This window comes from Canis lupus, chromosome 5, assembly GCF_011100685.1.
Source record: "Canis lupus familiaris isolate Mischka breed German Shepherd chromosome 5, alternate assembly UU_Cfam_GSD_1.0, whole genome shotgun sequence".
Taxonomy (NCBI): Eukaryota; Metazoa; Chordata; class Mammalia; order Carnivora; family Canidae; genus Canis; species Canis lupus.
The window spans coordinates 11,403,016-11,524,095 of NC_049226.1; the positions used below are offsets into that span (position 1 = coordinate 11,403,016).

The window sequence follows — 121,080 nt, forward strand, 5'->3', positions numbered from 1 at the left end:
TTCATGATCTTTTGGAAAGGCAAGGAAATAGCGTTGGTAGTGTGGGCACAGCTCTGCCTGATGGGAGGCAGAATGAATCCTGGAGCCCAGGGAATGGCTGTGTCTTTGATTCATGAGTGTGAAACGTGGAAAGATTCTTGTTCTGCCCTCTGTGGCTGTTCCTGGCCAGGGTAAGTGGGAAGGGAAGAGCTCACACCTGCAGTGCCAGCCACACTCACTGTGGCACGGTTTTCTCATCAGACCGTATTCCCTGAAATTGATGGCAAACAATTCAATAGCAAACTTCTCCTGGTTTTCCTTCCCTTTCCTTTCCTTTCTTTCTTTTGCTTTTTTCTTTTTTTAATGCTCAGCGGGTTAGTGATGATAGTAGAGGATAGACACAATTTAGTTTCAATTTAATGTAACATGATGGCAGTGTTTGTTTTTGGCCTTCAATACCGATCAAAGCCTCCATAGGCTGAAGAGGCATTTTATCTGAATTACCTAGGCTTTTGCCTCAGTTCAGCTTGACTTGGTGGTAAAGATCTGACGAAGCCACATTCACTATGATATATTAAAGACCTAGCCTGATTCTCAAGAGGCAAAGACATCTGAAAATAGCCAAGGTGGGCACATCATCTTACATGTAATCCCAAATGTAGTAAATAATTTCTTCCAGATTTGTTCTTAATTCTGTTTGGATTGGACTTCATTTCACAGCCTCTCAGAGAGGGACTCTTGATATTATTTCTGCTCACATGACCTAAGAACATAAGAAATGGACAACATCCCATTCTCTCCAGTATTAGCAGATAGTAGCACTAAGAAATAATTAATTGGAATCCATGGCACCACTTCAAAAGGTAGAGGATTGGCTCATATCCATTTGTTTGGTAACTAGAGATAAAGATATGTGAAGGCACAGAGCAAGCAAGAATGCTTTTTGGTGCTAAGAGAATTGTGCAATAAACACATTTAGTTGAAGCGGTGACTCCCTGGTCTTCTTGAGTTGGGCTCAATACGTGTGTGGAAATAACGAGCAAAGGAAATATTTTACATTTATGTCATGTTCTTGGCATCACATTTAAAGAGGCTGTTGACAAGCTAAAATTCATACAGTCTACAAGAACCTGGGTGGTAAAAGGTGTGGAAAACACAAAGGAGTGTGAGCTTTTTAGCTTAGAGAAGCCAAGTATTGGGGAGGGGTGGGAGAGGAGATTAGCTAGGATGATTGTATTGGAGTGGTTGCAGGGCTACTCAGTATCAAGGGGTCTATCTAAGCAGCTCTGCTAAAGGAGGTGGAACCAGAACCAATGGGTGGTGCAGGGAAACAGATTTTGGAACAACATTTGCATACCTCCCATAGGCCAGATAGTGTGCCCTCCTTCAATAGAACAACCTAAGTCCAGAAAATCCTAAACACCTTTCACTAGAAAAGTTTGAACAGAAGCTGGAAAGCAAAACACTAGGTGCCAAAAGGCTCTGTTATGGTTCTTCATTAGTGAGAAGGTAAATCGATTTGTTTCTTTCTAATCCTTAAGAGCCTAGTATCCGATCTCCTTCTTGTAGGAAAGAACTATAAATTCCAACTTATTAAGGTTATTTGTCATCTCACTAAGAAGATTTCAATTCATGAACTCTAAAGAAATATATCCATAACAATTAGAAGAATTAAGAGAAACAAGAAAATGAAAAGGTTATTCTTTTATTCATTAAGGAAGTCTCCAGCATCCCATTCCAGAAAGTAAGGTAAACAAAGTGACATCCCCGGAGTTAAGGACTGATAGGTAGTCAGGGAAGACTGGTCAGTATTAGAGACCTTTAACAAAATCTAAGCCCTTCATTTTATAAGTGAAGAAATTAGGATCCAGGTATGATGAATGCCTTGTCAATGTTAAATAGAATTCAGACTAGAAGCCAATTTTCATGATCCTCTTTTACCACTAATTTATACTATGATAAAAGTGATGGGGGGGGTTGCTATTTGTCATTGTATTATGTAGAGGAAAAGATTTTGCATAGTAATTTTGGTTGTAAAAATTTAAAATTAGCTGGAAGTTACCTAGTAAAATCTTAAATCAATTTATGGAAAACTTTTGACGAAGAGCAATCTAAAATTTAAACTGGCTCTCTGAGGAGGTACTGAGCCCCTTCACCTTTTTCATTCAAGCCAAAGTTGAATAACTACGTGCTGGGATGTTTTCAAAGAAGTTCATACATTGAGTAGGATGAAAAATATGACGAAAAATTTGGCCTAATCTTTATATACAAGGCAACTGAGAGTCTGAGAGATTAACTTGCTCACTGTCCTACAACTGATTAATTTGATGAGTTACAAAATTAATATATGTAGAGGTCCGAGATCATTCCAATAAATATTTAGGAGATAAAAATAATTGATATGATTTTCCTGTTTTCTGTCCAGATTCTCTCCATTGTACTTTCTGGTTTTAATTCCTCCTCTTAAAGACACATATTTTTTTTCCATTTTATTTACTCCTCCTGTCTTAGAATTCCCAGGGTGTACACTAGGAAACGTTCCCTCCATGATTTCATTTATAATTCTCGGAGCCTTCTTTTCTTACTCTCTTTACAAAATTGTGTAGCTGCAGCTGGATTTAGCATCATAGCCACTGACTAAATGATTTGGCTTGAAGACTTCAATTCTAATCTTCCTTTTGTTCAGGATTATATAATTTCTCTTACTTGGCATCAGAAATATGAGGAGAGTGTCCTTTAAGTTAGGAATGGTGAGGAGATGTGAAATATGGGATATGAAAGTATCTACTGTGAGATCTTGGATGAAAAGTGCTGGAGGAAGATAATGAATTACAATATAGATCTGAACATATCCAGTTGGTTCTTGATCCTATACTTCATAGAACTACAACAGTAATAATGTGGGTAACTAAAAGGTATTAGTCCTGTGTTCCATCACTATCATTACAAGGGTTTATTATGTTCCCCCCTCCTTTTTTTAGATTGTTTATTTGTGAGTGAGAGTGTACAAGCTGGGGGGAAGAGGGGCAAAGGGAGAGGGAGAAGCAGACTCCCCACTGAGTAGGGAGCCCAGCCCAACCTGGCTGAATTTCAGGACCCTGGGATCATGACCTGAGCTGAAGGCAGATGCTTAACCAACTGATCCACCAAGGCACCCCTACCATGTCCCTTTCTAAGTAGTTTTTAAAATAACTTCATCTTATTTTCTCTTTGTCATTGCCCTGTGTGGACTAAGCGAGGGCATGGTGGCTTTGGATGAAATAGAGCCATATAGGGCCACAGAGTTGCATTGAGGGTACCTCATTTAGAATATTCTTTCTCTCCCTCTTTTCTATCTTGCCACCATCCTGTCCCAGGGGTTCTGTTCTCCCTGGCGGATATAAATGCTATAATGGGGGGCGGTATATAATTCAAATCTATGGGTGCCCTATTAAGAGACTGAGTTGCCAGTAAAGGATCTACCAGGGAAATCCAATATTTAAGCTTTTTTTCTGAAGCTTTTAAGAAAAATTTTTGGTTTAAAAAAAGGCACACCTTAGACTGTATCTCTGTAACAAGAATAAAAGTTGTTTAAAAATATTGACTAATAGGGGGACACCTGGGTGGCTCAGTGGTTGAGCGTCTGCCTTTGGCTCAGGGTGTGATCCCAGATCCCCGGATGGAGTCTCACATTGGGCTCCCCACGGGGAACCTGCTTCTCCCTCTGCCTGTGTCTCTGCCCCTCTCTCTGTATCTCTCATGAATAAATAATCTTTAAAAAAATTGACAGAATTCTTAGGGATTATTTGAATATTTGTGACCTTCATTCTCTCCCTAGCTTTCGTTGCTACAGATATAGAGTAATTAAGTACACTTGCCAATATTCTAGCCCAAAGTTAAAGAATGGCCAGATAGTCCTTATTCTTTCTCAGTGCTTGATTTGGAAAGCAAAATAAACTGTAGAAAGCAATGGGAATAAGGATAGAAGGGTGGCTCTTTAGCCTGATTCTCAAATGGGAATAATTTACATGCTAAAGGCAAAAAACTCATACTTGTTCTATTCTTTTCCCATCTATTTTTTTATTTCCTTAAGTTCTCTCCATTTAATTTTAAAGATTTGGGTTTCATCATTTACCCGTGTACATTATGTATAAAGTCATACAGTTGTAGGAGAATTATTTTAAAAAGAAGCAGTCCCTTGGCCACTCTATGTTCTCTTTATTACAGAGGCAACTGCTTTCCAGTACTGTGTGATTCTTTTCATATTTGTCTTCGTGTTTCTAAGTAACTGTTTAATTGCTGCTTTTTGGTATTTTTGTTTTAAGAATTATCTAGTACTTCATGCCATAAAAGATGAAAATTTAGTTATTTCTTCCCTGTTCCCACCACATACATGTGCACCCTCTTCATCTCTTCCTCCGTGTCAGGGTTTTGTTTAGATTGTTATTACGGTATATATGTCTGACTCTCCATTCAGCCACATATTTTTCCTGCAAGAGTTCCTTTTTTTGGGACACCAGGGTGGCTCAGTGGTGGGCATCTGCCTTTGGCTCAGGTCATGATCCTGGGGTCCTGGGCAGGGAGCCTGCTTCTCCCTCTGCCTGTGTCTCTGCCCCTCTGTGTCTCTCATGAATAAATGAATAAAATCTTTAGGAAAAAAAAGGCTTCCTTTTTTTCCTCTTGGAATTAAACTCTTATTAATTTTTAATGTACTTGTGGCCAACTTAACTCCAAACTCTTCACCACTTGTCTGTAGCCGACTCCCAATTGTTCTTGCTAAGGTTTTGTTTTCCTGAACGAATCTCTCCCAGAGACTCTGGTCTGCTCACTTCTGGATTTTATGTCACTGTCACTCTCTTCCCCTCCATCCTAGGATTCCTTTTCACTTTTGTTTCCTGTATTTTCTTCTTTCTTGGTTTACCCTCTCATTTTGGGGGAGCACTGTCTCCTATAGTTTCCTGATTGTGAAAGGTAAATGTTTTGAGTTCATCCTTCTCTAAAAAATCTTGAGTCTAGTCACATGCTTTCTTAGTATTTTGGCTAAGTGTAGAATTCTAAGTTTGGAAGTTATTTTTGAATACTTTTGAATAATTTAAAAAATATCATTTGATTTGTTTTTATTAATAGGCTACCAATTACTGCTGTGAGGGTCTAAAGCCATTTTGATTCTTGATCTTTTGTGTATCTTGTTGAATTTATTAATTTGTTTTCCTTTTTTGGAAGCTTGTAGGATACTCTTTGTAACCAATGGACTGATATTTTTCAGTTGTGTTCCTTGGTTGGAGGCCTGTTTGCACCCATTGTTCTGGATCCTCCATACGCTCTTTGAGTCTGAAAACTTTGTTATGTAAAGTTTTCTTGAATTAATTCTTCAAGGATTTCTATTCTTTGTGTGTGTGTGTGTGTGTGTGTGTGTGTGTGTGTGTGTGTTTTAAAGATTTTATTTATTTGTTTATGAGAGAGAGAGAGAGAGACATAGGCAGAAGGAGAAGCAGGCTGGATGCAGGGCTTGACCCCAGGACCACGCCCCAAGCTGAAGGCAGATGCTAAACCACTGAGCCACCGGGGTGCCATGTATCTTACATTTCTGACTTCCCAGACCTCTTTTAATTTTCTTCTCCTCTCCTCCTTTTTAGTGGGTTTCCTCAGTGATCTCTTCAGATGCATAGCATTTCTCCATTGTTTGCTCATGTTTATGAGAAAAGGCTAAAAGGAAGCTCTGAATACACGGCGGCAGGGTGTGTGTGTGTGTGTGTGTGTGTGTGTGTGTGCGTGTGTGTACTTTTGACTGTGAGCTTTCCTCTATGATAATGTGGTTGAGTTCTTCATTTGGAGACCCTCTAAAGTCAGAATTTTTTTTTTTTTTTAAAGTCAGAATTTTTAAGGCTTTTATTTTAGGCTGGTCGGATTCTCCAGAGGAGGCTTTTTCAAACTCCTGCTTGTAAGATGAGGCCCTGTGTTTTGGGAGCCATGTGGTAGATCAGAGGTCTGAGTATAGAGGCTTCTGAGTTTAGAACGCACATGTTCAGTATTGATTCAGCTTTGTGCCCCCCAACAGAGCCACTTGTCCCTCACTCTAGAGACATTGTCCTACCCTCTACAGAAGGGAGAGAATGTTTTGGGAAGTAGTGAAAGGGCAGTTGTCCTTCTTTTAGCCTCCTCACGCCCTTATACCCCTATTTTCAGAGGCATTTGCCCTCATCATTCTTGAGCATTTTGGATATTCTGGAGTATAAATCACATTGATTCTTGAGTTTCCAGTTTACTAGGTTAGAGTCTTTTTCAACTTTGATCTGCTTTCCTGGTTTCACACTTCTATTACTATTGTTTCTCCTCCTGTTTTTTTGTTTATGCCCTCTAAAAACCCTTTACTGTAATTTTTAGCATGGATTTGCCAAGGAAGTGAAGTCAGTGTGTGTGCGTTCATGTGTTTAGCCTAACATATTTACCCAGAAGTCTCATAGTCTGAACTTAATGTTGTTTTCTTCTAGCTCTTACAGTGAGTGATGGAGGTGTTGATCTTTTACCTTAATGCTTTAATGCAACTGCATTTGTTGAGGTTCAGGAGAATTGCATTATCATTAGAACAGATTGAAAGGTTCATTGCCAAAAATACATAATAGCCCTTCCTTCTTGCCTCCTATTTAGTGATGCAGTACAGATGGCATGGGATCTACCAGTTTGAGGGCATTGGAAGTTAGAGTTAGTCCTTAAGAATCTTGGTCTGCGAAAGGTCCAACTAGTTTTATAGGATATCCTTAGAAATTTCAAGGTGAGGAATTTATTGTTTCATTTTCCTTGGTCTTAGATTAACTGAAACCTAGGTCCCTAATTCTCTAAGTAGAGAAACAAGATAAACAGAAAGCAAGACAGAGCTACAGACACACACACACACACACACACACACACATACACACGCACACACACATACACATGCACACACACACAAGCTCTTGGAGAGAATGAGACAAACAGGACAGGGAGAATTGGAAGGTGATCAATTAAGACATTAAGTGTTTTGTGACACATGGACGCATCTGCATTTTGCCCTGATAACAAGACCATCAGCTCATTTTCAGAGGGCTGCTGCCTTACTCAGTTCAATCCTCAGATCAAAGCAAAACTGTCTGCTTGCATTTTCCAATCAGAATGGGGATGCTAATTTATCCTCCTTAATGTGTGATGGTAAGAGACTCCTTCAATTAACTGAATTCTATAGCCAGCAAAATAAAAGGTATACAATGAGGCGCAGGCTGGAAGAGCTGAAATTCTCATTAAATCAAAAGGTCCAGTATTCATTACCTCGTGCATCTGAGGCTAAACACTAAATATGGGGATTGTCAAAGGAGGTTTAATGGGTTAAATTGAGAATATAATCTAATTAAAATATTAGACATGGCTAAATAGTTCTTTGATATTCATCTAAAGGATTCATTAAAAATAGGTGCTTGAGGTTTGTGTCATTGGAGATGATCAATTTTAAGTAGAAACAACAAATTTGGGGACCTCATTACACTGCTTCAGTGTCCCCATTGTGTGGAGGGAGGGCAATGGGAAAGACCTTTCTGCCAGGTGAGGGGTTGGAAATACAAGGTAAGGCCATCCAGGCTTCATGACAGTGACTTTAGTGATTGTCAGATGGCAAAAAAAAAGTGTAAGATTAATTCGAGACCTGTTCACCACAGAGGAAAGAGTATGCTTGGGGCACAAATTATTTAGCTATACTCTCTACAGAGAGAGCTATATTGATTTTATTTGATAAAATAATATATATAATCTGAATATTCTGTTATCTACTTCCTTTTCTGTAGCTTCTGAAAGAATAACTGATCACACTTTTTGGATTTTAAATATCTGAAGATTATTCCCCCACTATTAAATTTGCATTGTAAGGATATTCTATTTAAAAATTTCTTGCTAAAGCATGGGACCTTGGGAAGATGGTCTAGCAGTCCCAGTATTAGAGCTGGTCTCAGGGATGAGCGGTCAACTCCATAAAGGGTATTTATGAAATCTTATCCCACATCTCCAAGGCTTCACTAACTATATTTGCCTGAAATGTTCATGTCATTGTAATCCTCTCGACCTATTAGAGTTATTTAAGAGCGGAAGACCGTTTTCTCAGTTTATTGAAAATTAATTACTTCCATTGCTCAGGTTTGCCAGGGAAAATGAAAAGGCAGTGGAGAGGCAGCAAGGGAGATAAGCCTGGCCCACCAAATTCTTTTTTCCTTTCCTCATGTCACCCAAAGAGCCCTCGCTATATTCAGGGGTAGAGAGAACTGAAAAAAATCTATTATTTTGCAGCTTCATCTTGCGATGTGATGTTTCCACAACATTTTGGGGGAAGCCCCAACATTCCAGTTATTTCACTGAGATAAAACTAAGTCCCCAAACATAAAGAATGGAATTTTTAAGACTGAGGAATAAAATGAATGAATGAATGAATGGATGGATGGATGAATGAAAACTCTGCCTTCTGAAACCTTGTGCTTTCCATTGACCAGATATTTACCTAGAAAATTGAGATGTGGGCAGCCTGGGTGGCTCAGTGGTTTAGCGCTGCCTTCAGCCCAGGGCCGTGATCCTGGAGTCCCGGGATCGAGTCCCACATCGGGCTCCCTGCATGGAGCCTGCTTCTCTTCTCCCTCTGCCTGTGTCTCTGCCTCTCTCTCTCTCTCTCTGTGTGTGTCTCATGAATAAATAAATAAAAATTTAAAAAAAAAGAAAATTGAGATGTTTTCTCAGTACCTTTGTGAACAGATATGTGGTTTTGCTCAACAAAGCTAGAGGGGAAAAGATAGGAACAAATATTGAACTTAGCCTGGAGGCAGTGGGGTTGAGGGGACCATTTTGGAGGTATATTTTTTAAGTAAGCTCTAGGCCCAATGTGCAGCCTGAACTCCTGACCCCAAGATCAAGAATCTGATGCTCTACAGACTGAACCAGACAGACACCTCTAGGGGACAGAAAATTTTTTAAAATTTGATTTTGAATATTAGATTTTAGCTATTCTGGAATCCTACTTCAGTGCATTTAAAGAGTGGAATATCAAAATAAAATTTTTATTATAATGTTTCTCCTTTATATTGCCTTTATAATATACAAATTTTGTCTGATGTAATATAGACAGTTCCTTAGAGTCAGGGTAAGAGGGGAGCAAGACACTCTGGATAAAAAATCCACAGTAATTAACTATTTTACTTGTATAGTTTAAAACCCTTCTCTCACTGTGACAATGAAAGATGTAAATGGAGTATTTGTGTATCTTTTTGTCTCCATTTATATTAGGAATAGAAATTATGAAAAGAGTTATGGAAGAGAAATCCTGTCGTCATCCCATGAATACTTGAGAGTTGGATGAAATATGTATTATTCAGGATTTATTCTTGCTCTAATAAAGTCAATCTTAAAAAGGCATTTTTAGATGAGTAACTTTGATTTTTTTCTTACAAATTTTATACTTTCCAATATAAATTGCTTCTTTGAATATGATGATAATCTACATTTTCAAGAATATGTTGGGAATAATTAGCTAAACATGTCCTGATATCTTCAGACTATGACCCAAATTCTATTCATTTTGTGCTGTTTGTCAATAAGTAAAAAAGAATCCCTCCCTTCCCTCCCCAACCCCGAGTTTATCTAGTCTGCTATTGTAGACCATTTGCTATCAACTCAAAGTTCTCAATTAGCTCCAGTGTTGTTATAATTACTGGATGTGTTTTCAAACAACTCCCAGCTAATAACTGTTGGGATGAAGAGTCATTTTCTCACTATAGACTAGACTGCACGCTCATGCTTGCTGTGAGGTTTTGACAATGATTCGTTAACCAATAATAGGCCCCAATTGGAACCATTAGGCGTTGGTGTTTTGCTAGACTTACCTTTTATTTTGTTCCTCAATATTGTCTTTTCTTGGGCTGGTTTCTAGATAACTCCCAAGAGACTCCTTGATACACAAAACAATATCATGAAGACAGCTGTCATTAAATTCAGCTACTTGGAACAAAGCTTCCTCTTAAGAGGATGCTCTCCTTCGCAATTCAAGATGGAAAAACACCATAAAAAAGGAGTCTATAATAAGAGAAAATATGTGTTTTAAGGGCCTTTATTTACATGAGTTCACAGAAATTAGGCAGATTAGGCCCTCTGTCTTTCATTGGGCATATAGAACATCTGGTCAAATGCAGGCCCTCTATCATTCTATCACTCAGGTTTAAAGTCCCTTGCTTTCTGATATGCAGATTGTTTACTTCTTGAATATCTGAAGCAGAAATACTGTAAAAATTGATCACTGATCCACTTAGGTCTACAGAAGATCAATATTGTTGCTATTGGTACTATTTATTTTCAAGGAGGAGCAAAGAAGTATTTGTCATTCACTGTTTCTACAGAATCTCTGTGCTGTCATAGTATCATTGTAGCTTAGTGATTTGCTAGATCTTACCAGGTGGGCCCAAAGGCTTATTTTGGTTCATTCTTTGATCTCAACCCCCAGCTTTTAGCAAATATGTTCTATTTCTGTAGCTACAGCCCTTTTAGATGCCACTTGTCACTTTCAATATTTTTGGACAAAGAATTGTGATGTTCTATGGTTTATATACTGGATGGTACAGACTTGCCTTGGAAATAGATTCTGTGAAATGTTTGACACAGACTGAATTGTGCCACCTGCTTCAGCGAAGTGTGTTTCTTGACACTGCGTGAAGGGATTGAAGGATTTAACAGTGCTTAGCTACCAAGGAAATGGTTAGGGAGAGGGTTTTTTAAATGTTCAAAAACGAAAGTGTTTTTCACTAGTCAACATCTGAGCTACTTCATGTGTGTCTCTTTTGACTTTAACAATGTAGTTATGAAATTGCCAGATTGTGTTAAAATACGATCAAGTATGTAGTAATGCATATTTCTAAAACTGAAACAATGGGAGTTCACATCCAAAATGGAAGTTCATGGTAATAACATGCTCCTTTCCCACACGGAAAACAAAAACTACCCCTTTCTACAAATAATCAAAGAGCGCTGTCCTTGGTGTTGAAAGGCTGAAGTTGAGACTTGGCTAACTCCTTCTCCCATTACTATCAGTACGCCGACGGACAGACATCGAGTCATTTATCTGACCTTGATCTCCATTTCCTTTTCTGAAAAATTAGGTGAACAAGATAAGTCCACTCCAAGATCTGAATTTTTTGAAGGTACTCTAATAGAAATGCAATACTTTAAAAATTTGCTCTGTCCATTTAAATTTGGAAATGTCTCTATATGCATTAATCTTCCAGAGTAAGTTTAAATTTAAGGCTGTTTGGAAAAAAGAATAATTCTTAAGTTTCTAGAAAAGTCTTCACCATGTACCATGAAGGGTCCTCTTCTTTTACAAATACATCTTAGGAGCAGTTTGGGCTATGATTTTCCCAAAGTCGTGCTTCACATATGATATAATTTTCAAAATACTACAGAAACATGATTTACTATAGATAAATTTATTATTTATCTTCAGATATGTGTGATTTTTTTCCCCCAGACTTTCAATTCTAATTGTTTCTAGTTTAAGAGAAAATTATGTGCTGGTAGCTTTTATACCACATCATGGTTTATGTAAAATATTTGTAACAAAGGGCTAACTCTCCAAAGCTGGTTCTTATGCCGCCTGTATAGGTAAACAAAATTTTCCTTAAATTAGTGTTAAAACTGCCCATTTCAGGATATGGCTCTCAAAGAATGCAATGCCTGTCTAATATAAACAAGAAAAAATTAAGTTCTTCAACAATTAGTTTAAGACTTGATAATTTTACAGTGTTTAATCAGTTTCAAAAGATGAAAAAATAAAAAAAATTATTATTGACACTCAGTACTAAAGTATGGAATGCTTTCTCATCTTACCTAACATTGTGTGTGTGTGTGTGTGTGTGTGTGTGTGTGTGTGTGTGAGAAAGCACAGATGTGGTAATATTTTAAGATGTTTGTGATGGCAAGATGCCTGGCATATTTACATACTTGGAGCAAGTAGCTTTGAGAAGGTGTATCACTCAGAGTTTCCTGAGTGGATGTTTCTGGACTTGTTGGATTTCTAATTTATGTCTCGATGCTCTGTTAGAACAACATTGGGGTATGTTATACTTGAATAGGCAAAGCTAAATATGCTTTCATGTTTTCAATTTTATATATAAACCCTTTGCTAAATTTAGAGATTTTACTTTTTAAGTTTTCGGATTTTAGAACTATTTTGGAAACAGTATCTCCAAATGTACTAGCAGTTAGTCCAGGTTACATTCACTTAATTCGAAACTGAAGTGTTTATACTTTTTTCTTTCCTTATCATGAAGGTAAGAGAGAAGTTAGATACAATTTTTTTTTTTTTGCTGGGTCTCTTCAAAGTTTTCATTATGCAAGGAAGGGTAGAGATTTTTTAAGAAATTAAAAGATCCAGTATGAAACTAAAAGACTTTATTCCCTAGTCCTTATTCGGCCCCAAATTCTGATTTGAAAATAATAATAGAAAAATCTTCCTAGAAAGTAAAATATAGCCCTGTAATGTGATAAGGTCCCCATATTTTAAATTCTGTACAAAGCAAATGTGAACTGCAGCGAGAGGACAGAGTGTCATCCCTCTCTAGGTAGAGAGGTTGGTTGGAGTTTTTTCTCTACGTCCAGTCCCTGGGCATTTTTGGTCTCTGACAAATGTGTTGTCTATACAATGTGAAGGACTTTGAAAGCAGCCACAGCCTGTTTTTCTCTTTCGTGTCTGCTCTGCAGTATTTCAAGCAGTGAGATTTCAGGCAGGGTGTCTTCTTTTCGAGCATAGGTGGGATTTTTCTTTTCCTTTGATGCTGGATCAGTCAGACTTGGAGGTTTGGGTTTGGGGATGGTCTTAGCATACTCCAAAGCCTAAAAGCATAAAGATAAAATTTTATTTGAAGTGGGAAGTGAGTCCTGGATTCCTTAAATTAAATCAAATCTTTGGAAATGTTTATTGGTAATATGAGTGGACACTATGGCTACCATTAAGTATAAGATGCAGAGGGGAATGAAGAATGGATGGGAAATGAAAGTCATGCAATATAACACACAATTTGAACAAAGTAAGTTAACCACACAGCAGTATGCTAAGGAAAAGAGCTCAAAAATGAAACAAAGTTGTGCCTTTGGGTGTTTTCTTTATAAAATGGAGTTTTTTAAATAAATATTTTATTTATTTATTCATGAGAGAGACACTCAGAGACACAGGTAGAGAGAGAAAGCAGGCTCCTCGCAGGGAACCCGATGTGGGACTCGAACCCAGGACCCCAGGATCACGACCTGAACCAAAGGCATACGCTCAACCACTGAGCTATCCAGGTGCCCCTATAAGATGAAGTTTTATTTTTTTATTTATTTATTTATTTTTTTTTGAAGGGATGAAGTTTTATTCAAGTGTTTGAAAATCAATTTCTCACATGGGGGCTCTATTTAGTTTCTGGCAGTCTTATTAAAACCAAACTTCTATTAAGGAGATATTCACAGACTATTCCAATCAAAGTGGACTTGCTACAGCTTGAGACCAAAGACATCACTGTAGTTGATATAAAATTGAGATTCCATTATTACATCAACTCTTCTTGTTCCCAGGCTCTTGGAACTCTAGCAACCATTTATTAGAGGTTGGAAATTATCCTTTTCTTTAGGAGATCTATAGAAATCTGGAGACTAGAAAAAGCAGTCTTTCTTTTTTTCAGTGATGTCAGTTCCAGAAGACACTACAATAAAAATGAGATCACTAAATATGATTTCTAAATCTGTCTTTATATCCATTTTATATTTTAAGAAGTTTCTTGATAGCTGAGATGGGACTAGATGGTATGTTCAGGTGCTGGAAGGGGTAAAAAAGTCCAAATTTCTCAGTGTGTGTAGGTGACTTCTGTAGGAATTTGTAATTACAGACTTGTCTTCAATCTCTTCATGGAAAAAATAATGGATTGGAGAAAAAAGAAAAAGTAGCACCATGGAAACTCAATCAAGTGGCCTGAGGTCTTCAAGGTCTGAGGAAGAATGGCAATAAATAGAAAATATGATGGTCTGTGAGAGAGAACATGAAGTACAAATTCCTAAAAGCACCAAAGGGTCACTTGTCCCTCATGCAAAGGGTCCCATGTTCTTATTGGGGCTGAGACAGACAGCTCTACAAGGCTTGGTGTCTCTGCCAAATGTACTTCATTCACATCCTGATTTATAGTTGGATAACCTCTGAGCGGGAGAACATTCTGTATTTTATGAAATCATTTTTTTGTGGCTACAGGAACCTATATATTATAGTACCTTGGGAATAATATAAGGGCATGAACTTGAAAGAAACAACGAAGGACTTTTCTTTGACATACGTACCCATCAATGACAAGGAGACACTGATTCCTTAAAATTTAATGGTAGAGAAGGAAATGAATAGGACTTATCAGGATTGCCAGTTTCCTATAAGAAATCACCTTACTATTCAATTGAAAAAAATTATTTTTAAAGTTTTATTTGAGAGAGAGAGACAGACAGAGCATGAGCAGGGGGGAGGGGCAGAGGGAGAAGCAGACTCCCCACTGAGCAGGGAGCCTGATGTGGGGCTTGATCCCAGGACCTTGAGATCATGACCTGAGCCAAAGGCAGATGCTTAACCGACTGAGCCACCTAGGTGCCCCTAATGTGAGTATAGTTGACACACCTGTTATGTTGGTTTTAGGTGTACAACCTAGTGATTCAACTTCTCTGTGTTATACTCCGCTCACCGCAAGTGCAGCTACCATTGTCACCATACAATGCTATTACAGTATCATTGCCTGTATTCCCTGTGCTGTACCTTTCGTCCCCATGATTTACCATTCCCTAACTGGAAGCCTGTATTTCCCTCTCCCCTTCCATACATTTTGCCCATTACCCCGCTACCTCCCCTCCAGCCACCATCAATTTGTTCTCTATATTTATAGGTTGGATTCTGCTGCTTGTTTTGTTCATTTGGTTTTCAGATTCCACATAGGAGTGAAATTGTATGGTATTTGTCTTTCTTAGTCTGACTTGTTTCACTTAGCGTAATACCCTCTAGGTCCATCCATGTTGTTACAAATGGCACCATCTTATCCTTTTTTTTTAAGGCTGTGTAAAATGCCTGTGTGTGTGTATGTGTACGTACACACACTACATCTTATCCATTCATCTGTAGATGGACACTTGGGTTGCTTCTGTATCTTGACTGTTGTGAATACTGCAATAAACACATGTGCATATATCTTTTCAAAACATTGTTTTTGTATTCTCTGGGTAAATAATCAGTAGTGGGATTATTGGATTGTATGGTGGTTCTATTTTTAATTTATTGAGGAACCTCCATACTGTTTTCCACGGTGGCTGCACCAATTTAAATTCCTACCAGTGGTGCATGAGGGTTCCTGCCTCCTTCTCCACATCCCCACCAATGCTCGTTATTTCTTGTCTTGATTCTAGCCCTCTGATCAAGTGTAAGGTGATCTCCTTGTGGTTTTGATTTGCATTTCCCTGATGATGAGTGACGTTGACTATCTTTTCCTGTCTGCTAGCCTTACTATGTCCATTTTTATGTGTGACAAACTTGAAACACTATGAAGAAAACATGTGGAGGGCTAAAGACCATGATGAACTTCAGGCTGAGCTTACAGCATCATATGTGTACGTGTTATTTGCATATCAATATCTGTGAATGATGGTAGCTTTATAAAGGAACGTTTCCTGCAAGGAACGGCAGTAGCTAGGGCATCCCCTGGGTTAAAAAAAATTGGGGAATTTGTTCAGCGGTAACAGAGGTTTCCTTCTCTTTCTAATTGAAAAGCTAACCTCCTTGGGTGGGGATTTCTTACCTTCTGCCGAGGGACGGTAGATTTACTTTCAGTTTTTGCTGTTTGTGGTTTTGACAGAATGGATAGGGTCTTCATGTTATACTCCTTAATTTGTTTCGCATATTCCTTTTTTTGGGTTAATTTCTGCATCTGTTCAGAGAAACCAAGTTACAACAGCGCACAGGTCCTGTGAGATCTCTGTTCTCTCTTTAAAAGCAAGACTCATTGGAGCGAGCTGGGCCTATTGTATCAGCAGCAGCAGAGGGGAAATGGGATTTACGGTGTGTAAGGCAACAGCAGCGAGATGGTTAAGTTAATGTTTCTCCAAGAAACAGTCTCTCTCTGAGGGGGGGCATCACTGCCATAGCACCACCCAGTGTTCCCTTAACAGGGTCTAAATCACATTCAGCTCCTTCTTTGTTGCATTTACCCAATTTATTTTCATTTTGGCTTCCAACTTTGAACTATACTCTCTTTTTATGCCTTGAGTGCAACTGTAGTTAAAACACATTAAGTGAAGATCTTCTTTCACTAGAGGAAAAGAAATAAAGTGGATGCACTTTTCATGGGTTGGGAAACTCTTATCCTAAGTGTCTTCTCTGTAGTCACTCTTGAAAATTACCAAGATCACTCTATTGGGAAAGGCCAACGACCGTATAACACACACATCTCTTTTCATGTGCACATGGCCCTCTTCTCTGCACAGGCCTTCAAAACTAACTAAAAGATGGATACATAAAACAACATTGGCTAGGTAATTTTATCTTATGGGAAAAGGAGTATCTGGGTCTCTATTACCAATGCTATTTCAGAAGGGTCTCTATTCAGAGGGAGACATTTGGATTACGACTTGGTTCTGGTGTGTGTGTGTGTGTGTTGGAGGGTGGGGTGGGGGATATGTTTACAGTTCTGCTAAAACACAGGTGGGCAAATCCAAGCCTAAAAAATGCTGTATGTACATCACACTCACTTTCTCTCTGATGGACTCGAGGTCAGGTCCAAGGCCTCCAAGCTTCATGTCTCTTTTCTGATAACCTTTCAGCTTAGAGCTCTACAAATACAAAGAGACAGTTTCTTTTAAGGAATTGCGTGTCCCCCCCCCCCCCACCATGCTGTTATAGCCGCATAAGGGAAGAATGGAAGCCTGTGTGGACCGTTGGGAGAGTGGGTGCTTTTCCTGACAATTCTGCTCTAATGGTAGTTATTGATAATAACTTCTTGGGTAATTTGCAGCTGGTCAGCTAACATGTTTTGACTTTTCCAACTTCTGCAACAACAACAACAAATTGGAATTCTGAAAATTATAAATAAAAATTTCCAAGTGAATAAAGAGCTGTTTCGTTATTAACATTTTAAATGACACATATGTTACCACTTCACTGTTGCTGTTATTATTGTCTGGTCTTGTATATAGTTCACTAAACAAAATGACTTCCCCAGGAAGAGGGAATTGAAATCAGGTAAACATTGCTTCAAAATGAGAGTGCCCTGTCTAATGATGTTATAACACTCAAAAGATCATAATTTTTAAGGGTTGAGAGTCTAGGCAAGATCTACTGAGAAACTCCTTTCATTCAATGTGATTTTGGATATTTTGAAGTTTACATAAGACAACATATTAGTGTGGAATATTGAAAGGGACAGTAACATAATGAGGCAATTTCGTTTTTAGATTATGACACTTGAGCACGATAACAGGCAGGAGAAACACTAATGCTTTCCTGACTGTAGGAGAGATTAAGATACCCCATCCCCCAAACTGCTGCTTTCAATGTTAAAACTGACTTGCTGCTTGGGGAAGACACTCTTATGGGGATACCAAATCCTTTGAGTTTGTGAATTCATTTGGTTTTCCCCTTTGGGAAGGGTAGGAAGCACAACCCCAAAGAGCTAGGGTGGATGACAGTGATTCTATTTGGACAAATCTAAGTGGGTGCTTAGAACACAGAAAAAGAACAGCCATCCTAACTGCACATGGTACTACCTGTCTATGTGCTAATGAGAAAGCTCAGTATTTTTCTAAGTTTTGAAAGCTCCTCTAAATTATGTCAAGTCCTAAGATATGCAGTTTATCTAATGAGCTTTTAAGACAATTTGGCAGATAGTCCGGAGATTTAAAAAGATTCTCATCCTATTGGATATAGTTACTACATATAACACCCAGATCTTAAAAGTGAACTTAATGAACATGGTATCAGGGTTACAAGGATGTGTTCTGGTTCCACTGGCCTACTGGCTGACTGCTCGTAGCTCATCCCAGTAGTTTCTCCTTTGCCATTCCCCACCATAGAGGGTTGGAGCCGGGTACTCCTTTCCCAGATCCTCAGCACTGAGCTCTGGCCCGTGAGGCATAAATGAAAGTTGGATAGGGTGGAGTGTGTATTGTCACTTTTATTCAGGCTGGGGCGGCCCTTCCCTTTCCTTTTCCTGGCCTTGAATGGGGATATGATAGCTGGAGCTACCGCAGCAATCTTGTGTCAAGAAAGGAATGAGAGAACCGTACAAATATTGGTTCTGATGTTTCGAGCTGTGGATCACCGGTACTAGTTCCTGTCTACTTGTGGAGTAGCTGTATGTGAGAAGAATGAGCTCAGGCTGGGCACCTGGGTGGCTCAGTTGGTTAAGCATCTACCTTTGGCTCAGGTCATGATACCCAGGTTCTGGGATTGAGCCCCTTGTCAGACTCCCTGCTCAGTGTGGAGCCTACTTCTCCCTCTCCCTCTGCTCCTCACCCCTGTTCACTCTCTCTCCTGCCCTCTCTCTCTCTCAAGTAAAACATTTTCCTAAAAAATATTTTATTTATTTATTCACGAGAGACACAGAGAGGCAGAGACACAGGCAGAGAGAGGAGCAGGATCCATGCAGGGAGCCCGATGTGGGACTCGATCCTGGGACCCCAGGATCACATCCTGAGCCGAAGGCAGACGCTCAACTGCTGAGCCACCCAGGCATCCCTCAAATAAGTAAAATCTTAAAAAAAAATTACTAGAGGGAGCGAGCATGAGCAGGGGTAGGGGAAAGGGCAGAGGCAGAGGGAGAAGCAGACTCCCCATTGAGCAAGGAGCTTGATCGAGCAAGGACTTGATCCCAGGACCTGATATCATGACCTGAGTCAATGGCAGAGCTTAATCACCTGAGCCACCCAGGCACCCCTCAAGTAAATAAAATCTTCAAAAATATGGGTTCATTTTTTTTAAAGTTGCTGTGAATAGTATTCTGTGACTTGTAGCTGAAAGCAGTATTTCTAACGTTTCGATGCTTCAGAGAGCCAGAATCCTGTTTCGGCAGCATTTCTATGCTGCGAGGATTGAGTTCTGTAAATAGAATTTCCCTGATCAGAATGTTCAAAACTTTAAAGTCTTTCAGTATATCTACTGCTAAAAGATGAGAGAAGATCCTTTTTCTTAAAATTTAAATTCAATTTGCCAACATCAACCCAGTGCTCATCCCATCAAGTGCCCTCCTCAGTGCCCGTCACCCAATTACTCCATCAAGATCTTTTAAAAAAAAAAAAGTTGGACTAAAATCATTAAAAAATATTAAAGTGTAGAGGAAAAAAATACTGTTTATTAAAGACTTGTCAAAATCCTAAGTCTCCTTTAAGAAAACAATCACCTGGCAAAACCACTCCAGCGGCTTCTATGCCCTTGGTATCTATCTGTTCATACTTTCATAAAATTGTTGAGTGCTGCAAATTAGTTTTTTCCCCCCCACTAAGTATTTTAGCGTTATGCTGTATTTCCCTGTCAATATTTTTCAAAAATGTGACTTTTATTTGTAACATTTTAAATGTTGAACATTTAAGATGTCCCAGGGACGAGTGTTGTTTGTGAGCTACTCTGATGATTGCTTTGAGATCCCTTCATCGAAGCAGAATTGTTGAGACAAAAATCACAAACACACTTAAGGTCATAAGTGAACACTTGCATTGGCAATGCCTAAGAATGCCCTTTCTGTCCAAACCTTGATTACTCCAGGTATGATCACATTAAAAAAAAAATCTCCACTAATTGTTAATAGGTGAGCAAACTCGGATTTTCTTCTACTTGGCGACTGCAAATCTGTTCCTTGTCTTGGGCGTGCCGTCTGTACTGCTGTTTTTGCAATCGCTGAGTTGCTCTCTATTTGCCAGAACAAACCAAGAATGAGAAAGGAGAGGACCTCGCTCAGATCCAGGTCATAAATCCAATTTGTCCTAAACTGATGAGAAATGATCAGTGTCCAGAAATCACATACTTAGCGTGAAGCAGCTTAACTTTAATCATTGCACAGACACAAAAGATACCGTGTGAAGCACAAATAATTGCTCCCTGCCCCCTGTTGTCCCAGTTTCTACCATCACCTCGAATAACCAGAATAAAGGTCTTGGCTATCTTAGGAAGACAGCAAAGGGACTCGCATCACATAGTGATACACAGTAAACACTGGGGCCTAAGAAGGGGACGAGTTGAGTATCCAAATGCTACTAACTCCTTTCCAGGGTGAGCTGCCTTCTAGCAAACAGACCTTTTCTCAAGGCAGAGAGAGCATGGCTCCTAACGGAGTTTGTTCTGGGTGACTGGCAATGAAAAATCCTGGATTTACTTGAGTTTGCCACAAGTAATCTTGATTGGCTCTCAGTGCTGTAATTTCGTTTGATCTCTTTCCACCAGAAGTCTTTTTAACAGCTTTACTGAAACAGAATTCACATACCGCAAAATTCACCCATTTGAAGTTGTACGATTCACTGGGTTTTAGTATGTTCATCAAGTTGTGCAAACATCTGCACAATCTGATTTTAGAACATTTTCATCACCCTGAAAAGAAACCCCTGTACCCATTAGCAGCCACTCCTCTGCCCCCCTCTACCTCCAGCCCTAGGCAACCACTAATCTACTTTCTGCCTCTTCAAAAGGCTTTTATAGAAAAATAATCCTCAGAATTTACTTTGATTTAGCTTTCCTTGGCTGTTACAAGACTAAAAGGTCACAGTAGCATGCCTCCTCTCCCCTGAAAATTAAATCAACAATGATAGTCCTGTTAGGTCCCCAAGAACAGAGGGAAAATATAGTCCTGTTCTCAGCAAACCCCTGATGGAGCGCGCTGCTGGTCCTTGCAGGAGACCTGCACAAACTGCCCTTCACCATCCCTGGGCCCGGGCTGATGATTTGGAAGACCAGACCCACCCCCCTGAACTGGTGTTCAAGGTTGATGGTCCCTTCAGCAGAGGATGGCACCAGACTTTCCTGATGGCACGTTTCTGCCGGTAATTAATCCCACCTCTCAAGCTAGAGGAGTGGCTTTTACTGTGAACTTGGGGCAAAGTGTGCCTGAATTGAAAATGGCCTTGATTGGCCCTGCTAGGACCTGTTTTCTTTCTTTCCTTCCTTCCTTTCCTCCTCTCTTTCTCTTTGTCTCTCTCCCTTTCTTTCTGTCTCTCTTTTTCTTAAATATTTATTTATTTGACACAAAGAGAAAGCCCAAGCAGGAGGAGCAGCAGGCTCCCCACTGAGAAGGGAGCTTGGACCCCAGGCTGCATCCCAGGATCCTGGGATCATGACCTGTGCCAAACGCAGACGTTCAACCAACTGAGCCACCCAGGCGCCCGGAGGACTTGTTTCAACTCTGAAATGCTGTACCCTGCTGTGGGGGACACGGGAGGGCCTTCCTCCAGAACATTCCTCAGATGTATGAGTGTGAGAGTGACTCAGAAGCAGGGCAAAAAACAATGCCTCAGATACTGGGGAACAGCGAGTGAAGGAAATTTGCTCTGTGGTTGCTAAATTTAATCCAAATAAACCTCTTCTTAGGAGCCGTCAAGCAGCAATACCCAGACTGTCTGTGACAACAGACACATGAGTTAATTACTGTGGCTCAGCTGTCCAACAACTCCTGAAGCAGTTGTTCTGGGGGGGGGGTGCAATACTTTTATGCGGTTGGTCACCCCTTAATGCTGCATCAGTCCCTTGCTGCCTGACGTCTGGATTTAACAGCGTGGACAATGCTCCGTGTTCATAAATCAGTCCCATCAGAGCTGCCAGGAGAAGGGGAACGGAGCTTGGGCCTGTTAGCTTTACAAATCCTCAAATTTTTAATGCGATTCAAGTCGATTCCCTTGGAAACCACAAGATTTGCTGTGACTAGCAAATGGGCATGACCTGGATAATGATTCCCCCTGTCTGGGGCCCTGGCTACCTGCTGTTCTATACAAATAGCTCGGCTCTAAATCATTTTAGCTTCTGGAATAGCTCAAGGGACAAAGAGCACTTCTGTGAGTTTGTCAGATGTAGGGTGAAGGTGTTGGACCGAGCAAATGGATGCTGGTGGGTTGTAACATTCCTGGAAGTAAGCAAGGAGGGAGAGATTTTCTGAGTTGGAAAGGGGCTTTGGGTAGCAGTGACTGGAAGTTCTTTTTGTTTTTTTTCCCCTTCCCCTTCCCTACCCTCTCATGCTCTTAGACTTCCGGCGATGCCCTGTCACTGGGGTTCGTTTCTCCACCTCTTCTCTGTGAGACATGAATTACATTACTAAGAGAGGAAGGAAAAGGAAGCTAACATTTGATGATCTCCTCTTCTCTAGGGACTAAGCTTTTTTTTCTTCTTCTTTTTTGCCTGAAATACTCTTTTGTTTTTTTCTTATTAACTCTTGATCATCTAAAACTCAGCTCAGAATTATCCCCTGAAGCTCTGCTTGGCCGACCCCCAGGTTGGGATGTCAACCCAAGCTCCTCTGTGCAACCCACACATACCTCTTTTTTTTTTTTTCCTTTTCTGCAATGTTATACCGAAGCCATTTTCATGTGTGTCTATGTGAGGAAGGGTCATGGCTCATCCTCCTTACATGCTGGCACCTACCGCATTTCCTACTAGGAAGTCAACACCTATGTTGAATTGAACTAAGGTTGATTCCCTAAAACGACCTTATAGTGGATGTCCCTCTGGGCTGGGACACTGGTTCTTCCACTTGCTGGGACTGCTGTGTGCTCTGGCTTTCCATCAGTTCCCTTCCTAAGAACTGTCCTCAGCCAGATGGAACCGCTGTGCCCAAAGTTCCAAGCCTTGGGTTGAGGGGTAAGAGGGAGAAGCAGTAGCCAATGGCTGGTCCATGTGATGGAGCAAAAGCCTGGGCCCTTTACCTTCAAAGACCCTCCCAAAGTCCAAGCCTCATGGGCTTCTTAGAGGCTCCTGTTGCACCTGCATCATTGCACACTGTCCCTCAGCCAGCCCTGCCCCCTAACTCCTCAGCCTCCTGCCCCAGGGGCCTCCATTTCAGAGTCTATTCCTGGGGAACCCAGATCACCACAGGGCCATTGCTTCTGACCAGCTCTTTCCCAGTTGCCCTGTAAAACAGAATGCATTTTCCATTTTTCCCCCCTTATCATTTGACAGAAGCAAATGACCTTTCCTGAGGGTTTTTTTTTTTTCTTGTAACAGTAGAGAAATGCACAGGACCTTAAAAAAAAAGACTCCTTTCATGTGCCTTCATTTCTGCCTGGAAAGATTCCACCATGCATCCTTGCTCAGCCCTACTTTGTCTCCTCGGATAGGAGAATGTGCTGAGAGACTCAGCCTTGACTAGGGGTTGAGACAGGATGTGAGGAGCATTTCTGAGGGTGTGGTGTTTAACCTGGGCCCAAAGGAGGACTCTGCTTCTCTGCTAAAGTAGACTCTTCCCTGAGATGAAGCACGAATGAGGGACCTTTCAGGCAGCAGCAGGGGATCAAGTCAGAAGTGACTGAGGACTTGGGGCTGCCCAGTGTGGCAGCGGCTCAGTAATGACCATCCCTCCATCCCTATTGTAGATCTGATGTGGGGAAATGAAACCCAAGGGCCATCTATATTATCGAATGAAAAGGTTATTTGGTAAAATGCTTGCATTACCTTGATGTGGCTGCTTCTCCTGTGCTTTCTTCCTTTTTCCAGTTGAAGCAGATAGCCTTCGGAATTGCTGCGGCTAATTTTCACTGGGTGTCTTTGGCTTCTCTCTGAACTGAGTTGGGATTCACTTTCTACCCTTGACAATATAGGTGGAAGTGTGATGCTGGATGAGGCCCCTTCACTGGGCTGCACCTCGGTCAGCTGTATTAAGGCTTGCTGGTGCTGCTCCATTATCTGATTGAGCTGTGAATCTGGAGAAGCTCTAACAGGTTGGCTGTCCAAGGAAGAATGGAATTTCCTGAATGGGAAACACCCCCCACCCACACACAAATCTGTTAATGGAAACTGGATACATAAGACTTTTACCATAAAAGTCTTTATGAATTTGATGTATTCACTCTCCAGATCAAATTAAATCTTAAAATAATGACCTGTAGTTTAATCTTTTTAAAAAAACTTATTTGAGAAAGAGCGAGAGATCATGAGCAGGAGAAGCAGAGGAGAGAGAATCCGAAGCAGACTGTGCTGAGTGTGGAGCTCAACACGGGGCTCGATCTCATGACCCTGAGATCCCCACCCTGAGCAGAAACCAAGAGAGAGACACTTACCTGACTGCACCACCAGGCACATCTAGTTTAATCTTTTCATAAATATATTAATTTCTTAAAAGCCTCCTGGTTTTTCTTTAGGATAGTCTAGCTCTTATTTAGAACTTCCATTTAGTACATTCAGAAAAAAACAAAATCAAAAACAAAAAAACAACCTTTAAAAAGTCAAAGATCTTCCTACCATAAAATTCCTGGAAATGCTGGATTAAATTTAAACATCCTTTTGAATACACAGGTGAATTTTTTGGGGTAAGATTTTATTTACTTGAGAGAGAGAGAGAGAGTGTGAGAGAGCACAAGTGAGCACGAGCAGGAGGAAAGAGGTAGAGGGAGGGGGAGAAGCAGACTTCCCGCTGAGCAGGGAGCCTAACTTGAGGACCTTGGGATCATGTCCTGAGCCAAAGGCAGATGCTTAACCCACTGAGCCACCCAGGCACCCACATAGGTGAATTTACAAGACAGGCAGGGAATCTTTGAGACCAAAACCAAAAAAGGAACTAAAGAAAAAGCAGATTTTGAATAAGCTGAAGCTATGGCTTTCTTTGTGGGAGTTTTGGGTCTATAGACTTGAGTTCTAACACTTTGGTGCAGGGTATGTGAAATCTTGGCCCCATGTGGGGCAGGGAATCCACTGAGATGCCTGTATAAGGGCCTTGGAGAAGCTACATCCTCAGAAGCTGGATTAGTGAAAACCTCAGTCACCATCCTTGAGAATCAACAAAGCAAATCTATCTGTCTTGGTCTAGGTTCTCAGTTGGAAAAAAAATTCCTTGCGAATCTCCACCCGACAGTGTTTGAGGTTCATATTTACCCATGTAATCCTGGATTCCAACACCAAAAAAAAGTAACATAAGAAGGATCCCGGAGGAGGGCTACCTCTGCATATCTGGCAGAAGCAAATATACAAGTTCTCTGGAGGGATACGTTCCTTCTCAAGCCTGCTAGGTGTTTACAGACAAGATGGCTAAACATACATTCACCATCCAAAATCTTAGAATGTATGAGGAAATCATCTATCAAGTCAGAGTCTGCAGACACACATGCACACACACAGGATCCGTGATAGATTCCTAAGAACTTCTGATAATAGAATATTAGCATTCTCTTTTTTGTTTTTCAATAGCTTTATCAAGGTATCATTTGCATATCATCAAATTTCACCCACTGGTAATTGTATATATAGTTCAGTGATTTTTTTTAGCATGTACATTTATCTTTTTAAAATTTTATTAAAGCAAGCATGTTTAAAATGATTAAAGACATGAAAGAAGAAATCAAAACCCTGAGAAACCCATTTTGAAAAAAAAAGAACAGGGAAGCCTGGGTGGCACAGTGGTTGAGCACCTGCCTTTGGCTCAGGTCGTGATCCTGGAGTCCCAGGATTGAGTCCCACATCAGGCTCTCCCCACAGGGAGTCTGCTTCTCCCTCTGCCTCTCTCCCTTTGTCTCTCATGAATAAATAAATCTTTAAAAAAAATAAAAAGAAAAAAGAAAATAGAACAGGAAGGTTTTAATCAGAGCCAAATAAAAATTCTAGCCATGAAAAATACTCTGGCTTGGGTCAGGATCCTGTGGTCCCGGGATCAAACCCTGCGTTGGGCTCCCTGCTCAGCTGGGAGCCTGCTTCCCCCTCTCCCTCTGCCTGCAGCTCTCCCTGCTTGCGTTCTCTCTCTCTCTCTCATAATAAATAAATTAAATAATTAAATAAATAAATAAAATCTTAAAAAAAAGCACAGGTATCTAAAAGATAGAATATAAGGAACAGAATTCAAGAGACATAGAGTCTAGAATAACAGAATTTGATATACCTCTATTTGGTATTCCCAGAGGGAAAATAGGGCAAATGATACTTCATAAGGTGTGTAATATTGCCTATGACTATTTCATAATATGGATGATAATTTTGTGGAATTTATGAAAGAAATGAATCCTCAGATTTAGAAATCACAAGCAGGATTAAACATTTCGTACCTAGACCTAACACAGTGAGACTTCAGAACACCAAGAACAAAGAGGACGACTGTAACAGAAAAGACAAAACTGAATAATATATTGACAAAAAACTTTCCACACAGAAACACAGAAAAATGTTTTCAAAGAGTTTAAGTTTTTACCAGTTTAACTATATCTCCAGATAGAATGTAAAGGAATTTCAGGTAAAGTTTCCAGTGACCTACTCTTGTTGAAATACTTTCCAAAGGATGTCTGCTTCAAGAAGAAAGAGTAATATGGAAGAAAAACTGTGAGGCAAAGGCATGAAAAAACAATTAAATGTGAAATATTGACTGTATAAAATCAATAATTTTTAGAGTTCTAGGTGCTGGACAAGATGCTGGCCAGAAATTCTATGACCCGCAGGGTGATTGGATTAAAACAATCCAGCAATTCTGAATATGTTCTGGAAGAGAACAGAAATATTAACACTAGTCTAGTTAAGTTTTTTTAAAAAATTAATTGGATGGCACTAAAGGACATCATGCAAAGTGAAATAAATCTGACACACAAATACCATATGATTCCACTCATACATGAAATATAAAAAATAAAGAAAAAAAATAAAGAAAAAAGCCAAATCAGTCCCATAAATACAGAGAACAAACTGGTGGTTTCCAGATAGGAGGAGGTAGGGGATTGGGTTAAATGGGTGAAGGAGAGGGAGGTTTAGACTTTAAGGTACGGAGTGAATAAGTCATGGAAATAAAAGTCACAGCATAAAGAATATAGTCTTTATATAGAGCAATGTAATGGGACGGATGGTAGCTACCAGTGAACGTACATGATATATAAACTTGTCAGGTCACTAAGTTGTACACCTAAAACTAATGTAATGCTGTATGTCAACTATATGCAAAATAGAGAATATGTATTTCCAAATCAGGAGAGGGACAAAGTAACAAAACTCTATTAGTTCAATAGGGGATCTATATATCCATATATAGAGAGATATAGGAGTATAGAAACAGTAGGTGATCGAAGGGACAAATTAAGATGCTAGAAGTAAATCCAAATATGATTATTACAATAAATGTAAGTAGTTTAAAGCTGAAAATCCATTTGTGATAAAAGCTCCTTGCAAAAGGAATAGAAGTTTCCTGTCTCCCCTCACTGTCTACCAAAAGTTAAATATTTTTAATCCTATAAATACTAGAAGCACTCCCTCTAAAGTCAGGAAAGAAAGGCCAGGATGCTTGCTAGCTATCACTATCTCTTCTAGGAAGCTAAATCTGAATTTTATTGAATGTACATTCCACATCTCCAACACAGACAGCCCCGAAATGTCTTCTCATCACTTCAGACATGCAAAATTGTCTCCCTACTTTGAAAGTAAGCTCCTGGAAGGTACCTGGGCATCATACTACTTCTGTATCTTCTACAGCATTTTAGCCCTGGATTTAGTGCATATCAGGTTTGTGATAAACACATTTGACTGAAAGACATCAGGAAATGTCCTCTGAAGTGATTTTTTAAATAACTTTTTTTTTTATTGTAGAAGGAATAGATCTAGATTGCAGGGAACTTGAACAATTCAGAAAGTATGAAGATGACATTAAAAATAATCCAACCTTTCTTGCCAGAAATAACTACTATTGATATTTTGGTGCATTTTTTTCCTTTGTGCATATTTTTACATACTAAAGCTCCCACTCCTTAGGTGTCAATTTGTACCTTACTATTTTCTTTTTAAGAGGTGTTTCCTGATAACCATAACTTTTAATGGTTACATGATATTAAATACCATGATTTACCTAAACCTTTCCTTATTGTTGGGTTATTGTTGTCCTTTTGGTAAATGATGGTATTTTTGTGCATATGCATTTTTCTGTATTTTGAATTATTTCCTTAGGATAGGTCAATACAATGTTGGAGATAGTTTCCTCCAAACATTACTTTTAATCCCCAAAATATAATGATTTTTTATTTTTTTAATGGCCAGTCCCTCTGTCCTCCTCTCTTCCCTCTTAAACATCTGGCTTAACTACAGTTGAAAAACTAGAGACCAGGAAAAATACATTGAAAGTGTACTATTTGAGGCAGAAATCAGAGCCAATTGGGGTGCCTGGGTGGCTCAGTCAGTTCTTGGTTTTGGCTCCGTTCATGATCTCAGGATCGTGAGATCAAGCCCCATGTCGGACTCTGTGCTCTGTGGGGAGTCTGCTTGAGATTCTCTCTCTCCCTCTCCCTCCTCCCACACTTGATGCTCTGTCTCTGAAAGAAAGGAAAGAAAAAGAAAAAAGGAAAGCAAAAGAAAAGAAATTGGAGCCAAGGATCTTGTTAGGTGACATTTCCTCTCCTGTGACCACCCCCGTGACCTGTCCCCATAGCCCCCCCTCCCCATTCTCCTCCTGTCTTCAGTGGTCTCTCATTTCTTCTCTAGGAAAACACTTGAGCAAAGGGAATTCTTACCATAGTATTTCTAAGTTCTTATATTTTGTTTCTGCGTAAGCCTGATTGGGTTGCTGCTTCTTTTCCTTCGATCCATTAATGTTTATGTTAGGAACAGACCAGGAGCCCTTCTGGCTCAGGGGCACTGGTCTCTGAGTAAGCTCATGGAGGTAGTTCAAGTCCACATGGGAAAGAGTGTTGACGTGTAGCTGCTGTTGTGACAGTCTCTTCTCTCCCTGGCCTTTGTGTCCTCTTTCTTTCTTAACATTCACCGAGTGATATCCAGTAGGGTTTTTGTACAACACATTGTCAAAAGCCTGCTGTGGTGGAGCAAATTTATTGGAGGTTACTGTGGGATCCTGGCTCCTAAGTGCACTTGAGTGTTGTAAATCATTGTTAGGCGCATTCATAATTCCAATTGTTTCATGCTTTATTGAAGTCTCGGTAGGCTTATTTTGATTTTGTTGCTGCCTGGGAGTGCCCTTCTGGTTTCTGTGACTGACAGCCAGCTCTTCAGTCACCAAAGACTTCCGGCCACGCGGGCGTTTATGCTGGTTTCGAATCTTGTGCTTGGTTGGTCTTCTGGAAGGTTGCTGGCCATTTGTTGTTTCAGAAGATTGACCTCTTGGTACGCTGTTTGATTTTGCACTTTCATATTGAGACAAGTGTTCCTGATAATTCTAAAAAGATATCTTTGGTTAATGTAAATTGGGTGATTGGAACTCTTCTCACTTTACATTAGTATTTCTCAAACTAGGAGCTGAGACTTCTGGGAGGGTGACCACAATATTGGAAGGAGATAAAGAGTACAATAGGCTCTTTCCTAATTTCAGGATATAAGAGTGATTAGCTAAGTAGTTCCTCCTGGCAATTTCAGATTATGAATTATCTAGAAATAAGTAGAGAGAATGGGCTTTATATTGAAGTCTTTGACTTCAAATGTAAAATGAAGAGTTACCGTGTGTGTGTGTGTGTGTGTGTGTGTGTGTGTGTGTGTGTGGTGGGGGGAGCTTTACCTTTACAGGGCTACATACAAAGAAAGTACAAATATACATCAAAATATGCAAGTTTATTTTAACTAAGCTGAATATTTTTAAAAATCTTAACCAGAGAGCACATCAATGATCTGCTTTACCAACAAAGTACAAGTCAAATATGAGATACAATTTAGATGATCAGATCTTTTTACTCATATAGGTCAGAAGCTAGAAATGACCTCTTCACCAGATGAAACAAATTAGATTTTATTCAGAGGATTATAAAAGAGTCTGCACTGTGATAGGACATCTGTGAAGCCACAAGGGCTGTTTTGCTTCAGTTCCTTAATATAGCCTGTACTTAGGCAATCAAACATCTGGGGGAAATATTTCAATTTCAGAAAGGTCTTTATGCTTTTCAAAGTCTTGTAACAACAAAATGTACTCCTGGTATAATAGATACACTATGTAACTATATTGTGCTAAGCCATTTAGAGATATTTTCCAAGGAATAAAGCACTCATTACTTTGTGAAAAACTAGCAGAGTTAAGAGGCCTTTGGAAAGAATGATTAAATGCTTAGTAAAAATAGTAATATGACCATATGCATCTGTGTGGTATATAACTGTAACATATTTTTTCTTTCTGAACATATTAAAAAATCTCTACCTATGCAACATTAATTGAAAAATGCCAGTTACTGGATAATTCGAGGAAAAAACAATCCTTAAAGTTAATAAATCATATTTTTGCTCACATTGTTTTAGCTTGCTACAAAGAATGATCAAATTATTGCAATGAGTGCAACTTTTATTTCAGTTTTCTGATAAAACTACTAAGACATCCTATTCCTGTATAATATTAAATGGTATTCTATTTCTTTTTTTAAAAAGATTTTTATTTATTCATGAGAGACACAGAGAGAGGCAGAGACACAGGCAGAGAGAGAAACAGGCTCCATGCAGGAAGCCGGATGCAGGACTCGATCCTGGGACTCCAGGATCATGCCCTGGGCCCAAGGCAGGCGCCCAACCATTGAGCTACCCAGGCGTCCCTGGTATTCTATTTCTAATGACATCTCCCTATAATGAGGTTGAGATTGTTAAATTTAAAACAGTCCAATACAATAATATATTGCATGTCAGATTTTAAGTATAAATGGCTTATCTGAAATTTAGAGCATGTTTTCCATAAAATTTGAGCTTTTTGGAGCATTGACCAAGTTCTGATGAAACACCTCTACACTTTGTGTACTGGTGATACCCCAAAAAAGAAAAACTTCCTTTTCTGTATTTCAATTAAGAAAGGCTCTTCCTTCCATGCAGTATATTGAGCTGCATGGGGGAAATGTGGGCAAGAGGGCTCTGCAGATAGATATACAGTAGGCCCTTTCCTAATTTCCAAGAGTGTCCTCCCTTATAGTGGACCTAGAAGAAAACTCTATTTTACAATATTATCAGGTATGTTAATGAAACACAGTGGCCCTTTTCATGGCCATCATCAGTCTTCATGAAGGCAAAAAACAAACAAAAAACCTCCCCAAAACCCATCTTTGCTATGATATATGAATATTTATTGATGCTGGGAGTGTCAGTAAAAAATATATATATATTTGTCAGGGGCACCTGGGTGGCTCAGTCGGTTGAGCATCTGACTCCTGATTTCAGCTCAGGTCATGATCTCAGGATCCTGAGATGGAGCCCATGTCAGGCTCTGTACTCCATACTAAATCTGCTTGAGGTTCTCTTTCTTCCTCTCTCTCTGCCCCTCCCCTCGCTTGTGCTCGCTCTCTCTAAATAAATAGTCTTTAAAAAATAAAAAACATTTGTTAGCCTTTTAAAATTGCTAGGAAAATAGATGAACAGGAACCTTTTCTGCTGCCATCTGACTGTACATGACCCAGTTCTCTGTCCTCATTCCCACCAACAAAGAGGGGGGAAAAAGAAAGCTATCAGGAATTTTTTCCCTGGGGTACCAGACCCGAAATCTTGGGTTACCACTTGGTTTTAATCATGTTATACCTTTGCTGCTGACAATTCCGATTACAATAGTACTCTTCACAGGGTGCTTTGTCAACAGGGCCAAGGACTCCTCATTTTATGAAACTTCAATTGTCTCAAGTGTTAAATCCGCTATTCACATAAGTCTAAGTGCCCAGAGATGGCATTTCAGTCCCCAGAAAGGAAGACATTTACAGGCTTGATGTGATTTCTCTCACCTTCTGAGCAGGCTACTTGAGATCTGTGGTTTACTGAAGATTTATTACCTGACAATTGAGACATCAGGTGTCACTTTTTAGGTCGCAAGACCTGAGTTCCCTCAAGTTAATATACAAAGCCATTCTCAGGCTACTTAATCTCCACCAGCCCTGAAATCCTCTATTCCATCCTGCTCTCAATGGGGTTCTTTTGTTACCAATACTCACAATCAGTCCATACTCCATGCACTCAGAATAACTGCTTAATGGCACGAGGTTTTCCCAGCACACACACAGCAGTGGCCATTGGTACAGCGTTCGCATTGGGGAATCCTGATGCCTAATGCGAGGATGATAATTTCTTAGTAAGATCTGTACTTAGTTATTAACGTTCGTTCATACTGTGCCATCCGCGGGTAGTTTGCCCCCAACCCCGTGAAAGGCAGGGTCTGGCTGTTTCTCTTCTAGGACTTTCCTATTTACATGCCATGAGCGGAGGCTGTTTCTCTTCTAGGACTTTCCTATTTACATGCTATGAGCAGAGGGGAGGATGCATGCTCTGTCTCAACTGAAGGTTCATCTGCTTTAAAACAAAAGCCATCCTTGCTCTTAAGCCACCCCGATCAATCCTGAGGGTTGTGCCTGGGCTCCAAGATCAGCTCTGACCTAGGGAAGTGTCTGTTATGCTTATTAACAATAAAACGCAAATACATTGGGGTGTGTGTGTGTTATAAATTCCATCTGATGATATTAAGAAAATGTAGAGCATACATATTAACTGGCTCATTTTCAGCATCAGTAAGAGAGGACTCTGTTCTGATGAATAAAAGAAGCATAGCTCTATTGATGGTGGTGGAGGCAAGATCAAAATAACAGCTCTTATATTCTTATAATAATAGGAAAGGTGGGAAGATTACTTAGGATGTGATTACAAGGACTTTGATATTAATTAGTCAAAGATCCTGCATACCTTTCACCCTGTCATTCCTTTGCCTTGCCTAGAAAGGCAAGAGTAATTTTAGAGTGGCAAGAAAGAAAACATCCTATTTTGTTTTTCCGAAGCTTCACTTAATTGGAGAACTTTCTCTTTTTGCTATTGACAACATGCTCATGCCAACCTTCCCAATAGCAGGTTCTTCTGCTATTGGGAATGTGCTCCTTCACGTCGGCCAGCAAAGGTTGGACTCTCAGCTAAGTACTGGGTCCCATTCTGGATACACAGTGGAATTGGGATTTGGAAAAGCCGTGAAAGGAGCCCAGAATAATTCAGGACAAGATCTATGTGGCAAGGCAAAGCGAAGAGGGATGCTGTGGCTTAGTCAAACCCTTCGGCGTGAGTGGGGCGCTTCTATGGAAAGTGATGGTGATGACTGTCAACTGTCAGTATTTTTAAAGCGAAGATGCACAGGCTTAAATTGGCTCTGAGACTTTGTTTCTGGCCTGTCTTGTTTCCTTGCTCTATCCCTGCTTGCTCCACCTTGCTGCTTGTGAATATATTTCTATCTCTTCTATGAAAAAAAAAAAAAAAAAAGTAAGAATCCGTCATCTGATCTCATTCTCTGATTAGACATCATCTCTTAACCCGCAGTCGGGCATCTCGCAAGGGTAGGCCGCCTTTCCCATCTCTGGTTCTGACCTCTACACCCTGCAAGAGAGCGCTGACTCCCACCAGCCCACCCACCCTGCCACCAGGGGAACCTCTTGCTAAATCCTCTGGGCACCATTTTCTTTGCCTTTTCATTTTTTTCAAACTTACAAAATTATTTCAAACTTACAGAAAAATGGCAAGAAGAGCATGGAGAGCTCCCAAATACTGTTACTGGGAGTCGTTAACATTGTGCCACATTCCATCTTCCTCTGCGTGTCTCTCCATATATAGGTAGATGGACGCACACATGTATATATGTCATTTCTGTGACTATTGTGTGCATTATTGCTACTTGTTTTTTTTCTGAATCCTTTGAGACCACATATACCATTCCCTTTTCATGGCACCTTTTTGTCTTCCCTGTAGAGTCTGATCCTATTCACTGATGCATCTTTCTTAGAGATTTTCAGGTCTCTGGTTCCATGACACTATTTTACCCTGGGCGGCCTTTATAGTCTCTCACCTCCTGCTCTCTGCCTCTGCATACCCTTAAGACTTAACAATATGGACCCTGTTCTTGACCCTCCTCTCTTCTCCCATGACCTACAATTCCTGGGGTATCTCAACAATTCCTACAGCCTCTGTCCACCAGGGAGTGGATTCTTTCCACCAAAAGTACATTGCTAATTTAGATGTGTCTCCTGAATTCTATGCTCAGATCACATTCCGCCGCCAAACTCAGACTCACCACCCCTGTTCTCATGCCTTTCCCCCTCCCCCCAGCACAAAAACCCTCCTTTTCTTCCTCAGTGGCATTAGTACCGCTAATCGGACACTTGGAAACCAGTCTCTTTCTCTCTCTCCCATTTACCTCATATTCAAGCAATTTGCTGAAATGGTTATTCTCACTTCTTGACCATCTCTAGGCAGGCACTGAGGGGGTCAGGCGCTGCCTTGACCCGCAGGAAGTGTCATCCAGTTGGTGCATTAAGATCTGCCCACCACACTGAAAAGTGAGCTAATGGTCTGTGGAGTGTGGGACAGACCCAGAGCAGGTGCTGCCGCCCTGAGTTCTCACATTATCTCTTGCAGGAACCACAGCACATGCCACCTTACTGGTTTTGCCGTCTCTGCAATCTTATTGCCCTCCAATCCATTCTTCAGACCATGGCTAGAATGAATCTCCTACTGCGTAAGCTTGGTCGTGTCATTAACCTGCTTAAAATTTGCCAGTGGCTTCCTGCCATTTACTGGATAAAATCTAAAATCTTTGGGCTGGCATGAAAGCCTTTCAGGGCCTCTACCTCTAGTTACCTGTCCAGCCCTGTCACACCACTCTCCTCCCCAACACATGCTCCTTCATTTGCTGAGCCACAGGTGAGGCTGAGGACACGCCCCGTCTCTCATGCTCTCAGGTTTCTGCTCCCATTTGTCTGTTCGCCATATTTTGATTCATCCTTCTAGGGCCAGGTCAAATGCTGTCTCTTTTCAGGAGACTTTTCTCATCTTTTTAAGGCAGAATTAGGTGCTCTTTTAGTTCCTACCGCATGTTATACCCACATTCCTATCACTGCATTATAATGATTATATTGTTGTCTTCCAGCTAAAGCTCTGAGCTCCTGGAGGGTAGGAACCATTTTTTAAAAAATTATCTCTTATTACCTTATTTTTTTTAAAGTTCTTTTTCTTGAACCATGGTTTTCGGGCCAGACACCTGACCCCCAGTGCCTGGACTATAGTAGATACTCAATAAATACTGAATAAATATTCATTGTGGGATTTATTTTGATCTCATGTAAAGCCACTTCTTATTAGTGAGAGCTACTCATTGTTAGTGTAGGTTTACTGAGGGACACATCAAGTCTTCTAAAAGTTCTCTTTCAAGAAAAAAAATTTCAGAGGGGCCCATTTTCACAACATGATTTTTACATGTTTCTGTAACCAACCAGTAGATACTTCCCGAGGGCATAAAGTGCTGTGCTAACAAATGTAGAGAAATAATCTACATGTTCAGGGAGGTTATAGTATAGTTGGTACCAAAGGAATACAGGAAACAGCTAATGAGGTGAAGCCAAATGTGATAAACCCGAAGGGATTAGTCCAGACCACAGGCACAGTGGTAGCAGAGAGAAGGGGCAGAGGGTGGGGTGGGAGAGGCTGCAAAATCTTCATGCAGGATGGGGGGACCAGAAAGAAGGCACTGGATCTGAGTAGTTGAATCAGAGAAAGAAAGGCAACCTGGAGCATTTGCACGCTGAGTGCCTGCCTAGCTGGTGTGTAGAACGCAGTAGGGAGTTAACAAATCCTTTCCAAATAAAGAAAGGGAAGCATCCTATGGGCCACTCTGCGTTGATCATTTTAGATCTAATGATCTTTAGATATGTGGCCCTCTTTGTCTCCATTCAGAAGTGGGTGATAAACAAGTGAGTTCTAGTACCCACACAGAGAATAAACAGCATTCTTTTGGCTTTCTTCTGATTTTCTTCCTCACATAATTTTTTGACCTCCTCTGTCAAAGGCCATGCCATGAATCAAGCACTGTGATTATTTTACCATTGACTGAGATCCTATAATTTTCTGTCACGATAATTATGGAAGCTCTAGGTTGCAAGAGGCTTACAGGCTTCAAGTATGTTTTCTGTAATAATTTAACTAGAGAAAAATATCATAGAATAATAGCATTTTGCAGCTGGGATGCATCTTGTCATTCATTTTGGGCAACTCTTCATTTAATAAGGAAGAAACTTAAGGCTTGGGGGAAGTTGAGATTTGCCCAAAGTTCTCAATTGACTAAATGACAGGTGAAGGTCCAGAAATCCATGTTTTCTGACGCAGTCTGTTAGCTGTAACACATGATAAAACCCTAAAGTGTTTCCCTTGTCCTCTCCATCCTGTTAGCCAAGCTCCCTAGTCTCGCCCTCAGGTCTGGTGTAGACCCTGTCCTCTATATCCCATTACCACGAACATTTCAGTACCCATCCTCTCAACCTCTGGGTTTCAGGAAGTTCTGGGTGAACAATTGTTTTTACTCCCTGTCCCCCCTCTCCCAACTTTGAGAATGACTGGAAGCCACTATGAAGGAAAGATGATGATTTAGGCAGTCCCTCTTTTCTAAATTCTCTGAAAATGGAATGAACTTTATTTTTATTATTATACCTTTACCACCGTACATAGTTCTAACTGATGGTGTCAGTAGGCTTTCTAGGCTGGGTGATTTCATAGGGCTCACCCCTCCTTCAGCAGGGATAAAATCTGGTGCGAGGGTGACTGCTCCCTGTAACTCCAGACACTGGTTGGAGACAAAATCATGTGCTAGCACTTTTCCTCTTCTAAATAAATGGCCACTGGGGACTATTTTGCAAATATCTTCCCTAAAGTCATATTATGATGTCAGAATAGCCCAGGGCCAGAAAAGGATGTTTTCATGCTAAATTCCTGGTTGGTAGGCTTTCTTATCCTGCAAATGAGGGTTCAATGACGCTCTGGGGGATTCCTGCCTATTTTTAGGGATTGTGTTGCCCATCAGTTAGGGACACTGTGACTGCCAGCTCCATAAGGAAACAGACTTGGGAGCAGTGCACATTTGGACAATATTATGCAACTGAAATTTTTTTTTCCTCCTGCATTTTCTTCATGCCTTTCTTCTGTTTGGGGTTTTAATTTAAAGAGTGATTTGATGATTTTCTTCCAGGAAATTTGGAACCTTTGGAAAAATGGGTAGAGTTGGCTGGCTGAGCAAGCAATGGCCCATCTGGGGAAAAAAACAGTCTTAGCCCTAGAAGGGTGGGTAACTACTCTCAGGCATAATAATAAACCTGTAAGTGATAAAAAGTGAGTCATGAACATTACATATATTTAACAGTAACTCTTGAAACCCATTAAGAGTTTAATCTAGAGGTAACCTTTAGCTGTTGGGCTCTTTGATGCCATTTGTCTTCAGGATTGATGGCAGCATTTTCCATCTCTTTGGCATTCTGAATGGATGTCTTGTCAGTTGCACTGATGGGGTAGATCTGAGAGGATAAACATATAAAGCGTGTTAGTGGGATTCATTTTAGTCTTAGAAACATGAGACTCATCTATGTACTCTAGAAAGAGGTCCTACAGGGCTATGTTTTATTTTCAGTTCAAGGATATATCTTAGACCTCAGGGACCTGAATTTTTCCCAAGAAAAACAAGAATAAATAGTGTTTTCTCCTATAGGCTTGATGTGAGAATTGGTGCTTTGAGGTCAAACTAGTGTTTACTTTAAGTGTTCAATACGTATGTGGGGGACCCAATTTTAGAACAGTTATCTGAACCAGATTTAGTAACTAATGTTGAGTCTATAAAATGAAATGAAATAGCACTAGGCTTCAAGATAATGGTAACAATAGAAATAATATTAATATACATTGAAAGTTCATAGTGTGGTAGTAGTTGTCCTAAGCACTTAGCATATATTAGTTGTACTATATTAAGCCTTATCATGCATGAACTATTATTATCCCTTTTTTGCAGAAGAGAAAACTGAAGGACAGAGACGTTAAGTAACTTGTCCTGAATCAACAGCTGATAGGTGGAGGAGCCAGGCAGTCTAACTCTAGAGCCTCTTATTTAGCAATTTTGAAATATCATCTTTGACTTACAGAATTTGTAATGTTGGCACTTGGGGAATTTGAACAACATAGATCAGAAGTTCTCAACTTTAGTTAGATGTTAGAATGACAAAATATCAGTGCCCTGGCCCCATCACAGACCGATTAAATCAGAAGCTCTGGGGTGTCCCAGAGAGCATTATACTTTAAAAGCTCCCCAGGTGGGTCTACTATGCAGCCAGGTTTGGGAATCACTGATGAAGGCAGCTACGCGGGATTTAGGTCCCCAAATTATGGAAGCCCTTCATTGCCTTCATTACCTACCTATTTTATATTATTTTTAAAGTTTATTTTTAAAAATAATCTCTACACCCATCCTGGGGTTCAATCTCATGACCCCAAGATCAAGAGTCATCCGTTCTCCCTACTGAGCCAGCCAGGTGCCCTGCTACCTATTTTAAATCAAGAAATTAGGTTGTCTCTGTGCTTTATGGAAGTCCAGGCACCAGGAAGCATTTCAGAAAGCAAACTAAAGTCCTACAATCTTAATGTTGGCAAAAGAATCTGGAGGTAATCCAGTATATCTGCTTAGTACTTCTGTACCATCCCTGGTAGAGATGCATCCATTTGCTGCCTAAACAATGTCCCTTCTTCTGGCAGGAATTACCTGTTTATGTTACTATTACTAAAGGTTTAAAGATTTTCCATGGACTGAGGAGGAGAGAAGGCGTAAAGCGGTTTATGAATATTCCCTTTCTGTGGGAGACCTGGTCCTTTCCACCATCCCATGGAATAAAGTGTTAGCTCTCTTACTCTCTGCTTCCTGGATGGTGAACATACTGTTGCATCATCAAACAATCACTTATATGTTACAAAGTTCACCCTATGAGAGCATAAATATATCTTCCTGTAATTTCTATCCCTCGGCCTTCTGAAATAATGGAATTAAGTCAATCTCTCTTTCAGACAATAGCCCCAAATGTTAGCAGCTGACTATGATGCCTTTGCTAAGCCTCCTCTATTTACAGGACCCAGGGAAAGATTTCTTTGCCATTCCTCCTGAGACAGGTTACCCACACTGGACTCGTTTGGCCACTGTGCTTTATGGCTTGTAAAGGTTGACTTCCTCCTTTCTAAACTGCTGTAACAGACCTTTAAATTTAGATTCTGTATTTTACACTTATTAAATAATTTTTAAAATTTTATTTTAATTAATTCATGAGAAACACAGAGAGAGAAGCAGAAACATAGGCAGAGGGAGAAGAGGCTCCCTGCAGGGAGCCTGATGCAGGACTCGATCCCAGGACCCCGGGATCACGACCTGAGCCAAAGGCAGATGTTCAGCCACTGAGCTACCCAGGTACCCATATATTTATTATATTAAATTACCCCTGGTGGGCTGTGTTGTGTGAAAAGCAGCAAGCTGTCTAATGCTGGAAAGAGCATGGGATTTAGAATCTGTCATGTTTATGTTGAGATTCTCCTGCTGCTTGTAACTATTACTCCACATTTATGCAAATTGCTATTCAATAAGGGAAAGAGGGGGAAATACTTGTTTAATATTAAAAATCCAGAGTCCTTGGGGATCCCTGGGTGGCTCAGCGGTTTAGCGCCTGCCTTTGGCCCAGGGCGTGATCCTGGAGTCCCGGGATCGAGTCCTGGATCGGGCCCCCTGTGTAGAGCCTGCTTCTCCCTCTGCCTGTGTCTCTGCCTCTCTCTGTGTGTCTCTCATGAATAAATAAATAAAATCTTTAAAAAAAATAAATAAAAAATAAAAAGCCAGAGTCCGATGATAACCTCATTCCTCACCACTCGATGTGGCTTCTGTGGCCACGAGAAAGACTATTTTGGGTGAACTCTTATCTCCACCTGGATGTGTACCTGTCCTCATTACTAGACTCACATATATAGATATGGCAAACATATGGTATGGAAGTTTAGATACTTCAAGGTTGATCTGGAAATGGGAAAAAATGAAAATAAGACTTCTTCATGCTTGAATTATCATGGCGAATACATGGAACAAAACGTGCTGTTGGACTATGGGATTTTTTTCCTGATTACAAATGGGAATACTCAACAGATTTTGAAAGATTACCTACTCTGCAAAAGGAAGACTTCCCAACACCATGGAACAGCTTAACCTGCTCTGAAATGGGAAGTTTAAAAATACAAATGCTACCACCGAAGGTCAGGAACTATGTGCCATGATGCCGTCTCTCTGTCCCTCCTCTCATGGCCCTGGTTTAAAAAACACGAGGAGACTGTAAAAGTATTAGGTTTCATAACTCTGGGCTTTGTTATTGCAAAGATTTCTATCCCTTACTCCCGTGATGTTAAAAGGAAACATCACTCATTTATTACTTATTTTTATCTTTTATTTTTGAATTTTTTATTTTTAATTTTTTAAAAAAAGATTTATTTATTCATGAGAGGCACATAGAGAGAGGCAGAGACACAGGCAGAGGGAGAAGCAGGCTCCCTGCAGAGAGCCCAATGTGGGTCTCGATCCCGGGACTCCGGGATCACACCCTGTGCCGAAGGCAGACGCTCAACCACTGAGCCACCCAGGCATCCCTCATTTATTTTTATCTTATTATTTCTTTAAGATTTTAAAAAAATTATTTATTTGCAAGAGAGCACAAGCAGGGAAGAGCAGACTCCCTCTGCGCAGGGAGCCCTACCCTGAGCTCCATCCCAGGACCCTGGGATCATGACCTGAGCCGAAGACAGACACTTAACCACTGAGCCACTCGGGCCCCCCAGAAACGCCACTCATTTAAAAGGAAAATCATCTCTTTCCTGGATGAGAAATGAAGGCCTAGAGAGTTGGGAAAAAAGTCTAAATAGGCTGCCTAAGCAGGGGAGGAAATAATCCTTTTTCAAACCTCAAACAGGTGATGTCTTGGACAAAAATGTTATCAGGAGCTTGGGAGAAAAAATTGGGCTATTTCCTGCATCTGCCACTAGGATGTTTGATTCCTTGGCTTTTGTAAAAGGGACTTGCTTGGTTTAATTGATGCAGCCTGTCCCTGGCGATACTGATTGTTTGACCGCCGTGATGGGATCCCTCACATAGCTCTGCTGAGAAGTTTCCAAATTACAAATACATGGTCCTCCGCTTCCTTCCCCAGGGAGTGTAGTAGGATATAGGATATTTCCATCTGCAGGCTGTTTTGGTGGAACTCAGTGTCTGAATCACCCCAGTGAGAGTCTCAGGGCAAGTAAAGCATACTTCTACATTATCTCTTTGAAAGTGGAATGGGACACAACCTCTGCCAGCTATTTTTTTTTCCCTTTGGCGAACCATTCTATTAATACCAATCAAATCGAGAAAATGATCAAATGAAATTGCATTTTGAGCATCATAAGCTGTGTAATGTCTATTCTGTTAAATTGAGGCCTATAATTGCTTCTCTACTGAAAAGATACAACAAAGACAGCAATCATGGCATGTCATTATCCCAGACTAGAAAACCGGCCTTTGCTGGGAGGACTTCAAAGGCTTGCGGTTCTCGAATTGCATTTGGCTGCTATTGATGAAGCACGGGCAATCCTGATTAGGTGTTTACACTGAGGTAAGGCGCAGAGCAGAGAGCCTGAGTGCCTGAGTCTAGAGCCATTAAAAAATTGTACATTATGTTCCTTGCTTTGAAGTGAGGGTTTGTAGGAAGGAAAGCGACTCAGATTGAGTACAGCTGAGCTAGATTGGGCGGCTACTTCGCTCTCAAAGAAACTCGGCAGGTTCTTAGAGGATCGGCGCCGCACAGAGAAGTTGAGGCTTTACCCGAAGAGCTCTGCACAGACACACACTGCAACCTATTTAGAAAGCATATGATCCTTAAGTTCTGAAGTCGCTGGAAGTTTCGCTCCTTTATTCCTTGATGCTGTGTCTTGTTAGACTTTATGCAGAGCCCTACGACGGACAGATCAGTTTCCCTGTGACTCCCGGATGGTATTAACCACCAGCATGTATCCAAAATCAATCAGGCCAAGGGGTCTGATTTTTTTTTTCTTTTTTTTTTTACTGTAGTATTTGCTTCCCATCGCTCCAGGACATCTGTTCCCTCTGTCCCCCTCCCTTCGGGACCCAATCCCTGGAGTCAGTGAACGGTGGCTGACTTGGCTAAGGAGCGATCTGTGCGATTTCTAATACGCTGCGCTCCGTGTCAAAACCAGCCCCCCGGCAGCACTGCGGGTACAGGGCCAGCAAGAGAGGCAGAGGTGAGGGGGTGCAGGGAGCCCCCCCATTGTGCGGCTCTAACATGGGTATTTTGCACAGCTGTTTGAATGATCTGGGGATTTGTATTCGGGATGCAGCGATTTAGAGACAAAACGCATGAAATATTTTGGCTCCGGGTTGGCCACTTGGCCCCTTCCTGAGGAACGTGTCACCTTGCATTTCACACGGATGGGCTCAGTGAGAATTTGATGACCTTTGGGCAGACTACGTTTTGCATTTTTGGATCCTGCAGCTTTTAAAACCCTCCAATGGGGACGGCAGGGTGGCTCAGTGGTTGAGCCTCTGCCTTCGGCCCAGGGCATGATCCTGGGGTCCCGGGATCGAGTCCCGCATCGGGCTCCCTGCACGGAGCCTGCTTCTCCCTCTGCATGTGTCTCTCATAAATAAATAAATTCTTTAAAATAAATAAATAAATGAAACCCCCAAACGAATTATGCTGGCCACTGCTTTAACACCCTTCAGTGCTTCTCCATTGCTTTAACCTTTAAAGGCTTGTAAGGCCCTGCCTCCTGTACTTCCTGCTCTTTTCACATTGTGTGTTTTCTTAGTTCTGTGGTTGGGCCACAGGTACCCGGATCTCTGGGTCTGTGCGTAGGCCATCCTTTGATGGGAAGCACCTCTTCACCTCACTTATTCTGACCAATCCCACTGACTGTTGCTGTTCCAGCCTCCGCTGAAATGGAACTTCCTCCAGGAAGCCTTCTTTGACACCTCTGTGGTTACAATAGATGCACCTGAACTCACGGCCTTGGCACTCTGTACTTTCCCTTTTGTAATGGGTATGGCCTGGGTGACTATGTTTGTTTCCTCTCTAGACTGTAAGTCCCAGCTCCAGTGGTGGTATTCATGGGAGCCATGGGGCGGCCCTGAAAGTGCCCGGACATACATGCTCTGTAAATATTACTGAAATATTTAGTGAAAAGACCTGTCTACATTGAGCTCTGAATTCTCCATTTACAATCAGAATACGGAGACCCTACTTGTTTATCTGGCCAGATTTGTGGTTTATAATAAAGCCAGGTTGTCAACCATCAACAAAATAAGGTGGAAAGCAGGCCTTATCTTTTCCTTTCTCTTGCTTGCTCCGCCCAGGACCACTGGGCCTTCACCCTTCACATGTGCTGTTCTGTCTTCCAGGAACATTCTTTCCTCAAATATCTGCATGATGAGCTCTCTCACCTCCTTCATGACCTATTTATTTATTTATTTATTTATTTATTTATTTATTTATTTATTTATTTATTTATTTATTTATTTATTTATTTATTTATTTATTTATTTATTTATTTATTTATTTATTTATTTATTTATTTATTTATTTATTTATTTCATGACCTCTTTAAAACTGTAATCCACCCCCCCATATACCCAAACTCCCTATTTCTCTGCTCTCTCTCTCTCTCTCCCTAGTCCTTCTATCACCTACAAATACACTGATTTAACTATTTTGTCTATTGTCCATCTCTTCCTACTAGAAAGTTAACCCCACGAGGCCTGGGACTTTTGTCTTTGGTTCAGTGATCTAGCTTGAGTACCTAAGACAATGCCTGACACATAATAAGCTCTTAATAAATATATGCCAATGAATGAAGCAGTTAACTATTTTTAAGAATATGAAAGAGATTTTTAGGAATATCTTGTGTTTGATTAATCAGGTAACCTGAGCTCTATATAACACAACCAAGAATATGTAAGTGTGACCTCTGGATGGCCACAGAATTCAAATTGCTCCATTACTAAAATCCTTCAGTGATAACACATCATGTAGAGGAAAGGCACGACTCTTTAGCACAGCAGTTTTAAAACTTGAGCATGCATTAGAATCACTCGGAGGGCTTATTAAAACAGATTGCTGGGCCTCGCCCCAGAGTTTCTGATTCAAGAGGTCTGGGATGGGGCCCAAGAATTTGCACTTCTAACAATTTCCCAGGTGATGCGGAGGCTGCAGGTTCCAGGGACCACATTCTGATAGCTCCTGGGTTACAGTGACATACAAGGGCCTGCATGGAAGGCACCTGCCAGTTTCTCTGGCCTAAATACCCACGCTCCCATCCTCATAGTCTAGACAGGTACAACATGGAAGTAGTCATCTTCTCAACTCACTGGATTAAGTAGCACTTTCCAGTCCTTCTTTAAGATATCCCAACTAATGCCCACAGCTGATGCTCACGGCTGGCCAGCTACTCTCTAGGATGCCTTGGTATTTCTGTGTCCACCAGCTGAGTGGTATGTTTACCAAGAGGCTTTTGCATTTCTTTGCAAACCTGTTTGTTTGTTTATTATTTGTTTTTTAAGGTTGGATCAGAAGACTTAAAAAAATATTTTTTAGATTTTATTTATTTATTCATGAGACACACACACACAGAGAGGCACAGACACAGGCAGAGGGAGAAGAAGGCTCCCTGCGGGGAGCCTGATGCGGGACTCGATTCCAGGACCCCGGGATCATGCCCTGAGCTGAAGGCAGATGCTCAACTGCTGAGCCACACAGGGATCCCACAGACTTTTTTATTTTTTAAAATATAAGTTCAATTTGCCAACATATAGTATCGCAGCCAGTGCTCATCACAACCCGTGCCCTCCTTAGTGCCCGTAACCTGTTAATTTTTATTGTACATGTTGTGGAAATTTTAAGAATGTATTTGAAACTTAGATAATTTGGAGAAATCTGAGTGTGAACAGAGTTGTTATTTTCAGGAAATTAAATAAAATAATTTAGAGTGACCCAAAAAAGCAAAAGGCAAGGTGACGGCAAGGGGGGAAAATATATGAGAGATTAGGGGAAACAGTCATTTAAAAAAAATCAAAGATTATATTCTCAGATCCTCTCTAAAGGCTTCCCAAGTTTTCCCTTTGGCTTTAAGAAATTAAAAGTAAAAATCCTAGGTCTCTCAAACTGATGCAAAAGGACAAGAGCGTACTCCAGGATCACACACACCGACAGGAGAGGTCTCGGCCCCTTAGGACAGACTGGTGAGTTCCTGTACGTTTATATTCTTCTGTGAAAATCAACTATTTAGGGTCATCATTTTTCACATCTGCTTTAACCACTATATTTGGTTAACTGACTAGTACCCTAGAGGTTCCCACTGTACCAGCAGGCTCCACCTACACCAAATCCTTTTAACACTTTCTCGCCATCACACTTGCTCCCTTTGCCTGCAGTATGTTTGTTGCCCACCACCATCTGCTACCTTCCTTTTGAAGAATTTGTTCAATGGTTGCCTCTTCTGTGAAGCTTCCCCTGACAGACTCAGGCAGTTTTTCTTCTGTGTTCCTTTGGGACCTTACGTGTCTCTTCTACAGGTACTATCTTATTTATTTTTTAAAAATTTTGTTTATTATTTATTTGGAGTGTGGGAGGGGAGGGGCAGAGGGAGAGGGAGAGATAATCTCAAGCAGACTTCCTGATACAGGGCTTGATCTCACAACCCATAGATCACAACCTGAGCTGAAATTAAGAGGTGGACGCTTGATGGACTGAGCCGCCCAGGCACCCTGATGCTGACTCTTCCAATGTCTGCTACCCATAAGGCCATAAGCTCCTAAAGAGCAGATACAGTGACAGCAGTAAAAATGACTCAGACTCCTAGTGGACTAGGTCATTTAATAAACAGGCAGAGCATCCTTCCTCCCATTACCACGGCTCTGGACTTTACCACATAAGCAGGTACAATGGCCTGGGGAAGATGGCCAGGCCTGTGGGGCCCTCTGGGCACGTTTGTGAAAGCCATCCTGAGAAATGATTGCTTATGTTAAGGTTCAGGTTTCTGAAAGGGCATGCTTTGGTTACGTGGAAAGTTGTCTTATCATGGATTCCCTCAGCAGTAATGCTGAATTAATGGAGTGTCACTCTATAGATCATACAATTGGTAGTTAAACCAACTAAGTGCTGAGTGGTGTGCACAGAAAAATGCCTTAGGAAATGCGTTATACTAGAAAAAAACTCCAAAGTTCAATTTGAATTATGCTGTCATAAGTAAGTGCTCTTGTTGTGGTCATGCAGGGCAAAAGGAAAAAATAACCCAATCAATGAAGATACAGAGTACTTTATAGAAGAATAATTTTTATGCATATAATAGAGGGGAGATGGAAAAATATAACCAAACTGGAAGAATTCTAAGAAAAAAAAGAATTCTGTTTCTAACCAAATAGAATGATCATCACTTGAAATAAAGGTATAGCTTAATTTTATAGATAATTATATAAACCTAAAACTATAGTAAAGAAGAGCAATCTGTTACTTAAATATGAGTCTAGGGGCACCTGAGTGGCTTAGTCAGTTAAGCCGCCAACTCTTGGTTTCAGCTCAGGTCTTGATCTCATAGGTCATGAGATTAATCCCTGCATCAGGCTCTGTGCTCAGTGGGGAGTCTGCTCGAGATTCTCTCTCCTTCTCCCTCAGCCCCTCCCACTCATGTTCTCTCTCTCTCGAATCAATCTTTTAAAAAAAATTTTTAAAATATTAGTCTTATCCAGTAGGAGACTAAATTAAATCAAATGTTCAATAATAAATATGTAGGGCTACATGTTATATACAAAGCTTTCACATACAGTATCTCATTTGGTCATCCCATAATCCCGGGTCTGCGGTAGAAGGCAGAGGCCTTTGAGCTGCATCTCAAGAGGGAGGGTAAGGTTTTCCTAAGCAAAGAAGGCAAGAAAGAGTGGTCCATCAGCATGACCAGAAACGCAGTGGAGATGCTGGGTTCTGGGAGCTGTGAGTTCCCTGAGGATGCAAGGGGCAGGGCTGAGGGTGGGGATGACAAAGGGAAAGGCTGAAGCAGCAGGAAGGGGTTAGGTCACGGAGAGCCTTGTGTACCACTCTGAGAGTTTGAATCTGGCATAGACATGGCAAGTGCGAAGTGTGCCTACACATACCCTTTTGTGGACAGTCTTCTGGGAGTCATACCATATAGATTGGGCTACTAAGGCATTGAAATGCTACTCTTTTAGCCATACTTTCTTATTCTACCTGAAGTCCTATTCCTTTCATCTTGAGGCACTATTGACCTGAAAAAAGAAAAAAAAAATCTGTTTCGAAGGGCCTGTTCCCAGAATGATTCCTTTCCTTTCCTAGGGCTTCAGAATGCCCAGTATTGTGACAATAGCTTCCCTTTATTGTCTGCTACATGTCGGGGGCTTTGTATAATTTTCCCAATAGGCCTCTAAGGCAGAAATTGACCCCATACAATAGATAAAGAATGTAAGACTTAAAGAATCACTTGCTCAAATATCTAGGAAGTGCTACCACCTAATATGCTGGAGAGTCAGGATATAATCCCTGATTGTCTGACTTCCAAATTGGTGCTTTGTTTTGGTTTTATTTTTTTCTCCCATAGCATTGTGTTGCCCCTAGCGGTTGCCCCTGTGCTACCAGGGCTGGCACAAACCAAACCTCCTCCCCCAGAGATTCCATAGTTTTCTCTTTCTCATCTGTTCACATCTCAGCTTGAATGACATATCCTCAGAGGGTCCTTCCCAAGTACTCAGACATCCTAGCTACACCCCCTTCATCGTGTTATTAAGTAAAGTTATTCAGTATTCTCTAAGATATGTATTGGCACTTGAAATTATTTTGTTAGATTTCTTGCCTCTGTTACATGACTGGAGCAGAAGTTCCTTGAAGCCCAAGCTCCTTTGCCTTGTTTATTACATCCCTAGCACTGAGCACCAAGCATGTAGCTGGTGCTCAATAAAGGTCTGTTGGCTGACACACCTGCTGTCTCAGCAGGAGCCACAAATGTATGTTGACCTTCAAAATGGGTAGTGGATTCTTTCTAGGGCTTTATATTGTCTTGAAGACTATAGGTGACCGTATAACCTTTCTATATTTGCTTTCACGAAGTATCTGTGATTTTTTTCTTTTTTTCCCTCCGGGCAGGACAAGGGAAGAATAACATGTCTAAAGCACTTCCTGCTCTTTTGTGGGCACGCTAGATTTTACCTTCATCAGTCTTCAAAGTCATGCTGGAATCAAGATAGAAAGGTAGCTCCTTTTTCAAGACATAGATTTCTTTTAATGGTAGATCATAAATGGACTCAAATTCTAACTAATGAGTTTCAGACAAACACTGAACAAATCATGAGTAAAAGTAAGTCCTGAATATTCACCGGCAAAGTTCCTGGCTGACCGTGATACTTAGGTGCCCTCTAGTGTGTGTTGGTTTTTATATCAGTTCCTTGCTTAACACGTCATGTGATAAAGAGCTCCTGAATTCCAAGGTGATTTTTCCAGTGCATTTTAGTGTACCATCAACAGATCTCTGAAAAATGGCAAAAAAAAAAAAAAAAAAAATTGTGGGGCAGCTTAATTTAAAAACTGATGCTTCTGCTTTGAGCCAATATTTACAAGTACAAGAATGCAACGTGGCTTACCCTGAGCTGTCACGGGTGTGAAATTACAAGGGTTACTACAAAATGTAGTGTCTTGTGAATCCACAGGCAGGCTTTAAAAAAGAAGAGCTGTATAATGGTATAAAGTGAAAGACTGTGCCCCCAATCTGTTCCCCTCCCAACCTCTACAGTTAACCACCTGGATATCCTCCCAGTTTTTTAATGCATATCAAACAAAAAATATACATATATCTTTATTCTTCCTCATTTTTTCACAGTTTGCACTGTTCTATATCTTTAATTTTTCCCTTTTAATAAACCCTGATAAGTTGTCCATAATCATTCATGGAGAACATCCTCATTTTTTTTTAACAGCTACAATGTACTTTATTCTATGGATGTACTATAATTTCAGTGTTACCCACATGATAGACATCTGGGTGGTTTCCAATCCTTTGCTGAAAAAAAGGCTGTAATGAATAATCTTGTACAGGAGTTATTTTAAAACTGCACATATATAACCAGGAAAAATTCCTAGGAGTGGAATATGTGGGGTCAAATAAAAATAATCATTGCTAATACTTATACAGTGTTTGCTATAAAGCAGGCATTGATCTAACTGCACACATATATTTATTCATTTATTTAATCTTCATAATCCTGTGAGGAAAGTACTATTATCTTTTTTTAAGGATGAGGAAACTGAGGCATATAGGGGTTAAGCTACCTGCCCAAGGTCAGACAGCAGGTGGTGGTGCCAGCCACCTTGGCTCTGAAGTCTATTCTCTTAGCCATTATGTTTTACTTTTTCAAGGAGCATATGTATTTATATTTTAAATGGATATTAACAAATTGTCCTCCATACCCATTATACCAATTTATTATCTCACAAACTTGACTGTATTTTTTGCCTAAAGGTTCAGCAAATGTTTGGAATTTTGTTGGTTTAATTATAGGTAAAAAAAATAGGGCGGCCTGGGTGGCTCGTTGGTTTGGAGCCATCTTCAGCCCAGGGCGTGATCCTGGAGACCTGGGATCAAGTCCCGTGTCAGGCTCCCTGCATGGAGCCCGCTTTTCCCTCTGTCTGTGTCTCTGCTTCTCTCTCTCTCTCTCTCTCTGTCTCTCATGAATAGATAAATAAAATTAAAAAAAAATAGAATCCTAATGTAGTATTGATTTGTATTTCTCTGACTGAGGTTGGGCATTTTTTCATATGTATCATAGAAATAATGTATAAACTTTTCTCTTGATGGCCTTTATGTATTTTTATATGGGAATTTTTGGTCTTGATTTTAAGGAGCTCTTTATATATTAGGGATATTGTGTTTTACCTGTGATATAAATTAGAAATATTTTTCTTCCTTATATTTTGCTTTTTTTTTGCTACAGAAATTTTTGGTATTTATGTAGTCAAATATATCAATCTTTTGTAGATTTTGGATTTTGAACCATCTTGAGGTTATGGGAGAAATTGCTTATTTTTTTCCCTAGTATTTTTATAGTTTAATTTTTAAAAATTAAATATTTGATCCAACTGGAACTTGTATGATATGAGGTATGGATCTGACTTCATTTTATTCCAGATGGCTACCCAGTTTTATTGAACAACCCATCATTTCCTCAGTGATTTGAGATACTGCTTTATCAAATCATTGTATCATATCCTATATTCCCATATGTAATTTGACTCTATTTCTAGACTTTCTACCCTGTTCCATTTAATATTTACTTATTGAGGCTTTATTTTTTTATTTTTTATTTTTAGTTTTTTTTAATTTATTTATGATAGAGAGAGAGAGAGAGAGAGAGAGAGAGAGGCAGAGACATAGGCAGAGGGAGAAGCAGGCTCCATGCACCGGGAGCCCGACGTGGGATTCGATCCCGGGTCTCTAGGATCGTGCCCTGGGCCAAAGGCAGGCGCTAAACCTCTGCGCCACCCAGGGATCCCTTATTGAGGCTTGAGGCTTTATAATACACTACATAGTAGTGCTAGATTCTCTCATGATTCTTAGTGTCCAGAGCTTGCTTTATTATTCCTGCTCTTATTTTTTATCTGAATTTATTCAGCTTTTTGAGTTTTATTTTTAAAAAAAGTTGACATTTTCTTGGAATGTTGTAAACTTCTTAGATATACTTCCCAAATATTCCCAAAGACAATACTTAAGACCCTGGGCATAAATACTTGTGTTAAAATGATATATTAAAAAGCTGATTTTCTTGGCTGTGTAATGGTAATTGACATTGAGTCATTCATTTGGCAATAGATGTCATTTATCCTTTCAAAATTTCAGTTACAAAACATTGGTCATCTCTTTCAATGAAATTAAGAGGAGAAAATAGACTTTTAAACATGAAAACCTTCCAGATAGATGCTGCTTAATGTTAAACAATACCTTCGAAACCTGCCACCCTCAATTCTTAGCTCCTGCTCCCAAACTAGCAGAATAATCCATCAGCCATTGAAGACATCAATACTCTATGGATACTGACTTACACAACTGTGACTTGGGTTTCTGAAAAACCCTGTATGTGCTTTATGTGTGGTCCATGAACCAGCAGCCTTGACATCACCTGGGAGCTTATTAGAAATGCACAGCTTAGGGCACCTGGGTGGCTCAGTCAGTTAAGTGTCTGCGCTTTCAGCTCAGGTCATGATCCCAGGGTCCTGGGATCGAGCCCCATGTTGGGGGGTCCCTGCTCAGTGGGGAGTCTTCTTCTCCCTCTCCCCCTGCTCAGGCTCTCTCTCACTATCTAAAATAAATATTTAAAAAATGTTTAAAAAAGAAATGCACACTCTTGAGTCTTACCTGAGACCTACTGGATCAAAATTTGTATTTTAATGAGATTCTGGAGTGGTTCATAAGTGTCATAAAGTTTGAGGGGAAAAAAATCAGTGGTTATCAGTGGGCCCAACAGCAGAAGTGGCACCAGCCAGAACCATATAGAAAGTTCAAATTCTTGGGTCCCACCTTATGCCTACTGAATCAGAAACCATTAGGTTTGGTCCAGCAATCTGTTTTTAACAAGCCCTCCTCTTGATTTTGATGCACACCAATGTTTGAGAATCCCTGATATAAAGTAGTGGTTCTCATTCCTGGCTAAGCATTTGAATAACTTGGAGAGCTTTGAAAAATCCCCATGCTGACAGTGTATCCCAGATGAGTTAAATCAGAAATTCAGGGTTTCAGGCCAAGGAATCAGTATTCTTTTAATTTTCCAGATGATTCCATTGTGAAGCTAAGGATGAGAATAGAATCACTGCTCTGGTCTGGAACACTGCTCCTTAAACCTGGCTTCACATTAGAATCAGTTGAAAATCTTTAAAAGAAAAATACTGGCACTCAGGGTCTTACCCAGAAATGCCCATTGGTCTAGGTGATGCCAAGAATCACTTTTTAAAATTAGTTTCTCAGGTGAATCTAATATAGTTTCTCAGGATTTCAAACCACTGCTTTAGAAAGACCATTTCCCCCTCATATAAAATTTGTAGTAAAGAGAATAAGTTTGGAGTTGATGGAAGAGGTCTATTTTTCATTCCTCATATATTTCTTGAGACTTTACAGTATATGTTAGGCTAGTTACTATGAAAATTAAAAATAGGTACAAAGCATAGTTCTTGCCCATAAGGAAACCTCTAATCTGTACTGACAGAAAGACTTGCACATACTTCATATATAAATAATGACTTGAACACATTGTTCTAGGCTATTGATTATAATTCAATGAAACAGTTACACATGTCCTATCACTGTTAGGTCAAACTAACTTTTATCTTTAAAAGAATAGGAATAAGATGAAGGAAATGTATGTTGGGCAATGGTGAAGAAACAATTTTGAATGTAATTAGCAATCAGCTCTTAGACGTTTGAACCTGGAGAAGAGTGGTAGACAAGGTCAATGGCCACTTCAAAGACTAATTTATGAGCCTACAGATTGAGCAAGCCAAAAATGCTTTAAAGTTTTCTCGCTGGCATAACCAAAAATTATGCTGTGGAGTCACTGACAGTCCACTCACACCAATATTGTTTGTAAATGAAGTTATAACTACTAAGAAAAATTAGTAATTAAGAAATCAGCAATTAAAGAGTTTAGAATAAAGCTATTTTCACTTTTATTAGAAATTAAAATTTCCTTTGGCTTCACTATTTTCCTCTCCTTCTAGACTGGCTTTTTTGGGGAACACATTTGCAAATAAATGAAAAATATTGTTCTAGTCTAGGAGAAATTACTGGCTATAAACATTTTTCACAGATATTGGACTGTGCTGAATTTATATCTTTAAAGGGGCAACCAAGCAAAATTCAAAATTTCAAATATTTTATGAAAAGTGTGTTTTCATCTAAAATTGGGCCCCAAATGTTGAAAATTTTGTTTGCATTCAGCTAAGTGTCTGTTTTGGTAATTTAGCTGAATATACTACATCCATTCCTCTGTTTTATTATTAGTTACAAAAGTAAGGGTGTGACCATAATCCTTTATAAAGGGAGTTTCTGAATTAAGAGCAAATCACAAATGTTCATCTACTTCCTCTTTCCTGTTTTATCAAAAAATACTTACAGGGTAGGACAGGTTAGGGCATTTTAAATAATACCAATTTGAATTTGGAATAGGTCAAAAGGCATCCCCGTTAATGTAATAACCTTTCCTTCATATTAAAAAATGACCTCATATTAGTAAATAATGAATTTCAAGTTGTTTCTCTAAGAAGGTGGTGGATATACTGATCTAGCATTCTTTTTTTATGCCCATGGACATGTCCACTAGGAGGTGTGCTGATAAGAGCTTTATGAGTGCCCATAAAATAGAACTAAGGTTATTGGCTCCAGCGGATTTTGAATCCATCACCAGGGATAGACTTTACTCTTGAAATGATGAGATGAAAAAAAGAGGGCATTTATTGTTCTCATTCCATAGATGGAGTGACTAAAGTTTAATGATATCATTTGCTCAAAATAAAGGGTGGTGTAGTGATTGTCAATTGTGGTTGGAAAGGTAATAGAATCACCTGGATAATTAACAAAACAAAACAACTACATGTTGTAGCCTGCCACCTGCCTGCTACCACCCCAAATGTTTATAATATTTAAGTTGAGAATCACTTGTGTGTGTTGCTGTTACTGACATGAGTGTGCCATGTCCCCTCCAATGTATTGGGACTTTTAATAGAGTTGAAAGCCAGTGCTGTACTGGAAACAAAGCGATTCCTAACACGGAATCAAACCTTCAGTCCTATATTTTATTTAGTGGAGTATAAATTTTAAAAAAATTCTATGGTTCCTTGAATTTTTTTAATTTTAAAAAATATTTAAATTCAATATAAATATTAATATAAATTCATATAGTATAACACCCTGTGCTCATTCCCATCATGTGCCATCCTTAGTGCCCGTCACCCGTTTACCCCATGAATGAAAATATATTGGATATAATAATTGAATTATAGCATTGCAAGACATTGATGGCTTTGATTTTGCTCTTAAGAATTAGTTGAATAGGGACACCTAGGTGGCTCAGTGGTTGAGCATCTGCCTTCAGCTCAGGGCATGATCCCAGGGTCCTGGGATCGAATCCCATATCACTTCTCCCTCTGCCTATGTCTCTGCCTCTCTCTCTCTGTGTGTCTCTCATGAATAAATAAATAAAATCTTAAAAAAAGAAGTGGAATAATTCCTCTGATTCTTCAAAGAGGAGTGAGATATAGGACATTTGTTTTACTTAGCCACATGGTTACAATGACATCACCATCTCAACGGAAGTGATCTCCAGCCATTTCAAATAAAGGCAAATTCCAGTCTAGTGCATGGAAGAGATTATTAAGTAGCACTTACATACCTGTTCTGGGAGAATTTCCCCTCTTCTTCTATTGTGAAGTTGAAGATAAGAGTCGGTTTTAGGAGTAGGTAATCCCAAAGTCAGCTTGTTTTTTTCCACAAAATATTGTTTGGACTTCCTTCGCCGAGGGCCACGTGATCCTGGCAGGAAAACCTCATTATGGGAACTTGAACTCTTCAGGTACCGAGAGAGGTTGCTTGACTTCTCCCCCAAATCACTGTCGCTCAGCTCTGAAAATGGCTGGCTGTGATGGGCACCACGCTCATAGTTTGGGCTTAAAAATTCACTGCCAAGTAAGGAGGCAGCACTCTGTGGGCTACTCTTGGGTTCCCCTTTTTCCTCTGAGAGTTCCATTGACGTTTCCTTGGAAGGGTACAATGGATCCAAAGTCAGATTTTCAGGAGAGCTGTTTACAGATTCTGGCAATGCATCCATAGTCAGCAACTTCCCCTCTTCTTTCTTACTCTTCCAGTTTGGGTCATATCGGAGGTCTGAATATTTATCTTCTAGTGGTCGTTGGCTGCCCAAAGCAGAAAGGAAATGTCAGGTCCTTAATCAAAATGAATTTACTTGTTATATTTAGTTGATTATCTTACTTGAATCTCTCCCTACAATGTTCCTTTTACTACCTAGGTGTTGAAGGTATATCTGAGGCTCAAATTAGGCTTACACAGTATACATAAGGGCATAAGTTCTTAACTCTCTGAGTTTGTTAAATTAGGAAGTAAAAATGGGGAATAATTTATAAATGCCAGAAAACAGCTGAAAAACACAAGCTGTGAATCACTATGGTTCAAGGGATGCTATTACTTATGCACACCTTAAGGACTTCAGCTAGTGAAAAAACTGCGTGTTTTGGTTGGTGACATACACATCTGGCTGCTTATCTAGGAAGAAAATGCCATTATTGCCTGGGTAATACGTTCCTTGGTCTGCTCCTCCTGTAAGGGAAAGCAAGATTTATCCCAGTGGAATGCCTACCTAGGTTCATCCTCCTTCTAAGTGATTTTGCTTTGCATTGTGTCTTTGTAGATTTTATCATGTGTGCTGTAGAAAGATCCCCAATCTTTAGAATCAGATGGTTTCTCACTTGGAAAGCTTTTCGTTCATATTCGTTTGTTTTGTTGGATTGAGGCACATAAGACAGTACACAGGTCAGCGTGTGCTCTAAGCTGTAGGACAGCCCTATTTCAGCAAAAGGTTAAACATATGGTCCTACCATAGGGACATGGGCTAGTCCACAATCAGTGCCTATGACCCCAAATAAAGTCTTCCCTTTTCCTCATGACAATCTCAATCTGTAAAGCACCTCTTGGTCTTAACCAAAAAAAAAAAAAAAAAGGAAAAAAAATGCTGATAATATGGCATATTTAATGGCCCCTTTGATCTTCAAAAGCTAAATGGGAGAGATTTTCCTTCCTTGAGTATAGTAGATGCAATCCTCTAATCAAAAAGAAAATGTAAATCACCTAGGCTTTTTATGCTACTTGATATTCCCGTTTACAGAGGACATAATTTTATGCTGGGTAAACAAACTAATGGTGCCCCTACTGCTAATTTACTTCTCTTAATGCGGACCAAGATTTCTTTTGATTTGATGTAAGGCAAAAATGAGAGTGGAAAGACAAAACTCCCATGCCTTGCTAAACTGTCATTTTGAATTTTTAGTTCACGTATTAAGATGGAGAGCTTCCTGGAGTAGGCTGTGCTGCTTTCTCCACTGAGGGAAGAAAAATGATAATTCTCTTCCAGCAAAATGCTGGAATGGAGATTGTGCACATTCGTTGGGAAGTCAGACATCAAACTATACCACTCGCCCCACTCCCTAAGCACCTAAGGGTTATTGGTCTCTGGGGCTTTGAGGAGGAGGAGGTTTCTCCCTGTGTGATGTCTTGGCTCATGAACTCACACTATGTTTGGCCTTGCCTTTCACTTGACTCTATGGGTCTCACTGGGCATGTTATGGGGACATGGAATGGTCCAATAGGGCACAATCTGGACTTGGGACTGGACAGATCTGGGCTCAGTTTCTGGGTTTGTCCTTTCCTAATCAGTACATGAAATCATGCCTTCTCTGAGCCAGTTTCTGTTGTCTGTAAGGAGGGATAAGTAAGATTCTGTTTACTTCTCAGGATTGCATAAACATTGAAATGAGACAGTGTGTCTTAATTAATATTCTGTATTTGTGCTTATTTCACCTTTCACCATGGTAACTTTGCCTCTGGGTGGCAGGCACTGACACTTCCTAACCTACACACTTCCCTAACCTCTGCCCTAGTCCTCTACCCCGTGCTACGGACAGAGGAGTTAATGAGCATTTCTTAAGTAAGTGAGCCCCTAAAATCACTCAGGTCAACACAAATGTAGCATCAGATATTGATTTTTGAAAACCCAATAGTAGCAAATTAGAATCTAAACATGCAGAAAAGCTTCTTTCATTGGACCAAATTAGCAAATAACTTCAGGGTTCATCTTATAATGAGTCAAATATAAAGATCAACTGTGATTGTTTGGCGGGGGTGGGGGAGAACAGATTAAGGGGTACCTTGATTAGATCTTCAAGCAAATAAAAGCATGAGATGTTCTTTAAATAAAGAAAGATGCTGTTTCCCCATATCCAATACACATTGAAAGGAAAAAAGTAAATTCAACGGTCCTGTCCTTCATTTGCTCTGTTTCACAGAATGTAGCTTCTCTCATTCACTAGCTCACTCAGTGATTCTGCTGAGTGTGTACTGAGCCGGTACTGAGCCAGGCGAAACAGTGATGGGCTCATGGCCTGGTGGGGAATACAGACAAGAAAACAAGCAATTTCCTATGGGAGTGATGAGTGTCCTGATGAGGAGCATGGGTGACCGAGACTCACGAGGGACCTCCAATCCCATCTCTGGAGGTTAGAGGGTGGCATTCTGAAGGAAGTGATGGTTTAGCTGAGACCTACGGCTACAGAGGACAGGGAGTGTATGCCAGGCTGAGGGAAGAGCTTGTAAAACAGAACGTGGTGCTTTCAAAGAACAGATTCTGTACAGATGGAAGGAAGATTGAGGAGAGCTCAGGGTGAAACAGGTGTGAGATCTTGAAAGGCTTTGTAAACTCTCTGAAGGAACTTGGCTTATCTAAGTTCACTTGAGAGTCTGGCTTTGAGCAAAAATAATTTAATTAGAGAGCAGAGATATTAGACAAATACTTCTGGAGAGCCCAAGTGATGAATCTGGGGAGGGGATTATCTATGGAGGTGTTTTTGTTTGCTTGGTTTTTTTTTGGTAAAGTTTTAGAATAACTAGCCTTCTTTGTATGCCTTAAAGCAGAGGTTGGCAGCCTTTGAAAGTGAGCATCCCACTGGGGATCACTACTCTGCTACTTGGGGGGTGGCTGGGATGTGGAGCGCCGACTGGGGAGACAGCACATATTCTGCATGCCAATTAGGCAATGCTGACAGTGAATCTCCAGTGTTTTCCTTAGAAGAGCCCTAAGAAGGAATTATCATCCCTATTTAATAGATGAGGAAACTGGAGCTTAGAGAGCTTATGCAACTTTCCCAAGGTCACTTTGCTAACCAGTGGTGGAGTCAGGACATAAACCCTGGCAGTCAGCCCTGACTCCTGTCTGCTGAGCTGGCCTGTTTCGTGCAGCTACTCCCATAGGTGGTCGTGGGCAAGGCCTGTCTGTGAGTCAGTGAATTAGTCGGCCAGTCAACAAATATGTGCTGAGCAGCTCCCCGGGGCCTGGGCATTGAAGCATAGCGAGCAAAACAGAAGCAGGCTAGTGGACCTTACCTGCTAGAAAGGAAATAGGATTTATGCACCAACTCTCATAATCAAGTAATAAATGAGATGTTTAAAGAAATGCAGCACTAGGGTTTTTAAAATAGGGGGCATAAGCTTATCACAGAAACTATGTTAACCTCTTACTTCTAGATTCAATTGCTAGTTGATATTTCATAGTCCATTTTAGTTCTATTCTATGATCCTATGATAAACCCACAAAAGAATCAATAGGCTGAAGAATGCTTATTATTTTAAAAAACAGGTAGTCTTCAGGGTTGCCTGGCTGGCACAGTCAGTTGAACGTCTGATTCTTGGTATCAGCTCAGGTCATGATCTCAGGGTCATGAGATCAAGCCCTGTGTTGGGCTCTACGCTCAGCACAGAGTCTGCTTGAGTTTCCCTCTCCCTCTTCCTCTGCTCTCCCCTTCCCGTCTCAAATAAATATATAAATCTTATTTTTAAAAAAGGGAGTCTTCAAGGATTGAAGGAGATGGTTTCCCTGATTCTGTGTCTTCAGTTACACTGCAGAAAACTGGCACTCACAGTGGTCATCACATTTAACCAGCACCTGCTGAAAATGGCATAATGTCTAATCATGACTGCAGACTTCCCTCAGTTATACGGAATCTCTGGGGGGCTCTCCTTCCTGAATAACGATATGGTGTCTTTTGGTTCTGAGAAATGGTACAGCAGAGTGTCTCGGGACAAGGAATCAGACTGTCTGAACTCAACCCCTGGTGCCACCAGTTCCTGTGTGAGCATGCGCAAGTCATTTAACTTCTCTGTGCCCTCACTTCCTCATCAATAAAATGAGGATCACAGTCTCACAGTGATCTCACAGATAGGTCTCACAGTGCTCTTGAGAGGATTAAGTGACCTAATACATATGAATGCTTACAATGAATTGTGTCCTTGACACAGAGTACGGATCCAATGAAGCCTGGCTGTGAAAGCCTCTGTCACCATTCTTTGCTTGCCATGTGTTACATTCGGTCACCATGACATAACGTTGTCATGTATTGTGCTTCCTGACGATGGATCTCAAGGGATTCTTTTCTCCCTAGGGCTTAAGTTATTTCTAGGGCACAAAGTTGTCTTGTGATGCGCTAAGTGGCATCTTAGTGGCCTGAAGGAAGTAACACTGATCTTCAAAACTCCAGTTTTTGTTACCATGACTTAGGCACCTGTGGACAATCTGAACTGTGGTTTCGGAAATGGGACTAAGAAATTTCAGCCATGTGATGAAATATTTTAAGAACCTGGTGAAAGGATGAGGAGGAAGATAAAACAGGGAGAATTAAATTACTTTAGATCTTCAGAAAGAGCTGTAATTTCTGGCCTCAACAAATTACTGTTCTTAAATGCCTGTAGAAGTATATCACACATGGGAGAAAGACTGGTGTTTTAAGTGCAACCTAGAAAATACAAAGGGTGTTGGAACAGATTGGAAAAAATGAATTGCTTTGGCTGAGAAAAATGTTTTTGAACCAATCGTGTGAAGAGAAACTCTAATAATGTATACAGAGGAGATCTGAATCTGAAAATGGGGCTCTTCGAAGAGCTTTAATTACACTGCACTGTTTACACCTGCAATGACCATCTCAGAGTATCCCCTCCATCCCCTTTCTAGATGGAAACTCTATATTGAAACAAATGTGAGGTTATGTTTTGCAAAATCACGGGCATGGGACGCTGTAATACTTCACAGAAACGAATCTAATGGTTGAAATAGAACATGATACTGAAGGACCCCATTGTACTGAGCTTGTGTGCTAAGAAGCTCAATTAGGTTTCGTGGTCCAGGTCAACACACTGGAACAAAATGAGTGTGAAGTGCTCCTTCATCAGTAATCATCTGCACACAAAACATGCACTTCTTTCCCTCCCCATGTGATAGAAAGGTTACACAGACAATGCATACACAACTCTTTTGTTACTGTTCAGACAACAGATGCCAGGTCTCCTCTTCAGATGCCTCGATAAGACATGGATGCAGAGAGAAAGGGGAGGGTGGTCTCATATGCATACGCCATGATATTTGCGGGCTTTAATGGACCATATTTGAGTACTTACTGTACTCAACTTCAAACAAAATAAAATCTCCATTTAATGAAGAGCCTCATATTTAGTATAGCATTCAATCAAAAAATTACTAAAATTAGAGCATGTTTCTAGTACAATTAACATCCTTTGCACTCATAATAAAATATTCAATAACTGGCCATTTTGTCTGTTGAGGAGGTGAATAAAAGCACTGCTATTAATCATTTAGCAGTTATTTATTTGCCACTTTATTTTAAGTAGGCAGTTAAATTGAAACTGCACATGTTATTATTGATTTAGGTTTAATTTAATCCTTTTAAACAGAACAATTATTCCCAATTTATATGCCATTAAACCTTTTATGCATATGAACAGTAAATTCAATTTTTGTTTAAGTGTAAAGTTTTTAATGCTTCTTTAAGGAACTATAAAACTGACAATTACTTCCAAGGATTTCTGAATTCTAGGCTCATCTTAATCTTTTTATCAATGGCTTTTAAGTAAATCAAATGAAATAAATCCAAAGGATTAAAAAAATCACTTTTGCAAGTGTGAAATAAAATGGTCCCATAAATACACTGATGCACTTTAAGGAGGTTGTTTATGATGCAGGAAATTTCATTTAACGTAGGCATCCAGCTAAAAAATTAAACATTTTAATAGGAAAAAAGTTGCTTTAATGAACTGAACGCCAAAGACTGTCTACAGAAACCCACTCAAGAGAAGGGACTGGATTGTTACCTTGTGAATTTTATTTATAGCAATTATATAATTTGGGTAATTCCAACCCAGAGTCCCTTCTTTGTCTTTGACAACAGATTTATGGCTGCAAAATAACCAGATATTTGCCCCATGTTCTTATAAATACAGCCTTGATTCAAGGACAGTCTGTGAGTTGAATGGAAAGGAATGATCCAAAGAACATATGTTTATAATTGTAACATTCTAGTTACCTCACTTATGTGCAACAAAGCCTAGATCTTCATAAGGGAAATGATGTTTGACCCAGTGTGTAGAAACACAATTCCTCATATTCAGTGAGAGTCTATGACACTTACACCAGGAATTTTCCATGGAGATCTTGGATGTTTTTTTTCACTCTCCAGAAATGGTGGCTAAGGAGACTTGGATTTATAAAATTTCTAGTATTTATACTTTCTTTAGAATTTCCTGTCAGTTATTTATTTGTTTGTTTATTTATTTTTAGAGAGAGCACATGCACAAGTGAAGGTGGATGAGTGGGTGGAGGAGAATCTCAAGCGGATTCCATACTGAGTGCAGAATCCATGTGGGTCTCAATCTCAGGACCCTGAAACCATGACCTGAGCTGCAATCAAAAGTTGGATGCTTAACTGACTGAGCCACCTAGGTGCCCCATAGAATTTCCTGTGTTTTAAATGCCAGATATTGGTCACTTAGGTGGCTCAGGCAGTTAAGTGTCTGTCTTCAGCTCAGGTCATGATCCTGGAGTCCTGGGATCAAGGCCAGCAACGGGTTCCCTGCTCAGCGGGGAGCTTGCTTCTCCCTCTGCCTTGCTCCTCTCCCTTGCTTATGCTTGCGCGCGCGCACTCTCTCAAATAAATAAATAAATAAATAAATAAATAAATAAATAAATAAAATCTTAAAAAGTCAGATATTGACAGCATTGTAATTGCAAGGTAGCTGTGATGTCATGAGAAAAGCAGTAGGACAGGTCTTGAAATGTGGGTCCCAGTCCAGATTTTGCCAAGCTGTGTGTGCTTTGGTGAATCTCTTCACCACCCTAGGCCTTGGATTCCTCCTTTGGACATTAAAGGGGAATAGGCTGTGCTTTAGGAGCCCTGCAGCTCTAAGAATCCGTAGTCTTATTAATTGGATTGTATCTGTCATGCAAAACTCAGCAGTGGCATATAAGAATTGGAAAAAGAATTAATTTTAAATTCAGTATATGAAAAAAATGTATAATATTTAAAGCTTTCTACATTTTCACACTTGCCAGGGAGTAGAAATAAATGATACAGTTAAGGTCTTGAATTAAACTAGTCCTTTAATAATTTAGTTACAATCCTCTTAATTGTCTTGATAAACTCACAGGATTGTAGGAGATGTAAGTTTAATTGTACTTTGTGAGGTTTTTGAACTCACTCTTTATTTACTAATTTAACACAGTAAGCATCCCAATTTTGAAATAAGCTAGAAAGGAACTAGTGGTTGTCTCTGAGGGCATTAAACCCCAGGGCACCATGGCTTTAGCATTTCTGGCGGGGGACTCTGCCTTTAATAGACACAATCTATGCCCACGCACACACTTGACTTCCGTCTCTGACTGCTCATCTGTTGTGATGGCACCATGCCTGCCCTGAGGAGTGCACCAGGGTTTAACTACAGCAGAGTTTGTGAGCAAATGGATGAACATAAAAATAGAAATGACTAATGCCTCCGACAAAAAGTCACCTCTCTGATAATACCCATTCCCACATGATCAAAAATGAATAACTAAAATGCTAGCAGCTACCCCCCAAATACTATGTGAAAGCCTGACAATCAGGTTATAATGTATATGAAGTGGTTGGTCGACCAATGGCCCTAAATTGAATATTTAATAGAGTCCATAAAGATCAACATGGATGAATGTTTCTAGATACCAACAGGGATGAATGGGGGTTCCTGGAAGCTCCCACAGTGTTCTTAGTAATACTTAGAATGTTCAACATGCCCTCAGGTGTCATCTTTACTCTTCTAACCAGTGCAAAAAAAAAAAAAAAAATCCAACACCTGTAATAGAAAATCTGCCCTCAGCTTCCTATTTCCAATGTGTTCTACAAAACAATGTGAAATTTGAAGGGAAATGAAAATGTCGAGTTTTGAAGGCTGTCTTTATCCCTTAGCTATTTTGGTTTTTCAGTGCTGCTATTTGAGCCCTTCACCTGATTCTTGTATTATTCATCAGAACTAATATATACAGAAGCATTTGGGAGGAAAATCCTGTACCACAACACAATAAAAATGCAGATTATTATTATTGAGTCCCCTTCTTTTAGACCGTTCTGAGCATTACCATTGAAGAATTCCTCATTGTATCTGTTTCCTGCCCCATAATTTCTGGCACAAGGTGGTTTATTAGAATTGGAATCTTTGGTGAAGGCTATCATTCCCAGATGATACAAAAGCCATCTACAGACCTTAATGAATGAAAACCTCTCTCTTTCCCAGGAGAGGTACTGGGGAATATAGGCTACCATGACACTGCTTCCCAAAGCAAGATAAGATTGATGTTGGTTTATTCCGAAGGCAGAGTATCCTTTAAAAATGTTTATTACTTTACTAAAAAGTCATAATTTTCCATGAATATTTACTTTGGCCTCAGTTTAGTCCATATCAAAATTTTTATAGCCTTAATTTTTGCTAGATGGTAAACTGGAATCCTTTATTAGATCAACCCTGATCATCCTAGCTAGATGACTTATAATTAGAGGCTCGGGCTTTGGTTAGGGGAGCATTCATTCAGTTCAGTATCTGGCTCTGCCACTTAGTAACTACATACACCTACACAAATGTCAGAGCCTCGGTTCCTTATCTGCAAAAAAATAGGGATAATAATGCATAAGAGGCTCTTGTAAGGATAAATAAGATAGTACATATAAAGCAAATAGTTCTACAAATGGTAGCTAATTACATTTAAGTATTCTTATTAAACACATATCCTAGGTACTGTACTGCTGCCCTCTGATTTTTTTTTTTAAACATATAAGGTTTCAGAGGCCTAGGACTGAAGAGGTTATTTCTAATGCTTGAGGAATTACATTGATCTCTTTCTTTGCCAGCGCCGAGTGTCCTAAGGCTAGTTGTGGAGTGGGGTTTAAGGATTATCACGTGGAGATCCTCTCTCCACTCTTGATTCATTCACTGTAGTCAATGCTGCTCCAATTTCCATTAAGTAAAAGGTTTTCTCTAATCTATATACATTGAACTATGGCTTGACTTTGGTGAGCTACAAGAGAGTAATTGCTTTGAGGAGGTTCTAGTAACATCAAAACAGAAGAGTAAGGCTCAAGTGATTTGTCAGGCAGCTTTTAAAATCATTGCTTACAACAGCAAGAAGAAAGAGATTTTTCATGGTTTTAAGGCAAGGCTTTGACTAATTTTTTTGAACTACAATTCCCAGAATGCCATCTACCTTACAAAAATGAAAGCCTACTTGAATTTCATTTTGAGAGTCTGAGATCGATTCGTCTGTTTCATGGCTAATAAACTACTCAGAGCCAAGCAACAATGCACGTAGGAAAGGTTGCCAAGACGTAGGTGAAAGAGGCCAATAACCTGAATAATGTTTTTGAGGCATTATTTGGCTAAATGCTTTGGTTCTGTTTTCCTTTGTAGTGGAGAACTGGTCATCTTCATGTTCAATGTCTCAAGCACTACACTGCCAAATAATTACTAGAGCTAAAAGCCATTCTAACCCTGAGGATGATGGTCTGTCATTAATGATTTCTAAGGCAAATAAGTCTAAGGAAAACAGCAAGGTTTATGGATCTCTGAATCAGAAGATGAAGGCCCTCACCACAGTTTTGGTTTCTATAAGTATTTTTCTTTATTTTGAAATACATTGAGTGGCATTTACATTGTCCTTGGGTAAAGCGCCAGGGATAGTCTGCTCCCTGAGCCCTGGACTCAAAGAGTGAAAAACTCAACTTTGGGGAAATGAGGTGCTTTAATGGACTCTTGCTTTGGTTTCTCCACTGTGAAACTACAGACAAAAATGCCTATCTACTGCAAAACATTTTTCCTATGCCTTTGTTTCGGGGGGTGGGGGGGAGGTGGAAAGCAATAAAACTACTACTGTTTATTACGTAGGAGACTGTGACTCTCTTATATCAGAGTTATGATAAAAACATGGCTTAAAGCATAGAGTCCGACTGCCTGAGTTTTCTGCTTCACCACTCACTTGGCTTAATAAATGGGTGTACATATAACTCCTCTAAGCCTCATGTTTAGCCTTTAAAATAGGGACCATTGGGGATCCCTGGGTGGCGCAGCGGTTTAGCACCTGCCTTTGGCCCGGGGCGTGATCCTGGAGACCCAGGATCGAATCCCACATCGGGCTCCCAGTGCATGGAGCCTGCTTCTCCCTCTGCCTGTGCCTCTGCCCCCCCCCCCCCCCCGTGACTATATAAATAAATAAAAATTAAAAAAAAAATAAAATAAAATAGGGACCATTAGTGTCTCCTCACAGGGCTGCCATACAGATTAAATGAGATAATGCACATAAAGTATTTAGTGCAGAGACGGGCTCATGATAAACACTGTAAATGCTAGCTGGTGTTATGAGAACCTTAAAATAACGTTTGGCTTCTCTTCTTCCTTTAGCCACTATATCCAATCTGTCAACAAGCCCTATCAATTCATATTCTCATTTTCTCTCTCCCTTCCCTGCCCCATTAACAATAAATTACCTATGCAGCGAATTAATAAAAGATTCCTAAGAAGGATATACACCCACGTAAGTGTACAAACTGGTTATCTCTGAGGAGGCAGATGAAGGGGAATGGGTTTGAGAAGAGGAACATGGAAATTTTATCTGTAATGTTTTATGTCTTTAAAAAATATATATCTGAGGGGCGCCTGGATGGTATAGTCGGTTGAGCATCCAACTCTTGGTTTTGGCTCAGGTCATGATCTCAGGGTCATGGGATCAAGCTTCACTTCAGGCTCTGCACTCAGCATAGAGTCTGCTTGAGATTCTCTCTCTCTCTCTCTCTCCCTCTCCCGCCCCCCCGCTCCTCGCACTCATGTGCACTCTCTCTAAAATAAATAAATGAAAAATATATATCTGAAACAAATATGGCAATAAGGGTTATATGGTATTTTTCTCTGTACTTTTTAAGATTTTATTTATTTGAGAGAGAGAGCAAGCATGAACAGGGGGATGGGGCAGAGGGAGAAGCAGACTCCCCGCTGAGCAAGGAACCCCACTCTGGGCTCAATCCCAGGATCCTGAGATCATGACCTGAGCTGAAGGCAGAACTTTAACTGGGTGAGCCACTCAGGCGCCCCTCTGTATTTTTCTTTAGGTTAGAATTTGATTGTAATTTAAACCAACATCAACAACAAAACCACAGATATCCTCCACCAGCACTATGCCGTTCAACAGGTTGCTTGATCTCTGTTCCCCTCATTTCTCATATCTGTAAAATGAGAATAGCATTTTTCTGGCAGGGATGACAATGAAGAATTAAATGAAATTATAGATGGGTCTTTAAAGAGAGACATTATTGTCATTGTTGTAATTATGACTACCATCTGGCAGTTTCTTTGTCCATTGTGAGTTTACCCTCTAATTCAGAACGCACTGGTTTGCAGGATAATCTTCCCTAAACTCGGCTGCCTCTCGCAGGACCCCCCAAGAATCTGTATTCTCTCCCCCTGCTGCACCCAGCCCAGGCCCTGCAGGGGTGGCTGTCTGGCTGATGCTTCCCTGAGCCTCTCTTCCTCCCCCAGTGCTATGGCTGCACCTTGGTCATGGCGATTACCACTTGCCCTGTACTTTGAGATCCCTAAGAAGCAAATGAGCTTGATTCTGCCCAATAATATTTGCAGTGAAAGGAACAAGGAGAGAAAGCAGAAAGGAAGAAAAAGATTGGGACTGGGGTCTAATTCTGGCTCTGGCAGGTGCTCTTGCTTTGACCGCCTTGCTGGGACATGTTGTAGGGTACTATGTTCAATACCCTATCTGGGTTGTGCACTGGTTGCACATGATGGCCCCTATAATCAGGCCCCTACGCTGTCCTCTTTACTTATGCTTGGAACAAATCCTCTGCCACCAAGTGGGGCTTGAACATGTCACACTTTTACTCTAATTCGATTCTTGTTTCCAAATTTTACCATCTCTCCCAAACCCTGCCTGCCTAGAACTTGGTTCTAGGCCTTTTAACAAACTTCCCTTATATTTTACCCATTAGAAAAACCTAACACATCGGGTCACCGGGGTGGCTCAGTGGTTGAGCATCTGCCTTTGGCTTAGGGTGTGATCTTAGGCTCCTGGGATCAAGTTCTGCATCAGGCCACCCACAGGGAGCCTGCTTCTTCCTCTGCTTGTGTCTCTGCCCCTCTCTGTGTGTCTCTCATGAATAAGTAAATCTTAAAAAAACCTAACACACACACACAAAAAAAACCTAACACATCTATAACTTATAAAGAGCTAGTCACCACCCTACATACATTGTGTATATATTAATTTATTTTAGCCTCAAAACTCTGTGAAGTAACTATTATTATCCTATTTTAGTGATGTCAGAACTGAGATACAGAGAGATTAAGTGGACTTGGCCAACTCACACAGCTTGAACCCAGATGGTCTACTCCAGACTACGCACTTTGTCACCACACGGAAACGTCTTTCTAATCAATGGCTTTTAACTTCTTCCACACTGTGTCATATAATTAGTATTTTAACTAAAATGGAGTAATGCACTAATTTATATTCTCTTATATTCTTTGGTATCTCATGGCATAATGTCAACACCTTGTAAATACTGATTATTAGAAATTAAATCTTTGTATAAGCCCCAGGAGGTAGTACAGTAGGATTATACTCCCAGAGTGTATTATTGACATTAATAACAGTCCTGGGAGATAGGCCAGATCAATTTAACAGGTGACACAAGTGAGCCACCAAAGAGTTAAGTGACTTATTCCAAATTATACACTAAACAGCAGTGCCTGGACCAAATCAACACCCCCTGATTCCAAGTCATGGCACTCTTCTATGGCAAGCTTTCTGGGATTTCCCCAAGGCAAGTCATAGCAGTAGAGACACTTGGAATATGGACAGGAAATAAGGCCAAAAGGAGTACATACACCCTTATTAATACCTATCCTTGTTTTTCGCATATCTTTTTATTTAAAAACATGGCAAAAAGCCTGGCTTCAAGCCATCCTTAGTTGCTTGGGATCTGTCTCACACACGTTATAAGGTATTCATTACCATGGCCTTGTGATCTACCAGTGATGATCACACTGTTATCTTACACAAGCCAATTCCTTACCTGTTGTCTATGCCATTGTTCTGGGTACGGACGTTCTCCTTGCCATTCTTCTGAGCTACTTTTCTGCTTGTTTCCTCTTCTGTCTCACTCAGGCTTTCCTGTTGAGGGCTTTCTTCCTCCAAGCTGTCTGGCTCCATACTGTTGTCCTGGATTTGGTCTTCAAGTTCAGACTGGGACTTACTCTCTTGAGTGAAGCTTCCTGAATCAGATTCCAAAGAATCTTTTGAAATCAGATGTAAGTCCTTCTTAAAAGGTGGCTCTCTGGACTGGACCTTTAAGTTGGCATGATGAACAGGAGATTTAATTGAGAGCTTGGGAATTAATTTACTATGACTCATCTTGTAAAAACACAAATACAAATGTGAATTCAAATATCCTCGATGCTAGGAGCAGTTGGCTTGAATATTCGAAGTTGTGGTTCACAAAAGCATTACCTAAAAAAAAAAAATTATTTATGCACTTTGTGACTACTGAATTCTAATTTCAATGTTAATCAAACACGTAAGTGAGCAGAACCCTGTTACATTATCTGCAGCAGCCTTTTGTATGTACCCTTTTGTATGAGGAAGGTCTATTGGAAAAACTATTGTGTTTTTCTCTTTACAGAAGCACATCTGATGTGGAGTTCATAAACAGCCTGATAATCAAATATAGCTTTATTGAGGAAATCAAATGGCTGGATTCTTTTTTTTTTTTTTTTTTTTTTTAACCTTCCAAGGGCCTATTACAGACAAGCCTGGACAAAGCTAAATGGTTAATTATGGACAGTACTTCTATGGCATTATTTCAGATACCCAGGGCACCAATATAAATATGCCTGTTCAGGAGTATTTATGGATAGAGAAAAACAAGTTCAGGGTCAACCTTTTGAAAAGTAAAGGATGGAGATGGGAAGAGAGTAGCTTCCATAGTTGGAACTGTAAAGAGGGAGGCTATTTGTTCCTAGATCTACATTAGCTGGTTTCATCTTTTAGAAGATATTGTGGTTCCCCAGTGGCTACTTGGTAGGAATGTGTACTTTTGGTGGACCTCACACAGAGATCAACCTCAGCTCAGTATATATATTAAAAAAAAAAAAGAACAATGATTAAAGCCTTTTAACATAAGATTTGGACACTTTGTGACTTGTGCCACTTAGTGGTTCATAGCAGAGGCTGGATATCTACCTACCTGAAAGGGATGTTGTCCTGGAGAATGTTGGATGGGTGAGAGATTGGCCTGAGTAACAGCTAGGGTCCCTTCAACTCGCTTAAGTGTGTGATTCCAAGTGAGTCTTCCCTGTCTCAGAGGGCTGTAATAAAGACCCAGGAGATGGTTTATGGGAAGGGTACTCTAAGTTTGTATCAGTTTGAAAGGAGAGGATTTTGGATTGGGCTTCCTTTCATCTCTCTGTAGCATTTCTATTTTGCTCAGTCTTCTATCTCACTGGCCTTTATGCAATTTTTTTTTCCTGTAGGTCAGACAACAGAAACGTTGACCATCAGAGATTCCTATAACATTTTCTAAGGGCTTGCTCTTATTCTTTTGTCAAAGCTAGCTTTAATTAAATAGCACAAACTTATTCCTATTCCTAGCACTGCTAATGATGTCTTAAAGTACCATAGCAAAACAGACAAAAGGTGGCATTCAGATTTAAATATATGTGGGGATCCCTGGGTGGCTTAGCGGTGCCTTCCACCCAGGGCCCGATCCCCGATCCTGGGATCGAGTCCCACATCGGGCTCCCTGAATGGAGCCTGCTTCTCCCTCTGCCTGTGTCTCTGCTTCTCTCTCTGTATCTCTCATGAATAAATAAATAAAATCTTAAAAATATATATATATGTGAAGTGGTTTTCTTTTTAATTCAAAATTCCCCAAGCTAGTGTTGTAACTATAAATAATATAAGTAATATATTAACTGTACAGACTGCTTTGCTGTATCATCTCATTTTAAGGATACATAATGCACCCTATCTTATTTTAGTAATAATTAAGTAGATTAACTCTTGCTTTTTTAGGGTGTTTTTAGAAAGCAGCAAAGCCACCAAGTACTGACCTTTTTAACGCAAAGCGTTTGTATAAATATCTGTAAGAGTTTTACTGCCTAAGTCACTGTACTTGGTATATGTGCTGCCGAAGCGAGCACAACTGTACTTGGGATGTTAAAGAAAAAGCTTAAAATAATCATTCTGTTCCAATTTGGGATTGCTCATGAAATCATTCAGTCCCCTCAATGGTGCTTAAGTGAGATAGACTAAGGTTTCTTAGAGTTAACGCATTAAAAAAAAGTCCATAGAAGAAGACAATTTTGCTGTAATTAATGAAATCTGGAATAGTGCGGAGAGAACAAAGCCAAACACTAGCAAAGCTGGGGCTTTGGTGGAGCCCTAATCGTATAGAGGAATGAGATTAATGAAGGAAAAGCTGGTATCTTGAATAAATCAGCAAGGAGGCATTTTAAGTGTAATAAGTGTGGCTCCCTAGTGGCACAGTTGTTTTTCACTGAAGTTTCTGACCCAGAGAGGCTGGCAATCTCGTTACAAAAGAAAACAAGGCTGACTGGGATGTCGCCAATGGTATCCAGGCACTGAGACGCGGCCGGTTCCCTCGGGCTCCCCTCCAGACCCTGGGTCCTGTCCTCTGTACCCGGAGGAGGAACGAATTTCCCTCTGTAGGTGAGAAGGAGCCCTGCTTGCTCTGGCCAAGGTGAAAGGCAGAGAAAAAGTTGCCCTGTTACTGCCCGGAAGCTGCCCATAAGGGGCGGTCGGTTTATTTTCTCTTTGCCTTTTTTTTTTTTTTTTTTTCCCCTGATGGACAAGACCAGGCAGCAAAGGCGTTTTAAGGTCAAAGAAGGGACAGGTGGCGGGGGTGGGGTTGGGGGTGGGGGTCTGGTGCCCCGGGCAGGTCTTAATCATCAGAAGTCAGGGCTGCTCTGGGAGTCTGGGCACCAAAGCCTGTCCAGGTGCCGGCCCCTGGGCCCCCGTTCCCGCCGGGGCCCCAAATGCTGTCGGGCGCCGGCTCCTTGGGGTTCTCCTGGTCCTGGTCCAGTTCTCTCCGGAGGTTTCCTGCGGTCCCCACCCAGTCCCACTCCTCCCCATTTCCCTCCCCGGCGCGCGCACCCTCGTTCAGGAGGCAACCGCCTGTCACCTGCGCAGTGCTGCTCCGCGACCGCGACCCCTGCAGCCGGCATCCTCCCGCGCCGCCGCCGCCACCGCCCGGCCTCCCCCCGCCGCCCCGCCCGCTCGCTCCAGGTGCTGCCCTGGAGACGCGGCCAACAGAGCCCGCCCCGGGGCTCCGCGCAGGGGGCGGGGCCAGCTCGGGGGCGGGGCCAGCTCGGGGGCGGGGCTGCATCAGGAGGCGGGGCCAGCCCAGAGGATGGGCCGTCTGGGGGCGGGGCTGCCTCAGGAGGCGGGGCCAGCCCAGGGGATGAGCGGTCTGGGGGCGGGGCTGCCTCAGGAGGCGGGGCCAGCCAAGGGGAAGGGCCGCCTCAGGGGCGGGGCCAGCCCAGGGGAAGGGCTGTCCAGAGGCGGGGCCGCTTCGGGGGCGGGGCCAACCCAGGGAAGGGGCTGTCCGGGGGCGGGGCCGGCGCGGTGACGTCACCTGTCGGTGGAGGGGGGTGGAACCTATTGTAATACCCGCGTTCAAGGCGGGCGAGCTCTGAGCCAGGCTGCGGTAGGGCGCCCTGACCTCCCAACGTTGGAAAGCAAGGAAAACGGGTCACTTATATAGATGGAGATGTTTGCGACAAATACTGCTAGGATAGGCGAAGAACTACAAATTAAGAAAAAAAATCTAGTGAAAGGATGATTAAGTGACTTGGACAGGAATATTAAAAACGAAATACAAAAGCCTGATCAATATTTGTGGTTGATTGAAAAGATGATTAACTTATTAATAATCAGAAGAAAGCAAATTAAAACCATGGTGGATATCTCTTTATTCATACTCATCAGATGAGCAGAATTTAAGATCTCTGACAGGGCTGGGGTTTGGAGAGGATGCAGGGTGAAGAACCCTCACAGGCTACGGATGGGAATGTTATGTGGTGCAGGCACTTTGGCAAATAGTTTGAATTTAGCTGGGGCATGCATAGCTTATGATTCAGCAATTTCACTTGTAGGTATCTATCCCCCCAACTTATGTGCACCCAAAATGGAAATAACTGAAATGTCCATCAACAGTAGAATGGTTAATTAAAATGTGCTATTCCATACCCTGGCCTACTATGCAATAGTGACAGTGAATGAAATACAGCAACAACACAGAGGGGATCTTTAAAATGTTAAGGAGGGGGCAGCCCGGGTGGCTCAGCGGTTTAGCACCACCTTTGGTCCAGGGCGATCCTGGAGACCTGGGATCGAGTCCCACGTTGGGCTCCCTGCATGAAGCCTGCTTCCCCCTCTGCCTGTGTCTCTGCCTCTCTCTCTCTGTCTCTCATGAGTAAATAAATAAAATCTTTATAAAAAAAAAATGTCAAGGAGGAGCATCTGCCTTTGGTTCAGGGTGTGATCCCAGGGCCCTGGGATCGAGTCCCGCATCGGGCTCCCTGCAGGGAGCCTGCTTCTCCCTCTGCATGTGTCTCTGCCTCTCTCTATGCATCTCTCATGAATGAATAAATACAATTAAAAGGAATCGTGAAGAACAGCACAAAGCAAAGCCATAAAGTACCTTGTTTTTATCCATGGTTAGGGTTGTAATAATGATAATTTACATATGAGTAACACTACCCAGGGTTTGCAAGGTGCTTTTGCGCACATTATCTGTTCAGAAGAAGCTGTCAACCTGACCCTAACCAAAACACAAGAAAAGCGAGAAAAACGAATAAAAAAACCAAAACAAAACCCAGCACTAAACCTGCAAGAGGTTAGTAATGCGGGACTGCGCTGAACCCCTCTCCACCACCTCACAGAGCTTCATGTCCTACAGGAAGAATTTCTGATAGTCCCACCACCACCGTCCTCCTGACTCTCGGACCATGGCCGTTCTGCACCGAGGGCAGTGTTGTCTACCAGGAGATGTTGGCAGTGTCTGGAGATGTTTTCTATTGTCATGACTTAGGGGAGGGCTACCAGCATCTCCTGGGTAGAGGCCAGGATGCTGCCAAACATCCTGCAAATAAGCAGGACAGCCTTCACAGCCAAAAGCCCACTCAGTCCAAGATGTTAATGATTCTGGGTTTGACAAAGCCTGTGCTAGACTAATAGCCCTCGGTTTGTGGCCCCAAAATACCCAAGGACCTGCTTCCATCGTGACACATGCACATGTGTCATATTGTATTACTTATTAATTACTTGTATAAATTCTGTCATCTTCTTACTATATGATAAGCTCCGGGACAGCAAGGACTAGCGTTGTGTGGGCCACTTAAGAGATGCTCAGCGAGTGGCTCAGCGGTTTAGCACCCCCTTCAGCCCAAGGCGTGATCCTGGAGATCAGGAATCGGGTCCCGTGTCCGGCTCCCTGCGTGGGGCCTGCTTCTCCCTCTGCCTGTGTCTCTGCCTCTCTCTGTGTGTGTGTCTTTCATGAATAAATAAATAAAATCTTAAAAAAAAAAAAAAAAGGAGAGAGAGAGATGCTCAGTAAATGTTGCAAAACCACAATGCCCTTATAATTTAGCCCTTGAACAGAAGGTAGGTAAGTGTAGCCCTCTTAGGCCTGGTAGTAGAGATATGCTCTTATTTGGCACATAACTAGGATGATTAGAGAATTTATCACTTAAGCCCAGGATATACTCAAGAATTTTAAAAAATTCCTATTAACAGATAGAAGCTGAAATTTTCAGTATTTTGGAAGTGTGGTCATCCTGTGTGTTACTCTAGCAGGTTTAATTGTCTGGTTCCTTGACGTATATGGTAAGTTAGAAGCAAGTTAGAAGAGGGTAAGAAAAGACGACCCGAGGACTGAGAGGAGAGCCACTGCCAGCAAGTGGAGAGATAGAAGTATCACAAAAATAAGAGATGTTCAGAAAAGCAAAGCAGCTTGCAGTTGCTGCTGTATTTCATTCATTGTCACTATTTTATAGGAAGCCAGGGTATGGAATAGCACATTTTAATTAACCATTCTACTCTTGATGGACATTTCAGTTATTTCCATTTTGGGTGCACATAAGTTGGGGGGATAGATACCCACAAGTGAAATTGCTGAATCATAAGCTATGCATACCCCAGCTAAATTCAAAGCCTACTTGCTGTAGGCAACAGGCAACCCTCTAGCTAAAAACCCTGTGAGGGAATCGCGGTATGACAACGAGCACAATTCATTTCCATAGTGATTAATTTTTAAAAATTCATACAGAGTATATCAGTTTAATAAATGTGAGTAGACAGGTAAAAAAAATCATTGAATATATTTTACAAAGATTTCCCCCTCATATTAAAATGTTTAAAATGTCAAGGGACAAACTCTCATTTATCCCTGCACCCCTATCATTTATTTAGAGTGACTAATGGAGAATAATTTTAGAGGACTGAAGTCATAATAAATATATTTTTATATAGACAGTGCAGTTCAACAGACAGAAGTACAAGTAATGCTAACCCCGTTCCAGAAGATGGAGTCGAGTCCTGGGGGAGACCAGAGGGGAAGAGGGGGCTTTTGCCTTACTGGAATCAGAGGCTTTTGGAATGAGATGATCCTATAGGGTGGCTCTTATGAATACGGAGCAACAAATTGTTGACGACTGCCTTTTTTCTTGCCTTTGTTTTTTTTTGGGTTTCCTTTCTTAAAAATAATTTTAAAACATTTTTATTGTGGGCATTTAAAAACATATGCAACGGTAGAGAGAAAAGTATAGTGAATATACAGGTAGCCCTCTCCTGGCTTCAATAAAGACCAACATGTGAGCAGTCTTGTTTGTAAACACACTGTGCTTGACTCCCAAAATTATTTAAAGGCAAATTTCAGGTGTCCTATGATTTCATCAGTAAGGTATCTGTAAGGGATAATTTTGAAATAACTGCCATAGAATAATCACATTTAAAATAAAGCTAATGACTCTTTAATATCATTTAGTACTGAGTCAGTTTCAGACTGAAATCGTCTTTCAAATATCCTTTCAGAGTGTGTAGGTTTGAATTAGGATTCAAGTAAGTTCTACAAAGTGATTTTTTAAAATAATAGCTTAGAGATATAATTCACACAACACACAATTTACCCCTTAAAAATACATGATTCACTAGTTTTGCAACCATCACAACTATCTAATTCCAGAACGTTTGTCCCCCCCCCCCAAACCCACGCCCATTAGCAGTCACCCCTCATTCCCCTGATCCCTCGGCCAGTGACAACCATGAATCTACTTTTTGTCTTTATAGATTTGCATATCCTGGACATTTCACATAAATGGGATCAGGCAATATGTGGTGTGTGTGTGTGTGTGTGTGTGTGTGTGTATGTACATGTGTGTGTCTGGCCTCTCTCACTTTGCATGATTTCAAGGTTCATGCACGTTGTCGTATGTGTCAGGATTTCATTCCTTTTTATTGCCAAATAATATTCCACTGTATGAATATATCACATTTATCCACTCACCAGCTGATGGACACTCGTATTGTTTCTACCTTTTCACTATTATGAATAATGCTGCTATGCACATTCATGTGTAAGTTTGGTGTGGATATATATTTTTAGTTCTCTTGAGTATATACATACCTAAGAGTGGGATTTCTAGATCCTATGGTAACTCTGTTTCACTTTTTGAGGAACTGCCAAGCTCTTTTCCCCAAGTGGTTGAAGCATTATACTTTCCTACCAAATTAATTTTTAATTTTGCCTAAATTTTTAAAGTGATTATGTAAGTCATTCACAGAGTTCCCAAGTCAAAACTATAAAGCCAGGGACATTTAGAGAAGTCTAATTTTTTTAAAGATTTCATTTATTTATTCATGAGAGACAGCACAGAAAGAGAGAGAGAGAGAGAGGCAGAGACACAGGCAGAGGGAGAAGAAGGCTCCATGCAGGGAGCCCGATGTGGGACTCCATCCCGGGTCTCCAGGATCACACCCTGGGCTGAAGGCGGCACTAAACTGCTGAGCCACCCGGGCTGCCCGAGAAGTCTAATTTCTATCCCCATCCCTTCACTCAATCGCCTCTTAGCTCATATACAGTGATGATTTTTGTTAGTTTTTAGATTAGTTATATTTAAAAAATATAATCCAATATGTATATATTTCTAACTAACCTCTTTCTCAGATTAAAGGAATATACATACTCTCTCCTGTACTTTGTTCTTTTTTCATTCAATAGTATATCCTGGAGATGACTCGAGAGACATACACAGTGAACTATTTTATCATTTCTTTGCTCGGTTGTATAATAGTCCCCTGTGTGCCCAATCAGTTCCCTACTGATATATACTTGAGTTATTATAGATGGTGCTGCAATAAGTAGCTGTAATGTTGCGATATAAAAAGAAATATATATTTGGTTTTCATTCTGACACCTGGCACAGAAGTCCTGAAACACTTGTAATTTCCTGACCAGTAAGGATGATGGGAGCGTATTTTATTATTGTATTTGGTCTTTGTCATAGGTTCCTGAGATAAGAGCTGCTAAAACCCTTGGAAGATCCTGAGTGATAGAGGTGAGAGGAGTATCTTTGATTATTCATAATAAACTCCTTTCAACCACATCTGAGTTTATGTTAGTGAGGTGACTCTTGGTGGGTAGCTTCAGGATGACGGCTGTCAGAGGAACCGACCATGTGATTAGAGGGTCTGAACTTTCTACCCCACCTCCCAGGACTTGGGAGAGAGGCTGGAGATTGAGTGAATCACCAATGGCTGATGACTTAGTCATGCCTGCTTAATGGAACCTTGATAAAAATCCCCAAATAATGGTGCTCAGGGAGCTTCTGGTTTGGTGAATGCGTCCATGTGCTAGGAGAGTAATGCAACCCAACTCCACAGGGTTTGAAGCTTCTGTGCTTGAGAGTCTTCCAGACCTGCCCCTCTATGCCTTTTCATCTGGATAGTCATTCGTATCACCTCCAATGTCCTTTATTATAAACTAGTAATAGTAAGTTAAGTGTTTCCCTGCGTTCTGTAAGTGGTTGTAGAAAATTCTAGAACCTGAGGGGAAGGCCCTGGGAATCCATGGTTTACAGCTGGTTGGTCAGAAGTACAGGTGGCCTGGACCTTGTGATTGGCATATGAAGTGGGACAGTATTGAGGGACTGAGCTGTAACTTTTGGGGTCTGGGCTGATTCCAGGTGTTTAGTGTCAGAACTGAATTGAATTGTAGGACACCCAGTTAACGTCAAGAGAGTTAGAAACTTGGTTGGTGTGGAGGGGAAAAAAGCCACGAATTTGTTGTGTGACGTCTTGTGAGTAACAAACAGTTCATAAAAGCCCTGTACGTATGTCAAATTGTAATTTTGCCATTTACCTTTGGGTTTGATTTCTAAAAGTGGAATGGTTGGGTCAAAAAGTGAGTTCTAACATAATTTTGCTAAAGGTTGACAAATTCCCCTTCATAGAGGCTGTATTATTTTACATTCACACTAGCAACATATGAGTGTGCTTGCTTTCCTACCACCTGGCCAACAAAGCATGCTTGCTGTGAAATGCTTGGATTTTTGCCAGTATAACAGATAAGGAATAGTATTTCAGTGCCATTTTAATTTTGCATTTGCCTTATGTAAGTATCACTTTATATGTTTAAAAATAATTTGCCTTTCTTCCTGCCTTTTTTTTTTGTGGAATGGTATTTGTTTTTCTTATCTTTTTTTTTTAAACTGAAGTATATTAAATATATAGTGTTCTATTAGTTTCAGGTGTACAATATGGTGATTCCACAATTCTCTTTATATTTCCCTAAGTATCCTTTGTGGTATAATTTGCAAGGATTTTTTTAATCAATTTATCATTTGGTGTTTACTTTTTTTTTTGGCCACAAAAAGGCATTAAGTAGTCAAATTTGTGTAGTCAAATTTATCAATCTTTTGCCCCCTTCCTTCTGGATTTTGAGTCAGTTTGAGGAAACTTTATCTCACTTGCAGGTTATAGAGCGCTCAATCTATGTTTTCTTCTAGTATTTCTCTGATGTCATTTTGCACATTTCAATCTTTTTTTTTAAAGATTTATTTATATATTCATGATAGATATAGAGACACTAAGAGAGAGACAGAGACACGGGAGGAGGGAGAAGCAGGCTCCATGCTGGGAGCCTGGTGCGGGACTCGGTCCCGGGAGTCCAGGATCGCGCGCCCTGGGCCAAAGGCAGGCACCAAACCGCTGAGCCACCCAGGGATCCCGCACATTTCAATCTTGCATCCATTTGGATTTTATTTCTGGTTTATGATATAAGCAATACTTCTGACTTTACCTTTTTCTGTATGGATGTCCAGTTAGTAAAATGTTATCTTTCCTACTGATTTGAGATACTATCTGTATCACATGTAACACTTTCATTTGATAGTCAACATTAAAACCTATTCCTATAATTGCTGCTGATTTATTATGAGATGAGATGACCAAATTAACCAAAAGTCTTCAGTGCCACTGGGTCTTTCTGTGAGCCTGTCTTCAGTAGCAGTCCCTTTGTGCCCTTTAGCTTTAAACTTCTGCATCATCAGTTATTGGGGGTGTTCTAAGGAAAGAAACCCAGACTCTGTGGTCTCCATACCATTGTCTCAAACTAGTACAAGGAGAAAACCATCTAAGGTAGAAGAGAAAAATACTAACACTTGTTATATACTTATTATGTATTTAATATTGGGCTAGACACTGCCTGCATTATATCTTCTCATTTGATCCTTACATTAATCCTGTGAGAGGAGAATTGTTATCCCCACTTTACAGATGAAGAAATTGAAGATACGAGAGGTTATTCATGCCAAAACCAACCAACAACAATTTGGGAATAAGGAATTAGGGGAAACCAAAAAAGAGAGAGCATTCTCTCATTTTAAAGAGAAATATTTGGGGACACCTGGGTGGCTCAGTGGTTGAGCATCTGCTTTTGGCTCAGGTCGTGGTTCTGGGATCAATTCCCACATTGGGCTCCCTGCAGAGAACCTGCTTCTTCCTCTGCCCCTGTCTTTGGCTCTCTGTCTCTCATGAATAAATAAATAAAATCTTAAAAAAAAAACCCTAATGGGAAAGGGACAAGACTCAACTTTTTAAAAATTAGGATATAGGGACACCTGAGTGCCTTAGTTGATTGAGTGCCAACTCTTGGTTTTGGCTCAGGTTGTGATCTCATTGTGTCTCTCATGAACAAATCAATAAAGTCTTAAAAAAATAAGAAATATTTGTTCTATGTTTGTCTCCAGTAAAGGGGATAATTTGATTTAATAGTTTGGTCTGGATAACTGAGGCTCAGTCTCCCTCAAACCACACTGGAAGCCACAGAGTTTAGTATTTTTCTGAGACACAGTTTTTATTTCACAAATTAGCACTTAATTTAAAAGAGATGTCCTGACTTAATGAAAAATTGTGACCCATCATATCATGGGTTTGCAGAAGACCTAACAGAATTATTTTCTTTTTTAAAATGTCTATACAGGGTGCTCTCCCAAAGTTAGCCCTCTGTCTGCATTTAGGCAAAAGCTCTCCCTCACTCTCATTTTTAGATCAACTGTGAGACTTTGGGTAGGGGGGTGGGGAGAATATAAGCTTTTGCTGGCTTCCTTTTGGTTTGCTTCTGTCTGAAAATCAGGTGTAGAGGAGAAAAGGTAGGAAAAAAATTAACATATTCACCGGGTCTGGAGTAATGACCTGTGATGACAGATTTGCTCATGAATGCATCACAGGAAGGAAGGGCTCTCTCTGAGAAGGTGTAATGTAAAAATAGAACTACCTCTCATCTAGATCAAAACCCCATTATAAATATAGCAAATTACCATGACCTCAACCAGGGGAAGTAACAGGACATTATGTTGTTAGGCTAAATTAGTGGACTCATGAATGATTGGCAGTTCAAACCATCTTTTTCATCTGCAGGGAGCCTCACTACTTGATGTGTGCTCAGTCTGTTAGGTAGTATAATTTTTGCTCTCAGTTATGTTCACCTAATGGTAGGTGGTACAAATGATGCTTGGAGCCAGAAAATTTGGCCTTTTTTAAAAATCATTTTTGAGAATGTAATACAAGCAGCCTTTTGACTTAGTTCCCCAAAAGTAATATTAAGAAGGATCATTCAATGGAAATTTCTGAGTTGTTCTTTAGCTCCATCTTCCGATGAACAAGATGTGTGCATGAAATGCTCTCTTGGGGATTTAAGTTATATAGTAAGGAGAGAAGCGGGATCCTGTTTTGGTCTTTTTAGGAGCCAAGGGTATCAGGTTTCTAATCCCAGCTATCTTACTAAATTGCTGTGTGGTCTCTGATGGCAGAGGAAAGCTTTCTGCGTTTCAGGGCCCTCATCTGTAATACAAAAGAATTGCTCTAGATCAGTGGTTCCCAAACTGTGTTTGTTAGTACACTGATGTTTCATAAAACAACTGTTTTGTGCTTCAAAAGATGCTCTGTTTTGGAGCTGAGAGTAATTTAAAATCCAGTTCACCTAGTTTCAATAACAATAGGGGGCTCTTTATCTCACTTAACAAAAAGTTCTGAAATATTTAGCAGTTTAACAAAATCATCAAAGATTCCATGTCATTTTGTTCCCTTTCTATGGCTTTCTCACCACTTTGGCTCAGGTTCCTTGATGGGCTTTACAATGGCTGTAGCAGTTCCAAGCATCATTCACAGTTACGACAACATTTTGGGGGAAGGAAGATGCTTTCATGCTGAGTACCTTTTTTTTTTTTTTTTTTTTTAATCATTAAGAAACAGTTTCCCAGTGCCTGGGTGGCTCAGTTGGTTAAGTGTCAGACTCTTGATTGCAACTCAGGCCATGATCTTAGAGTCCTGAGATCAAGCCCCACATTGGGCTCTGCGCTAAGCATGCAGACTGCTGAGATTCTCTCATTCCCTTACCCCCTCACCCCCTCACCCCCACGGCTCATGTGCATATGCACATGTACTCTCTCTCTTAAAAAAAAGAAAGAGAGAAAAGAAAGGAGGGAGAAAAATAAAGGACAGTAAAAGGAAAGGAATAAAGAAAAAGAGAGAGCTTTCCCAGAAGCCTTCTGGACATTCATTCATGTCCCAAAGTGTGATATATCCGGCATGAACTAACCATGAACAGAGGTGATGGAACCATGACTGGTTCAGACCAGTCATAATTTCTCTTTTTGGCTGGGGATGAGGTTCACCTACCAAAAGGATTACCTAGTGTGGGTTGGATACTGCAACAAAAATCACAGATCCATGAATAAGGAGAAAGACATTGGCAAATGGTCACTGGGTAGGCAGGCATCATGAATTGCTCGAGATGGTTAAGTTTGAGCTTTGCTGGGTTAGATAAACCAAGAGATACTTTTATAAGAAGACCTTTCAGAGCCTTTGCTATACTAGTGTGCATCACCTCTAAGGAGATGTAGCGGTCAGCATTTTTCAACCTTATTTGAGCCCAGAAATCTTTCATTTTCCTGTCTTCCCTCGACTCTTTGCCAAATATAAATTGAGAAACTTACCTTGAACTAGGCTCTGTACAGACTGGATGCTCTTTGCCCACAGAATGTGTTTGCTCTTGGTGTTGGGGTGTAGTTGTACCTTGGGTAGGACTTGATTACTCATAAGCTCCTTTTGCCTCCAGAATATAATATTTTGAAATAAGATTCCTTTTTTTTTTTTTAAAGATTTTATTTATTTATTCATGGGAGACAGAGAGAGAGAGAGGCAGAGACACAGGCAGAGGGAGAAGCAGGCTCCATGCACCGGGAGCCCGACGTGGGACTCGATTCTGGGTCTACCAGGATCAGGCCCTGGGCCTAAGGCGGCGCTAAACCGCTGAGCCACCTGGGCTGCCCTGAAATATGATTCCTAATTCAGTTTTGATGATAGTATATCTGCTTCAGCTGTGTTTTGAAAAAAATTGTTTTATGCTGTAAGAGGACACCCTCACCTATTGGAATCACTTAGGGAGCTTAAAAAGAAACAGACCCCAAAGCCCCATCTTTAGGTCTACTGAGATGAATCTTTTTTTTTTGTTTTTTTTAAAGATTTTATTTATTTGAGAGAGAGCGAGAGTGCATGAGCAGGGCGGAGGGGCCGAGGGTGAAGCAGACTCCCTGCTCAGCTCTATCCCAGGACCCCAGGATCATGAGCTGAGCCAAAGGCAGATGCTTGCCAATCTGAGCCACCCAGGTGCCCCGAGACCAATCTTTGAGGACAAACCTGGGAATCCCAGTTTTATGAAATCCTCTCAGGCGATCCTGATGATTGGCTAAGTCTGCATCCCTCTGCATGGTGCTGTAACATTGGCACCTTAGTTTGGCTTCTTGTGTAAAAGGCACCAAAGCAATGGAAATGTTCCCAGTGAGCATCTTTGGAGAGGATCAACTTCAAACATGGGCTTAAAGTAGCATGGTGCAAGCAAGGTTTAACCAGCTGGGACGAGCACCATCTCTGAAGTGAAACTGTTCATCTCTCTGGATTGTTTTCAGAACACAAATGGCTCAGTGAATGATTTCTGCTTCCGAGCTGCTACAAAACTATACATGGCATGCCTCATTTCGATGTTATGTTAAAAGTCTCTTAGAAATCAGGACCTCCAGGGCACCTGGGTGGCTCAGGTCGTGATCCTGGGGTCCAGGGATCAAGTCCTGCACTGGGGTCCCCATGGGGATCCTGCTTCTCCCTCTGCCTGTGTCTCTGCCTCTCTGTGTGTCTCTCATCAATAAATTAAAAAATATCTTAAAAAAAAATCAGGACCTCTGGCTAATTTCTTTTCTCAGAATTCCTTACTTTCCTCTCTTCTTGAACAGTCCAGTCCTAAAGCCAGGGGGTGGGGTATAGTGAAGTGGGAGTCTGCGTTGGGGCTGGTGGGGAAGCTGTGGAGGCTGAGAGGGGTGCTCTGAGCCTGATGAACAGGTGGTGCTCCTAGGAAGACTGCCCTGCATGGGTGCCTGAACCTGAGTGGGTGGGTGGGTGGGGGGTTGCTACGCAGCGGTGTGTGTCCAGGACTTCTGTGGAGCAGGAGGATCTTATATGCGGTGTAAGAGCCCGAGCTGGGTGAGGACAGCATCCACCTGCTGGAGTGGGGGCACAGCAGGTGGACTCTGCATTTGCACAGGAATGGGGGAGATATGGTCCAGGAGAATAGGAAGGTAGCAGAGATGGGAGATGACATGTCTACAGGGGACTGGGCAAATAAGTACATTACGGATAATGAAACTGGGTTTCTCAGAAAAGGGAGCTACAAATATAATTAGGGGGAAAACTAGAATATACCCATGGTTTTAAATAGATTTAAATATGAACACACACATAGACACATATATCCATATATAATAGTTGACCCTTGAATACGCGGGGTTTGGGGCAACAGCCCTCCCAATGAAAAATTGCTGTATGACTGGGACTCCCCCCAGACTGAATTATTAATAGCCTGCTGTGGCCCAGATGCCTTACTGGTAACACAGTCAATCAACATGTATTATGTATGTTCTATGTATTATGTACGGTAGTCTTATAATGAAGCTAGAGAAAAAAAGAGAAGAGAAAATACATTGGTAATACTGTACATATATTTATTGAACAAAAATGCAGGATGGGTGGGCCAGGACAGAGGTGGTGGCAGTGAGAGGTCTGGCCCCTGGATGGTGATGTTTCACAGCCTGATGGCCTTGGTGCTGCAGGCAGTGATAGCGACCTGGCAATGCAGTACAGCCGCCCCACCTGCCTGCAGGTGTACCACTGCCGGTGGCGGTGGGCAGCTGTGACCACATCTGAGCCCTCCAGCCTCCTGATGGCTATGGGGCCAGGGTGCTGCTGCGGGGAGGGGGTTGTGCCCTGCCTGGGAGGGGCCCAAGGCCTGCAGCCACCCTAGCACCAGCAGGGAACCCTGATCATAGAGAACTTGGGCAGGGGAGGGATCTAGGGTTTCTGGAGGCTGCTGATGGTCTCCAGGGGTCTCCCAAGGTACTCACAGGGCAGCAGGTATGACCTCTACACCAATTAACTTCAATTTGGTCTGAGAGAATGGGGCAGGCAGCTGTAAATAAATATCCTGTGGCTTTTGCTGTTGACTCTTCAGAACAAAAGTTATATATGAGTGGACCTCGACAGTTCAAACCTATGTTGTTCAAGGGTCAGCAATATGCACACTTTTTCATATATTCCGTAGCTCTGTGTACTCAGATGACTTGAAAAATGATACCCCAAAAGCAATGTGTATACACAGACCCTGGAGTTTGGCTTCTAAATATCATTTTCCATGAAAAGGAACCAGGGATCCTTGGAGAAATGGCTCATGACAGGGCTGGGGCAAAAGAAGTTAAAGTTGAGCCTGGAATATATTGTACCAGAAAGGAAGAAAGTGCTCCAAGGTTGAGAATAAGGACACAAAAACCTGTTTCCACAATTTGATCACCCAAGTTAGCAAGAGATTAATTTGATGGTAACAGATTATAACCCAGTGTGTGAGCTAGGAGAGTAACAGATTGTGTCTCATTGAATAACAGGAAACCATGAGTCCATACAGATATAAATACATGAGTAACTTGGAAGTTTGATGAGGAACAGGATATCTATACATTTTTAAAAACATCTCTGCACAAGACATTACCTTACAGAGGAGAAAAGAAGAACTTTGCAACTTTGCAGGGGGAAGTCCCGGCAGACAGCCCCTTAAGTGATTAAAGTGACATCAGTAAAGGGCTAAATAAAACACAGTGAGGTAACCCAAACATCACTTCTGTGACAGTCCTGTCCCAGTTTTTGACAACCCAAATCTTATCACGAAGAAACCAATCAGATGCAAATTGAGAGGCAATTTACAAAATAATTAGTCTGCAATCTTCAAAAGTATCCAAAATGTCGTGAATATGCAGGAAAAATTCAGGAACTGTTCCAAACAGACTGAGACTAAAATTAAATCTGTAATCAACTGGATCCTCTGGGACAACTGGACCGATCGGAGAAACTTTCGTCTGAAGACTGGTAGCAGGAATACACCAATGTCTGTTTCCTGATTTCACCTTGTGGTTCCAGGGGAAAGTGTCTTTGCGCATAGGACATAAAGGTCAAGTATTTCAGGGGCGCCAGGCGGCATGGCAACTTACTCTCAAATGGTTCAGAGGGAAAAGTGCTCTGTTCTGATGCGTTTCAGTAATTTTATGATTATTAAAAAATTTTTTTTCAGGGCACCTGGCTGGCTTAGTTGGTAGAGCATCTAACTCTTGATCTTGAGGTCATGAGTTCAAGCCCCACGTTGGATGAAGGAATTACTTAATTTTTTTTTTATAAGGAGAAAAAAATCACAGCTAGATCTGGCCCTGTAACAAATTAAACTCATAATATGAGTGTGTATGATAGAGTGGGGGGATATTATTTTAGAATTATTCAGAACCAAACTGAGAAATGTCATAGATAAATAAACTGATTGGGGGGAAAAAAGGCATGCCACTTTCACGAGTAAAACTTGGACTACTTGTGACTAGAAAAACATATATTCAGCTCTTTTTAAAATAATTTTTAAAAAGCACTCATCAGGTCATAGTAAGTTAGGCTCATTGTTTTCATTTGTGTATGTTTTTGTAATGAAGTGTCCTGGAGAAAACTTTGTTAGATCAGGTCTTATGACTTAGCAAGAAACCCTTAGAAGATGGAATCTCTGGGCCTACCTGGAACTGATGCTTGAGTCATAGGACATGAATCTTGGGGCATTCATGCTCATGATTCAGTGCCCACTCATTGTTATGTACCCCTTCTCCAGACGTTGTATATACTGCTTACATCTTCTTAAAGTCCATCTTGAAAGTAAGCTCCTAGGAATACAGACCTCCTCTAGGTTCTTTTCATCCTGAAGATTTTATTTGGAGACCAGAAGGAAAGATTTTAGAAAAATTTCTTTTAAGTAGTTAAGAGCCTAGCATCTAAAACCTCCTTTTCCGTTTAAGGTAAGATGTTCGCTGCCCAGATCAACCCAGATCTCCAAGGCTTAGGAGAATCCTCCTGCTCAGAAGTAGTGTCAGGCATAATTGATTCTTTCTCTTCTCTTCTCTTCTCTTCTCTTCTCTTCTCTTCTCTTCTCTTCTCTTCTCTTCTCTTCTCTTCTTTTCTTTCTTTCTTTCTTTCTTTTCTTTCTTTTTCTTTCTTCTTTCTTTCTTTCTTTCTTTCTTTCTTTTCTTTCTTTCTTTCTTTCTTTCTTTCTTTCTTTCTTTCTTTCTTTCTTTCTTTCTTTCTTTCTTTCTTTCTTTCCTTCCTTCCTTCCTTCCTTCCTTCCTTCCTTCCTTCGTTCGTTCTTTTTTTAAGTATGAAGCTTTGTGTCTACAGTTTGGTCCTCATTTAACAGCTCTGAATCCAGGGCAGATTGCCCTGGCAAGGCACCATCTTGCATTGCACGCAAAGTATATTTTTCATGTGACAGTAATGATGCTCCTTCCCATAGGCTGCTCCACTGTGATGATGCGGCTGCCCCGAAATCCAATTTTCTGTTGCAGGAAGCACTACACAATGCTCTCTGGTATATGAGTGGGCTCTCCTTCTAATTTTGGATTTTGTGCGTTTTCCTTCCTCTTCGTTTTTGCATCTGAGTACAACTGTGTGATGTAGTTAATGTAGCTCTTAGAGTGGAAAGCTGAAAGAAAAACATGTCAAAGATGACTATTTTGAACAATCCTGCACACATTTATTTGAGACAGTTTGATTACACATGGTATTTTTAAGTTCGTATGTTAATGTCTTAAAAAATCAAATCTGAAATTGATGCATCTCATCAGTGGTCGGAATGCATTGTTATAGTCTGACTTTTTTTTTTAAAAGTCTTCTTACGTAAATGTACTAATAAACCTGAAATAATATAGACATTTCTGCCATTGAAAATACAAAAAAAAAAAAAAACCCACAGTGTAATTCAGCATATTTCAAACTAAAAGTAACAGTAAATGATAAACATAGGGTTGGGGCTGACCACTCAAAGCCCATGTAATTCTATACATAGAGGGTGGAGACAGCTCCAGAGAATGCCCTTTAAGTGAGCAAAAATAGTGAAGTTGAAATGCTGGGTTTGAGGGTGCCAAGGGAAGGAAGATGGAAGTGCAGGTTAGAGCCCAGGAGGAAGAACCATCTCCCACAATCTGTGGCCCAGCCCCGACAGATGGACCTTTCTGGGAAGAGAGCCTTGAGTGAAGGCAGTCATTTTTCCTTTCATTTCAATTTACTTTCAGTTGGAAAAGGGCCGGGAACATGGAAAGGGAAAAAGGGGGGGGATGTCAACGGGGGAATGGAAAAGGGAAGGAACAGGGCCTTTGCCCCTGTACTGTCCCCTGGTTTTTTTAATCCATTTCCTTCCTACTTCCGAACTACATAACTCCCTCCCTCCTCACTCCCTTCAAAGAGAGGCACACAGAGGCAGAGACACATGCCAAGGGAGAAGTAGGCTCCCTGCGGGGAACCCAATTCGGGGACTCAATCCAAGGACCCCAGGATTATGACCTGAGCCAAAGACAGACACTCAAACACTGAGTCTCTGAAGTGCCCCACATGTAGTAATTTTCAGCTTTATTAAAGTTGAGATGTTAAGGCTTTCTGCTTGTTCAGCAGCAGGGCCAAGGTCTTTTCTCTCCCTGCTAAAATTTATTATTCTACGCCCACTTTTTGTTCCCCTTGCTAAAAAAAATTGGCATAGGAAACTGTCCAACTAATACATCATACTGACAAAATTCTCCTACTTGTCAGTCAAAGGCAAGAACACTGATGTTCTAGAAAACATATGCAATACCACAGACTCTCTGCTTCTTGCACACTCTTCCCTCCCCCACCCCCAGTTCTCACTGTCTGCCCTCTTGTTCCCCTGCCTGGCTAGTACAATGATTCTTTCCACTTCACACCCCACTAGGTCAAAGCAAAAAAAAAAAAAAAAAAAAAAAGGCAGAGGTGTTGTGAAAGGCCAGCTTCCTACAGAAACCTCAGTGAAAGCAATAAAAACTAGCAGCAGAGCTTTTCTGCACATCTTGCAACTCTTGGGAGGTGGCATAAGGTAATTTGCATGGAGGAAACAAAAATGGTGGAAAGGTAGAAGATTCTTGCTTTTCTGGAGCTGCTCTCCACTAGATTTTTGTCAAGAATGAACTCTCTCTCTCTCCTTTTAGAAACTCTTCCTTTCACTTTCTTTACATCTTTTGCTTGAGAAACTACAACGGAGTCATCCAAAAGACCCAAAACGTCTCTGCTTGAATAAGTTAAGTTTTGTGTTCATTTATTCAACACTAACTTATCAAACACTCCATTTGCATAGGCCATGTGTTAGACACTGGAGACACACATAGATAAACCCAGCTACTCACCACCTGGAGGAGTACTGTGGTAGCTAAATCAACACATTAAAAATGACCATAGGGTGTAGGATGTGGAAAGTACCGGATTGTTAAGTTGTATGCAAGATACCCAGGGCACAAGAGGGACACACAGTGCAGGGATGTGCTGGTGTGTGACAGGGAGAACTCTGGGATGGCTTCCCAAAAGGGCATATCTGCAGCCCTAGGAATTTAATGCTTGCTACTTTTCATTTTTGGAAGATGCGCTTATGTTCTACAAGATGATTTAGGTGATTGACTTTCTAGTGCTAAAAATTAGACTTTGATTTTTACCCTCCTCCTTAACGAACAAATTAATGAACCTCATTTTTCAAATTTGAGGTCATGTAGTTGACTTACTTTGGCCATTTTTCTCTTGGGATGATGTTTCTTCATGATTTGACCTTGATTTGTAACTTTCTAGAGTGTGTTCTGAGATTTCATTTTCTGCAAGAAAAAAAACCGATGTTATTAATTTCTGGTGCCAGACATCACTTATGCATGCAGATGTATGTTTGCATAAGATGATACCTCTGTCTACACAATAGTGGACTTACCACCACCCCCTCCCATACCTCATGTCCTCATTCATTTGGAGAATTCTTTCTGTCCTTTGCTCTGATCCCTCCAAGCACTATGCTGGGCAGTGTAAGAGTTGTGGAAAGCAAATGACAGCAGAGTAGAATCAAGTATTGTTCTTTGGGATGGAATAATTCTGGTAGCCCGTAAAGAACTATGGGGGTAAAGGATTAATGGGAGATTTTGAAACAATACTATGGCATTTGCCTATTGTGCAGGTACAGCTGAAAAGCCAGACCCTGTCTCTAGGTCCATATATGATGAAAGTTAGTCCAACTGAATATATAGACAGATTGACACCAACCTAGGAGACGGTATATTTTTAATAGGGTGAGAGCCATATAAAGAGGTCGTATTTTGCCTTGGGACATAATGGGTTGTCTGCTACTAGAGGTGTTGGAATCCTGCATGGCTAAATCAGCACTGTCCAGCAACACTAGGATGTGAACCACATGTGTAACTTTAAGTTTTCTAGTGGCCATGCTCAAAAAGCAAAAAGAAGCAGATAAAATTAATGTTTACCTAGGAAACCCGATATATTATTATTAGACATTCGTGTGTGTGTGTGTGTGTGTGTGTGTGTGTGTGTGTACTGAGCTTTCAATGTTGGGTGACTATCTTATCCTTTCAGTACCTCTCAAAAGTGATTGCCACATTTCAGGTGCTCAGTAGCCATGTTGTGGCCACTGCACTGGGCAGCATAGGTCTAAATGATCACTCAGAATTAAGGAGGGGATTTAATCCTCGTTCACACTGATGGAATGAATCAAGTAGACAGTTATTCTGGATAACTTTCTAAGGCCCCTTCCAGCGGTGGTACGTGTTGAATCTGTGCATTTTAATAGGTTTCTTCCATGCTAGATAAATTATATAGTTTCCAATGATAACTTTTTCAAAAGGGGTGGCCATATCCCTAGGATATGAACTCCTCAAGAGCGGGGACCTGGTCTCTCTTGGTGACAGAGGTATCCCCAGGGCCTGGAACAGTGCCTGGCACATGAGAGGTGCTTATTGAATGCTTTCTGAATGAATGAATGAATTTTCTACTCAGTATCCTTTTGTGAGTAGGAGCTTTTATAATTTAATATCAATTCCCAGAGCTACCCTAATTTCTCTTGGTTGTACCCTCTTTGATTATAGCCCCTGGAGATTCACATTCTGCATTTACTACCGAACAAGCAATTGCTTATTTGAATGACAACACTTATCAAACATATTGTGCAGCATCTAACGGAAAAGCTTTAGTTGGCAGAGTTTCCTTTGTCCTAGCCAAGTGTTACAGCACCCATCGGTGTCCCATTGGGTCCACTGCCTCTCACCTCTTTTCCACACCACATGTGCTTTCCGAAGCTTCATTATGAAGAGCTGGACGATGATGAAGAGTATAAAGATCAGGAAGGACACGAGTGTGAGCAGCAGAATGCCATTTTTCTTCCGTACCACTCCTAAGTACTGAAGATTGGCTTCTACAGGGAAAATGAAAGGAATTAGACAGTTTTCTTTCTATAGAGAAAATGGAGAGAATTTAGACAGTTCAAAGTTGGTTTGCTATTGTTACTGAGGAATTTGTCTAATACTTTCAAAAGGTTGTATTGGCTGAGAGGCAACTCAGATAAACAGAGAGTCCTACCCTGAAGGGAAAGATGCATGTTATTCATTCTCTGAAAACAAGCCAACAGGCATGCAAACAAAGCAATTCTGTGAGGTGATTTGAAAAATGCTCTTAAGTTACGTAGATATCAAAGCTGTGATTTTTTTCATTTCTAGAGGAAACATGCAAGAATATTGACTTAAATTATAGTCAGGGGACTTAAAGGAGCTGGAAGGAATGGTTTTTCAGCAAGGTGTAGTTAATCAGCAAGAGAGGTTGTTAAGGAGTGTGAAAAACTATACAAATAAAATGAAATTCGTAAATGTTGGCTAGGTTAAATGTGGTTCTACATGAAGGCATTTGGACATAAATTAGGTGAAGTCTTTAAGATCTTTCTAAACCTCACATTCTGATTCTGTGGGCTCCAGTTTTGCCCAGATGTCCTGGCCTTGTCTCAACCAACAAGCAGCTAAGGAGCATTACCTATGTGTAGAACATTGTGCTTGGAGCTGCATAAGACACAGTCCCTGTGATTTAGAGGGTAGTTCCCTCTCTCTACAGAGACAAATAAATTAATCAACAGAATTCATATATCTATGCCAAATTCTAGATCCATATCTGTTAACACCATAATGTGTTCAGGGATTCAGAGGCCAGAGTGGTCCCTGTGTTTGTCAGGAAAGTTCTCAGTGGAGATGTTGGCCTTGGAAGAAGGGTAAAGAGAAGGAAGATGAGGCTCTTCTAATCTTTAGGGGCAGTTCAGGCCAGCGAGGGCCGGGTCAGTCAAAATGAGATGATGTTGTTGGAGAAAAATGTGTGTTCTTGTTGGGACTTTAGAGATAGGACTACAGAGGCAGGGGGTGGAGGACACTCAATGGAGGCTTGGAGGCTCCTGCTCTGCCTGGTAGACTGTGGGAGCCACAGATGTTTTTCTGAACACAGGTGTGCAGAATACAAAAGGATGTTTTGATCATAGTCCTAAAAAAAAGGACCACAAGAGAAATTGAAGTTACAGGACTTTGTGCAGGAGATGATGCGGGTCTGGACCAGAGATGGCAGTAAAAGGACTCACAAGTCCTTGGAGATGAGTTGATTTTATATGTGTTTGTGTGTACACACACAAGAGTGAAGGATGACACCAAGGTTTAGGGCCTGTGTAATCATCTGGACAAGCTGATTTTGTAGGAAAAGGTGCTGTTTGGTTTTTAGTGATATTGAGTTCGAGAAGACGGCAGAAGAATTCAGCAACAGGGATGTAGGAGGTGGAATGAATCAGAGATAAATTCTCAGGAGAATGTTCTGGAAATACGGAATTTTTCTTCCTGGTAGCAATAGGAACAACCTTGGGAATAGGTAAACTCTTGAAGAATTCAGTGAAGAATCAAGGATGGAGAAGTCAAGTCAGAAGTAGATCCATATATAAGAAGCCAGAGGAGGAAGGGATGTGTTGATGGACACAGAGGAGGAGTGGTTAGCAAACAGAGACAGAACCAGGCGGAGTACGTCAAGGGAACCAGGACGCAGCTAAGTCAGGAACCCAGGGAGTGATTAACCAATAGAAAGGTCAAGAAAAATGGGGACTGAAAAAAAAAAGCCATTGGATTCATTGATTAAGAGGTTAAAATGCCAAGTGTTTATTCTAAATACTGTGGGGGATGCTTACCAGTGGCCAAGTCAGGGTCCTGAGTGGTTTGTTCTTTCTCTTCCTTGTCACTCTCTGTTGTACTAGAATCTTCCATTACTGCAACTAGATTGAAAGAAATGAAGACATGGCATATACCTATGACTATATATGAATAGTGTGTATATATACACGGCCATCCCAAAGCAGCAAAACAGCTTGGGAAATCCAATTAGGTGGTCCTCCTTAAAAAAAACAAAACAAAACAAAACAAAACAAAAAAACAAGGAGACCATTTTTGAACTGCTGACTTCTTCCAGAAATAGTTACAAAGGCCAGGCTCATTCTGCCTTATTTTTAAAAGGTAGATGTTTGCTGAACACCACCTCTGGGCTCAGCCCCAAGCAGAGCATTTGGTAGGTTTCTCACTGTGGCTCTGAACAGAGGCTCCGAGAGGTTCAGTAAATAAATGGTCTGAAGTCAGGGAGTAAGTAGGCGACAGAGCCAGTGCCGAAGCTCAGCATGCAAAATGTAAACTACTATCTTGCACTTCCTTCCTGAGTCAGGCCCACTCGTGAGAAGGTCTTCAGAACGGTACATGATGATGCCAGAACACGGAAGCCTGGCACCCCAAGCTCTGTGGAAAGAAAACCTAACAGCCTGGGAAGCAGTGATTTTTATGTTGAAAAATAGGATCCTTTGCCATTCAGACCTATGCTTGCCTCTCCCCTTAGAAGGGGCACGTACTGTGATGCTTGTGCTAGGTGAGAGAAGTCACAATTATAAAAGATCTCATTTTTTAAAAAAGATTTTTTATTTACTTATTCATGAGAGACACAGAGAGAGAGGCAGAAACAGAAGCAGGCTCCATACAGGGAGCCCAAAGTGGGGCCCAATGTGGGGCCCAACATTGGACTTGATCCCAGGTCTCCAGGATCACATCCTGGGCCAAAGGCAGGCACTCAACCGGTGAGCCATCCAGGGACCCCTAAAAGATCTTGTTTTCTGATTTGGTTGCTCATCTTCCCAATTCCTGCTCCCACCCCTCTTGGGTCTCTTGCTTTTTAGTCCATTACACAGCGCCACTGTGTGGATCCCTCGGGGATCAAAACCACCCCTTCTACTAGAAATGCGTATTATTAGCAGTAATAAAATCGTAGAAATTGAAAGCTGAAAGGAAATTTCAAAACCATATTAAATCTTATGTTATATATGAAAAAGCAGGGCAGAAAATTGGGTTGTTCAGTGGCGCTGTGAGCCAATTTAAAGACAAGTAGATTCTAAACACGTTTAAAAATATTGGATTATTAAAGCAAGAGATATGGCTGCTCCACTTCAGCTTATTTTCAATTTCCACTGCCCATCAAAACACTGGATGGTACGTATTGTTTTTATCGGTGGTTAAAACCCCCAAACATTTACTTTTAAATGTTATTCCAGATAAAAAAAATTTAAAAACATGATCTGATCCTCAGAACTGTGAACATGATAATGATATGAAAGCACTTATTCCACAGAAGGAAATTCTTATAGACACACTATTTTGAAACAGAAAGGGGCCATGTAGGCATTTATGCCCTTTCTGGATGAGGCTATCTTGCTCAAAACACTGTAACAAACAAATGTATTCATACGTGTGTTTATTCATTTTTATATCATTTTCTGAGTACCTGCTAGTGCCAGATGCTATGCCAAGTAAAATACAAAGATAAATTAAATATATGATCATTGCCTAGGGCTAACCACCTGGTGGGTTCACTGTCTAAAAAACTGGAATTATATCCTGGGCTTTCTAAATTCTGCATTTAGAGCTCAATCCTGTCATCAAAAACTATCTCAGTTTCTTGACAACCAAGGAACTGATGTGCTTTCAGAGGTGATTTTTGTTATTCAACGGCAAAAAGCCCCAAATCTCCAGATCCTGCTTCTTTGCCCTTTGCTGAAACCAAGTCTTTATTTTGTGTTTGGTCTGTTCTGGATGAGAAAACAAAAGAAATGTGTCTCCCCGTAAATGAATTCAACCTTGCCCTTTACCACAGAGGAAATTCAAATGTCACAATCCTGTGTGTGTGTGTGTGTGTGTGTGTGTGTGTGTGTGTGTGTGTATCAAGCAAAACAGCACTGAACCTACAAGGCATTAGTTACCCTGAAGCCCATCCCACTAAGGGAGCGTCCTGGTTTGGAGCTCCTCCAGGACACCACGAAGCTGGAGCCAGGGCTAGGGGTCCCGCGCAGTCTTATTAAAAGTTAAAATTTCAGGGGCACCTGGGTGGCTCAGTGAGTTAAGTGTCCAACTCTTGATTTCGGCTCAGGTCATGATCTCAGGGTCCTGGGATGGAGCCCCGGGTCACACTCCATGGTGGGTGTGGAGCCTGCTTGAGATTCTCTCCCTCTCCCTCTGCCCCGTACCCTACCTCTCTCCTCTCTTTTTTAAAAAAAATATTAAAAAAAAATCTTAGAAATGAGAATCGGAAAAGTGACCCTTTTCAAGGAGGCATGATTTTTTTTTTTTAAGTCTTCATGGGTTGACTTACCGGTACTAGCGGGCTGCTGAGGGTCTTGAGAGGATGGGGAGCTTTTCTCCGGGGCATCTGAAGCCGTCTCTTGATCAGTGACTAGGAAAGGGGAAAAACAGAAATCAGCAACTACAGAGAGCAGTTTCACCCACATGGTGCTCAGGACAATAGGCTGGAGAGTATATTTGGCTGCTACCCGCTTGTGGAGGCTCTGCACAAACCTCAGCACTCCGTGCTCTGCAGCCTTTGCTCTGGCTTTTGAATCTGCATCCTGCTGGTTGCCCATCTGCTAGGCTGCTTGGCTGAGAAGTACAGCATGCTGGATCTGGAGCTTGTGTGTTCTCAGTAGCACGCAAAGCTGTACGCTGCCTCTCTCTGTCCCCATCTATCCATCAGTCCCTCTGTCTGTCTGTCTCCCTGGTCACCTATCTCCCTCCTTATTGGTTAGGTGGCCTCAGAGTCAGGCGCAGACTGGATTGAATTCTGATGCTGTTAACTTGCCTTCTGCTGAGTAAGTTTGAGCGAGATGCCTAATCTCTTGAGAACTCAGTTTTTCCTTACCTGTAAAATGGAACTACTAATGGCATTTCTTTTGGAGGGTTTTTTTTTTTTGTAAGAATTAATGAGTTAATTCATACAACAGGCTTAGCACAGTGCTTACAAATGTTATTGTATAATGTAATATGATGTTTGGGGCATCTGGGTGGTCCAGCCAGTTAAGCATCCTACTCTTGATTTTGGCTCAGGTCATGATCTCAGGGTTGTGAGATCGAGTCCCGCATTGGACTCCATGCTGGGCATGGAGCCTGCTTAAGATTCTCTCTCTCCCTCTCCTCCTGCCCCTCCCCCTTCTCTCTATATAAAACAACAACAACAAAAAAACAACCAAACAAAAAAACCCCTAATGTTTGGGAATGATTCTAGAATTCAGCTTAACATAGATTTGACCAATGAATAGGCCTGCAACCAGGTAATATATAGAAAAGGTGCCTGAAATTTTATAAATATTGATACTGATATGAGACAGGTGGGTAATATCTTTATGGAATCTGAGAGTGCGTCTCAGCTTTTTATTTTATCAAATAATTTTCTGTGGTTTTGAAACCTTACTTTCTTAATAAAGCATTTAAAAATTTTGGAAACTATAAAAATGCCAGAGTTGCATGCAAGAGCTCTGAGAAAAGGAAGACCCACCAGTAAGGAAACGATAGAGAAATAGTAATTTAGACTCTAAGGCTAAAATGAGCTCTGTGACCACAAAGATGCCAGAGGAAATTGAAGAGAGAGCTACTGGCAATGGAAAGAGGGGAAAGTTTGAAAGCTACTTTGAAGTACTGGAGGCAAATTATAAGAAGAGCACAATATGGGAAATATTGGGGTCACAAAGAAAAATTATCAATAATGATCAAGATCTTCTGGAGTAATATAGATGGTATGATATGAATTCAGATAATTATATACTTTTGTACAAAAGAGGAGATACACATGAGTTCATATTTACTTTGATTTATCCTCACGATCAACAAACTAGTGAATAGATTCAATTAGACTGAATTTTGTTTTGATTAAGTGGCTACTGGTGCATTATGATTGCTCTCTCTAGTTGGTTAGAATGTTTTAGGCTTTTGCTATCTAATACAGCATCCACTAGCTACACTATTTAAACTTAAATTAATACAAATTAATTTTTTGATACAAATTAATATTAAAAATTTAGTTGCTCAGTTGCACCAGCCTCATTTCCATTTTGAAAAACCTGTATCCACCACTGTGAGCTTGATAGCTTCTAAATGCTTAGATTGCTGATGTGCTCAGTGATGATATTAATGAGTGGGATGGATTTTGATAGTGAAATGTGTCAACATTTGAAAGATCTGTATAAATCAGTAAATTGATATTTTCCAAACGACCAAAGCACGATGTTACAAAATCATGCCTGGACAAAAGATTTATCCAAAGTGCAAGTTTGTCAAATAACTTTAATGTCACAAGAGTATGAAAGTTCATTGATAGAATTCCAGAGTCCATATAGCAACTAACCTTTCAGAAATCACCTCTTGTTGAATTTTAGGGTAGTATCAAAGAAGAAAATCCACAATTATCTGAAAAGTGTGTTAATATACTACCTATTTGTGTGAGGCTATATTTTTGTATATATTTCAAGCAAAACAACGTATTGCAAGAGATTGAATGCTGAAGTTATGAGGACGTAATTTTTAAAGATTTATGTATTTTAGAGAGAGCATAAGTGGGAGGGGCAGAGGGAAAGGGAAAGAGAATCTCAAGCAGACTCCACGCTGAGCACAGAGCCCAACATGGGGCTTGATCTCAGGACACTATGATCACAACCTGAACCAAAACCAAGAGTCAAACGCTCAACCAACTGTGCAACCCAGGTGCCCTGAACCTAATTATTTTCTATTAAGCCAGATACCAAAGAGATTTTCAGAATGAAAAACAGTGCCATTTTTTTCGCTAATATTTTGCTGTTGCAAAATAGTTATTTTTTCCACACAAATATACTATTTGTGTTTATATGTAGTGGACTAATTATTTGTTAAATATATAAGTATTCACACTTTTTTCCAGTTTTAATTTCTAATATGTAAATATTGACAGATACAATTCACATAAATAAAAATTCTTTGGGGTCCTCAATTATTTGTAGGAGTGTAGAGGGGTCCTGAAGTCAGTAAGTTTGAGAATTGTCACTCAAGTTTTTGTTTTTATTTCACCTCCAGTTAAGTAATAGGAAATCAAGATCCCTCATGTTGGAACACTAAATAAATGAAGTAAATCATTTTGAGGAGGGTCTGATTCTATTCCTGTTCTGTTCTCTTTCTCCAAGCATCACACTTTCACAATATCTAAGTGTGGGTTTTTCAAAGGAAGACACTACTCATAGCCCCGGATATGATGCTTACATTTTCCCAGGTCCTACCTTGCAGAGTGTGGGAAGGAAAGGGGTCAGAATCCTTACTTGTAAATGTGTTTTAAAGCACCTCTCAGCTAATCAAACTTTTTAAACTCATTGGATGAACAAAACGTGTGTAATATCTGTATGTCAGTGTAATAGTTTGCCAAAGGGAAAAAAGCTGTAAACAAATGGAAGCCACCGATAGCTGATACTGAAGTTGCTCTTTGAATACTTATGGAAATCTTGGCAGTGGGTGCTAAGTAATCGATAGATCAGAAATAAAAGTCAAGTCTTATTCTAATTAGAAGCATCTTATGGCTGGGATTTTGAGTCCTACAGAACCATGGCCATAATGGAGAAGAAACTGTCATTTCCACTCAGGAGTAATTTTTGTAGATGGCCTGAACAATAGCTAAAAAGTAAAAAATTATAATATATATATATATTTTTTTTTTCCAGCATCATTGGTTCTCTTGTTTAAGAATCTGAATGTCTGGGGCACCTGGGTGACTCAGTCGGTTGAGCGTCTGACTCTTGGTTTCAGCTCAGATTATGATCTCAGGGTTGTAAGATTAAGCCCTGCGTCAGGCTCCATGCTCGATGGGAAATCTGCTTGAGATTCTCTCTCTCCCCCTTCCCCATGTGTTCTCTCTTTCTCTCTCTCTCCCTCTCTCAAATAAATCTTAAAAAAATAATAATAACCTGAATATTTTTCAGAAGCATGCCCCGCATGCACTATGCTCCACTGACCACAGAGGCTAGAGGGGAACAGTGAAGGAGCGGCAGGACTCTCTGCATCAGATGACAGTAGCCAGCCCAGGGTAGGGGGCCCCAGGCTTCTAGAGGCAACTTCCTCAAAACTTGCTACTTTTGGTTTGAGAAAGTGACTGATGGAAAGCATGTGGTGGTGAGAGGGGAGCTGTTAGCCACAGCAGCAACCCCCACAGGGCTGCAGGGCGCTTTTCCCATGATGGCATTCTCCTTAATTAGTGTCTTGCATGAACAGTTATTTCATGTAGAGCTTTCTCAACAAACATATCCTCATCCAGCTCCCTCCTTCACTAGTGTGAGTGAATCCTTGCACTTCAGGAATTCTTTTTACACTGAGTAGCACCTTACAAATAACAGAGGTCAGAGTCTTATTAATTATAGATGTGTGATTCATGCTACTTCTTATTAGATACTTCTTGGATCAAAAAGTTTTCTAGGGGCACCTGGGTGGCTCAGTCAAGTGTCTGACTCTTGATTTTTGACTTAGGTCATCATCTGAGGGTTATGGGATCGAGTCCTGCCTCAGGCTCTGTGCTGGGCAAAAAGTCTGCTTGAGATTCTCTCTCCCTCTGCCCCCACCCCCTCACAATTTCTCTCTCTTTTTTAAAAAAAGAGAAAGTTTTCTAGAGTTTAAAAATTATTATTATTTTATTATTATTATTATTATTATTATTTGCTTTTGGTGAAGAAATTGCAGAACCCATTCTGAAAATGGAGGCAATTCTTCTTCACATTTACCATTTGGCATTTTATGTGTTAGTATTTGTTCTCCCCAGAATATTAACATGGTTAAACTAAAATCTGCAAAAACAGTCATTAACAAAATATATCTAAAGAGTAATTGTGGCTTAATTTGACTGTGTGAGTCTTTTATATTAACATAAAGTGACGCCAGCAAGTTTAGATTTATTTCAATCACTGTTATCTCCTTTTGGGTTGACTACAAAGATAAAGCACAGAGGCCATCTGAAGCACAGATACCTCTCTGAAAACATGACTGCAATAAAACTGTTGAAGGCCGAGTTATGCCAGCTGTCACTACCAAAAAGGAATCATGACACTATTTGCATATGGCGCCCTGCTAGGCTTTCTGCACAACTGGGGTTCTGAATGTTGGAACAGGTGCATTCTAGCACACAGCTGGAGAAATTTTAATCATTAAAGGAATTTGCTGCTAAGGAGAGCTTTGTGGACAGTGATCTCACTCTGAAGGACTCTTCCCATTCCATTTAATTTTGTTTGATAATGTAATGTTAGGGTAAATTAAAAATGATTAAAGACCGTCATTCATTCTTCTTACCCAAATCTTCAAATCGGAAAGGTGCTACCAGTTTTCTTCCCTGTAGACCTTTGTGTCGGATGATGCAGTTCACTGTTGAGTTTTTGCCATATGTGTGGACTCTGAGGAGGCTGCTGCTATTACATTTCTTCCCATCCATTTCAAATTCATGGTGGGTTTCACCTATGGAGCAAGTTAAAGAGATGTATGAGGTTGTGGCTACGTAATACCACTGGGTGTGTTTAGTTCTCTCAGGGACCAATGGCTGGGACATCTTGGCAAAGCTGTTAGACTTTCTTTTTTTTTTTTTTTTTAAGCTGTTAGACTTCTAAGCTCATTCTAGCTTCAGCCAGCAACCTCGTACACACTTGGCCCTCGTCACAGAGGGAAGCAGGTGAATAACAGTGGTTAGGTTGGTATAAACCTTCACTGCTGAAAAAAAAAATTCCAAAGCTTATTGTGGTTACATAAGGACAGCCTGATGTTGTCAAACACAAAGATCCAAGACTTTACTCAGGTTGAATGAATAAGGCAAATGAAAGAATAGGTCTTATAATGGTGTAGAATTGGCACTGGACCAAACCTCTCTCTATGTAAAATCCAATGTAACATATGTTACAATGTCAGCAAACTATAAACAGTTCTGAAGTAGTTATCCTGCTTCAGTCCATTGAACCCTGCTTCAATCTACTCAGAGTTTAGATTCTTTCTCCATAATATATGTTTATTGAGGGTATGACATTGTAGTGTATAAGGAGGATCTTACCTATTCCAATACACAAGCATCATGTTAAATGTATTTTCAATTTTATGTCTGCTAACAAGTTCATGCGGAGGTAATAGTTGTACCTAGATATGAACTTTTGTTGAATTTTAAGAAGCTATAATATTCCATTTTAAGTTTCTACTCTAAGTATACATATGTAATCACATTATTTGTGATAGGCTTTCAAGACGAAAGCATAATCTTGTTTGGCTATAAAGATAATTTGTCCGGAGAAGAACTGAAGAGTTATTGAGTGTTGTTTTCAGGCACCTAATGCCACCAGAGGGTGCCAGAGGATTTAAAAATTCCTTGGAAATGTAAGTAGGATGGAAAACAAAGGAGGAAAGAGAACCAGCTCCCCACTTACCATAGAGCTCTATGTCATTCCCTAAAATCCATGTTATCTGCGGAGGGGGCTTACTTCTCACAGTGGAGCATCTAAGTGTAACGTGTTCCTTTCCATTTTGCGTTCTGATAACTGAAGCTTCCAGGGTTGGCATGGAAGGTGTTGCTGGAAGAGAATTGATTTTTCTGTGCTCAGTTAGCTGGTCTACATATCCCAGGAAAGCATGGAATCTAATAATCTAAAGGGATCGTTGTACCATATGGTCTAAATAATGGGCATTTTTTGTTTTTAAACTTGATCTTTCTCAGACTATAGTTTAAAGGGCTTTTAGGTACTTGTAAAGCTACCTTGGTCACATTGCTGGTTACCCAGTGTATGATTAGTCCCTGGAAATTCCCAGTAATACAACAACAATTTTTACATTTGATGTATGACTGTAGTTGATTGGTAGAGCACTAGGTGAGGAGTACAGACCTGAATTCTAGGTCCACCTGTGATTGCAAGAACTATTGTATGTCCCTCAACATCCTGGTGGGTCAGTTTCCTTGTCTGTGACACGACGGAGTTGGTTTATGAGTTGGCTGCTATGGTTCTAGACTTTTCTGAGTGTATGATTCACCTCGAGTGAGTTAGTTCTGTTCCCTGCTAACATCAAAGATGCATTTCTCTTATAAAGGGCCCATCTGTCCTTTTTTTTTTTTTTTTTTCCTACTCCTGTCTTGGAAATAGAGTTGACCCTTGACACAATGTGGACGTTAGAGGTGCTGACACCTCCCCTGACCACTGCACAGTTGAAAATCCTTGTGTAACTTTTGACTTGTTGATGGGAAGCCTTACCAATGACATGAACAGTTGATTAACACATATTTTGTATATGTATTCTGTACTGTGTTCTTACAACAAAGCCAGCTAGAGAAAAGAAGATGTTATTAAGAAAATCACAAGGAAGAGAAAATACATTCATAGTACTGGACTGTATTTATCGAAAAAAATTGCATATAAGTGCACCTGCACAATTTAAACCTGTGTGGTTCCAGGGTCAAGTAGGCTAACTTCCTCCTCTTTCCCATTCTACTTCACACTTTGGTCCAGGCCTGCACCCTTTCACACTGATTTGCTCATTTATCTGCCATTGAGATTGCAAAGTCAGCTCCAAGTGTGCGCTGGATGCATTCGATGCTGACAGTACAAATATGGAAAAGATAAAGCCCTTTGAGAAGCTAACAGTGTGATAGACTCAGCCCCTAAGCTGTTAGTTAAAGGATCATGTGTTAAGGGCAGGGAAAGAGGTACGAGTGGAGTGGCACAAGAGCCCAGAAGGGCACGCAAGCAGCGTGAGCCAGAGTGCTATGAGGGGTGGCCAGGAGGATGAGTTGAGTCACACTGGTTCTCAAAACCCCTAGGGAGCCGTTCCTTCCCAGATACTTTGTCTCCGTGCCTTTACTTTATAGCAGGCCCCCCGCTGTATTCATCCAACAGGAGAAGCCTGAGAAACTCACTTGTGATATGTGAAATTGCATCGCTTAGAGATTAACAAAAAGCAATGTTTATAATTGATCTGGTCCGTCACAAAAAGCAGAAAAGTAAAGAGGGTAAGACTGATGCCAAACAGGGAGGCCTGGGTGGCCCAGTGGTTAAGCGTCTGCCTTCAGCTCAGGGTGTGATCCTGGGGTCCTGGGATCGAGTCCTGCATCCAGCTCCCTGCATGGAGCCTGCTTCTCCCTCTGCCTATGTCTCTGCCTCTCTCTGTGTGTCTCTCATGAATAAATAAATAAAATCTTAAAAAAAAAAAAAAAAGACTGATGCCAAACACAGCCGAGCATCCACAGAACTGAGCGAGTCCCAGGCAATCAGGATTCCGTCACTTCCTACCCACACCTCCCAACCCCACATCCCACTGGAAGAGGGGAACTGGCTTCGGCAGAGGACGTGAGCCAAGTGTCCGGTGCAGTTACATCTGAATTCATTCAATCTTAGGATATGCTGTTGTGGGGTTCACCTTTATTTACATGCATGTTTTGCCTTCCTAAACTCATGTGCCCACCCCCCTGGGCAGAGATGTGCCTGGTTCCTCTTTGATTCCCTGGAGCTTAGCACCGTGCCTGGGTGCATCGTAGCAGCTTATCACCTATCAATTCTCCTTTCTCTTAGTCTCCGAGACAGGAAACTTAGTTCATGCCGAGGGCAAATTTCACAGAGTCACATTTTAATCTAGGGCTCGCCAGTCAAAATGCTCCTTTCCGTTTTTCCTTTCAACAAAAGATGGTTGGAGGTGCCCTAGAAAATGCTCTGCGCTAGGCAATATTTCTAAGTAAAATGTTAAGTCTGAGAACGATCTGTCCTGTTCCTAAGTCTGTTGTTCCCGTGCGGGGGTTTGCTGGCTGTCAGGCACCTACCTAGCACCATCACTTTTACTTCCTTTGTTCTCACGGAGTTACTGTAATGTAAGCACTTGTACACGCCTTCATCCCGCTGGCTGACGTTAAGCACGCTGATGGAGAGCTGATTGGTGGAGTGGTGAAGAAGCTGGTATTTGGAATTTTGTAAAGCTGGACAAGAGGGGGGGAAAAAGAGCTGTTAGGAAGAAAGCGATCTGAGGAATCTAATCTCTCAGTGGATTGATTATTTGCAGGAATGGCTTTTGAATTTCACACTTCGACAGAACAAATGTCCCATCTTCGATTGAGCTGCCTTCCAAATCCTAGTGTTCCCAGCTGGATGCCTCTCAATAGCTTGACATTAGTTTAGGAAATGAAATATTTTGATACTGGGACCTGTGAAATAGACCATTTGCTTTATTTGTGCACGTAGGAGATTAACCCGATGCTGGTGAATGGTTCGGGTTGCAGGAGGATTAAATTTTCTTTTCTTTTTTTACATTACAAAAAATGCCCCATTAGACTTACCTCTTTGAAATCTGATTGATCTGAGGTTGTCTTGTCAAGATGGATGTGAAGAGTGGATGATAAATGTATGGCTATCCATTACTCCATTTGGGTGCTTTTTATTTTTAAAGGTTTTAAGTAACCTCTACATACAATGTGGGGCTCGAACTCACAACCCCGAGAGCAAGAGTCAGTCTCAGGCTCTACTGACTGAGCCAGCCAGGCACCCCCTTTTATTTTTAATTTTTTAGAGGTCTATTATTAGTTGAAGTTTCCTAAATATTTTTTAAAAGATTTTATTTATTTATTTGAGAGAGAGAGAGAGAGATATCTCAAGAGAGAGCATGAGCAGGGGGTGAGGGAGAGGGAGAAGCAGGCTCCCTGCTGAACAGGGAAACTTGACATGGGGCTTGATCCCAGGACCCTGAGATCATACATGACCTGAGCCGAAGGCAGACAATCAACTGAGCCACCCAAGTGCCCCTATAGTTTCCTAAAGATATAGCAAGTGTTGAGGGTGGGGTTGTTGCTGTTTGTTTGATTCTATATCTCAGGTCTTAGGTCCCTTAACAAATCAGAGGCTCCTGAAATGACTGTTTTTTTTTTTCTCTCTCTCTCTCTCTCTCTTTCAACTTTAGTATATGTGCTGCTGAATCAAGTACTCTCTTCCTTTCATTCTCTTCAGTTCTCCTTCCTCCCTCCCTCCCTCCCTCCCTCCCTCCCTCCCTCCCTCCCTCCCTCCCTCCCTCCCTCCCTCCCTTCCTTCCTTCCTTCCTTCCTTCCTTCCTTCCTTCCTTCCTTCCTTCCTTCCTTCCTTCCTAGGTTTATAACATAAACAAGCCAAAAATAGTTAAACCTTGAGTGGCTGACCAAGGAAGGTTGTTTCTCATCTGAACTAATGGTTGTGTGTCCTTTGACACCGATGTTACCTGGGCTAGAATTCAGGCATTCTCAGCCTCAGCACATTGACTTTGAGTCCATAATTCTTGGTTGTGGGAGCTACCCTGTACACCTGAAGATGTCTAGCAGCAATCCTGGCCTCTGCTCCTTAGATGCCAGACCACCCCCTGCCTTTTTCCAGTTACAACAATCCAAACTCCCTCCAGACATTGCCAGATGTCCCCTTGAAGGCAAGAATGACCCTCAGTTGGACATCACCGAGTTCAATCAAGGTATTCTACTGCAGAAATTTGACAGTGCTCATCTCCTCAGTTTATTAAAAACCAAACTGAAACACGAGAAAGCATTATTTAACAGGAATGATCTCTACTCAAAGTTTTTCTCTCAGAACAATTCACATCTACTTACTTTATTGGAATCTACTATGAATAGTTTACTTAGCTTGAAATATATGGTTAGCTTACATTGAACATAGTGATATTTAATAATGTTTCATGCAGAGGGGTGCCTGGGGGGCTCAGTAAGCTTCTGACTCTTGGTTTTCACTCAGGTCATGATCTCAGGGTCCTGGGATTTATGCTCAGTGCAGAGTCTGCTTGAGATTTTCTCTCCCCCTCTCCTTCTGCCCCTCCTACTTATGCTCTCTCTCTCTCTAAATAAATAAATCTTAAAAAAAAATAATGTTTCATACCATATCAAGTTTTTTAGAGGCTCTACTTCTACAAGGCACAATGAAATTCTCTGTTTCAGAGACTTTTCCAAGCATTTGGCAGTTCAGAATATTAAATGGAGATTTACAATGGTCTCATTATGAAGGGGAGGGCTTAGTGAAATCCTGCCCAAAGAGATGAACTAAAGAGACTTTTAAAAATCCCTTTCCAAAAAAAAAAACCCGTTCCTTCAGAAAATAACCCCAAAACCCTTTGTGACTGTGTGAGATGATGGATGTTAGCTAGACCTCCTGTGGTGATTATTTTGCAGTATATATGAAATATCAGATCATTTTACACCTTATACAGTATTACCTGTTTATTAGATCTCAATAAAACTAGGGGCTGGGGGAAGAGTCCCTTTCCCTCTCAGACATCTGGGACTCAGTGTGTATTTGTGAAAATAGGAACGTGTGCTCTCTCTTCCAAAGTCTATGTCTTGTCCATTCCTCAGGTGCTCAGGGATCTTGCTTTTGTGTTGAGACCAGCAGGAGAAAAGGCAATATCTAGAAGGGAGCTTTGTGATGGGACTTTGAATTGCACAGATGAAAAACGAAGCAGCTGGCTCCAGATGTGGGGCGATTGTGTTAGCTGCTCGAGGACAAAAGGCCTCCGGTTAGTCTGCGGCCTGTCTGTCATTGGTGCTGCTGGCAGTTTCATGGCTGCTGAGTACAAGAGTGACGTGGCAGTGAGGTGTGGGCAAGGAAATGTGCTTTGTAACTTGAGCCCCCTTTACTAACCATTCTGGTGGGGTTTCCATTTCAGACTTCCTGTCAGAAAAAGCAGCTATGTGTAAAATGATAGGCCTCTGAGTGTGATCCCCATGTAATAGTAGGTGGGCCAAGCCCACCTTTTGGGTGACTCATGCTGGTTTCTATCCCACCAACTTGTCTGTCTGGAAAATCCCTCAGGTTGAGGTCTGGTGGCTATTTTTTTTTTCTTTCACTTACCAGGATGCTCATTTAAAAAAATGGTGAACCCTGACGGGGCCAGCCACTGCAGGGAGATGGTCTTCTCTGGAGAAACAACACAGTTGAGAGTGAGCGTCTGGCCTTCCTCCACAGTGACTGTTTCCGTGTGGTTAGTCAGAAAGGCTTCTGCAGAGAAAGAGAATTGGGGACGGTCAGGCTGGCATGGGCCAAGACACTTCCAAGCTGAGCCAAGGTCGTCTTCTCAACACAACCCATGGATTCATTCTGTCATTCATTACATACTTTTTTTTTTTTTCCCCCAGAGAGCAAGAGTGAGCAAGCAGGGAAAGAGGCGCAGAGAGAGAGAGAGAATCTTAAGTAGTCTCCATGCTCAGCATGGAGCCCAAGGTGGGGCTTGATCTCATGACCCGAGCCAAAATCAAGAATCAGATACTTAACCAACTGAGCCACCCAGGGGCCCCCTCATAACATACTTCCTAGAGAAACAAAACATAAATCAGTATAAAGGAGCAAGCATCCTACCTAGGAGCAGTAAGATGTCACCCGAAGGAGGCCTGAATGAAGAGTGGTCTTTTGATAGGAAAGAAGGAAAATGTTGAACAACATGTATTGGGCACTTGCTCTCTTATAGGCCAGGAACTCTGCCCAGCCACGTTAACCTATATTTAATTTAGCTTTTGAACTAACTGTGTAAAGAAAGAATTATCTCTCTGGCTCTACAGATGAAGGAATAGAGGCTGAAGGTGACACAGGTCCTGGGGCTGGGATCTGTACCCATGTCTATGGGCTTCAAAGTCCATGGTCTTGTAACTAGGTCAGACTGTCTAAATGATGAGACCCCAGAAAACTCAACCTTTCTGGCTTCAATTTATGAAACAGGTGACTTGTGGCTTTAAGTTATGTGTCTAGGATCCCAAGTAGTGCTCCTGTGAGCACCTTCACCGGGAGTGGTTAAGCCCCACCTGCAGACGAGATTGTATGTCAGAGAGAGCATGTTCTAAGATCTCTTCCAATTCAATTTTCCACAGCAGCACTTTCTCCAGGCAAACATGAGAATCTATTTTTCCCAAATCACAACCCCCAAAGAATGATAAACAATTGGTTGTAAGCAGCTGCAAATGTATTCTCCCAAAAAGGAAATTGATAAAAAAAAAATAAATTGGCTTTGCTGCTGATTTGGCACATTTATTGCCATCCATTATTTCTTCAAGTTTTAAATTTAAAAAAAATCTTTTTTTCTGAGGACTAGACAATTCTTATCAATGAAAGTACAAAACACTTTCATAAACAGAAGGATACTGTGGGGGTTTATAAATTATGAATAGCCAACGTAATGAGTTTTACTGCATCATCTGAAACCTTAAAAAAGAGAGAGAGAAAGAAACAAGGAATTTATTTCCTTGTGATGAATTTCAAGTATTAAGAAAAGTGCTTTGGAGAGCCCTGGGAATTAATTGATGTAGACTTTTTAGTTTGTCCCATTCCTAGGCCATTAATTTCAATTTAGCTTCTGGCAATAATAACCCAGAATCGTTGTATTGTATTCGTATTGACTTTCATGGGGAAAAAAGTTCGCTTGAGTTGTAATGGAAAAATACCCATATCATCACCAATACTATAATGAACAATAAAGAGTCGATAAAAAGATACTGTGTTTTCATAAGCGCATTGAAGCATAAGCCCAGAATTCTGCTTAGGTTGCATCATTTGGAAATACTTTTATCTATAAAATCAACTCATAATTGAGTAATAAAGATAATATTAGTAGAGATGCTTTGAAATGACAATGGAATTTCTTCTAAGGCTAAGGAGTTTCTGAGCCAAGAAATTGAATCTAGAACTGTCTACTTTCCATTGCTTCCATGATCATTCCCATCGTGACTCTTGCTCTATTTTTGAGTTCTTATGTGTTATCCTGCTTCCCACAGGTTGAAGTTTCTAGAGGGCAGTGACTATATTTCTCTAAAATTCATTCCTTATAGAAACTATCACAGTGTGAGCTTGGAAAGTAATGGTTTAGCGCCAGCTTTCATGATTGCAACATAGAGCAGGTGATGGACAGGTCTTTGGTCTCCTGTTGTTAATAAGAATACTGAGACAGGAGGGAAGTTACTAGGTTGAATCAATGATAGAAAAAAGACCGCAGTTAAGCAACATGCCCTGATTTCATCCTCCAGTCCAGAAGTTGATACTAAAACGTTTTGCTCATGTTTTTACCTTTGGCAAAGTGATTGTCTAGACAGGAAGCCTGCATCTGGGGAAATGGGAGTGGTATTTATCTGCAGCCTGTTTATGAATAAATGTCATCCATTTTAAGGATGTCTTTTTTTCTTGGGATATGTGTTTTTGAATTAAATTGTTATTTGATTCTTATAATGCTGAAGACATTGTCATGAAATGTAAGGGGGCTTTTTAGCATATGCTAAAGAATCGTATCTCCTGAGATTAGTGTTTGCTCTTGTTGTCGAGAATTTAATATCAGCCTATAGACCACAAATATAAACACCTGGGTATCACTTGGAAAGGACGATGCTTGAGGCCTGGGATAGTTGCTGCTTTCTCTACTCTGCTCCAAGCCTTGCCTTTAGCTTTACAGGCTGATTTCTCATTCAGTGTTTTCATGTAGACCCATGTTTGATTTAGAGACAGGAAATCATTGTAGAAGGGAAGAATAGCCCCAGAGAGAAGCCACAGACTCACACTGCTTCAGCTGCAAGTGCTTAAAAAGATAGCTCGGCGGGTCTAGGCTCTGCTCAAGCATGGAAGAGGAAGATCCCTGTACCTGCATTTTGATGGCACATCTTCTAAGGGGAAGTTCACCAGGACTCTCTCATTGTCATTGCAAACTAAACTGGAACCACCTTTTATGTTTTTTTTTTTCCATCTAAGTTTGGAGTCCTACTTTCACCTTTGTCAGAGAAGTGGGGTGTGGGTTACCTTCTCTGTTTACCACTTCCTCCCCTGCAGGCTCTAGAAACACGGATATCTGTATGCACCCTTAGCCTTTCTTGGGTAGATCCCAAGTGCTGTGAGCCTCCTTCCTTGTGCTCCCCAGCTGGGCTTCAGAGTTCCAGTCTGCACGTTAGCCCTATGTGGTTCCACAGATGCTGAGTGTGCAAAGCTTGGCAGTGAATAGCGGTGGCGTTTCTCCTGGGAGGTCCCCCACTTATTGCTGGTAGGTCGTGTTTACTGAGTGGATTATTGACTTCTGACTAGATTCATCCATCCATGCAAGACCATGTGTTAGGAGGCTGCTGGGGTTATAGATTGTGACTGGTTTATATATAGAAATAGAAGCTGTGACCTTCATCATCTCCACCCGCAATCTCATGAACTCTAATGGTCCTGTCAGGGCAGTGGATTCATGCCAAAGCACCTGTGACTGACCCTCAAGCCAAAGAGCAAGCAGCAGTCACAACCATCTACCAGAGCTTGCATAGATAAAACCTGAGCAGTCCTTAAGATTCCTTGGTTTTCCCCCAAGATGTTGGGAGTTGCAGTGTCTGATCTCCTCTCTATGAGAGGTTATCATGGTAGATTCAAGAAAGAGTAAAATGTTATTTTTTTTCTTACCTTAGTAACTTAATGATTACATGCAATAAATTTTAAAACTCCAGAATCAAATGAGCCTGTCCTGTAGGGCCCCCAAACTTGTGATGTCCCATTGGAACTCATCATTTCTTGTGTCCCCCTAGGCTTCACACACACCTAGCACAGATACACTACCAGCTCCATTCCACTTCTGCTTGTATCTAATGTGGTCACCAGCCACTGCCAGGTCCAGTCTCAAGAAGACACTTTTCCTTTTCCTTTGTCCATACTGTTCTACTGACTTGGATATCTTTTTCTTTGTTTTTTTAGAGTTGGGGGAAGGGTAGAAGGAGTCTCTCTCTCTCTCTCTCTCTCTCTCTCTAGTGGGCAGCAAAGCAAAGTTTATTGAGTGATAATACTAAGCTCCTGAAGAGGGAGAAGACCTGAGAAGGTTGCCATGGAGAGAGAGGGAATCTTAAGCAGGCTCCATTCCCAATGAGGAGCCTGGGGGCTTGATGCGGGGATGCAGGTCTCCATCTCAGGACCCTGAGATCATCATGACCCTGAGATCATGACCTGAGCTGAAATCAAGAGTTGGATACTTAATTGACTGAGCCACTGAGGTGCCATGCCACCACCTGGATACTTTTCTTACCTCCTCCAAGACTCAACTCAAATTACACCACTTTTGTCAAATCCACCTAACCAGTCTTTAGCCTCCTCCTTCCCCATGATGACCTGCCCTCTCCTCCAGATCCTTAAAGGTTTTGAATGGACTTCTCTTATAGCACTTAGCACATTGCTTTATATTTGCTTATAAGTATCTCTCTGTGGAGTTTGCAAACTTCTCATAGGAAAGTTGTTTGTCATTCATTTGTTTTATAGTCCCAGGACCTAACACCAAGATTTTATTTTCAAAATAATATTTTAAGTATTAATTGAATTAATGGCTAAAAACATGGACATTTATATAGTCAGTAATAAACAATGTAATAGGATGCCACCTTGGCTCTGTTATCATTATGTTGTATAAGAAAGACTTGCGCTAAGTTAAACCAGAGACAGAGGATGAGTGTCTCAAATCAGAGCCCTACGTACATGACTATTATGAAGTCATAAACAAAAATGCTTCAATTTAGATCATTATAAAAAAGGATTATTAGTTTTTTTTTTTTTTTAGATTGACTCAACAGAGAAAATCGCAAGGGTACAGATGAATCTGGCTGTGCCAAAATTAAATTATTTCCAGTATGGCTTTCAAGAAGACATCTCAAAGTGTCAAGAAAAGTGGGACCTTTTCATGGTCAAAAACAACAAACATGGTCAAAAAGAATCTCAACAGAACCTTAAATATGCAGCTGTTCTTTGTAAAGTCCAGAATAGAAGGTTCAAATTGGTAGATTTTCATCATCCACGATATAGGTGAATGGGATTCATTTTGAAAGATTCTTCATTCTTACTGCATTTTACCCATCTAGAGGCTATCTATGTGAGTAGTGACCTTGAAAAGAGGCAGGCTCCAAGATTATGGGACTTTTGCCCATAATTCTTGGCAGCCTTAGAAGTTGCTTAGTAGAAGGTACAGTGATTTTCCCATGATTCATAGCTAAAGACAGCTGGCAATGTAAAGTGTTGCCAAAATTGATGATTTGATGCCTTTTTGGTAACAAGAAAGCAATGTGGTCAACTCCTTCCCTGTTTGGGACTCTGATTGGCCTGAGCAAGGTTAGTCAGAGGGGACAGTTTGTATTCATTGAGCATACCTGCCTTTTGGGTGGCCCTTTGGGTGAGCTTACAGATTGGGGTTTTTCAATAACAGATCTTCCAAATTGTATAAATCAGTGGCTTTCAAACTTTAGATCTGCATTAAGAAACACTTTCTACCATAATCTAGTAGAAAGACACACACACACACTCACTCTAAATGTTTCATGAGATAATTCTTATATATGTGCTGTGCAGGCTGATTTACTAGCTATGAAAATGTGGGCAGGTTACCTAACTGCTTTTAAACTTTATTTTCTCATGGAAATTAGGGTAGGGGACATTAATACCTCAATTTGCTAGGCTGAAATATTAGTATAAAGTGCTCACTCCTGTGCCTGGCACAATGAATATATTTTTCTCCTGTCTCTATAAATAGTATTTGAATAATCTGTATTCTAAGAGTTATTTTAGGTTTGCCTTAAATCATGATTATTGTTTTTATTTTAAAACTTTTTTTGTAAGGTATTTTTATGAGGCAATAACTTGAATCCTCAAAAAGTGAAAGTCAGTGAAGGGCTTTAAATTTTGGAATCATTGAAAACTTTCTAATTTTAGCTGTCTAAGTGTACTTTTCCTGAATGTAGGAGCTGTCCTTTAAGCCACTTATTGAAGAAACTAATATTATTTATTACCAAATATTGAATTCATATTAAGTGCCTCAGAGCAAAGGGACCAAAAAAGAACGCACTTAATTTAATTGTTTAAAATAAGAAATTGAAATACTCCATAAAACAAGAAATCTAGCTTTTTAAAATCGTGTCATTCAGATGCAGTTCTACGGTGAATGGAGATTTAGAAGGGTAGGTGCATTACCTGAAATATAACTATAATTCAGTTCAATATTCGGAAGTACACATAACAAGCAAGCAGTACATGTACATACGGGTTCTTTTGCGAGAATCCAATCTGGTACAAGTTGCAATCAGAGATTTAGAGACACCTACACCCTGGCCCCTCCCCCCACCCTTTAGAGCAGGAATAATTTGACCTGTGCTAAAAAGGTAACCGTGTCTTTAATTTTCATGTGCTACGTTAGAATTAAGTAAGCATCAAAAATCAAATTTGAAAATTATAATAAAATGTCAAGTATAGCTGCCTCATCTAAGCACGAGTTTTTCACGGGGCTCATTATGATCTCTGAACTAATAAAGAGTTGGATAGCACTTTGCCATCTTCAGAGTGCTCTCATGTTTTGGAATTTGATCCCTTTAAAAATCCGGGGAGCTTGGTAGTTGAACATTGCTAATCATCTTCATTTCAAGATGCAGAAATTGAGTTTTCAGAGCACTTAAATTATCTGGCTAAGGCTTATAGAGCAAGGCAGTTTTTAAAATCCAAAACTCTGCTCTGCCCCTGGTTTACACTTATTTAAAAGACAGAGCCTGATAAGCTTGTCACATTTTGCCATAACATGGACCCCACAGAGACCCATACCCATTAGAAATTGAACAAGAGATTAAATAAAGGGGTAACATCCCCCCATGTGTGATCATGGTACAGCTTGGAAAGTAATAACATATTTACCTGGGTTGTCTTCTGTAGTAGGCCCTCCGCGAATGCAGTCAACTGATAAATTTGGTAAAGTCAAGTCAACTGAGTATCATAAAAAATTAGCTCTAAATCCTTACCTTGTAAGGGGAACCAAGCCAGCAAGCTGCAAAGTCTCCACCACATACTGTGCCGTGCTGTTGTCACACTTTGTCAACTTCCTCTAGATTCTGAAATAAAGGGAGCAGAGTGGTTTCTTTTGAAGGGGGAGAGGCAGTAGCTCTGTGACCTCATGTGTCTCAACTCCTCCATTGGTTCTGGAAGCCCCCTCTTAGCTGCCCCCAAAATACCTCCAGGTGGAACATTTAGGGAACCGCATGTGTCATCTCGATTGTGGAGAGGTGTGAGTGATGTGTTGGTGGCACAAATCATTCTGCCACATGTGGGTAGTACTGATAAATCAACTAGTAGCAAGGTTTTTGGGGGGGAGGATGGGTGGGGGAGAGATTAAAATTTCCCTGTGCAGTGGTAACCCTGTTTTTACTTTTCTAGTATATTAGACAATGATAACAAGACAATTTTTGCTAAAGCCTTTGTGAATATGTTTTGTTTCTACAACAACGTATTATGGTATTTAGGGCCAGAACTCATTCATTCACGTTATTTGATCATTTAAAAAATCGGTATCAATCTTCCCTACTCATCCATTCATCCATCCATCTACATCTATCCAGACATCTAGTATGTATTGTTCTAAGATGTCATATATGTAAAAGATCAATTCCTTGTTTTTGAGGAGAATATGATCTACTGGGGGACTACTCCAGTCCATAATAGGCAAATGAACCATTTTAGGATTTAATTGTCATTAATTGGGGCAAATTGAGATATACTACTTCATTTTTTCCAGGCCACACAGAAAATACTAATAAGCTTATTTAAAAGATAGAGTCTAGACTGCAGTATTTGGAAAGTCATAAAGGAAATAATATTTACTGTTTCTAATTAAAATGATGGAGCACCTGCCTGGCTTAGTTGGCAGAACACGTGACTCTTGATCTTGGAATTGTGGGTTTAAGCCCCACTTGGGTGTACAGATTACTTTAAAAATAATAAAATTTAAAAACAAAAAAGAGGGGGGTGCCTGGGTAGCTTAATCAGTTAAGTGGCTTCCTTCAGTTCGGCTCATGATCTCAGGGTCCTGGGATGGAGCCGCATCAGGCTCCCTGCTCAGTGGGGAATCTGCTTCTCCCTCTCCCTCTGCTCCTCCCCTTCCCCCTGCTTGAGCACACTTGCACACACACACACTCTCTCTCAAATAAATAAAATCTTAAAAAAAATAATAAGTGTTGCTTATTCTGTAAATGTGTTGATATCTTGAGTAGAGAATTTTATTCATCAAAAATGTCTTTCAAATGTTTTACCTATTATTTTTTAAAAGATTTTATTTGAGAGAGAGTGAGAGTGTGTGCAAGTGGAAGGAGGGGCAGAGGGAGAGGGAGACGGAATCTCAAGCAGACTCTGTGCTGAGCTTGGAGCCCAGTGTGGGGCTCAATCCCAGGAGCCTGAGATCACGACCTGAGCTGAAGTAAAAAGTTGGACACTTAACTGAACAAATCACCCAGGCACCCTTCAAATATTTTACCCATTTTAACATATAGGATGAAAAGAGGAGAGAAAATAGAATTTTCTTGTAGGGCATAGCATGATAGAAGGTAATGTTTCCCAAACTGTATGATCATATAAATGCTTTGGGCCTCCAGCCAAAAAATGCAGTTTGCTAGGGTCAGCCCCAGAGTGATTTAATCAGAATCTCACTTGAGTAAGGAACCACCTGTGTGTTTAACAAGCTCTCCGGGTATCATAAGTCAAGTTGGAACCACAGTGACAGTATTGTGGAACAGAAATCAAGACATAAAGGAGCTAGCTCTCATTCTGCTACCAGCTGGTGTGCCAGGGTCAGAGGAGACTCCATAAATTGCTTGTTGACTATATTAACATATATTGACTTGCTTATGGAAGCAGGGAATGGATAGGCCGCATCCTACCATTTTTAAAAATAGGGAATTAGGGACACCTGGGTAACTCAGTGGTTGAGCGTTGCCTTTGGCCCAGGGCACAATCCCAAGGTCCTGGGATCAAGTCCGACATCGGGCTCCCTGCAAGGAACCTGCTTCTCCCTCTGCCTATGTCTCTGCCTCTCTCTGTTTGTCTCTCATGAATAAATAAATAAAATCTTTAAAAAATAAAAGTAGGGAATTAAGGAATTAGCTTGAAGTAATATAGTCAGTGGTAGAGCTGAGAAGACAAGCCAAGACTTCAGTGTTTGGTCTGATTTTTTTTTTTTTTTTGCATTTGCAAATTCCTTCCAGATACTTCCAGTTTTTATATTTAAGGGTTTGTCGTGTCTAAGCATTTAATTTTCCTGTTACTGCCATGTCCTTGCTGTAGGGTGATCCCTCATTTTTGTACCCTGTCTCCAATCTCCTTAAGAAAGCCCAAAGAATGGGGCATAAGGTGTCTCTTTGGGCCTCCCATAGGAGATATGCATTGCCTGTGGTTAGTTGATAATTTCTCACATTTTCACCTGGAAGAGTGCTATTCCCTGTAGGGTTTTGTGACACTCCTGTCAAAGCACAGAGGAAAAGGAATTTACTTCTGGCGGTCACATGGGCCATCACGGAGCTAGCATCCATGTCTGGACCTAGATGCTTATTTTCCAGATCGTGAGCATATTCTGTGACTTGAATGTATGAGGGGGTCAAAAACCACTTTTATAGGAAACAGAAGTAAAAATGTCATCATGGGACTTTTCATTTTAAGCTGGTGGAAAAAATATCTTGGTCCAGCTCTGAACTAAATTCAGTAGAGGCTTGGAGAAGGATCACTTTGCTTTTTCTCTCTTTTTTAAAGATTTATTTATTTATTTGAGAGAGACAGACAGACAGACAGAGTATATATACATGTGCCGGGGAAGAGGGAGAGAGCAAATTCTCAAGCAGACTTCCCACTGAGTGTGGAGCCTGACAAGGAACTCAGTGAGGACTCCGAGATCACAACTTGAGCTGAAATCAAGAGTTGGACGCCTAACCACCTGAGCCACCCAGGTACCCTCCCTTGCTTCTCTCTTTTCCAACGGTGATCTTCTGTGATTTTCTCTGTTGGGTAAAAATGTATGGAAACTTAGGTGAAAACAAAATGAATATAGGACTCATGTGACCACAGAATAAAATATTCTGAGATCATAATTAAAATTACAGTGTAGTCCAGCCCCAATCTATTGATTTAATGTGATTTTAGTGCAATACCTGTGAATGGGTTTCCATGAAATGCTCCAGGTGTTCATTTAACTGCAGACAGGTAGCTTTTCTGTTTTCTAAAACCCAAATATTATTCCACTCAAAAACTTTCAGTTTTTTCTTTTTGCCTGAAGATTGTAGTCCAGACTCTTTAGCAAATCATCAAAGACCATTCACACCCTGGCCCTAATCTACTTTTCAGCCCCTCCTTTTAATCCTGACCCAAAATATGCTCATAGAAGATTCTTGCCACATTTCAAGTATAGAGTACATTTGGTAATTGTGGTCCTACTGGGTCATAGTTCATACTGCCCTCTCTGCCAAAAATGGCTTTTTCTCTCTGGGGAGATTCCAGTCCTCTTCTATGACCCAGATCAAATGTGGCACTTCTCAGAGAGGACTAGGGGCTAGTGACTAAGAATATGGATTCTGGAGACAGAGCCTATTTCCTTACCTGTGAAATGGGTACAATGACAGCACTCAGATGGTTTCTGTAGGAATGAAAGAGGTTAAGGGGCACCTGGTTAAGTCAGTTAAGCATCTGGCTTCAGCTCAGGTCATGATCTGAGGGTCCTGGGATGGAGCCCTGTGTTGGGCTCCCTGCTCAGTGGGGAGCCTGCTTCTCCCTCTGCCTCTGCTCCTCCACCTGATTGTTCTCTCTCTTTCTCTGTCAAATAAATAAATAAAATCTTAAAAAAGTTAATACACATAGTGCCTGGTACATAGTTAGCCATGACTGTCCTCTGTACTCCTAGAAAAAAAATCACCTCTCCACTTTTCTTTGCCCCATAATTAGTTTTTCTTTTTCTTTTTATCATACCAGTTTTTATTCCGATTTGCATTCTACTCCATTCAGTATGCATCTGTCTCCCTTGCTAGATTCCCAGCTTCCTGAATGCAGAGTTTGTTTCGTTTACCTTGGTGTTCCTGAGGGCTGGCATGGAGCCTTCCATGGTACAGTTGTTTTTCAGATAGCTTTACTGAGGTATAACTGACATAATGAACTGTGCCTATTCGAAGTGTACCATCTGACACATTTTGGCATATGCATCCACCCGTGAAAGTGTCATCAGAGTCAAGATCGTGAACATCCCAGTCCCATCGCCCCTACAAGTTTCCTCCTGTTCCTCCCTAGTTCCCCTCTCGAAGCCACTGCTGATCCGCTTCCTGTCTCTACTGATTAGGTTTTCGTTTCCCAGAAGTTTACATAAATGGAATCATACAGTGTGCACTTTTCTTTGTCTGGCTCCTTTCACTTGGATAATTATTTGGAGGTTCATCCGTGCGGTAGCGTGTGTTCTGGGTTCATTCATTTCTAGCCGTGAGTAGTGGCTCATTATGTAAACACACCCCAGTTTGTTGACCTGTTCACCTGTAGCTTGATTTCCGGGTTGTTTACAGTAGGAGAGTTTTTAATGATTGTGTCTTATGTTGAATCAGTTGTAGGGTCACTTTAAGGAGAACCTGATATGTCCCCACATTTCATGATCATCTAATTCAGAGAAAAAAGTTCAGGTTAGTTCAATTAAGTGCTGGTCTTTAGTTGGCACTTAGAGTGCACCCCCTGACTCTCCCTTGATCTCCCTCCCCTGCAGGGGCTGGAAGGGTGGGACATGCCACTTGGGTCCCTCTCTGGGTATTGCTGTCCCTGGAAGAGACCCATCTCACCCAACATCCTCCCTCCTCCGTGGGGCACCCAGCAGGGGGCTAAGTGGTTGTGTCCTCTTTGTCTCAAGGTGGAACAACTCTGAAGGGAAACATTCTAGCTCCAGAGCCCTCTGGGGGATCGGGCTCAGGGGAGGCCTCTGTGGCCACCGTGTCTCGCTGCTTTCACAGGTTTTGTCCTTAAACGTGTGCACATAAATCTCCATCTGAACATCAGACCTGGGGCACCGGCCCCTCAACAGCAGGTGAAAAAAATTCTCAAGTGAGCGAGTGAATGGAAGAATGGACTCTCCATTTAAGATGCTCTTTTTTACTCTGAAGCCTAAAAGGATGTGTGATTTCTAATTCTTTCAGAGCATTAAAGAAGACCCTACCTTTTTTAGATTGCACTGTGGGCAATGATGAGTGTATCTTTTTCACCCACGGCTGTGACATCGAACTGGTCACAGACCATGACAGACGTCACGATAGTCCACTGGACTGAGGTTTAAAATGGTCTGTGGGGGTAGAGCCACAAGGAGGCTTAGGACTGTGAATGACAAGTAGTTGTGGTTTGCACGGTTCTTCCTACCCCCTCCCCGCCCCCACTTCAGCCTGTGGCCCCCCGGGGGTTCAGCAGAGGAAGATGCTCTTGTGGCTGCTTAGCCCAGCGGAAGGAAAAGATGAGGTTGGAGTGCGGTGGTCAGGGAGTGACCTCCTACCTGTTTTCAAATGGAAGGTGTCTGCTGACCACCTGGTAGGTGAAGCCTTGCCACTGACAGCCGGTTGTCATTTTGATCTTCACTTAATGAATCCTCCTACTGTGTGTTCCAGTACCAATAGGAAGTCACATTTGGTGGGGGTGGGGGTGGCGTGGGGACAGATTTTAGAGAAATAAAACATCCTCTCTCTCCCACCATCACCGTTGGTCAACCTTGGTTGTCAGAGGGGGAATAAAAACCTGAAAAAGGAGACATTTATTAAATACATGAAAGATGGACTGTTTTAAGGGTCAGAAAGGATAGGGGATTTCCCCATGCGTAGATGCCACTGGGGTTTTTGTTGTAATTACGAGAGGGGCCTAAACTTTCTTCTTGACATTTCTTGGCTGAAGCGAAGAACCTGTGGCCTTTCCCAAGGCCAGGGCAAGAAGTGGCCTTGCCTGCATTTCCCAGCAGATGCCTCAGGTGGCTAGTTCGTAGCTGGTGGAGGGAGGCTTCGAGCTTGCAGTAGGCACAGAGTGGCTGCGGAGTTTCTAAACTAGAGCAGCAGCCACTGTAGTTAGTTATTGAGAAAAGGCTTTTTGGCAGCAGTGAAGGCTAGTGGGATGAGTATGAGGTGGAGAGTAGGAGGCAGACAGACCGGACTTGTCACCTGGGCCCGGTCACTAGTGGCCTTGTAGCCCTTGACGTATTTGCCTCTTGGTGTCAGTTTCCTCATCTGTAAAATGGGGAGAATAATTACAGCATAAGGTGACTGGGAGGCATGAATGAAACATAGCATCCCAAGTGCCCAGCGCAGTGGCACATAAAAGATCCTCCATTAATCTGAAGACCGCAGGTGGCTGGGGCTCCATCTCAGGCCCACAGAAACCATGGTAGGTTACACGTGCCTGCAAAAGGAGAGTCTGCTAAGCTTTTGTTCTAAAGACTCCTGCCTAGAATTAAATCAACTGGAGCATGCCGAAGAGACAACCCAAGAAGAGATGATGATTGTGGTTTGGGGGAATGTACCACAGGCCGGCAAGTGGCAGCTTCACGTCTCAGCTGACACATCTTTCCCAGGACAAATGACTTCCCAGGGGGTGGTCTTCTGCAAACGAGGGGATTAAATGAGACCAGAGGTTTCCAACTGCATTCTGAAGCAACCAAGTATCCCCCAGGTGCCTCAGGGTTGGGCAATATTTTCCTTAAAATTTCTTTGCAAAAATATCGTAAGCGATTAGTCTAGGCTTTGGAACCAGACTGACGGCTCGAATCTCTGCGCTAACACGAACCAGCCATGTGACTTTGGGTGAGTTACTGAATCTTTGTAAGATTATTTCCTCTTCTGTAAGCTTGGAATAATAATTGTATCTACTGAATAGGGTTGTCAAGAAGATTGAAAAGGTTTACACCCATTACGTACTTAGAAAAGTGTCTGATCCACATCGGCACTCAACAAATGCTGGCTATCACTTTGCCAGTCTCTAAACATGACCAATCTGTTGATTTGTTATGCCAGGGAAACTAGTTTCTGTGCTGGATTCTTTGGGCTTAGAATAAAATCCAAATGGCTCACCATAGTTTACAACAGAAGTTGGTGAACTTTTTGTGTAAAACACCAAGTAGTAAATATTTTAGGCTTTGTGGGCTATGGGCCCTCCACTACTAACCTCTGCCCTTGTGTGCTGGAAACAGCCTTGGGTAACATGTAAATGAATGAGCATGGCTCTATGCCAATAAAACTTTATTGATAGGCTGTGGAATTTATATTTTACATAATTAGCATGTGTCAAGGACTAGCATTCCTCTTTTGGTGTTCTTTAACCATTTAAAATTGTAAAAACAAAAAAAAATAAAATTGTAAAAACATTCTTAGCTTATGGGCCATTTAAACACAGGCTGTGGGCCAGTAGATTGCCAACCCCTGGTATACAGGATCCTATGTCTGGGTCCACCCACCTCTCCAGTCTTGTTTCTCTTCACTTTCTGCTGCACTTACTAAGCTTTAGCTCCCTGACCCCTTGTGTTCTAACCCAACAATCTCCTTTTCATGTGGGGGCATCTGCATTCCTGTTGTCTTTTTTTTTTTTTTTTTTTAAGATTTTATTTAGACATGAGAGACACAGAGAGGTAGAGACACAGGCAAAGGGAGAAGCAAGCTCCCTGTGGGGAGCTCGGTGTGGGACTCGATCCCAGGACCCTGGGATCATGACCTGAGGCTGAAGGCAGACGCTCAACCACTGCGCCACCCGGGTGCCCCACCTGTTGTCTTTATGAAACGTCATTTAGCTCTT

General features: G+C 41.0%; 2 protein-coding genes across 9 annotated transcripts; both read right to left on the reverse strand.

Moving 5' to 3' along the window:
• Positions 1-10,053: 10,053 nt before the first annotated feature.
• JHY (junctional cadherin complex regulator) lies at positions 10,054-71,448 on the reverse strand. Of its 7 annotated transcripts, none has more exons than XM_038535852.1 (9): positions 71,344-71,448; positions 68,218-68,651; positions 54,384-54,903; positions 37,297-37,407; positions 28,654-29,312; positions 23,645-23,939; positions 16,756-16,836; positions 15,807-15,935; positions 10,054-12,843 (listed from the first exon to the last, which is right to left on the reverse strand). In XM_038535852.1, the coding sequence occupies exons 2-9, from the start codon at positions 68,553-68,555 to the stop codon at positions 12,646-12,648; spliced, it is 2,331 nt and encodes a 776-aa protein (XP_038391780.1). In that variant the 5' UTR covers positions 68,556-68,651; positions 71,344-71,448; the 3' UTR covers positions 10,054-12,645. The 7 variants fall into 7 exon arrangements, 5 of the variants coding, with proteins under 5 accessions (XP_038391780.1, XP_038391781.1, XP_038391782.1 ...); XM_038535853.1 differs by having other exon boundaries at positions 71,316-71,424; XM_038535854.1 differs by lacking the exon at positions 71,344-71,448 and adding an exon at positions 69,388-69,553.
• Positions 71,449-86,436: 14,988 nt separating this feature from the next.
• Positions 86,437-117,001, reverse strand: CRTAM (cytotoxic and regulatory T cell molecule). 2 transcript variants are annotated; one of them, XM_038535502.1, is made up of 11 exons: positions 116,893-117,001; positions 113,280-113,369; positions 106,372-106,518; positions 103,323-103,475; positions 100,948-101,091; positions 99,836-99,997; positions 94,866-94,946; positions 92,374-92,457; positions 90,439-90,585; positions 88,901-88,987; positions 86,437-86,823 (listed from the first exon to the last, which is right to left on the reverse strand). In XM_038535502.1, the coding sequence occupies exons 2-11, from the start codon at positions 113,323-113,325 to the stop codon at positions 86,693-86,695; spliced, it is 1,182 nt and encodes a 393-aa protein (XP_038391430.1). In that variant the 5' UTR covers positions 113,326-113,369; positions 116,893-117,001; the 3' UTR covers positions 86,437-86,692. The 2 variants fall into 2 exon arrangements, with proteins under 2 accessions (XP_038391430.1, XP_038391429.1); XM_038535501.1 differs by lacking the exon at positions 116,893-117,001 and adding an exon at positions 116,448-116,495.
• Positions 117,002-121,080: the final 4,079 nt, after the last annotated feature.

What these genes read in the sequence shown, in the direction of transcription:
- JHY (XM_038535852.1), bottom strand. Translation starts at nt 68,555, where the DNA reads ATGAGTCATAGTAAATTAATTCCCAAGCTCTCAATTAAATCTCCTGTT. An exon ending in AACAATGGCATAGACAACAG is followed by an intron (nt 54,904 to 68,217) that starts GTAAGGAATTGG and finishes TGCTTTGGGCAG; the next exon opens with CCAACGACCACTAGAAGATA. An exon ending in CTACCGTCCCTCGGCAGAAG is followed by an intron (nt 12,844 to 15,806) that starts GTAAGAAATCCC and finishes TTATGCTTTTAG; the next exon opens with GCTTTGGAGTATGCTAAGAC.
- CRTAM (XM_038535502.1), bottom strand. Translation starts at nt 113,325, where the DNA reads ATGTGGTGGAGACTTTGCAGCTTGCTGGCTTGGTTCCCCTTACAAG. An exon ending in GGCTTGGTTCCCCTTACAAG is followed by an intron (nt 106,519 to 113,279) that starts GTAAGGATTTAG and finishes CTTTCTCTGCAG; the next exon opens with AAGCCTTTCTGACTAACCAC. An exon ending in TTTCCGATTTGAAGATTTGG is followed by an intron (nt 94,947 to 99,835) that starts GTAAGAAGAATG and finishes CCCCTTTCCTAG; the next exon opens with TCACTGATCAAGAGACGGCT.